Source organism: Bubalus bubalis, chromosome 16, assembly GCF_019923935.1.
Source record: "Bubalus bubalis isolate 160015118507 breed Murrah chromosome 16, NDDB_SH_1, whole genome shotgun sequence".
NCBI lineage: Eukaryota > Metazoa > Chordata > Mammalia > Artiodactyla > Bovidae > Bubalus > Bubalus bubalis.
The window spans coordinates 56,466,553-56,607,226 of NC_059172.1; the positions used below are offsets into that span (position 1 = coordinate 56,466,553).

Consider the following 140,674-nt stretch of genomic DNA (forward strand, 5'->3'; position numbering starts at 1 on the left):
TAAAGACTCCACCAGAAAATTACTAGAGCTAATCAATTAATATAGTAAAGTTGCAGGATATAAAATCAACACACAGAAATCCCTTGCATTCCTATATACTAATAATGAGAAAATAGAGAAATTAAGGAAACAATTCCATTCACCATTGCAATGAAAAGAATAAAATACTTAGGAATATATCTACCTAAAGAAACTAAAGACCTATATATAGAAAACTACAAAACACTGGTGAAAGAAATCAAAGAGGACACTAATAGATGGAGAAATATACCATGTTCATGGATCGGAAGAACCAATATAGTGAAAATGAGTAGACTACCCAAAGCAATCTATAGATTCAATGCAATCCTTATCAAGCTACCAACAGTATTTTTCACAGAGCTAGAAAAAATAATTTAACAATTTGTATGGAAATACAAAAAACCTCAGTTAGCCAAAGCTATCTTGAGAAAGAAGAATGGAACTGGAGGAATCAACCTGCCTGACTTCAGGCTCTACTACAAAGCCACAGTCATCAAGACAGTATGGTACTGGCACAAAGACAGAAATATAGATCAATGGAACAAAATAGAAAGCCCAGAGATAAATCCATGCACCTATAGACACCTTATCTTTGACAAAGGAGGTAAGAATATACAATGGAGAAAAGACAATCTCTTTAACAAGTGGTGCTGGGAAAACTGGTCAACCACTTGTAAAAGAATGAAACTAGAACACTTTCTAACACCATACACAAAAATAAACTCACAATGGATTAAAGATCTAAACGTAAGACCAGAAACTATAAAACTCCTAGAGGAGGATATAGGCAAAACACTTTCCAACATACATCACAGCAGTATCCTCTATGACCCACCTCCCAGAATATTGGAAATAAAAGCAAAAATAAACAAATGGGACCTAATTAAACTTAAATGCTTCTGCACAACAAAAGAAACTATAAGCAAGGTGAAAAGACAGCCTTCAGAATGGGAGAAAATAATAGCAAATGAAGCAACTGACAAACAACTAATCTCAAAAATATACAAGCAACTCCTGCAGCTCAATTCCAGAAAAATAAACAACCCCATCAAAAAATGGGCCAAAGAACTAAATAGACATTTCTCCAAAGAAGACATACAGATGTCTAACAAACACATGAAAAGATGCTCAACATCACTCATTATCAGAGAAATGCAAATCAAAACCACAATGAGGTACCATTTCATGCCAGTCAGAATGGCTGCGATCCAAAAATCTACAAGCAATAAATGCTGGAGAGGGTGTGGAGAAAAGGGAACCCTCTTACACTGTTGGTGGGAATGCAAACTAGTACAGCCACTATGGAGAACAGTGTGGAAATTCCTTAAAAGACTGGAAATAGAACTGCCTTATGACCCAGCAATCCCACTGCTGGGCATACACACCAAGGAAACCAGAATTGAAAGAGACATGTGTACCCCAAGGTTCATCGCAGCACTGTTTACAATAGCCAGGACATGGAAGCAACCTAGATGTCCATCAGCAGATGAATGGATAAGAAAGCTGTGGTACATATACACAATGGAGTATTACTCCGCCATTAAAAAGAATAGAATGAATCAGTTCTAATGAGGTGGATGAAACTGGAGCCTATTATACAGAGTAAAGTAAGCCAGAAAGAAAAACACCAATACAGTATACTAATGCATATATACGGAGAAGGCAATGGCACCCCACTCCAGTACTCTTGCCTGGAAAGTCCCATGGACGGAGGAGCCTGGTAGGCTGCAGTCCATGGGTCGTGAAGAGTCGGACATGACTGAGCGACTTCACTTTCACTTTTTACTTTCATGCATTGGAGAAGGAAATGGCAACCCACTCCAGTGTTCTTGCCTGGAGAACCCCAGGGACGCGGGAGCCTGGTGGGCTGCCGTCTATGGGGTCGCACAGAGTCAGACAAGACTGAAGCGACTTAGCAGCAGCAACAGCAATGCATATATATAGAATTTAGAAAGATGGTAATGATAACCCTGTGTGCGAGACAGCAAAAGAGACACAGATGTATAAAACAGTCTTTTGGACTCTGTGGGAGAGGGAGAGGGTGGGATGAATTGGGAGAATGGCATTGAAACATGTATAATATCATATATGAAATGAATCACCAGTCCAAGTTCAATGCATGATACTGGTTGCTTGGGGCTGGTGCACTGGGACGACCCAGAGGGATGATATGGGGAGGGAGGAGGGAGGGGGGTTCGGGATGGGGAACACGTGTATACCTGTGGCAGATTCATGTTGATGTATAGCAAAACCAATACAATATTGTAAAGTAATTAACCTCCAATTAAAACAAATAAATTTAAATTAAAACAACAACAACAACAAAAGATGCAGAACATAAATATCACTCTAGAAATTCCCCTCATGCCTGTCCAGTCAATCCCTTCCCCCACTTGCCCAAGGGAAACACCATTAGGATATTTTTCCACCAAACATTAGTTTTGCCTGTTCTAGAACTTCATATAAATAGAATCAAAGAGCAAGTACTACTTTATGTCTGGCTAATTTTGTTCCACATAATATATTTGAGATTCATCAATGTGGCTGTATGTATCAGTAGTTTATTCCTTTTTATTGCTGGAGAAGACTCTTGAGAGTCCCTTGGACTGCAAGGAGATCAACCAGTCCATCCTAAAGGAAATCAGTCCTGAATATTCATTGGATGGACTGATGCTGAAGCTGAAGCTCCAATACTTTGGCCACCTGATGCGAAGAACTAACTCATTGGAAAAGACCCTGATGTTGGGAAAGATTGAAGGTGAGAGGAGAAGGGGACGACAGAGGATGAGATGGTTGGATGGCATCACCGACTCAGTCGACATGGGTTTGGGTGGACTTGGGGAGTTGTTGATGGATAGTGAAGCCTGGCGTGCTGCAGTCCATGGGGTCACAAAGAGTTGGATGCTACTGCACAACTGAACTGAACTGAATTGATTGTTGAGTAGTATCCCAAGGCATGAGTATTCTGCAGAGTATTTATCTGTTGATGGACCCTTGGGCTGTTTCCAGTTTGGGCTTAATATGAATAAAGCTTCTTCAAATAGTCTTATACAAACCTTTTTGTGGGTATATTCATCTCTCATGGATAAATACTAAGGCTTAGGGAGTGGAATTGCTAAGGTGATTAGCTTTATATGAAGCTTAGCTTTATAAGAAACTGCTAGACCTTTTGGACTTCACCTTTGTGGTCCAGTGGTTAAGAATCCACCTGCCAATATAGGGCACATGGGTTCAATCCCTGGCCTGGGAAGATCCCACATGCCTTGGGACAGCTAAGCCCCAGCACCACAACTACTGAAGCCCATGCGCCTAGAGCCAGTGCTCTGCAACAACAGAAGCCACCATAATGAGAAGCCCGCACGTCACAACTAGGAAGTAGCCCCCACTTGCCACGGCTAGAGAAAGCGTGCCTGCAGCAACAAAGACCCAGCACAGCCAAAAGACAAACAAAAAACTGCTAGACCTTTTTTCAACATGGTCATGGGAACAGCTTTCAAAAGCCAACTGAGTATAACCACAAGCAACTAAATTTACTGAGTGTAAATTTCTGTGGGAACTGAGCCTAGAGCTTTACTTAAATATAGCATTTCACCTGATTCTTACACCAAGCGTATGGGGAAGAAATTATTATTCTCATTTCTCATGTAAGATAACTGAGGCACAGAGAATTAAATATCTGCCTAAGGTCACATAGCAAGTAAGTGGCCAAGGTTGGATCTGGACTCCAGTTCCTCTGCCTCATGATTCTAGTATTTAATAGCAAAACAGAAGAAAAGAAGAAGGAAGTCACTATTTCTTTTCTTAAGGATGAAAGTTGGTCCTGGTAAACAAGAGATACTGAATTCATCAATAAACACTATATAAATGTAAATTCTCCTCCATTACTTAGATGTGGTGCAGATGATAAACAGGGAGATAGGCAGATACATCCATTGAGGATTCTTTATCTTCCTGGGAGACTTTTCAAGGTTATCTTAAAGACACCCCATCTATCCAGCTCTGTGCAAATCCATTTAACGTCTCTTTAGAATATGAAGGGTTAAACTTCAGACTCTCTTCCTTGGGCTGGTTAATTAGATTATGATGCCTCTTCTCTATAATTAAGAAAAAAGAGTCTGAGGTTTTACTGGGGAAGTGTTCACATCAGCTGCCAAAAGACGGAGAGATAGGAGCACATTCCTGCCCACGCTTTTACTAAGTAGAGCTCAGTTTCAGATCCTAACTTGCCCTGGACCATCTGTAGGAAATTTGAGGCAAGGAGGAGGACCCAAGCGAACACATGTCTCCCTTGGGCTGAGAGCCCACCTCTCATCTAGGACTTTGACATCCTCTCTCATTTTTGAGAGACATTCCCATGGAAAAGAAATGCAAAAAAGCAAAATGGCTGTCTGAGGAGGCCTTACAAATAGCTGTGAAAAGAAGAGAAGCGAAAAGCAAAGGAGAAAAAGAAAGATATAAACATCTGAATGCAGAGTTCCAAAGAATAGCAAGGAGAGATAAGAAAGCCTTCCTCAGCGATCAATGCAAAGAAATAGAGGAAAACAACAGAATGGGAAAGACTAGAGATCTCTTGAAGAAAATTAGAGATACCAAGGGAACATTTCATGCAAAGATGGGCTCGATAAAGGACAGAAATGTTATGGACCTAGCAGAAGTAGAAGATATTAAGAAGAGGTGGCAAGAATACACAGAAGAACTGTACAAAAAAGATCTTCACGACCCAGATAATCACGATGGTGTGATCACTCAGCTAGAGCCAGACATCCTGGAATGTGAAGTCAAGTGGGCCTTAGAAAGCATCACTATGAGCAAAGCTACTAGAGGTGACGGAATTCCAGTTGAGCTACTTCAAATCCTGAAAGATGATGCTGTGAAAGTGCTGCACTCAATATGCCAGCAAGTTTGGAAAACTCAGCAGTGGCCACAAGACTGGAAAAGGTCAGTTTTCATTCTAATCCCAAAGAAAGGCAATGCCAAAGAATGCTCAAACTACCACATAATTGCACTCATCTCACACGCTAGTAAAGTAATGCTCAAAATTCTCCAAGCCAGGCTTCAGCAGTATGTGAACCGTGAACTTCCAGATGTTCAAGCTGGTTTTAGAAAAGGTAGAGGAACCAGAGATCAAATTGCCAACATCCTCTGGATCATCAAAAAAGCAAGAGAGTTCCAGAAAAACATCTATTTCTGCTTTATTGACTATGCCAAAGCCTTTGACTGTGTGGATCACAATAAACTGTGGAAAATTCTCAAAGAGATGGGAATACCAGACCACCTGACCTGCCTCTTGAGAAACCTGTATGCAGGTCAGGAAGCAACAGTTAGAACTGGACATGGAACAACAGCCTGGTTCCAAATAGGAAAAGGAGTACATCAAGGCTGTATATCATCACCCTGCTTATTTAACTTATATGCAGAGTACATAATGAGAAACGCTAAAGCTGAAATCAAGATTGCTGGGAGAAATATCAATAACCTCAGATATGCAGATGACACCACCCTTATGGCAGAAAGTGAAGAGGAACTAAAAAGCCTGTTGATGAAAGTGAAAGAGGAGAGTGAAAAAGTTGGCTTGAAGCTCAACATTCATAAAACTAAGATCATGGCATCTGGTCCCGTCACTTCATGGGAAATAGATGGGGAAACAGTGGAAACAGTGTCAGACTTTATTTTTGGGGGCTCCAAAATCACTGCAGATGGTGATTGCAGCCATGAAATTAAAAGACGCTTACTCCTTGGAAGGAAAGTTATGACCAACCTAGACAGCATATTCAAAAGCAGAGATACTACTTTGCCAACAAAGGTTCGTCTAGTCAAGGCTATGATTTTTCCAGTGGTCATGTATGGATGTGAGAGTTGGACTGTGAAGAAAGCTGAGTGTTGAAGAATTGATGCTTTTGAACTGTGGTGTTGGAGAAGACTTTTGGGAGTCCCTTGGACTGCAAGGGGATCCAACCAGTCCATTCTAAAGGACATCAGTCCTGGGTGTTCTTTGGAAGGACTGATATTGAAGCTGAAACTCCAATACTTTGGCCACCTCATGCGAAGAGTTGACTCATCGGAAAAGACTCTGATGCTGGGAAGGATTGGGGGCAGGAGGAGAAGGGGTGACAGAGGATGAGATGGCTGGATGGCATCACTGACTCAATGGACATGAGTTTGAGTGAACTCCGGGAGTTGGTAATGGACAGGGAGGCCTGGCCTGCTGTGATTCATGGGGTTGCAAAGACTCGGACATGACTGAGCAACTGAACTGAACTGAACTGATCTTTGAAGAGTCTGCCTGCAATGCAAGAAATATGGGTTCGATCACGGGATAGGGAAGAACCCCTGGAGAAGGAAATGGCACCCCACTACAGTATTCTTGCCTGGAGAATTCCAAGGAAAGAGCAGCCTGGCAGGCTACCATCCATGAAGTTGCAAAAAGTAGGACATGACTGAGTGGCTACACACACACACACACACACACACACACTCATGTTTGCAACTAACACAGTGTTGCAAATTAACTATACTTGAATTTATTTTAATGGTTTTTTAAAAAGTGAGAAGGGAAAGCTTTGAGTCATCAACCAGCACATACTCTACCAACTGTCTCATAGGCCCCTGGCCTAGGAGCCACAATGAAAGTTAAACTTTTTACCTGTTTTCTGAAGACTCAGACTCCCAGCCTTCCCTAACCAACAATTCCAATCTACAGTTCTTTTCCCCTTTTTTTTTTTTTTTTTAACTTTTTCTGGTTTAGAAGGTCTTCTGCCCGCAATGCAGAAGTCTGCCTGCAATGCAAGAAATGCGGGTTCAATCCTTAGGTCAGGAAGATCCCCTGGAGAAGGAATGGCAACCCACTCCAGTATTCTGGCCTGGGAAATCCCATGGACAGAGGAGCCTGTCAGGCTACAGTCCATGGGGTTGCAAAGACACGGCTTAGGGATTAAATGTATACAATCCTGTGGATACCACATTCCACCCATCTGCTTCTCCTCTCTATTCATCCTTTCAGGGCTGGGTCAAAAGTCACAAAAATGGTGATTACTTGTTTACATCCACCCTCCACCTTCCAATCCTCTTCAGACTGATTCCTCCCTGCCCCAGCCCCAGGCAGAAATGTCTAATTCTACTTTGCATTTCTAGCCCAGCAACACAGTAATAAAAATTTCATAAAGCTTTTCTAGTAAGAAAGACATATGGACCAAAACTTTTGAGTAAATAAATACTTTATTTGAACCTCCCTAAGAGCTAAATTATATGTTTTCCTTGCTTCACAGAATGTTATTTTCATCTTGTAGTGAAAAAAAAATTTTTTTTGCCTAGGGTGCTAAGACAACAATTTTTACATATATTGATACGGGTCAATTAACCTTTTTGTCTTCTGAGCCCCCAGTGAGTTTCCTACTGACCAAAGCCTAGGTACCCACTAGAAATATTTTTAGGAGGGAATTCCGTAGCAGTCCAGTGGCTAAGAGTGTGGGCTCCCAATGCAGGGGGCCTGAGTTTGACACCAGTTGGGGAACTAGATTCCACATGCCACAACTAAGACCCAGGTATCAGTTCAGTTCAGTTCAGTCGCTCAGTCATGTCCAACTCATTGAGACCCCATGAACCACAGCATGCCAGCCCTCCCTGTCCATCGCCAACTCCCAGAGTTCACCCAAACTCATGTCCATTGAGTCGGTGATGCCATCCAACCATCTCACCCTCTGTCGTCCCCTTCTCCTCCTGCCCTCGATCCCTCCCAGCATCAGGGTCTTTTCAAATGAGTCAGCTCTTCACATCAGGTGGCCAAAGTATTGGAGTTTCAGCTTCAGCATCAGTCCTTCCAATGAACACCCAGGACTGATCTCCTTTAGGATGAACTGGTTGGATCTCCTTGCAGTCCAAGGGACTCTCAAGAGTCTTCTCCAACACCACAGTTCAAAAGACCCAGGAATAGCCAAATGAATATATAAGTAAGTTAATTTGGAAAAAAAAAAAGAAATATTTTTTAGGGAATGTGTAGGGGGAGGGATAGATGAGGTGCTTTCAAAACTGAGTATACCGTAAAATTTTAATGACAATCAGAATTTTTCTCTGGAAAAGTTTAAAGAGACAAAGTGATGTCTCTGAAAACTTTACTTTTCTTCCTTTATAATTTTTTTTTTTTGGTTGCACTGGGTCTTTGTTGCTGCATGTGGGCTTTCTCTAGCTGTGATGAGCGGGGGCTTCTCCTTGCAGTGATGCCTCTCTTGTGCGGAGCACAGGCTCTAGCGTGTGGGCTCAGTAGTCATGGCACATGGACTTGGTTGATCCGTGGCATGTGGAATCTTCCAGGACCAGGAGTTGAACCCGTGTCCCCTGCATTGGCAGGCGGACACCTATCCACTGGGCCACCAGGGGAGTCCATTTCTCTTCCTTTCAATCTCCAGAAGTCCTCTTCTTTTTCTCTCAATTGCCCAGATACAAACTGTAACTAAGGCCTCATCCAGGTGCCTCCATCTCTGATCAGAGTCCTGCTGAACGGCACTCTGGGGACTCTTAGGGACAGGCCTTTTTCTTGAGTGTTTTCTCTACTTAGCAAGTCCAGCCCTTAGCCTCTCCCCTCCCCACCCAGGGAGGGGAACCGGGTGACTCTGCTGTTAACTGGAAGGAATTGGGCGTTGTTGGGCACCCCGCCAGGAACTTGAACTCTGCTGAGGAGGAATGGGCTCTGGGCAGCGGCTAACTCCCAGAGCAGCGCTGTCTGCCTGCTCTCAGGGCCGCCTGGCTACCTAGGGTGGGGTGGGGAGGAAGAGTCTTCCCTCCTGACGACAGTGTGTTCAGCTCTTCCTGCCCTGATTCCTCTCCTGCTGCTGTGTGCTGCATCCCCTGAACCCTATGATAACTCTACCTCTCACCAAAAATTTGCAGTTTGTGGTAGACTTCAAAACCTTAGGCTTCTCCTCTCCTTCCTTTAGAGCTGCACTGCCCTGCAAGATGAAAGCCAGCCGAGGCTCAGGTTTCCTTAACTGCTTTTCTTTCTGGCTCCTGGAGCTGAACCTCTTGGACCTGCATGCCAGGAAGGCTCTTTTATTCTATCACCGTTTAAAATGTTTCCCCAGCATTCTGATTTGAGGTTGACTGCTGACTGTGCGTGTGTGATTTCTGACCTAGAGGCTGACAAAGGAGCCAAACATCCTGTGTTCAGAACACTCTTCCCAAGACACTCAGGCTGGGATACCATGCCTCTTCACATGTGGAGCCCCTGATTTCTCAGTTCTGATGGGGGCTATTTTGGTTGTTGTTAACTTTTTTTTATGACACATCTTTCTCCTGCTGCTTTTCTCTCTTTTGCTCTTTTCTTCTGTAATCTGCCTCTTTGGGTGGAATTTTCTCTTTGCTTCCCTCTTTATGCGGTTTTATTTTTTCTAGTCAGCTTGCCCCTTCCTCTCGGTCCTAGAAACTTCTTTGTTCTGCGGTTTCACTGGGAGATTTTATGAATCACTTAATAGTTTCTAGATTGCTAATCCAGGGATAGCAATTCATTTCTTCTGTTCTGGGTCGGATTACTGGTCAAACCTGCTTCTTTTCTTTTTGGCCGTGCCACGCGGATTGTGGGATCTTAGTTCCCCACTCAGGGATTAAACCCTGGACCTAGGGCAGTAAGAGATTACTTCTTAATTGCATGGGTAACTTTCATCCTCCTTCTACTGAGTTTCCATACAGCTTCACTAATTTGTAACAATTACCCCTCATCCTTACAGACAAGGAGACACCTTGTCTCACTTCAAATCTTCAGTTCTTCAGATTTCTCAGACAGTTGACTGCCCCCAAAATGGCAAATAAAACCTGAAGTACAAAAAAGTTATTGGGAAAAGCTTTTCTTGAGGATCCTCTGTCTGATTGCTCACATGAGCTATGATTTTTGTGGAAAGAGCACTAGACTAGGGCAAAAAAGAGAACTCCCCTGGCAGTCGAGTGGTTAACAGGCATACACTTCCACTGCAGGGGGGCATGGGTTTGATCCCTGGGGAACTAAGATCCCACATGCTGTGTGGCCAAAAAAAAAAAAAAAAGTAAAAAAAAGTTCCAGTTCTGCTACCTATTGGTTGTGCAAATAAATCACCTCTGGGTTTTTAGTGTCTGTCTTCACTGGTGAAATGGGAACACTTTTCAGGGCAGTGTCGTGTCAATGAAAGCGCTTTGCAAAGTGTCTTGAGATAGCACACGATTCCTCTTTACATCCTTCAAACATAAAGGGTCATTAAAGTCTGAGATTTATTTTGGTCAGTCTGTTTTAGACGGGGGTGGGGTGGAGGGGGAAGGGGGTTTTCAGGGGAAATCTACCAGCTAGAAAAAACGCAGGGATCCTTGTGGTAACATTTGGTTAAAATCAAGTATACAAACTCTAGGACTTTTTGAATACAGAGGGTCCTAAGGAATTCTGATTATTTTGGAGGTGGTAATCCAGTTCAGGCTACTGTGGCCTGAGGGCGGTGCTTTGATAAGTGAAATCACTGCAGGTAAGTTCAACATTCACTTCTTAGGCAAGCTTAAAACCTGGCCCACATGCATTTTTTTAAAATGTGTGCATGTGGGCCAGACCCAAAGCAGCCTGGGACCTTTCAGACAGGCACCACCTCCTCTGGCTGTTTCTGAGGCCATCCAGAGGCCAGGGTCCAGATGAGCTGAAAAGACAGATCTGCAGAGTCTGGGACTTTGCGTAGATGTGTCTGTAGCGGGAGGGTGGAAGGGAGGCAAGGAAGGAGGGGAGGAGGGTGTTGGGAGCTGAAGCCCCACCTTTCATTCCAGCAAAGTGCACCGGCAGAGCAGGAATGACTCACAGGCACGGGTGCTCAGGTTCCCACAGGTGAGGCGACAGACTCCTTTCTCCGGAAAAACGCCGAGGCGCTCTCTCCGCCAGGAGTGGCCTTGGCAGGGTGCTGGCACTCTTGGTCTGCCCGGTCTGGTCTCTGGGGCCAGGGCTGGGTTTCCCTCATGTATGGCAAGAGCCCTACGCGTGCTGTGCTTTTTCTCCTTGGCTTACAGCTCACAGGTAAGAGCTCACGAGCTTCTCTGAGCATTTCCTCCACTGCCTACCCTATAAAGTTAGCTCATTGTCCCAGAAGTTGCAAGAGTCTTTTACTGGAGCCTGAGCCAGTTATATTTTGCTTTAATGTTGACTTTAATGAAACTGAAGTGGGGGTTGTTTTGGGGGAACTGCATTTGGAAAAACAGGTTTAGGTGCGTTCTGGTTGCCAGTGATTGGGGCACAGAGAGGGTTCTCTAATCTCAGGTTACACTCCATTTTTTGGTGGCTGCTCTCCACCTCCCACTACAGGCAGAACCCGGCTCTTGGATTTCTGTGTGTGGGTCTTGTCTGAGACTCTGGACAGCACTGGGAAAGCAGAGATGGTTAAGGAGAGAGACCCACTTTGGCTTGCTAACTGCCCCAACATGCACATACTAAATGTAAATATCATGCTAAAAAAACGCTACATGGTATAAAGGTTCCAGCCGTACAAGCAAGCTAAATTGTCTGGGGCTGATTAATTCCGTTTTTTTCCAGAAGACTAGGAATAGTAGGAAATTCACTTAACAAGGACCCTTTCTGGAAAACTTACTGCTAGGGGACCATTATACATATAACATATTATGGTTAATCTGAACAGAGGTCTAATTCATGTTCTGATTAGTTTTAATTTTTTTGTTTCTGCCTTCAATCTTATTTGCCAATGTTTATAGTTTGTTAGAGCAGTTTTGAAGTGTGTACCATGAGGCCAGGGTATCGTGTTTTAGAGAAAGTGTGACTGCTAAGTAAAGTTTACTGTGTGCTATTTTTAGTTGTTAAAGGAATGGGAGGGTCAAGGTTACATGTAGGTAGGAATACGTGGTGGGTGAAGCTGAGTTTGAGTGAGAGCTGGGGCATCTCACATCTGTTGGATGCCCTGCTGCTGCTGCTGCTAAGTCGCTTCAGTCGTGTCCAACTCTGTGCAACCCCATAGACGGCAGCCCACCAGGCCACGGCAGCCCACCAGGCCCCGCCATCCCTGGGATTCTCCAGGCAAGAACATCCTGCTCAGACCTTTATTTTGGTAGTGTCAGCAGAAATTCTCTTAAGACACATCTCCTGTTAACCCTTCATTGCCTTTTTTCCATTGCAGCTCTTTGGCCAATAGCAGCTGTGGAAATTTACACTCCCCGCGTGCTGGAGGCTGTCAATGGGACAGATGTTCGGTTAAAATGCACTTTCTCCAGCTTTGCCCCAGTGGGTGATGCTCTCACAGTGACCTGGAATTTCCGTCCTCGAGATGGGGGCCCTGAGCAGTTTGTAAGTTTGGGGCCCTTGATTAGAAAAATAAGCCAGTCCATTTCTCCTGGCCCTTTTGTATTTTTCTTGGCGGTAAGCACAGGGTAAAGCTGGGGAACGATTCTTGGCACAGAGACAGAACTGGGAGGCTGGTGAAGGGGAAAGCAAGAGGTTGTTGCAGGAGAGCTGCAGACCGGACAGTCAGGCTTGCTGGTGTTTCTCTTTTGAAGATTTTTTTTGTTTTTTTTTTTGATGTGGACCATTTAAAAAGTCTTTATTGGATGTGCTCCAATACTGTTTCTGCCTTATTGTTTTGGTATTTTGGCCACGAGGCACATGGGAACCAGGGATCAAACCCACACCCCATGCACTGGAAGGTGAAGTCTCAACCCCTGGGCTGCCAGGGACACCCCGGTGTCTCTCGTCTGCTCCTGCCGTCTGTCTCCCTGCCCAGGCGCCGAGTAACACCTCTGGTCGTGGCTCCTCTCTAGGTTTTCTACTACCATGTGGATCCCTTCAAGCCCATGAGTGGGCGCTTCAAGGACCGAGTGGCCTGGGATGGGAACCCCGAGCGGTATGACGTCTCCATCCTCCTCTGGAAGCTGCAGTTTGATGACAACGGGACATACACCTGTCAGGTGAAGAACCCGCCTGACGTTGATGGCCTGGTCGGGGAGATCCAGCTCAGTGTCGTGCAGACTGGTAGGTGATGCAGAGACAAGCTGTTTTTGGAAAGAATGAGAGTGTGTAGAAAACAGAGGGGCAAAGTTTTGTGATGGCTGAAGGAGTAAGAGAGGAGGATCAACTCTTTGGATCTGGAGATTGCAGAGGAAGAGTTAAGAGTCCTGGGGTAAAAAGAGAAAGGCTTTGTTTGGCTGTGGAAAGAAACAGAAAATGAGGCAAAGGGACCTAGGGAATCGGTTACAAAAATGGCATTGAGATCGTGAAAGGGAGAGGAAGCAACTCTCTGATAAAAGGCTAACAATAAGTCCATTCATCCACTCACTTAGTCACAAGATACTATTGAGTACCTACCCACTGTCCAAAGTGCTTGACATGTACCATCTCATTTAATTCTCACACTCACTGTTGGAAGTAGCTACCAATAATGGTAGCTATTGTTTATTGAGCCCTTCCCACATGCAGGGAGATTTATGTAACGCATCTAATCTTTGTTGTTCAGTGCTAAGTCATGTCCAACTCTTTGCGACCCCATGGACTGCAGCGACCCCATGGACTGCAGCGTGCCAGGCTTCCCTGTCCTTCACCATCTCCTGGGGTTTGCTCAAGCTCATGTCCGTTGAGTTGGCGATGCCGTCCAGCCACAGCATCCTCGGTCTAATCTTTACACACATCAATCCACTGTGCTCTTAGTGCTCCCCTCCCCCCATCTTACTAATGAGGAAACCAATGCTCATACAGGTTAAGTCACTTGTCCAAAGTCATGGAGCAGATAAATGGAGTCACTCAGAACTCAAACCCAAGCATCTCTATCTCCAAAACTGTGCTCCATCTAATGCACTGTATTGCCTGCAGGCCTAGAAAGGACAACCTAGAAAACTGTCAGATAACATAAAGTAAAGACCATAAAACTTAACAGTTGTAAATTTGGGTCTGAGTCACTGCTACAGTTTATCAGCTGTAAATAAATTTTTTTCTTCTGTAAAGTGAGAATAATAGAGCTAAGATTATGATGAGGATAAAATGACATAATAAAAGTAAAAATCCCCAAAGTCTGAATTGTACTGAAAATTATAATAGCTAACATATATTGAAAGTATTATGTGCAGGCACAGCGTGGAACAATTTACATAAGCAATTTTATTTTTTTATAAGAACTCAAGAAATGAGTATTGTTATCTCTACTTTATACATTGAAGAAACTGAGGCTCAAAGAAGTTAACTACCCAAGTCACATAGGAGCTGGTATTTTAACCTAGCTGTCGTTGGTGTATTCTCTTAACCAATACGTTACTATCCAAAACATAAAAGCCTATAAAATGGTATGAAATCCTTTTAGTCCTAGCATCATCCTTCAAGGCCCTATCAACAGAGAGCTGTGTGACTTTGGAGAAGTCATTTGAGTGTGGAAAGAAGTAATGTAATGTCTTTGGATCTCAGTTTCTTCTTTGCGAAATGAACAGGTAGCTAAGAACCCATGGGTCTTAAACATACTGGGATGACTCCTCTGAGGACCTATGAAAGCCTAACCCCTAAGCCCTGTTTACCTCAAACAAGGCACACAATCTGACATGGATTTCGTGGGTTTGTTCTCCTTCACCCCCGCTTCCCTGCCGTCTTCCTTTACAGACATGAGGCTGGGGAACCCCTGGGCTAGATATTCGCTAATGTCCTTTCTAGCTCTAGGTTTTTTGAAATTTAGATCAGAAATCAAGCTCAAAATCAAGAGACCCAGACTTCACAGTCTCTAACCTTGTTTAGGGACCCTTCCCTCTGGGTTCTCTCTTACCTCATTGATCCACTAGAGTACAGTTACTTGCCTCTCTTTCCTGTGGGCATCAGTTCCTTGAAGGTAATGTCTTTTCTGGCTTTGTATTTCTACCAAAAAGTGCTAGGACATAATAAAAGTAAAAATAAAAGTCCTAATAAAGGACTTTTATTACTAGGACTCTTAATAAACCTGAATAAATGACTGAATGACAGAGGTGAGGAGGATTCAGGGAGAAATAAACACTGGATTTGATTAGGTCAGCAATAACCTTACCCCATTAGCTAGGTTACCTGCCCCAGTGATTCTCAAATTTTTTGCATGCAACAGAATCACCTGGAGGACAAGTTAGAACGCGTTGCTGGGCCCCACCTGTAATTGGGTAGATCTGCGGTGGGGCCTGATGGAACTCGCCTTTTGAAGTTCTCAAGTCATTCTGTAGCTGCTCCTCCTAGGACCATAGTTTGAGAACCACTAAAGGAGTCTGTATGGCTTTCCTATTGCTTCCAGAGTTTACACACTTAATATGGTAGAAGAAAGGAATATTTCATTTAAGGATGAAAACACATCCCTATTATATCTTTAGATTTCATCACAGGCCTCCTCTTTTCAGAATCCCAACTTGATCTTTTCTCCTTACAGTACGCTTCTCTGAGATCCACTTCCTGGCTCTGGCCATTGGCTCCGCTTGTGCACTGATGGTCATAATAGTAATTGTGGTGGTCCTCTTCCAGCATTTCCGGAAAAAGCGACGGGCTGAAAGAGCGCATAGAGTGGTGGAGATAAAACCGTAAGGCTGGGCAGTTCTGGAAAAGTCTTCTTCTAACACTGTTTTCTGGCAACTCTTGGTATTTTATAGCAGGGCTAAATCATTCTTGAACAAATGTCCTTTCTTTTGGGTAAATCTCATACAGAATTCAAATTCACAGGATGGATAAATTAGGGTGTGAATTAGTAACTTTAGCTTTTTCTGTATCAAAATACAGTTGATTTACACTGTTGTGTTAGTTTCAGGTGTACAATAAAGTGATTCAATTATTTACATACACACATATATATATATTCTTTTTCAGGCTCAATTCCCTTATAGGTTATTACAAAATATTGAGTATATTTCCCTGTGCTATACAGTAGGTCCTTGTTGGTTCACTATTTTATATATTATAGTGTGTATATGTTAGTTCCAAACTCCTAATTTACCCCTCCCCCACCCTTTCACCCTTGGTAGCTGTAAGTTTGTTTCCTCTGGGGTGTTTAGTTTCTTGATTTTAGGGATGATTTCATCATAGGCTTTCTTTACTATGTAGGATTTGATATACAAAAATTTGCTTATGTAAAGCTTTTCTAGGATATTCCTTCCTTTTAATGTGAAGCATACATTCCTAAGAACCACTGGGCTGTCAGCAGGGCCTCTGAATCAATGCCTAGGAAAGTCAGCCATGCTGATGTAAGGTACACTATATATATATATATTTTTTTTTTTTTAGATAAAATTTACATATAATAAAATTCATTATTTAATGTTCACAAAGCTGTGTAACCATTACCACTAATTCCAGAACATTTTCATCACCTCCGAAAGAAACTCCATACCTTTTAGCTATCACTCCCTATCTTCCTCTCCCACCCTGCCCCTGACAGCTACTAATCAATCTGCTTTCTGTCTGTATGGATTTGCCTGTTCTGGACATTTCATGTAAAGAGAATCGTATAACATGTGACCTTTTTAAAAAAATTATATTTTTTTAATTTGAAAAAATTTTTATTTTTTTATTATTTAAAAAAATATGTGACCTTTTATGCCTGGCTTCATTGACTTAGTATAATGCTTTCAAGGTTAAACCATGTTATAGTATGTCATTCCTTTTTGTGACTGCATTATATTCCATCGTATACATATACCACATTTTTAAAAAGTATTTATTTTTTAATTTACTTGGCTGTGTCAGGTATTAGTTGTGGCGCATAGAAACTTTCCTCACAGCATGAAAGGCTTCTCTAGTTGCAGGGCACATAGGCTTAGTTGCCCCAGGGCATGGGGCATCTTAGTTCCCCAACCGGGGGCTGAACCCACGTCCCCTTCACTGGAAGGAAAATTCTTAACCACTGAGCCACTAGGTTAGTCCCCACATTTTGTTATTTCATTCAATTGACGCACATTTAAAATTTCCCCACTTTTTGACTATTAGGATTAATGCTACTATGAATATTCATCTACAAGTTTCTGTGTAGGCATATGTTTTCCAATTTTCTGGAGTATATAAATAGGAGTGGAATTACTGGGATATATAGTAACTCTATGTTACCTTCTTGAGGAATTGCTGGACTGTTTTCCAAAACAGCTGCACCTTTTCATATTCCCACCAGCAACGTATGAGGGTTCCAGTTTGTCCACATCCTCAACACCACTTGTATTGTCTGTCCTTTTGATTACAGCTATTAAGTGTGTGTGAAGTGGTATCTCATTAAGGTTTTGATTTGTATTTTTCTAATGACTAATGATGTTGGGCATCTTTCCATGTGTTTATTGGCTATTTTAATATCTAATTTGGAAAGATATTACTCAAATATGTTAAATATTTGAATTTTTGAATATTTGAAACCATTTCCAAGTTAGGGTATTTGTCTTTTTATTTTTTTTAAGGTCTTTATATATTTTGGAGTATACAAAAGCACCTTATTAGATAAAGGATTTGCAATTATTTTCTCTCATTCTGTGGGTTGCCTTTCCATTATTGTGACTGATGTCCTTTGCAGCACAAAAGTTTTAAATTTTGAAGAATTCCAGTTTATATTTTTTCTTTTGTTGCTTGTGTTGGTGTCATACTAAGAAACCATGGTTTAATCCAAAGTCAAAAAGATTTATGCCTGTTTTCTTCTAAGAGTTTTACAGTTCAGTTCTTATATTTAGGCCTTTGATTCTTTTATTATTATTATTTTTTGAATCATTTTCAATTAATTCTTTTATATGGTGTGAAGTAGGAGTCCAAATTCATTCTCTCACAGTTGTAATTTTTTTCAGCTGTCCCAGCATCATTTGTTTCTTTCTCTCAAGAAATATTTACTATAGTAAACAGAACTGATTTTTAAGGAGCTTAATGAATCCAACTCTGAGCTGATTTGAATAGAATACAATTGATAAACATGATTTCTAGGTCAGTCTTTTTTGTCTTTGTTTGTTTTGGTTTTAATTTTATGCTTTTTTCTTTTTTGAATAAGAAGTAGAATTAGAAGTAGAATACTAATGCTAAACTAAAGTATCTTTTAAATACCTGGAGTTCCCAAGTGATAACTTCCCTCTAGCAATATTCTGAAAAGTGTCTAAATCCACATACCCAGGGTCAGTGGAGGCATGACTATTATTAGTTAGACAGTACTAGTGGTTTAGTGCTCGGTAAGCGTGATCTACTCCCAGGTGCATGTAATTCTTACACAACTTTGGGGGAATATATCTAACCTGAAACTTTGTGTACAGATTTGCCTCCCTTGTTCCTTGTCTTGTTCTACTGACATTGGTTTCTGCTTCTATGTTACAGAAAAGAAGAAGAAAAGCTCAACCAGGAAAAAAAGGCTTCTGTTTCTTTAGAATACACAGACTAACATTCTTACATGGTAAGTTTCACAATTGGGTTGATTTCTTTCCTTAGCTTACTTGCACATCTCATCTCTACTGTAGATCTCCTAGATGATATGATTGTTCGGTGTTTCCTGTATGAAATGAGAGGAGCTGGGCAGAGAGATAAAAGTCTTTTCTTGTGTTATGGATGGCTTCCCCTTTGAGTGTTATGTGCAAAGGACTAGAAAGTTAGAACCCCCTATCATTAAAGCTGAGAATTCTATGATTATTTGAAACTTTGGGGTTATATTTACCACTTCCAAGAATAATAAATTAACTTTCAATATGTAAATTTTTTTAAATGAAAGAATTAATATTTGCTCTTTTCTTGTAAACTAATCATGGCAGTTAAGAGAGTGACTCAATAGATATGCTTGACATTTTGACAAGAGAACTTTTGTATTCTTTGGAACTGATTTCAACTCCTCTCATTTAGTTTTTGGGACTATGAACCTAATTTTAGTGTGCGTAATTTTGTTTTTCCAGTTTTTAGGTTTATTAGGCTTAAAAGGTAGGTTGATTTATTTTAATACGATTATAATTTCTATTCCCTGAAGTCAGCCCACTATTATCATTTGCAAAAAGAGCCACAATTTTAGAGCCTAAAGCTCCAGGGGAAGTTCACAAGAATTTATAAAAACAGAGTATGAAGAAAAATGATTCTATTGTAAACCTAGGAAAAAAATTTGGTATCACAGAGATTTTCACCAAGGGCTATTTTTAAAATCAAGCAGATTTTCTAAGTCAGGGGCATGGAAAATGAAGACAGAGGCTGTTTAAGATTAAAAGAAATTTAAGGGAGTGATACAATCAAGTGCAGTGTATGACTTTTGACTGGATGGATACTAGTTTGAATGAACTAGTTGTAAAAAGAGTTGGGGGTACAATTGGGAAAGTCTTAATATGAAAAATGTCAATATGGATAATATTAGAGCATTATCATTAATTTTTATTAGGTATAATAAAGATATTGTGCTTACACAGGCAGACATACATATTTTAAAAATGCATATTGGAGTACTTGGGAGTAAAATGTCAGAAATTTGTTTTAAAAACTCTAGCCACCACCCCCCCCCAAATATGTTATTTATAGCAGGTACAATTTATAGCTATACAATTAAGTCAGAGTGTATTCCACACACTGACTTCTTTGCTTTTCTGTATATTTGATTTTCTTTATTATAAAGGGGTTGGGGGGAGACAGAGAGAGAGAATGTATATATGTGAGTAAGCAGCTATGGATCATCCAAGGGTCTATGCAAGACAGGGATTAATAAAGATCAGGAAATTTTTTTAAAAGTTAAATTAGGAGAGGACAAATATACTTAAGAATATTTTTCTTCACAATGGAAAATAGATCTAGTAATATAACTCGGTGGACGTGAGTCTCAGTGAACTCCTGGAGTTGGTGATGGACAGGGAGGCCTGGCATGCTTCGATTCGTGGGGTCGCAAAGAGTCAGACACGACTGAGTGACTGATCTGATCTGAATATATATATGTTCATGTCAGGTATTCCTATTGCACTCTTGCCAAATGCATTATCCATTTAAACTTCTGCTTTGTATTTCAGGAAGCTGAAGATTTACCAGAACAAGAACCCTAAGATAAGCTGGAGTTAATGGAAGCTTTTCTTTGGCTTTTTCAGTTGTGACCTGCCTTCCAACCAGCGCTGCAGTATATAACCACCTAGACCAGCAACGTTCCTCTGGAGCCAGCATAGGGCCCTTCTTGAGCAAATACCACCAGACTCACAAACAGCTCTGTTACTAAGGTTTTATTTAATTTCAGAGTGCAAATATTTTTCAAATGCTCACTAGGTTTTATATACTAAGAAGCTATATTTTTGCCCTTAAACACTCCTTGTGGATTATGATTTATATTCACATATACTGGCCTCAAATGAGATAAAAACCAAACTGTCTGTTATGTTTACTTTGATATATTAATTTCTTTAGAGCAGCGTTTTAGCTACTAAAGTTAACGTTTATTCTTTCCTTCTCACATGCTCGATTAAAAGGTGAGCTAATTCTTTCAAGAGTTTTGATTAATTAACAGAAAATCCTAAATTCAAACTGTTAAAGAACAGTTTGATTTTTATGGCTCTCCTTAAGTATGAGACACATCCTATTTTATTGAATTTCTTTCAATACCCTAGATGGCAGGGTTTTGTTTTTGTTTGTTTTTGGTCAGTTGACCCAAGGTTTACAGTAGCACAAGCCGAAACCACAGAGTAAATAGGGAAGGTGATATAAATGCTAATAGATTGACAAATGCCACCTCAGGATGAAATGCTTGTCACTTTTTTTCTGTGCTCTGCTAAGTGATCTGCTAAGGTGAAATGCTTGTCACCTTTTTTCTGTGCTCTGATTTTTCACGAGCAGTGAATGACTGTTTAGATTACTGTATTCCCCACTTCCAATTCAATTATTTATAACAACAGAGAAAAATCTATGCTCATTTGTAGACTGGAATCATTAAGCAGTTAAATGGAAGGATTCTGAAATAGTATATTACAATTTAAAAATTGAGGGCTAATGAAAAAAAATCAACCCTAAGTTGTGATAATTTTCTCTAGTGTTATACAAAGCTCTGAGAACTGGAAGAGATTACATTTTTTCTTTCTTTTATTTATTTTTTGTTTTAATACAGCTTGATACTTTGTTTTCACCAACTAGGCTGAAGATATTATTTCTTTTAACAAACTGGAATTTCAAAGCAGTTTATTTGTATTTAAAGATGATGAACTTTGATTTTTTTCCCCCAATACTAAAAAAACACACCCACCCTGGTATAATTTACTTATGAACTTGAAATGCTTCTCATATCTGTCTCATTTTGCTTTTTATGCTGTCTAAAAAAGTAGTTTCAATACCCAGTTTTGAAACTAAAAATCAGATTTAAAGTCCATTATTACCTTTCATTCACATTTTCTTTTTTTCTTCTACATTCAACCTTTGAAAATATAGTAAGTGGATATTTCTTCAAACAGATGGCCTGGATAAAGAGTAACTGCTGCTGCTGCTAAGTCGCTTCAGTCGTGTCCGACTCTGTGCGACCCCATAGACGGCAGCCCACCAGGCTCCTTCCTGGTCCCTGGGATTCTCCAGGCAAGAACACTGGAGTGGGTTGCCATTTCCTTCTCCAATGCATGAAAGTGAAAAGTGAAAGTGAAGTCGCTCAGTCGTGTCCGACTCTTAGCGACCCCGACCCCGTGGACTGCAGCCTACTAGGCTCCTCCGCCCATAGGATTTTCCAGGCAAGAGTACTGGAGTGGGGTGCCATCGCCTTCTCCGATAAAGAGTAAAGAGGTAGTTAAAAACTCATGGGAGCTGTTTCCAGCAAAACTTGTAGTTTCTGTGTCTTGATTAAATGCTCAAGGGTTAATACAGCCCCATTGTTCAGTGTCTTCTACTTAAACAGAACTTTTGTATTGTAATTTATTTTTTATTGTGCCTTAAACACTATGTAAATAACCATCAGTAATAAAGCATTACAATTAAATAATTTGCTTATACAAAAATCTAAAATTTTTACGTAGCAGGTAACAGAAAACTGATGGGAATGTATTTTACCTCTATTGAAAATTTTTCTAAGGAGCAGTCTGGAAGTCAATAATAGAATTAGTTTCTACTGGGTAAATAAACCTATATGAATTCCCACAGAATTTTCACATTGCTTTGAATAACAGAATTGAGCACAACAAACTACTTAGTTTGGGGACTCTTTTGAAGGAACAGTATCATCTATTCCATCTGATACTCTTACATTACCTTCTTAATAGAGAAAACTACCAGCTTTCAAGTCTAGTAAAGAAATGCAAGTTGAAAAATGTAAAGTTATTAAGTATTCCAAAAGCTGAAGCATATTTTCGTTCCCTTGCTTTCATTAAACATGCGTAGATTCCAGGAGAATAGACTGACTAATAATTAAAGGAAGGTACCATCCCATTTCTTTTTCACAAGAATCTGACACCACCTCTTCATTGCACTTCAAGCACTGTGAACACACTTTCTCGCTTTTCCAACCAAAAGAAGCATAAGCCTCAGCTCCTTTTTGTAATGATTTCATCATTGCCACTGTCAGCAGTAATATAAATGAAAGAAAGTGAAGTCGCTCAGTGGTGTCCGACTCTTTGCGACCCCATGGACTGTAGCCTACCAGGCTCCTCCGTCCATGGGATTTCCCAGGCAAGATTACTGGTGTGGGTTGCCATTTACTTCTCCAGGGGAACTTCCCGACCCAGGGATCGAACCCGAATCTCCTGTAATTTAACAGACACCTAATTTAAACTTAGGTACGTACTGAGATGGATGCTGTATTAGCTACACATACACACAAAATACAAATCAGTTTTGTACAAACTGCCCACGAAGGCCTAATACAAATTTATCTATTCACTGAATGACCCTGTATACTCACTCTCCAGGGTTCCTGTGAACTCTTAAATGCATAGGAATCTATTCCGAAAGCATTCAATAAAATAATCTGTAAGGAGTTAAAGGATTTCTGGCTTAGAGTCAGAGGATCAAGACGATCAAGTCCTGCAGAATTCCATTACAAAAGTCAATTCTCCAAAGCGTGTCCGACTTCATTTCGAGTAAAAGAGAATAATGAACTCCTACTTGAGAGTTAAGCATCTCTGACTGGAAGTGAGCAAGTCCAGGTGTGGCTCTGGAAAGAAGCCACGTTGCTATGGCAACTTAAATCGCCATTTTAGGTCTTCTCGCGGCCTCCCGCCCAAGCGTCACTTCCGGTGTTACCTGTGTGGTTATCGGGAGCCGTAAACAAGGTGTGCAAACTTCTGGAGACCTGTCGGGATGCAGCAGAGCGGGGTTCCTGGAAGCCGTGGCTGCGCTCTGTGCCCACTGCTGGGTGTCTTGTTCTTCCAGGGTGAGTGAGCCGGCGGCGGGCTCGACTTACACTTCCGGCCGGGGGCTCAGGGAAGATGGTCGCTTTTCCGGTTCCGGTGGGGGGTCTGAGGAAAGTCCCCACTGAGCTTCTGGGAAGGAAGGAAGTAAGCGGGAGGCCGTGGTGGGGGATGTTCTCGGAATTACCACCCACTGAGCGGGGAGTCGGTTGCTTGTCAGTGTTTTCCCGAGCCCCTGAGAGCTCGACCACCTTACGTGACTCTTGTATTGGGGCGAGGGCGCGACTTGATAGAAACACGGAGGGCACTGATTTTGGGGGGCACCAGGCATTATCTCGTGATGAGTTATCAACGGTTGACTCCGCTGTGGTTTTGTGGGCCTTATCCCCTGCTTAGGAGAGAACAGTTCTAGTCTTCAGCAGTTTGTCCCAGTAATTTTGGGGCAGTAAATTCATGATTGTTGGCAATTTTATTTTTTGTAAGAGATTGTCAGGGCCTAGGAAGTAAAACATTTATTAGCCGCAGAAAGGATGTGCTTTGATCTCGTGATAGTGATGCATTTGTTGAGGAAAAGCAACTGCTTTAGTATTTTAATAAGTTTCTTTTTTTTTTTAAAGAAGATAGGGAATGTCAATTCTGTTAAAATTTTAATTAAATATCAGTTAATATTCACTCTATGACATAATATTAAAATTTGGGTAAGTTTTGCTTTCATGCAGTTTTCAAGTTGCATAAATTTCAGTCAACCTAATTCCCTTCATCTAGGGTGCAATTATTTCCTGGATTTTTGTGTATGTATGTGTTTGTCTTCCCCAGGAAATCATATGTTAGTAGAGCTAGCATTAGAGTGAATTGTTAACTTTGTAAAAAATTTCCCTGTGGGAATTTCTGAAGAGGACCTTTGACATAAAGGCTTCAGGTGTTGTAAGTCTCAGCAGGTAGGGCTAGGGAGTTTTTATTTATTTGATGATGACTAGTATTTGTGCCGCCAGGACACTCCCTGATCCCTCCCAGCTTTTCAGCTAAATTATTTTGCAATATACTATTTAGGCTGAATTGCTGTCACTCTAAATAATCCTGGTTTCCTGTCTCCCTCTTTTTCTCTCTCACACAAATGTTCAAATATTACCCTATTGGAAAAAAAAATTCTAGAAATAGTGGGTGATTTCACAAACTTGAAGTCATTTCACATTAAAAAACATCCATCAATTCAGCAGGCCAAAAAAATCCAAGCGTTCAAAGTTGAGTTTATGATCTGTATATACTTGTTGATTTATCTTTTGCCTTGAAAAAAAAAAAGAAAAACCAAAACAGATTTATTGAGATATAGTTATATAGTTCATGTGCCAAATGATTCACCTATTTAAAGTGTGCCATTCAGGGAATTTGGGGATGGTCCAGTGGTTAGGATTCCTTGCTTCCACTGCAGGTGGCAGGGGTTTGGTCTCTGGTGGTGGTTCAGTGCTAAAGAATCTACTTGCAGTGCAGGAGACGCAAGGCTCAAGTTCTATCCCTGGGTTGGGAAGATCCCTTGGAGGAGGAAATGGCACCCCACTCCAGCATTCTTGTCTGGAAAATCCCATGGACAGAGGAGCCTGGTGGGCTAAAGCCCATAGGATCACAAAGGGTTGAACACAACTGAGCACGAGCACAATAGGGAACTAAGATTCTGCATGCTGTGCAGTGCAGCCAAAAAAGAAAAATAAAGTGTATTGTTTACAGTTGTGCAATTATTATGACAATTTTATAACATTTGCATCATCTCAAAGAGAAACTGCATAGTCATTAATAGTCATGCCTTATTCTTCCCACTCCTCTGGTCCTGGCAAACACCAATTTATTTTCTACTGCTGTGGTTGCCTATTCTGGATATTTCATAGAATTGGACTTGTACAATATGTGTTCTTTTGTAACTAGGTTTTTTTTTTTTTCCACTTAGTGTGTTTTCAAGGTTCATCTATTTTTGGGAGTTCTTACTTTTGAGTCTATAAGGTAATAGACTTTGGTTTCATTCCAAGTTATTTGCCTTGCCTTTTCATGTTTTTGTTGTTGATGTTTAGTTGCTTGGTCGTGTTCGACTGTTTGCGACCCCATGGACTGTAATAGCCTACCAGGCTCCTCTGTCTATGGGATTCTCCAGGCAAGAATACTGGAGTGGGTTGCCATTTCCTTCTCCAGTGCATCTTCCCGACTCAGAGACTGAACCGAAGTCTCCTGCTTGGCAGGCGGATTCTTTACTGTCTGAGCCACCAAGGAAGCCCAAATATGTAGAACCAGTGGATTAAGACTCCTAGAGCTTAATCCTTTTCTCTTTTCCATCTAAGTGTACAATTTTATGAATCAAAGTTTGACAGATTTGTATTTTGGAAAATTGGGTGTATAAAATTGGGAGTTTTATAATTTCCCCCCATTTCTTCCATGTATAAAATTACGTATGCTTAAATATGATTTTCTTGTTTTCTTCCCAGATAAAAAAATTTTTTTAATTTATATATTACTTCTGTTGTTGGCTATTTTTACCTGGCAAAATGCTTTTCCCTCTGCATGTGTCCTAAGTCACTTCAGTCATGTCTGACTCTGGAATCCTATGGGCTGTAGCATGCCAGGCTCCTCTCCATGGGATTTTCCAGGCAAGAATACTGGAGTGGATTGCCATGCCTTCCTCCTGGGGATCTTCCCAACCCAGAGATTGAATCAGCATCTCATGTCTCCTGCACTGGCAGGCAATTTCTTTGCCACTAGTACCACCTGGAAAACCCTTTTCTTTCTGGGGAAAAGATAAATATCCATTAGCACATTAGGCCTAGGGTGAAAGTTTCTGAATGAAGGTAACTTTGGATTTATTTTTTTTCTCATTTTTTTTTTGAGTGGAAGAGATGAATTATTTTATATCCAGTGATTTTAGAATACTTTTAATTTCAGTAAAACATGTAGAGGAAATTGCCCTTGTCATAAGTGTACAGCTTAGTGAATTTTGAGAAACTGAGCATGCCTGGTTAGCTAACCAGAGCCAAAATCAGGATGCAGGTTGTTACTGACTTCCCAGAAACTTTCCTCATGCCTCCTTTCAGGCTTTCTACCTTCTCCTCCAGGGGAACTAAATGTTAGTGTAGGTTTGTTTAGTTCACCATGGATAAGATGGTTACTTTTCTGTAACTATACATTGAAGACCTGCTTAAGTTCAGTAAGGCCTGGCGTGCTGCAATTCATGGGGTCGCAAAGAGTTGGACACGACTGAGTGACTGAACTGAACTGAAAGTGACTTTACATATTGATTGCTTTGTTGCAAAATTATGTTCATGAATATGGAGTTTATATAAAGAAGAAAGAAGTTTCTAGTAGGTAGTTTTATTGAAGGTGTGCTTACTATAATTAAGTAATCAAAATTTGCTCAGAACTTGTCATTTTTATGCTTACTTTATAGCAATTTTCATTTTGTAAAAGGAAACTCTTGGGTTTTTTCCATTGAATAAATATTACTGAGCATCCATAATATGCTAGGTTCCATTTGGATGAGTTTAGGATCTATTGAATAAGACAGACAAGTCAACAGATTATTTTAGAATCTAGTACTAAGAGCAAAATGCACTAGAAACCATGACATCACAGAGGAGGTGCCCTTAATCTGCTAAGACGATACAGGGAAGACTTACTGGAGGTGTCTCAAAAATTAAATCTTGAAAGACAGATAAGAGTTAGATCTTGAAGAATAGAAAATGGAGCTTCCTTGGTGGCTCAAATGGTAAGAATCTTCCTGCAATGCAGGAGACCCAGGTTCGCTCCCTGGGTTGGGAAGATCCCCTGGAGAAGGGACTGGCTACCCCATGGACAGAGGAGCCTGGTGGGCTACAGTCCATGGGATCACCAAGAGTTGGACAGGACTGAACTACTAACACAACAACAATAGAGAAAGAGAGTAAGGAAAAATTCCAGACATAGAAACATAAACAAGGGATGGCGGTATTAAGTAATTTTCCAAACAAATGTGATTAGATTAACCTAAATCCCATGTTGACCCCAGATATATCTCTGTGGTCAGGAGGATGGTGTGCTGGATCTAGTTCCTACTGGCTTTCAAGAGTTGATCATGCACGTGTCTTCCTAACTCGGCATTCACAGACTTTGCATTTGTAGCTTGAAAATGGCCATGGTGGGAGTATCTGTACCACAGAAAACTGTGAAACCCTACACGCTTGGGTTTTCTATTTTTAGTTTTTCACCAGCACACCTCTGGATGTAATGATTGGTTTAGGCCAGTCTGAGGCACCATCCAGAGCTGGGAGTGAAAGTTAAAGTGAAAGTTAAGTCGCTCAGTCGTGTCCGACTCTTTGCGACCCTGTGGACTGTAGCCCACCAGGCTCCTCCATCCATGGGATTCTCCAGGCAAGAATACTGGAGTGGGTTGCCATTTCCTTCTCCAGGGGATCTTCCCAACGGAGGGATCGAACCCAGGTTTCCCACATTGCAGGCAGATGCTTTAACCTCTGAGCCACCGGGGAAGCTGGGAGTAGGGTCTATTTATTCTTAATTTGCTCTTCTCTCACCAAATCCATTCACTTTTCTTCTCTGTTTTTCCTACTCCTCGGAAAGCTAACCTATAAACTGCATCATCCAGGCTCCCATCCTCTGGCTTCCAATTAGGTTTGGTCAATGGGAGGCATTGGCAGGAGATTGGAAGGCAGGAGGAGAAAGACAGTTTTCTTCCATACTCCCTCCCTGTCATGGTGCCATGGTTGATAGTGGCTGTGTTCTACTGTGGCTACAGCTTCTGTCAAATGGCCCACACATCCACCTCTTACCAGGCTGCAGTAACACCATTTCCTCCCTTTGCCCCTCAGGACTGGAGTGGTAAAGACTTTGTGCCTTCGTTGGGGATCTGACCCTGAGAAAGACGGATAAGAGTTAGACCTGACCCTGACCCTGAGAAAAGTCCCTCTGAAAAGTGGCCCATACACTTTTTAAAGTCTTAGCTGACTCTGCCTTCTGTTTCCTGCCTGGACCCTGACAGAGGCCTGCAAGCTCTTGGGCTATGTGGGAAAGGTGGATATCCCGAGAAAATCTGGGTATCGTGAGGAAAGGAGATGAGGAAAGGAATGGGTATTGAGCTGGTAACAAGCGAGAGTTCACTGCCTTCAGGTTAGAGTCCTGTGGTGGTGATAGTCAAGTGAGTATATCCTGTAATAGTTGGACACTCAGAGGCAGGTCATGGCAAGCGACATACTTTGGGGAATCATTAGCCCATTGGTGGTTGTGAAATCTGTAAAACTGGATAAGGTTGTCTAAAGAGAACATGTTGAAAGAAGGACCATGGGCTCAGGGTGAACTCTGAGCAATACCAATGTTTAAGAGATGGGGTAGGAACAAAGGAGCCTTAGAAATAAATTTGATAGAAACTCTCAGAGAAGTGGAGTGTGTACGTGTGTATGTATATGTAACACAGTGTGGCGATTTGGTTGGAGGGAGACTAATGAGATTCTGATTTTATAGCTCTAATCCATATTTCTTCTTTGGTATAAACCAGGATTGGCAAACTTTTGTAAAGGGTCAGATAGTATTTTAGGCTTTGTAGGCTACATAATCTCTGTTGCAACTATTCAATTTTGTTGGAGTAGCACAAAGGGATCCCTACACAATACATAAATAAATGGAGCTGGCTGTGTTTGAATAAAAATGTATCTATAAAAAGATGTTATGATACACACTACTATATATAAAATAGATAACTAATAAGGATCTACTGGGTATCACGGGGGAATCTATTAAATATTCTGTAATGACCTATGTGGGAAAAGAATCTAAAAAAATAGATACCTGCAAGGAGATCCAACCAGTCCATTCTGAAGGAGATCAGCCCTGGGTATTCTTTGGAAGGAATGATGCTAAAGCTGAAACTCCAGTACTTTGGCCACCTCATGCGAAGAGTTGACTCATTGGAAAAGACTCTGATGCTGGGAGGGATTGGGGGCAGGAGGAGAAGGGGACGACAGAGGATGGCATCACTGACTCGATGGACGTGAGTCTCAGTGAACTCCAGGAGTTGGTAATGGACAGGGAGGCCTGGCGTGCTGCGATTCATGGGGTCGCAAAGAGTCGGACATGACTGAGCGACTGATCTGATCTGATATGTATAACTGATTCACTTTGCTGTACAGCAGAAACTAGCACAACATTGTAAATCAACAATAAAAGTTTTAAAAAAAGAATGTAGAGAATAGTATAGAATATAACCATTTTGCAATCCTAATAAATAAAGCAAATTGATGATTAAAAAAAGCTTGATGTGGGCTAGATTTGGCCCATGGTCCATAGTTTGCTGACCCCTGCCCTAAATCAACTGCCTCCCCACCCCCAACCCCCTGATATTATCCCTTGGATATCTCAAAGTCACCTTAAACTTATCCAAAATCAAACTCATTTTCTTTCCTGCCGAGCCTGGTACTTTTCTAGTCTTCCCTGTGTCAGTGAATGGTATCACCAAGACATAAACTTGGGAGTTACCCTTGATATTTCTTTTCCCCAAACATTTCACATATGACCTGTCACCAGCTCTTGCTGGTTTTACGTTGTAAGTACTGTTGTCTTCTGAGTTCTCTCCACGTCCACTGCCACCAAGTTAGTTCAAGCTTTCCTTATTTCCCCCTTTGACTATTTAAGTAGCTTCTTAGGTTATTTCTTTATATATACTCGGCTCACTCTAAGTGTCTTCCCTAGAGTGAAGTTTTAAAAATGCAAACTTCATCATGCCCCTTCTCACTTCCGTCCCATACTTAAGTATTTTCCACTTTGAAAGCACGACTTCCCATTACTCGGAGAATAAGGACCCTAATCTGGTTTCTGCTTACCTCCTAGTCACGTCTCCTTCTTCTCTCTTGTGCTTTTGTGTTGTTGCCATTCTGCTTTTCTTTCTGTTCCCTGACTGACTGTCCTCTTTCTGGCACAGGACCTTTGCATATGCAGAATTCTCTGCCTGGAATGCTCCCAGTCTCCTCACGTTGTTACCCTTCCTTCAGAACTCAACCCAAAAGTAACCTTTTCAGGGAAACTTTCATTAACCACTCCCTACTCCCCTGTCATAACTGATATAGTTCTCATAGCACTCTCTTTGTCTTTTCCATGTAGTGCTTATCAGAGTTTGTAATTATACATTTGTCTTTATGATTATTTGATTAGTATATTGAACTTCTGCTACATTTAAAAAAAAATTTGTTTATTTGGCTATACTTGGTCTTAGTTGTAGCATGTGAGATCTTTTGTTGCAGCTCGTGGGATCTAGTTTCCTGCTGCTGCTGCTGCTAAGTCACTAAAGTCGTGTCCGACTCTGTCTGACCCCATAAACGGCAGCCCACCAAGCTCCTGGTCCCTGGGATTCTCCAGGCAAGAACACTGGAGTGGGTTGCCATTTCCTTCTCCAAAGCATGAAAGTGAAAAGTGAAAGTGAACTTGCTCAGTCGTGTCTGACTCTTAGTGACCCCATGGACTGCAGCCTACCAGGCTCCTCTGTCCATGGGATTTTCCAGGCAAAAGTACTGGAGTGGGGTGATCAGGGATCAAACCCCAGAGTGTGGAGTTGTAGCCATTGGACCACCAGGGAAGTCCCCTTCTGCTGCATTTTAAACTCCAAAATAGGGAGTATATGTACTTTGTTCACATTTAATCTCAAACTCAGAGGGTGGCACAAAACAGATGCTCAATAAATCTATGTTTGAAGAATGATTGAATGAGTGAGAGTATCATCCAGGAAACTTTGAGACAGAGAAGGTCATGGAGCAAATGGTCACTCTTGCAGAGGGAGCCAGTAAAGTCAGGAGAGAAAAGTCAGTTTTGATCCCTTGGATTTTTCAGGTTTAAGATAATACTACCTTTTATTAAAAGTGGTAGTGGAGTCCAGGTTGTGCTGTAGGGGTCCAGGAGTGGATAGGCAGGAAAGAAAGGGAGATGTTAGATGTAGAGAACTCTTGCCCAAACTTGGCTTAGGAAAGAGAGGGCAGTGGTTGGTAATGAATAGTATGACAGGCTTAAGGAAACTGTAATACTGTAACAATAGTTATATATTTGTTTTTCTAGATGAGAGAGACTCCTATGTTTTTAGAAGCTGAGGGAAGAGACAGCCCTTCTTGAAAGGGGTAAGCTGAAGATATTGAGAGGGTTTTTGTTTTTGTTTGTTTTTTCTGGAGCAGGGCTTGGAAGGGAGGAATTCAGGCAGAGAAGAAGGGCTTGACCTTGCATAGAAAAAGGGACACCACACCCTTTCAGATTGGAGGTAGGCATGGGTACAGACACAGGAAGGTGTGTGACTAAGCAGTTTGTATTGCTTCAAGTTTCTTGAAGAAGAGAGATGTTTTCTTTTGAGAATGAGGTGTTTATAGGTTGTACAGGGGATAAAAGAGAATGGCAAAGTTTGAGAAGTCAGAGGAGCTGACCAAGGCTGGTTAAAGAGTCGTCATAACTTTGGACTTCCCTGGTGGTCCAGTGCTTAAGACTCTGGGCAGGGAGTGTGTGTTTGATCCCTGGTCAGGGAACTAAGATCCCACATGCTGTGCAGTGTGTCAAAAAAAAAAAAAAAAAAAAAATCTAGATAATTAAAAAAAAATGTCATCTTGCCTCATTAAAGGCTTAGCTGTGATGGAATTCATGAGTTTCTTATGGTAACTATTTGTGCAACGGTGTGATTTTTTTCCTTCAGTAGATACCAGCTATAGTCTAGAAGTGGTCATTTAGGCTGTTTTTCCTGAATCAGTGCAAAGGAAAGATAGGTGTCTAGGAGGCTTAAAAATGTTGAAAATACTATAAAAATGGGAAAGGAGGAGAGTGAGGGACTAATAAGCACACTTTGTTGCTAGATGAGAACTTTGGTGACCTGTCCACCTCTTTCTGTCAGTCTCTCTTTGCTTCTCTTCCTCTGAATTTTGCCCTTAAGTTACTTCTATTTAATGGAGGAAATTATCTTTACAAATTGAGTACAGACAGTGGTATATGTGCTTGAGTAGCACTATATGCTAAATATTATGTGAAAATTGAAAAAAATAATAAACTGCATCAGAGAACTTGGGAGGGCATTGTAAGGGAGCTGATATTTGAGCTGAGTTTTGAAGGGTGTGGGGGATGTGGTGTTGTGGGAACAACCCAGGCAGGTTTGGTAGGGATGGGGAGAGCATTCTAGACAAAGACATAGTCAATGAAAGTCACAGTGGCATGAAGGATATAGTAAATTTGGGAAATGGTAGGACATTTTGGGCATAGTGAAGGGAATGGGATGGGTAGTGGGTACAGTAGCAGAAGGAGGCCAGATTGGCACTATTTAGATTTTATGTTATATTTTATGTTATAGAAAATTCCTGAAGGTTTTTGAATCTTTGTGGTGTTCATTTTAATGATAATAGCATTTATTGAAAGTTTCAATTTCAGGTTCTATGCTAAACATTTTATGTGTTACCTTCTTTAATCTTATTAGATCCTCCCAGTGACTCAGTGAAGTAGGTCTTTTTTTTTATTCCCACTTAGAGTGAGAAAGTTGAGTCTGGAACAGGTTAGGTAACTATAATCAAGATTTCACAGGCAGAAAGTAGCTGGGCTAGAACTCAAGTTCAAGTCTGTCTAATTCTAAATCCAAACTTTAAAATCTCTCTGGTATTCTTATGTTTTAAGATAAAGATAGTGGGCTGGTCAAAAAGTTTGTTTGGGTTTTTCCATAAGTTCTTATGTAAAACCTGAGTGACCTTTTTGGCCAATCCAAATATATAAAGGATATGAGGAGAATGTAGATTATCTGTTTATTATTTATTTCTGCTTTCCAGTTTTTAGAGCTGTATCTTTAGTACAGAGACCCTGTATCTTGGATCAGGAGTGAGGGCTTAGGAGCGACTAGGTTTTGAAGGATCAAGTCTTTCCAGACAAAGTAGCAGCATTTGCAAAGGCATGGGAGGAATGACAAGTTTAGCATGGCAAAGTCAGGATGTTTTAGATGAGCCAGAAATAGTCCTCATTTTGGGGATGGGCTTAGTCTTGGTCTTGTGAGCTTAGTCTTGGTCTCCTCCTTTTAAGAGGAATGTGAACAGACTGGATTATCCAGAGAGGAGAGAGAAACGTGATTAAAAGCAGCAGAGGTAAAGGCGGTGGAATGGATGACTCATAAGTATGTCTGTGATAAGAAAGGTTGAGAGCACAAGTTCAGTTCAGTTGCTAAGTTGTGTCCAACTCTTTGCAATCCATGGACTGCAGCATGCCAAGCTTTCCTGTCCTTCACCATCTCCTGGAGTTTGCTCAAATTCATGTCCATTGAATTGATGATGCCATCCAACCATCTCATTCTCGGTCACCCCCTTCTCCTCCTGTCCTCAGTCTTTCCCAGCACCAGGGGCTCATGCAATGAGTCAGCTTCTCATATCAGGTGGCCAAAGTATTGGAGCTTCAGCATCAGTCCATCCAATGAATATTCAGGGTTGATTTCCTTTAGGATTTACTGGTTTGATCTCCTTACTGTCCAAGGGACTCTGAAGAGCCTTCTATAGAACCACAGTTCAAAAGCATCAACTCTTTGGTGCTCAGTCTTCTTCTTTTTTTTCTCTAGGCCTTCTTTTTGGTCCAACTCTCACATCCCTACATGACTACTAGATAAACCATAGCATTGACTATATGGATCTTTGTTGCAAAGGGATGTCTCTGCTTTTTGGTATGGTGTCTAGGTTTATCATAGTTTTTCTTCCAAGGGACAGGTGTCTTTTAATTTCATGGCTGAAGTCACTGTCCTTAGTGATTTTGGAAGCCAAGAAAATAAAGTCTGTCACTGTTTCCATTTTTCCCCCACCTGTTTGCCATGAAGTGATGGGACCAGATGCCATGCTCTTAGTTTTTTGAATATTTAGTTTTAAGTCATCCTTTTCACTCTTCTCTTTCACCCTCATCAAGAGGCTCTTTAGTTCCTCTTCACTTTCTGGCATTAGGGTGGTATCCTCTGCATTTCTGAGGTGGTTAAGGATAGAACTAAAGAGTTGGCAGTAAGGATGATTAAGCTAGTTAATGCGCATTGATCACTTACTCTGGGTTAGGTAGGCTTCTTAGCGTGGCACCTGTTTTAATTCAAACATTTCTCACAGTTACCTACTAAGGTAAGTGTTATTATTCTCATTCCTACCAGAACAAGAAGCTGAAGAAATCAAATATGAAGACCACAGAGTCAGCAGTTGATAGGGCTGGGATTTGTATACTGTCTCAACCAGAGGGACTGCTGGTTTTCAAGATGGTGTATGGGTTTGTTCTCTTTTGAAACCTTGCAGCTCTCTTTGCCTTTGGCCTGCCAGATGAATCATAGCTCATTATGGTGGAGAAGGAAGCAGGAAAAACAAACTGCTAGTGGCTTACTTTCCTAAAAAGTGGCTCTCTAGTGGGAGAGAAAAATTTCTACTACTGTTCTCTGAAAGTAGAGGGAATTGTCCAAAGAAAGTGCCAACTATTTTAGGGGAGACAGGGTTTCAGAGTTGGATCTATGGGGGTGGTTTTGGACAGAGGAAGTCTCTAGAGAGTTTTAAAATCATATCTTATTTTTACATTTTAAAATGCATTAAATTGCCTAGAGGCTGCCATGCAGAGTCAGGTAAGTCAGAAAGAGAAAAAAATATCATATATTAACATATATTTGGAATCTAGAAAAATGGTACTGATGAACAGATTTGCAGGGCAGAAATAGTGACGCAGAGAATGCACTTGTGGACACGGCGGGGGAAGGAGAGGGTGGGACAAATTGACATGAGTAACACTGACATATATACGCTGCCATGCGTAAAGTAGATAGCTAGTGGGAAGCAGCTGTACAGCACAGAATACTAAGCTCTGTAATGACCTAGAGAGATGAGATGGGGGATGGGGGTGGGAGGAGGAGCAAGAGGGAGGGGATACATGTATACTTACAGCTGAATCATGTTGTTGTGCAGCAGAAATGAACACAACATTGTAAAGCAATTATCCTCCAATAAAAATAAATAAAAAGAACCTTACCAAGCCAAAAAAAAAAATGCATTAAATTGCAAATTTAGTAAACTTTTTCCTGCTCCTGATTTACTTTTAATGGATATGTGATTCATTCAGATTCAGATCAGTCGCTCAGTCATGTCCAACTCTTTGCGACCCCATGAATCGCAGCATGCCAGGCCTCCCTGTCTATCACCATCTCCCGGAGTTCACTCAAACTCACGTCCATCTAGTCAGTGATGCCATCCAGCCATCTCATCCTCTGTCGTCCCCTTTTCCTCCTGTCCCCAATCCCTCCCAGCATCAGAGTCTTTTCCAATGAGTCAACTCTTCGCCTGAGGTGGCCAAAGTACTGGAGTTTCAGCTTTAGCATCATTCCAAAGAACACCCAGGGCTGATCTCCTTTATAATGGACTGGTTGGATCTCCTTGAGGTCCAAAGGACTCTCAAGAGTCTTCTCCAACACCACAGTTCAAAAGCATCAATTCTTTGGCGCTCAGCCTTCTTCACAGTCCAACTCTCACATCCATAAATGACCACTGGAAAAACCATAGTCTTGACTAGATGGACCTTTGTTGGCAAAGTAATGTCTCTGCTTTTGAATATGCTATCTAGGTTGGTCATAACTTTCCTTCCAAGGAGTAAGCGTCTTTTAATTTCGTGGCTGCAGTCACCATCTGCAGTGATTTTGGAGCCCCAAAAAATAAAGTCTGATACTGTTTCCACTGTTTCCCCATCTATTTCATTAACCAGCTTTAAGAAAGGGAAAAACAAAACAAAAGCAGATAGAACCTTGAGGTAGATTTATAAAATTCTTTGAAAAAAATTCCAATTCTTATTTCTGCTGGTGGTTGGGACAGTGATAGCTTTAGGTGAACAGCTGAACTGTATTTGGGGTAAATCCCTCAGATACAATAGTTGTCATACTCCTGCAGTGTAAGTGTGTCAAGGGAGTGGGTGGCATTGCCTTTTAGCCTTCTGTGGGCTGACATGCTTCATTATCATTAATTTAACCACAAGTCTTAGAAAAATGCTGGTATGACCAGGTTTAAAATTTTTACCCAGACTTTCATTCTATGACTTCATTTCGTAAAATGATGAACCACCACCCCACTGTTAATTAATGTAGATATCTACTCCTTATCCTTTTGGGCCTGCCTGAGAAGATGTTTATTCCCATGGCTTTTTGATGAGAGACCTAAAAATGATACCTACTGCTTCTGTGTTGTTCACTCACATCTATGTATTCCATCCAATGCACACATTTTTAAAATTTGGGCTTACTTTGATTAGGTGTTTATGTCATCTTTTCCCTGGAGATTAAAGCGGATGCCCACGTCCGGGGTTATGTTGGAGAAAATATCAAGTTGAGATGCACCTTCAAGTCATCCTCTTCTATCACAGACAAACTCACCATAGACTGGACATACAGACCTCCGAGCAGCAGTCGCACGGAATCAGTAAGTGTATACTTTAATTTTTACAACATTTATTTATGTGGCTGTGTTGACTCACATGGGCTCTTTAGTTGTGGCACGTGGTCTTAGTTGCCCCACAGCACATGGGGCCTTAGTTTCCCAACCAGGGATAGAACCCACGTCCCCTGTGTTGCAACGTGGATTCTTAACCACTAGACCACCAGGGAAATCCCAGTAAGTGTATACTTTTAAGGCTCTTTCCTTGAGCTTTCTGTGGTCAACAACTCCGGAACCCTTTTATTTTAAGTCACAGGCATACTTTAGGCCTTCTCATCTTCAAATAGAAGATGAGCTTCTGTTAAATAGAAGGAGTTGAGCTTCTACTCTGTATGACAGCCATTTTTGGTCATGGAGGGCTTTTTCTTTTACATAAGAATCTTGCAAATATGCTATAGGAAAAAACCAGTCAGAAACTCAGAGGAAATGTGGTTTAATTTTGTTTCCCCTTTGTTGTTTCATTTTGCTTGGCTTCCTAGCTTGAGTTTCAGATTTGTTGTACAAAAAGGGTACCTCCAGGCTGTTGGATAGAAAAATTCTATAGGTCCCAGTCTTAGACATCCTTTCACTTAATACTGCTCATTTCCTGTCATGTGAGGTCATCTCTGTGGGTGTATCTGTTTGCATATCAGTACTGTGTAGATTTATCTTGGCATCTTCTCCAGTGTATAAACATCTGCATTGATTTACATAGCTCCCTTTGAAGGAAGTGGTGGCACCTTATGTTGATGACAGATGCTGTTGGTGACATTTGGTCTTGAAATATTAGAAGCAATATATTTTAATCACACATATAAAACACATTTATGGCCCAAATCCATTGTGGATATCTAATTGAAGATTGCAATGCTATTAAAAAATACTTTCTCTGTGTGCTTCCAGCAACATCCTAGGTCAGGATACTTTTTATTAAGAATGTGAATGTCATAGCGGTATGTAAGATTGTGTTTTTGAAAGTATCCTTCATTTGTTATCCTATTTCCTTCACTGGAAGTACTTCCTCTTTGATTTTAATGTGTAAGCTTTGGATTTTGTTTTAGGAGCCATTATTGAATGCCATGTAGCATCTCCCAGTAGCCTCAGTAGGTGTCTCGGTAGGTTGTTCTGGTGACGGTGGCTCCAGTGAGGGAAGCAAGGCTGTATTTGCAGTCCCCTTTTCTTTAGACTTAAAATAGGTCACTTTATTTTGAGTGGGCAGGAAACTATGGCTGGCTTTATATGACTCTTCTTCCTTGGCCAAAAGTAGGACAGAATAAACAATGGGGATTTTCTAGGGGTAGAAACCTGAAATGCAAGCAGCAGTTCTCATATGGTGCTGCTTTTTGTCAGGCTAGTCAGGAAATCAGCAAACACACCCAAGCTGGAATTATTGGACCCTTAAAGTTTGCATTATGCTATGTTGTAGTTATGTGCTCAGTCAGGATTCTATCAAACTAATCAGATAACAGGATTTGAATATCACTAGCTTAACTGGAAATTTACAGGTTAGATTAATCTTGAAGATTCACAGCAGGCTTTGTTTTGTTAGTCAGTTCAGTTCAGTCACTCAGTCATGTCCAACAATTTGTGACCCCATGGACTGCAGCACACCAGGCCTCCCTGTCCATTACCAACTCCCAGAGTTTACTCAAACTCATGTCCATTGAGTCGGTGATGCCATCCAACCATCTCATCCTCTGTTGTCCCCTTCTCCGCTTGCCTTCAATCTTTCCCAGCATCAGGGTCTTTTCAAATGAGTCAGCTCTTCTCATCAGGTGGCCAAAGTATTGGAGTTTCAGCTTCAGCATCAGTCCTTCCAATGAACACTCAGGACTAATCTCCTTTAGGATGGACTGATTGGCTCTCCTTGCAGTCCAAGGGACTCTCAAGAGTCTTCTCCAACACCACAGTTCAAAAGCATCAATTCTTCAGCACTCAGCTTTCTTTATAGTCCAACTCTCACATCCATACATGACTACTGGAAAAACCATAGCCTTGACTAGATGGACCTTTGTTGGCAAAGTAATGTCTCTACTTTTTAATATGCTGTCTAAGTTGGTCATAACTTTTCTTCCAAGGAGTAAGTGTCTTTTAATTTCATGGCTGCAATCACCATCTGCAGTGATTTTGGAACCCCCCAAATAGTCTGCCACTGTTTCCACTGTTTCTCCATCTATTTGCCATGAAGTGATGGGACCAGATGCCATGATCTTTGTTTTCTGAACAAAAATTGTTTTGTCAATAAGGAGTTTTAAACCCTTTTATGCTAATGCTGATAATCTGTGATAGGTATTCTTTACCTCCCTCTTTGGAACACTCAAAGAGTGTTCCAGCTGTGTAAATCAATTAGTAAACAGATATTGTTTACTAATATCTGTATTTCCCACTAGCTGGTAAATTCCTGCCCTAATCCCACTGTATCATTTTGCTAAACACAGTGACTAAGGGCATGTAGTAGGTGTGCAACAAGTATTCATTGAATGAATGCCTGAACCAGGAAGTGATTTAGTGTCTTCTCTGGGAAATTGCTTTTCAAAATTGGGCAATGCAGTGTTTGTAAAAGCCTGGGCTCCTTAGTGGGGAGGATACCAAGTAAGAAAAGAACGAGGAAAGGCTAGAGTCTTGCAAAAGAGAGAAAGATGATATTGTATTGTAAGGCCTGCCCAACCTACCATCAGGTGTAATGAGGTGTTTTTTGGCAATTAGGTATGTGATCACCAGTCTGAAGCAGTGTTGTTTTAATTCAGTGTATATTCATTGAGTACAAATCACACATCTGACTTGGGGTTTTATTAATTTCCAAGATAGATGACTTGAGAGAGGCTTATGTTATAGTCTCTTGGTGATTTTGAGGATAAATGAAAAATCTCCCCTTTCCCACTTATTCGTTGTGTGCCTTTGAGTAACTCACTTAATTTTCTGTTTTTGGCCTTGTTTCCCCGTCTGCCCCGTGGATAGTTCAGTGTTGTTGTGAAGGTCAGATGAGTGAATGTGTAGAGATTGATCGCACCCTATGAAGTACCATATGATAGTAGGTGCTGCTTTAGGATAGGATTTATCGACTTTGGCACTATTGGCACTTTGATCCAGATAATTCTTTGTTGTGGGGGGCTAGCCTATGCACTGCAGGATTTTCAGCAATATCCCCTGGCCTTTACCCTCCAGATACCAGTAGTACAACAAACAATATCTCCAGATGGTGCCAAATGTCTTGAGGGTAAAATTGCCCCTAGGTGAGACCTACTACTTTAGTACTTTGGGGAGAAGAGGTTTGAGAATCAGAATCCTTGGATTCTTTCATTAGGACTGTTTTGGGGACAAGTTTCATAACCCTGTCTTTTAAACCTATAGTACAGAAGTGAACAAAGCGTAAGAAAAAATTGTCCAACTGGGAAAACCCATTATACATTTGTATTTTATTTTGGACCTACTTAGCTTTATGTTTCATTGCATTTTCCATATTAACTCTTTTTTTTTTTTTCTCATGGTGTTGCTTTCCTAGATTTTTCATTATCAGTCTTTCCAGTACCCGACCACAGCGGGCACTTTTCGGGATCGGATATCCTGGGTTGGAGATGTGTACAAAGGGGATGCATCCATAAGCATAAGCAATCCTACCATGAAGGACAATGGGACATTCAGCTGTGCTGTGAAAAACCCCCCAGACGTGCACCATAATATTCCAGCGACAGAGCTGACAGTCACAGAACGAGGTAAGCTAACTGCCACCAACCTTGTGCTGCAGTGAGTGCTCTGGGACTTCTGTGGTGGTTTGTGGAGAGATCAGTGATAAGCAGAACTTACCTTATCTTTATCAGAACATTCTGCCATCTTGAATTGTCTTTGAAGATGAGTTCTGTATTTTGCAAACTAAAGCTTTTTTTTTTTTTTTCCAAATATCATCAGTTTCACCATGATTCTTCTTTAAATTTTCATTTCAGGTGACTAGAGTCTTGTGGAATGTAATGCAAACCCCTGAGTAAATGGAGGGTTGCTATCTGTGTGAAACATGTCATTCTGGTTTCCCTAATATGTTCATACCCTCAGTTATGAGACTGTGTTTTTGCCTGAGTCTTGAAAGGGTACCTCCTTTAAATATGGAGGCTGCACATTTCTTTTCTGTTGCAAAGAGCAGCTGTTTGCATTCGGTGTGAAACATGAGTGGGATAAGGACTGACCTTTTTTCTTCCACCATTCCCTGGTGACTATTGAGTGGTCATTCTAGTCCTTATTTGGATTTGAACCAAAGATTTAGAGATAGAGACCTGCATTATGGTTCATTATAGCTACCTTGTCATTTCTCAAATCTTTCTGTATGTCTCTGTCTCCCCCTTCCCTTTCTCTTTATTTTTTTAGAACAACTCATAGATTTAAAAGACATGGGCACATTCATACTGCTGGTGGGAGTAGATACTGGTATAGTTTTTCTGGCAGACTGTTTGATAGTATAAATCAGATACCTTAAAATTATATATCCTTTGATCCAGCAATTCCATCTTAAACTGTTTTAAAAAATAGAACTAAGTATGAACGTTTATATACAAGGATGATCATCACTACATAACTCATAGATTCAAAGAATTGGAAACAACTTGAATATCCAGCGTTAGCTGATTGATTTAATAAATTATTCAATATGCAGAATACTATGCAGCCCTTTGGAGAAGGCAATGGCACCCCACTCCAGTACTCTTGCCTGGAAAAGCCCATGGATGGAGGAGCCTGGTGGGCTGCACTCCATGGGGTCGCTAAGAGTCGGACATGACTGAGTGACTTCACTTTCACTTTTCACTTTCATGCATTGGAGAAGGAAATGGCAAACCACTCCAGTGTTCTTGCCTGGAGAATCCCAGGGACGGGGGAGCCTGGTGGGCTGCCATCTATGGGGTCGCACAGAGTCGGACACTACTGAAGTGAAGGGCATGCAGCCCTTAAAAAAAAGTCACAGTTGGACTGATGAAGCTATTTGCAGGGCAGGAAAAGAGATGCAGACTTGGAGAACGGACTTTGTGGACACAGTGGGAGCAGGAGAGGGTGGGGTGAACTGGAAGAGTGGCGCTGACACATGCGCACACCACGGGCAAAATAGACAGCTAGTGGGAAAGTGCTGTGGGGCACAGGGAGCCCAGTTTGGCACTGATGGCCTGGAGGAGGGAGGGGGGCTCAGAGGGGAGGGAAATACGGACACACAGCTGATTCACACTGTTGCACAGCAGAAACTAGCACACCATTGTAAAGAAATCATGTGTGTGTTAGTCACTCAGTCGTATCTGACTCTTTGTGACCCCATGGACTGTAGCCTGCCAGTCTCCTCTGTCCATGGGATTCTCAGGCAAGAATACTTGGGAAAGTTGCCATTTCCTTCTCCAGGGGATCTTCCCGACCCAGGGATTGAACCCGAGTCTCCTGGACTGCAGGTGGACTCTTTACCATCTGAATCACCAAGGAAGCCACCAATTATACTCCAATGAAAAAAAAAAATAAAATGGAAAAAAATCACACATGGATGGAATATTTATGGAAAATATTTATATGGTAAATAAAAAAGAGGTTAGAAAAAGTATGTAAAGTATGGTCTACACTTCTGAACAGATAGTCTCCTCCCTGTATTCCCACTCATACCCACATACTCCTGGGGATTACCCTGGTGGTCCAGTGGTTAAGACTTCATCTTCCAACGCTGGGGGTGTGTTTTCCATCCCTGTCAGGGGAGCTAAGATCCCACCTGCCTCGTGGCCAAAACCCCAAAACATAAAACAGAGACACATACTCCTAGAAAGAAGAGTGAGCAGATAGATACTGACATGTTGATCCTAGGTATCCAGATTATGGGTAAATTTTAATCCTTTGTATTTTTGTGTGTTTTCTAGTGTTTCTACCATGAATTCATTCCTTTTGTAATCAGAAGGAAACTGGAGCAAAAGTAAGACTATCTCATGTCATAGGAAGCACTTTGCACATCCCTCTCTTTTACCTTCTCTTTTCCTCCTTCAGGTTTTGGCACGATGCTGTCCTCTGTGGCCCTTCTTTCCATTCTTGTCTTCATTCCCTCAACTGTAGTGGTTATTCTGCTACTGGTGCGAATGGGAAGGAAGTCTGCAGGGCTGAAGAAGAGGAGCAAGTCTGGCTATAAGAAGTCGTCTATTGAGGTTTCAGATGAGTAAGTCCAGTTGCAGTCCTGAGCCGTCAACCCTCTTCTGAGCCGTGCTTTCTGGACAGCACCAGACCTCTGCATCCATGCCTTCCTTTCTTCCAGGCTGACCTCAGTTCTGCTGAAAGGGAAATTTGTGGATATTAATTTGGAGAGAAAGAGATAGAGGAGTTAATAGCATGGTCCTAGTCTCTTTTTTTGGAAATAAGATTGTACAGTGCTGTGGTTCAGAGGGTAAATTCTGAAATGAATCTCTTATTCTTTCCAAATGAACAGGAAATCACCAAGTCAATTATTTTTTCCTTTTCCTTATTTTGGCACCAAGCTGAAAGAAATGCCTGAGCAGTGAGGGAGGCTTTAGAACAGCCATGGAGGGCAACATAATTTAAATAAGCAAGCACTATTCTTGGTCAGCAAATGCCCAAAGAGGTTAACTGGATTCTGATTATCAAAAGCAGGTGAGCAGGTGTGATCCAGTATTTTCCCTAAGAACAAATCCACTAAAAAAAAAAAAAGGTAGCAAAAGTCTACATAAAACTCTGTTGATTCTCCATTGTCAATTTCAGGGGCTTGGAACCTTGGGAGAAAAATCTTACTTTGAGAGAGTCTAAAATCTTTCTCTGTGTATGTGTATGCATGTACACATTTATATAATGGGAGTAAGAGTCCCCTTTAAAGGAATCTGTGGCCTCCCACAAGGCAAAGAACTCTTGGTAAAAAATAACTAAAATGTCTATTTCTAAGTATGGTCTAATAAGACCTCCTTATGATCTAAGCCTGAATCACATTGTTTCTTGCTATTTCTTCTCATTGGTTCCAGTGAGCTGTTTCCTTCTCCAAACCTAGTATACTCATTTAGATCTTTAAAAATAATTATTTATTTATTTGGTTGCTCTGGGTCTTTGTTGCTGTGCACAGGCTTTCTCTAGTTGCAACCAGCGGGGGCTACTCTCTAACGGTGGTGCACGGGCTTCTCACTGTGGTTACTTCTGCTGTTGCAGAGCATGGGCTCTAGAGCGTAGGCTCAGTAGTTGTAGCACGTGGGCCTAGTTGCCTCACAGCATGTGGCATCTTCCCAGACCAGGGACTGAACTGGTGTCCCTGGCATTGCAAGGCAGATTCTTAACCACTAGACCACCAAGGAAGCCCTATTTAGATATTAAAAAAATGTTTTTTCAATGTGCTTTCCCTCTCACCTGGATTCCCCTCCCTCCTTCCCTTGTTTGCCTGGAAAACTCTTCCTTATCTTCCAAGACCCTGCTGCAGCTTCTCCTTCTCTTGGATTTCCCTGACTCTTTCAGGGTAAACTAATCTCTCTCTCCCCTTTGCTGCTGCAACAGTTTGATTTTAACTCTGTGAAAACATTTCTCACATTGTATTGTGACATACTTGTTACGTTCTAATGAGTCTTTCACCCTCAGGAAATCATGAGCTCAAGGGACAGTGCCCAGACATGGTTGATGCTGAGTATATTTCTAAATGAACAGTTGCCACTAGCTCTTATTTATCGAGCACTTACTATGTGCCAAGCACTGTGGTCCATGATTTACATGTGCTTATTTTGCATATACACCTCACCACCATCCTTTAAGTGTAGCTGGTAATACCTGCATTTTGTAGATGAGGAAACAGGCTCCTGGAGCTTAAATAATTTGCCCAGTCACCCTGTTAGTAAGTGGCAGAACTGGAATTTAAAACTACACCCATCTGACTTCAATACTTGTCCTCTTAACAGTCACTACCGAGGATGGTGACTGTCCATATTTGGTCTGTCCTCTTTCTACAGCACTGACCAGGAGGGGGATGACTGCATGGCGAAGCTCTGTGTTCGTTGTGCTGAGTGTGTGGTAAGCCCATGCCATTTCACTGTTCATGCTTTATTTTCCTGCTTAATTAAGGTAATCCTTTGTCCTCAGAGAAGCAGGGGACATGCAGGTAGGTCTACAGCAAAGTATGAACCAAGGTCTTTGCCCAGAGCATTTTAGTCTCAGGGGACCCTTCCCAGTTCTAACCACTATTTTATTTTCTGTCTTGTGGGCACTGAGTGGTGTCCTTAGGTTAGGGAAGGGGACTGTGTAGGCAGCCTCTGCTGACAGGGAGCATCCTGAAAGAGGAGTGTCCTGTGTTGCTAAGGTCATACTGGGAGAGCTGGCTGAACTGGCTCAACCTAAAGCCAGTGGAACTGAGCTTTTCTGCTGAGCCTCAGTTTTTCCCAGGAAATTAGAGTGATATCACCGTTTAGATGACTTGATTGTTTTGTCCATAAGAAATACCCATGTTGGAAGGCTTGAGTTTTGATTGAAATTGCGGAAAGCACTTGCTGTGACTGGTAGGCTTGCGTGGCTGCCCCAGGATCCTAGGAGGAGAGGCTTTCTGATGTGGTACTGTTGGAAACAGGTCAAAAGCAACTCATGATCTAATATGAAGTATACCTGTCATTTCAGGGTTTAAGCTGGAGCCTTCTTTGTACTTACTGCTAAGCTCAGCACTTGGCCAGATGACTACAGCCCAATTACTCATTGCAGTGTTCTTTGTTTCTCTTTCTCTCATGTACTTGCGTATTATAAGTGGCTTCTCTGATGAGAGAAAGGTGGATAGTGCCAGTGGATAAAATCTAATTAAAACCCTTTGGGATTTGAATATTTTGATAAAACAAAATAAGCTAATGTCCTGAAACTAACACAACATTTTTAATCAACTATATTCCAAGATAAAATAAGAACTTAAAGAGGAAAAAGAATCATTTTTCTGAAACTAATACAGCATTGTTAATCAACTATATTCCAATATAAGATAAAAATTAAAAAGAAAAAGAATCACTTTGCTGTACACCTGAAACTACACAACATTGCTAGTTATGTCTCATCCTCCAGGACACAGTTGAAATGTTCAGTTCAGTTCAGATCAGTTGCTTCGTCGTGTCCGACTGTTTGCGACCCCATGAATCGCAGCACGCCAGGCCTTCCTGTCCATCACCAACTCCCGGAGTTCACTGAGACTCACGTCCATCAAGTCAGTGATGCCATCCAGCCATCTCATCCTCTGTTGTCCCCTTCTCCTGCCCCCAATCCCTCCCAGCATCAGAGTCTTTTCCAATGAGTCAGCTCTTCGCCTGAGTACTGGAGTTTCAGCTTTAGCATCATTCCTTCCTAAGAAATCCCAGGACTGATCTCCTTCAGAATGGACTGGTTGGATCTCCTTGCAGTCCAAGGGACTCTCAAGAGTCTTCTCCAACACCACAGTTCAAAAGCATCAATTCTTCGGCGCTCAGCCTTCTTCACAGTCCAACTCTCACATCCATACATGACCACTGGAAAAACCATAGTCTTGACTAGACGGACCTTTGTTGGCAAAGTAATGTCTCTGCTTTTGAATATGCTATCTAGGTTGGACATAACTTACCTTCCAAGGAGTAAGTGTCTTTTAATTTCATGGCTGCAGTCACCATCTGCAGTGATTTTGGAGCCCAAAAAAATAAAGTCTGACACTGTTTCCACTGTTTCCCCATTTCCCATAGTGTCTCAGATAGTGCTTCATGCTATAGAGAAAAAATAAAATAGGAAGAGGAGATGGAATGGCTAGATAAGGGGGTATGGTACTGAATAGGATGGTTGGGGAAATTCCCTAGTGGTCCTAGTGGTTAGGACTAGACACCTTCACTGTTGTGGACCAGGTTCAATCCCTGGTTGGAGAACTAAGATGCTGTGGCCAAAAAAAATAGGATGGTTGGGGGCATCCTCATTGAGACACTATTTAAATAGACATCTAAAACAAGAAGCAAGAGACATGGCTACCATGGAGGAGCATTATTCTAGGCAGAGGAAATGGTGCAAAGACCCTGGGGAGTGGCCATGATTGGCATGTTCTAGGAACAGCATGGAGGCCAGTGTGGCAGGAATGAAGAGAGCAAGGCAAATAACATTTCTTCAGAGAGATAACATCATATCTTACAGAACATTGCATGACTGTAATGACCTAGACTTTCAATCTTACTGAAACAGAATCCACTGGAGGTTTTTGCAAAGAGAACTCTGAACTGATTTAAGTGCTAAAAATGTCATTCTGGCTTCTGTGTTGAAAACAGGTGGTGAGGGACCATGACAGAAACACAGTCCATTTAGGAGACTTTAGCAATAATGGAGGTGAGGGAAAAGGGTGTTGATCTGGACCAAGATGGTGGTAGTGGGGATGGTGAGAAGTGGTTGTTCTCTGGTTATAGTTTGTAGGTAAAGCCAGAAGGACTTCTTGACGAGTTGCATGTGTCTGTGAACAAAAGTTAAGGATAAATCCAAAGTTCTTGACCTGAGCAAATGGTAGAATAGAGTTGCCATTTTCTAATATGTACAAGCCTGTGGCTGGAACAAGTTTTAGGCAGAAGATCGGGAGCTGAGTTTGGATATATTAAATTTGAAATACTTAGTAAATTTAGGTGGATTGAGTCAGTGCCATTTTACTGTTAATGAAGCCCCTAGCTGAGTTCCATCTGGGGGGCCCTTCCGTATGGTCTTTACCTGAATTCTGACTGTGGCATGTACTTCATATACACACCACAACTACTATTCTTTCCTTTCCAGGATTCAGACTATGAAGAGACATATTGATGGAAGTTTGCATGATAGAAGAAGAGTCGCCTAACAACAGAAAATGTTCCATTCCACTGGCAGCTAAAGCCTCCTAGAGAAGTGGAGCTGGCTTGGACAATAATGGTGGAGAATCCTGGAAGTCATCAGTAAAGACTTTAGGAGTGACTTATTTATTGAAGAAATATTCTTTTTGTATTTATAAACTGTTCAAAAACTCTCAGAAGAGACTCATAACTACCCCTGTTAATAACTTATACTCTAATTGAATGAAGGAATTCTTTTCCTAAGTAGATAACTTTTTGTTTAGTCTTTGCTCTTGAATGTATTACATGTTTTCTTCCAGTTTTTATGAGGGAGAATCCTAGATGTTGGCCACATTGCTGAAACACACACACACACACACGCACACACACACGCATATATATGTATTTAATGAAATGGATCTTAGAGCTTCCTGATGTGCTCCTGGACAAAATGTTTTGGGGGATATTCTTTGTTTTTTGCTCCATGAATATTTTCAGCTGTGAGTTAGCCTACAGCATATACTCATTGGTTTAATTATCTCATCATCAGTTGTGTTTGGGAGGCTTGGAGTGTATAACCCCAGTTTTTTAGAGATGGTGGGATTGGGAGTCAGTGGTTTATTTGACTGAGTTTCTAAAGTATTAAAGTGTCAACAATTTACAATTAAGAAATGCTGAGATGGAGGGGTTCCCTTCTTTTTCTCACTAGGTGCAATTTGTTATTTTACTTACAGCTGAGTGGTTTATGGTTTCCTTCTTGACCTTTCAGATCAGAGGCAAGAAAAACTCTTCATAGGGTTTTTAGTGGGGATAAGTAGAATAACTTTACCAGTTATTTGCAATGAAATCATCTTTTAACCTATGCTGTTCTTAAAAATTTTCTTCTAAAATGCAGAAAATATGAGTTAAAGAAGGTATTTATAAATCCTTTTTTGCATAATATTTGAGATAAGGAAGTGAGGGTGTACACAACTTATAGTTCCTTCTTCTGTTCTCTCGACACTTTCTATCAAGTTCCTCCATTCTATTGCACCACATTATTTCAAATATTAATTTACATGGGATTTTCTATAAGCCATTAAGAAATATGTATGACATATCAGGAAGGGTTGACTGTCTAGTCCTCTGTAATAGAGGGATAGAATTTGCTTCTTAATTATGAGAGACAAAAAATGTCTCTCATAATTTGATTCTTTTAACAGGATAGCCCCTTTCTGTGATTCTTTGCTAGTGACTCAGGAGGTTTCCATATTATAGCACAATGCACTGTATGCTGTACAAAAATCACTTTTATATTTTTTCGTCAAGATCTATTTTTAAAAATTTAGGTTATTCTGTCTCATTGATTTGGCCTGGCCTTTTATGTTAATCTAGTCCATTAATGAGAAAGTCTGATTAGTTAATAGATGTTACGATTTACCTCTGATCATATAAGAAAGAAGAGGCGGAAGCAAGATTGTCAGTCTGCATCTACAGTGGTTAAGTCTTACAGTCTTGGGCTACTTGTAAAGTATGTGGTTGTCTGGGGCCAATCTAGTGAGACAGTCTAGTCTGACACCTCAAGGCAGAAAGGAAAACAGTTTGAGCAACAAGAGTAGATAATTTGGGCTCTAGGACATTTAAAAGATAGAGATCTAGTTGTGAGATAGACTTCTTGTGGGTCCTTATTCTTTGAGAAAGAGATGATGTTACAGGAATCCAGGTAAAAGTTATATCCCATTCAATAAAGGACCAGTTTTAACTGAGTTTTCTGGCAGTTTCCTTTCAGGCATGTTATAAGGATTCATCCAGCGGGATATGTTTATCAATTTAGGTAAATAGTGCTGTGTGAATGCCTGGTCATGTTATTTTGTAGCCTTGATCATGGTTTGAATCAGTCCCTTCCTTTTTAAGTGACCAAATGATGAAATCCTTCAGGGTAGGAGAGTAAGTTGACCACTAGTCTGCTCCATGGATTTGTGGTCACATCAGAGTCTTAAGGTTGCTCTCAGTCTCCTTCTTCAGCCCTTTTATTGGGGTCTGAGTTACAGCTCTTTTTTTTCTTCAGAGAAGCACAAAGCAGTGTTTGGATACCTGCCTTTTAAGGATGAAAGGAAGATAAAGTGTTTTTTTTTTTTTTAACTTACTGTTTTAATATTTTCTAAGGTGCTACTCTCTCTTTTTATTTTTTTCATTTTGCTTCTCTGTGAGTTCTTATCACACTTTATGGAGACCAGCCTTGTCTAGAAACGGAATTGAATTCTGAACCTTCAGAGGGGGTTAAAAGCCTTTCAGAATTTTTCTTTTGGCTGCTGAAGTCTTTACTTGTGGCTACATTGCTTTTATGAGTTTTGTGCACTGAGCTCTTAATTCTGTTACCAAATGTGAACTTATAAAATGTTTTGTGTTTCCCATGTGACCTGGTACCTCAAGCTTCTTGGGGGGCACATTCTCTGCAGCCCTTTAACTGGGCTCTGTGCTTCACGAGGGAATGTTTCATGTCCTTGTTTAGAAAAAATTCTGGTGGCCAAATCCTGAGACTGCATGTTCTTGTGTGTTACTCGGTTATGATTCCAAACAGGAGTTGTAAGAAGACCAATAAGGTGTGGCACAAGACTCTCATTTAATTGCACAATTAAAACTTTGCTGCTAGAAGAGGCAACTCCGTCCTTTTGACTCTAGTGTTGGACTGTTACCTGCTGCATTTCACTTTGTTTCTTGTTTGTTAATTTTTGTAGGAGGATATGCACCATTGGGTCACATGCACAGACGTTGTAACTCTTGAGATCTTTACCACATCATAGTCAATAAACTTCTTTGCACTTTCTGGCTACTTTTTGGTGTGTGTGTACATATAAGACTAGAGCCATCATGTGAAAGAGAAGGGAGGTGGTTTATGATTTTCGGCACCCAGTAACCATTCATCTCTGAGCCGTACCCCAGCAAAAATCTACATAGATTCAGAGGTGTGCTGGAGCCAGCTCACACCTTAAGAGCTGATTGTTAAATTTTTAGGAATTTTTAACAATTGTTAAAATATTGGTAGTTTAAAATAGACCACATTGGGGGTATTTGCTCAGTTGCTGGCTTACCGGCATACCCATTCTCAAGAACCATGAGACATAGTCCTGGAGAAGAGCAAGCATTCAACAACTTGTCAAACAATACAGAACAAGTTTCAAAAAACAAGTATGCCCATGTGTAAGTCAAACAAATGCAGGCAAGATTGAAGGTGTGTATACCGAAAACACTTATTTTGAAGTGGTGACTTGAAAGCAAAAGATACCTTGATTCAAAGCTTTGAGTTTTTAATCTAGGATGTCCAAGTCACCCGGGGGATTCTCTGAGGAATAAAATGCTTCTTGTATGCTAGAAATGCTGATGTCACATGGTCAGGGGAGACTGACATGCCTCGGTGGTGAGTTGGAGGACGGGACAGGCATACCTTTGGAAGCAGGGATTGGCTATATTGCCCCTCTGTACTGAGAGGAAAAATAAAATTGCAAGATTGCTATATTTTAGATACAGAGCAAACTGTTTTGTGTTAATCTTAAATGTATTTTGTTTGCATGAAGCTGATTTCTCAGCTTGTTTACCTGGGACCATTCAACATCCCATCCTAGGAGGCTGTCACCTGACACTTGCAGAGGTCTGAAGCATGAGGCTTGCCTCAGTAAGGTGAATTTATTACCTCATTTTAGAATGAAAGTGTAAATAGAAATTGAGTAATAGGCCAGCTGGCTGAAACGAGAACCTTCGTTTGGAGGTTCCTGTTTGTGTCGCAGCAGCCACCTCAGGATGCACGCATTTGGTTTGATCTGAGCCTGACCTTCTGTGCAGGCAGAAGTGTCTTCAGTCGGACTTGGGAACTGCAGTGGTGGGAGAATTGGGTGAGTTGCGTCTCCTGGTGTTCATCATCTTGGGTAAGCACCTGCTTTGTATTTCTTAAGCAGTGACTTGAACTTTTCTCACTTGGAAGAAAGCTGGTTCTGAAGGTTTTCATTTAAAGGCCATCCTTTTGGGCTGTGAGGCCATCCCAGAACTGTGAGCCTCTGCAGGAGGACTGCCATAAGGTAGTCCAGTGGGTCCAGTTTGCCTTTCTGCAGTGTAGAGTAACCTGTATTAAGATCCTCAAAGAAAAAACCAGTAAGGTTTGCTCTTAATAAAAGAGTAAATGATGATGATGGTGGTGATAAACTTTAGCTTTTAAGTTGCCTGTGTCTTTAAGATAGAGCTGTGGCTGGCTGTTCCTTGGACTCATGGCAGAACTCTTCCTGAACTGTTTCTTTTCTCCCAATCCTACACAGGCCAATATTTAACCTTAAGAAGTCAGGAACTTAAACCTCCCAAGAGGGCTAGGCTGTAGTTCATGCTTGCCTCACCATCTGCATGGCCGGATCTCAGGGAAGATAAAGTAGGATGGTTTAGATAGAAGCTGGTCTAAAGGAGAGAGCAGGAGTAATGACTGCCTGATTGAGGGAAGGTGGTGAGGTTATCGGTGGGCTCAGTGGTCACTTGTCCTTACTAGGGGCAAACACTTGACTGAGAGAGAGTGCCTCTCCGTTCTTTTGTCCTGTAATATTGTAATATTGAGGGGGTCATTTCCACATCCTTTGTGGTCATCTCGTTGCCGTGAACCTCTTTTCTGAAGATTTGTTTTCTGTTATAATTATGCTAAAGACAACAATTCCCGTACACTTTTAATAATAGAAAAGGGGGTCCTGATAGTTACAACTCCCCAGGGGTGATAGAAAATACTCGCCAAGAGTTATATTGTGAAAGAACCGTGAGCTCAGCTCCAAACATTTGACCAACACATGCGATAACTTACTATGCAGAATTACCTCAAGAACATGCTGATGAGAAGATAAATCAGCATCTGGGAAGGAAGCTGGCGGAGTTGAAGATTCAGATGGAGTCCATCAAGGTGCTTAAGGTTCATCTGAGTGCTTTTGTTAGATTTTTTAGAGACTGAGATTCATATATGTATTCTGAATTATTAATCTGAATAATAAAATTCTGAACTATATGTATATATATATAAAAAAGATTATCCATCTACTATTATTTATCTATCTATATTACATGGTAGGAATTTCTGAATATCTGCCAACTAACTAGGAAACTTGAAACTTGACTCAAGTCATGTTCTTGGCCCATTTAAGTGTTTATTAATTCATCTGATCAGTGGTCCCTGGACTTTCACTCTGGGTCTTACTCTGTGATGGTGCTGGAGATGCACTGGCCAATAGGCATGGCTCTTGGCCTCATGAAGCTTATAGTCTTGGGGGTTGAGGGGTGGAGTACAAGCCTTTAATCAAACAAGCACTTAAGCAAATATGTAATTAGAAATTGTGACAAGTGCCCTAAAAGAGTAATAATAGTACTATTAAAACATGTGGCTAGGATGTGTCCTGGATAGGGTGGTTTGGGAGAGGTTTCTTTGAGGAAATTACATTTAATTTGAGATCTGAAAGATGAACAGGAGTTAACTAGGGGCAGGAGGTGGGAAGAACAGTCAGTCAGGGGGATCAGATTAATCTTGTTTTGTTAAATGAAGTTCAGGAAAGCTTTGCTCTAAAACACTGATTACTTTCACCATGCATGGAGGAGACGTCCATAGTAGTAAGAACACAGTCTCTGATCCAGAAGACCCCGGTTTGAATCCTGGCTCTGCTACTTGCTCTGTGTTGTTAGGCAGGTCATTTCACCAATTTGTACCTCAGTTTCCTCATGTGTAAAACCTCATAGAGCTTGTGAGAATTAAATTGGTTAATGTGCAGAGCACTCAGACAGTGCCTGTCACATACTGTTCTCTAGTTTAATGAGTGTCAGCTACTGATGTCTAGTGTGGTGCTATAACTAGAGGGGAAAAGTCTGATCCTTTAATGTTAAGAATAAGGCCTGGGGAGATGGAGTGGTTTCCCAAATATCAAAGAATTAGTTAATGGAATGTCTGATCTGGGAAGAGAATTTTTAAAAAACTTAACGCTTTTACTGTTAAGTCATTGCTTCTCTATTCATTCACACAGAGTTCTAATGGTGCCTTTGAGTACTTAGGACTGAAAATGGGTATCTTCTATTTGTCAGATTGTTGGCACATTTCTTAGAATTTGTTTGAAAAAGGTTTGGGTGTGGCTCTGTGTGTCTTGAGTTTGGTGACTAGATTCAGAATCTTTTTGGAGTCGCTGGTTTCCTCCTAAAATAGAACAGTGCATTTGCAGGATGTCGAAGCTGATTTCAATTAGATGGTTATATTGGCAGCTCTCAGCACGTATCCAGTATATGCCAGACACTTCCCCAGTGCTGTAGCACAGGCATGGGACAGTCATAAATGAGATGCATTTTGGTCCTGCCCTTGAGGGTGTAGGTAAGTCTACTCTGTAATCAATGACTACTCCTCGGTGCAAAGAGGGCACTGCTTTGGGGAATATAGGAAAACTATTTGCTGGGGAATGAAGGGAGCGCAACCAACTTCCTGGAGAAAAAATTCATCCAGAATACAACAGGGATCTTAGTTGTCCCAGATATGATGAATTAAAGTTATACTCTAAAGGAAGCCCCTTATGCTCAGCGATGGATGTGTGGGATAAGGTGGGTGTATCTTTTATGTAGAGCTGGAATAAAGCACGCTGTGGCTGTCTTGAGAGAGATCTGTATTTTCATTAGAAATACTTATATTTGGGAAAACTTGATGTGACTTTTGGTAGATCTGAGTCACTGTAATTGTCACCTTCATTGTAACGGATTCAAGAACCGAAACTCAAGAAGTTTCCAGTTCATTCTGATTCATCATTTGCCATTCTTGTAAAGGTAGATTCTCAGAGTCCAAAATCTCCTCTAAATTTCCTATATGACTTTTAGGCTATAAAAAATAGGATCTTATCTAGTAATGCTTTCTATTTTTTAAAGCACTGATATCTACATTCTTACATCTGATTCTTGCGTCGTTATCCCCATGTTATAAGTGAGGAAACTGAGGTTCATCAAGGTCAACTGACTTTCTGCATAAGCAAGACCTAGGTAGGGCTGCCTTGAACAGCTTGACCCTGATTTTACAGATGGGGAATTTTTAAAAATGATTTTATTTATTTATGGCTGTGTTGTGTGTTCGTTGCTATGTGCGGGCTTTCTCTGTGGTGTGCTGACTTCTCATTGTGGTGGCTTCTCTTGTTGTGGAGCACGGGCTCTGGGCATGCATGCTTCATTAGCTGTGGCTCCCAGGCTCTAGAGCACAGAGTTGTGGTGCCCAGACTTAGTTGCTCTGCAGCACGTGGGATCTTCCCAGATCAGGGATTGAACCCATGTCTCCTGCACTGGCAGGCAGATTCTTTACCACTGAGCCACCAGGGAAGACCCAGTTGGAGAATTTTGTTGATTAAAATTCAGATAAGAAACTCTTAGGTAATCATTTTTTTATAAGTTGAAATGGCCACCACATACGTGCTGGACTTCCAGCAGAGCTGGCTAGGGTAATATGATGTTAATACACCAAGAAGACCTTTCCTTTCAGCAAATTCTGAGGTGGAATTACTCCAGGGTGTCAAGGGTTCAGAGATCATGGCTGAGGCCCGCCACAGGAGTAGGTTGGAGCCTAAGGCTGGTTGAATTGTGACTCTTTGGAGTTAAGGTATTTCTGTTTTGTTAAGAAAACTGTGGGGCTTTGTGTAGAACAGCAAATCTATTCCCAGGAAATGGTGGATGCAATGAAATTTATACCATAGAGATAACAGAGATGCTTTTAAAGTACTTTTGCCTGTGTACAGCCTGATTCTCCTTCTACTCATGCTATCCTGCCTGGAAAATGTGAAAAAATAAAATCTTGCCATGGTCCTTTCAGGTGGCTTCTTTGTGTCATAGAACTTGGTGAATGCCTTAACTGAGCTTAAAAATTTCCCCCTTATTTGTGTATCTCCCTTCTTACATGTTCAGAATGTTCTTTATATATTTAAGGCAGTTGTTTTAATTTAGTTGGAGATATAGGTAAACATTTCAGGCTGAGTATCCTGTAATCTTTCGTTTTTATGAAACTCTCAGACTGTAGATTGTTTAGGGTTGTCAACTCAAGGTTATCCTGGAATTATTTGCTTTTATTCTCTCGAAAAGCAACTTTCATATGATCTTCCCTTACAGCCAATCTGAGGCAGCCCCCAAGTGACTCTCCAAACACCACTCTGTTTTATCATAGCAGTTACCAGCATCCGCTGTTTCTTACTCATTCATTTGCTGCTTTTTTCTCTCCATTTCCCTGCCAATGCAAGCTGCATGTGACCAGGCCCTTGTCTCCCTTGTTCCATGCTGCATCCTGGTGCTTCAGAGAAAGACTGGCTCACAGAGGTACTCACTGGTGATTGGTTGAATGAATGAACTCCTCCTAACACTATTTTCTGATTTTTTTTTTCTTTTAAGATTGAAAAATTGACAACAGCATGTTTTACCCACTGAAAGTCATCCTGATGCCAGTGTTACTGGGTAAGTAGAAGCCAAGGGACCAAGGAGGGTATTTGATTTCTTTCAAGTCTCAGGTAGAGGTTTTCTCATTCAGAAACCAATTTCATGTATTTTCATTTCCCCTTGCTTTGCTGAAAACGGAAACCCCAGCCTGGAACTTTATAGTTTTGTTGAAACAGTTGTTTTAGAAGCCAGGTAGCAGACTCTTTCTTGGAAAGCTGAATATTCCTCTGTTTCTATTAGAAACAGAATGCCTTTTGGTCCTGACTGGGTGTTCTACGACCTTCCTACAGAATATGAAGAAAGTTTCTCACTGGCATTCCTGCACTTTCAACTGTTATCTTTAAAACCACAGCTTGTTGCAGATCAGGAAATGAAATCATCAAAGAGAGTCCCTAAGTCCTTGTAATTGTTTTCCTGCTTTAGTCATGCCAGCCTTCTTGCAGTTCCTCAAATGCACCAAGCTCTTGCCCAGTTTTTGATAGTTTCTTTTGCCTGGTACCGTCTCTCCCCACTTCACCCTAGCAAGCCTGCCTAAGCCTTCAGCCTTCTCCTTAGGCTCTACTTCCTTTTAAAAAGCCTGCTCTGGTTGCCTCCCTGAACCGGGTTGGAGTCTTCTGTTCCTACAGTGCTCAAGGCTGCTGCTGCTTGCTCATCTGTTGTCTTTTCATCCTTTAGCCCCCTTTCATCCGTTAGCCCCTTGTCTCTCTCTTTATCCCATGGATATGGCTCTGTCAGAAGAATAAATTAATTAGGTGCTTTACTCGCATGACTTTTAAGTTTGTTTTCTTTAAAGATTTTTTTTTTAATTTCATTTTAAAATTTATTCTATTTATTTATTTGGCTGTGTTGGGCCTGAGTTGCAGCACTCGGGATCTTTAGTCTTGGCATATGGGATCCAGTTCCCTGTTGAGGGATTGAACCTGAGGTCCCTGCATTGGGAGCTCTGAGTCTCAGCCACTGGACCACCAGGGAAGTCCAAATTTTTTTATTTTATTGAAGTATAGTTGATTTATAATGTGTTAATTTCTGCTGTGTAGCAAAGCAATTCAGTTATACATATATACATACCTTTTCATATTCTTTTCTATTGTGCTTTATCGCAGGATATTGACTGTTGTTCCCTGTGATATGCAGTAAGACCTTGTTGTTTATCCATTCCATTTTTCTCTTCTTTATTAGCTTTTTGGACTTTGCATGGTGACCTAAAGGATGACTCAGCAAAGTGCACAAAAGAATGGTCTTTGCTTTAATTCCAGGCAACATAGCATTTGCACACACATGCAGTTAGACACGTGCACGCACAAGAAAATAGTCCATATTAGAGAAGTTTTTTCACCACGGAATCAGGGTTATAATAATCTCAGGGGCTTCCCTGATAGCTCAGTTGGTAAAGAATCTGCCTGCAATGCAGGAGACCTGGGTGTGATCCCTGGGTTGGGATGATCCCCTGGAGAAGGGAGCAGCTAGCCACTCCAGTATTCTGGCCTGGAGAATTGCATGGACTGTTTAGTCCATGGGGTTGTGAGAGACTTTCACTTTCACTTTCTTTTCTTTCCAGAGACGGGTGAAGCAGCCTGCAGCATTTTGCTCTTCCATCAGAGACTTAGCAATCTAACCCCCTTTGGAGTTGCCTGGTGACACTGGGCAACCGGGATTGTACTTCTTGATGGAGAGGTTTTCCTCCTCTGTAGAAAGTCTTGATTTCTTCAGTTATTTCTGTACAAAGGCTGCCGGTCAAGTCTAAGTTTCTGTCCGCTTTGCTTGCTGCTATTACCTTCTAGCAAGCTCATTTAATTCTACAGTCAGCACTCTTCATATCACATTATATAGCTTCTTATCCCTTTAACCACACTTGAAGCTGCTCAGTTCTTCCTTACAGGAAAATTCCAAATCATTTTTGGAGGTACTTTTGATTTCTTTCAAAATAATTCCCTCCAGAGGGTGGTGAGTTCATGTTTTCTTTCCCATCTTCCCCACTGTGTGTGCTTGCCATGGGGCAGGAAGTTAACACTCTTCTCTTGGGACAACAGCTTGGATGGAGAGGCCGGCACATTTTCTGTTTATACCCAAATCCATTCACTTGGCTCTTCTTTGATGGGAACTGGCCAGCATCTAATTGTGTCTTGCTGTGGTTGTCTCTTTGCATAGAGTATGTCTTATGAAAACAGAAAAATCCATGTGATGGTTTTCTCTTTAGAAATGGTTTTCTCTTTAAGTGAAAAGAGAAATTACTTGAACAATGGACAGATATTGGAGGGGTATGATGTGGACTAACCCCTAGAGGCTGGAAAGCCAGGCTGAGGGCAGACCTGGAGGGGGCAGGTGGGGAGAAAGCAAACAAAGGAAATTCAAGGGAGGGGCCGTGCTCTGTGTTGACCTAATTACAAGGATCTGCACTACGGCCAGAATCAGCTGGCACACTCAGAGATAAGCTTTTGTAGAGGGACGAAAAAAGGGGAAAAACTGAGGGAAGCAAAGTTACCTGTGAATTGGCCTTTCAGTTAGGGGACTGGTGGGAAACTAGAAGCCAGAGACATCATCACCTGCTTAGAGGCATCTAAATGCACAACCTCAGGGGAGAGACTTCAGAGTTTCTCTTCTTTCTTCTTATTTTTGTTTTGTTTTTTGGCCCTGCTACATGCCTTGTAGGATCTTAGTTCCCCAACCAGAGACTGAACCTGTGCCCTCAGCAGTGAAAGCATGGAGTCCTATCTACTGAATTGCCAAGGAATTCCCTCTCTTCTTTCTTTAGAAAGGAGATTTCAGGGATGAAGACTAGAAAAGAGGGAGGGTCTAGCTAGGAGCTATTGGACAGTATGAAGATTGTAGAAGTCCTTTGACTTGAGCCACGTGGGGGTAACCACAGGGTATTTTTCTTACTCTTGGGAATACCATGCTGGGTTGAATTAAAGTCCTCTGAATACTTTGTTCACGTTGGGTCATCTGGGGAGGGAAGATGTTAGTCGCTTAGTCATGTCAGACTCTTTGTGACCCCACTGACTATAGCCCACCAGGCTCTTCTGTCCCTGGAATTCTCCAGGCAAGAATACTGGAATGGGTAACCATTCCCTTCTCCAGGGGATTTTCTTGACCCCGGGATTGAACCTGGGTATCCTGCATTGCAGGCAGATTCTTTACCATCTGAGCCACCAGGAAAGTCTGCATCTACTTGGAGATTAATACTAGTTTTTGTTGTTGAGTGTGTTTGTCTGATGATGTCTCTCTTGCCTGTTGCCTTCTCTAGGTTATTCCTTGGGCCTGAATGACTTGACTATTTCCGCCGTGGAGCTAACAGTCCACGTGGGTGATTCAGCCCTTCTGGGATGTGTTTCCCAGAGCACAGGAGAGAAACATGTGACCAAGGTAGACTGGATGTTCTCATCAGGAAAGCACATCGAGGTAACAAGGAGGAAACCCTGCTGTGTATTAGAAGCCCCAGCCAATGGTGTCAGAATATGGGGAGAGGGAGAATCAAGTCATCCCATGCCATGAGGTGGGGGGGTTTCAGGAGCTGGGTTCTGGAGCTCACCAGAACTGAGCCTCCTCCTAGTTTGAGCTCTTGGTGGTACACAGCTGATTACAATCAGCTGGGAAAGTTACTCAACCTCTCTGAGTTTCACTTCTCCATCTGTGAATAATGGTAATACTTTTCAGGTCATTGAGAAGCTAATGGGAGACATACACATAAAGTTCTTCTAGTTTCTTTTCTTTCCTGTTTCTCCCATTTGTGGAGGAGCATGGGTGGGTGGGAGGGGTGAGAAGAATGAAAACACATTGGTCTAGACAAAAAGAGTTATGGCCCAGGCACAGGGATGATGTCACAGTAATCTTTCAGGAGGGTGGAGAGTCTTTCGGCATTGTGCTGATTCGTTTAAGTGCTGGATCATCTCTTTCTCCTTCATGGCTGCTTAAACTGTTAGGATTGGCGGGTTCAGCATGGCTGAGTGAGGGAGCTCTTTGGATTGGCAAAAGTGTATGAAGCCTCATCTGGGATTCTGTGGAGATAGATACTTGTGTGATACTTGTGTATCCGGCTCATTTGTGAAATATACTCCAAGTAATGTATGACTAGCAATAAAGTCCTAAGGTTTTCAAATGAAGTATTGTTTCAGTAGCTCAGAGCATGTTATTTCCATAATGTTACTATCACTCAAATTTTTGTTACTGTTTACTTTTTTCAAAGATTTTTTTTTTTTTTTTTTTTGCTGCTGACCATTTTTAAAGTCTTTATTGAATTTGTTACAATATTGATTCTGTTTTATGTTTTAGTTTTTTTGCCCCAAGACATGTGGGATCTTAGTTCCCTGACCAGAGATTGAACCTTCCTCACCCTCTGCATTTGAAGGCAAAGTCTTAACCTCCTGACTGTTATTGTTATAGGAGGGGTATACCCATTGTCTAAGTGAAGATAAGAATTCCCTATGGCTCTTCCCCCCAGTCTGTAAACCATTTCCTTTGATGATTCCTTCTCATGCCTTATGATGTGCTGCCTGGAGGAGGGTGGAAAGGAGAGGGCTGACAGCTAACACGGCAGGAATTCTTACAACAGCCAGTCTGTGGGGTTGCGTTTAGATGCCACTGAATCCAGGGGCCATGGCAGAACACAGGGAGGTACTTTTCAAAAGTTGTGAGTTTGTGGAATTCCCTGGAGGTCCTGTGGTGAGAACTCTGTACTCACACTGCCTAGAGTCCAGGTGCAATCCCTGGTTGGAAAACTAAGATCCCACATGCCGTGCAGCGTGGCCAAACAAACACCAAAAGTTGTGAGTCTGAATCCCCAAAGTGATTTTCAGAGTAGGTGTTACATTTTACCTTAAACTGTAAGAAATGAAAATGTGTTCACCCTGTTTCTCCAATTGTCTTTGTCTAATAGAAGCCACAGAGTCTTGTGTCAGTTAAAGTATTGTCTGGCACATTCTTCTTCTTATTAATTGGGTACCAAGTACTTCTTTGATCCTGGTCGTGACAATGACTATGCTGCCTCCATGGAACAGGGGCTTTTGAACTCAGACTTCTGGGTCTGGTGCCATGGGCTTGAAATTTCCTCTGATGTTGTGTTGCCCTCCAGGATGAGTACGTGCTCTTCTATTATTCTAACATCAGCGTGCCTGTGGGGCACTTCCAGAATCGTGTGCGCTTGGTGGGGGACATCTTACACCATGACGGTTCCCTCCTGCTCCAAAATGTGGAAGAGACCGACCAAGGAAACTTTACCTGTGAAATCCGCTTCCAAATGGAGAGCCTCGTGTTCAAAAAAGTGGTCGTCCTGCATGTACTGCCAGAGGAACCCAAAGGTAACATGAATGCTTACACAGAGAAGGGCAAAGGGCAAGACACTTGGTGTGCAAAGAGGGATGTGAACTGATTTTGTTGAGCAAATCCTAGTCAGTGGGCTAGGTACTTACCATGAAGTGAGTCCTCAATAAATGGTGCTCTCTGTTTATTATTAATTTTTTAAAGTAACCCATAGAGGATTAAAAAAATATTATCTATTTAATATTTTTGGCTGCTCTGGGTCTTGGTTGCTGCTCGCGGCAGGGGCTACTCTGTACTTGTGGTGTGTAGGCTTCTCGCTGAGGTGACTTCTCTTGTTGTGGGTCACGAGCTCTAGGGCATGGGCTCAGTAGTTGTGGTGCATGGGTTTAGTTGCCCCATGGCATGTGGGATCTTAGTTCCCAGACCAGGGATTGAACCTGTGCCCCCTGCGTTGGCAGGCAGATTCTTAACCACTGGACCTCCAGGGAAGTTCCAGTGGTGCTCTTTAAATAAAAATAATGATGATGATTATTTTATCATTCCTTTAAACATATTTCATCCTTATGAAAATTCTGTGAAGGAAGTACCGTGTTCTCCTTTTCATTTTATAGACATGTTAACTGAGGCTTAGAGAGTTTAAGTGACTTGCCTGAGGACATATATTTATTAAATGGCATATCCAATACTTGGACCCTGGTACCTCTGTCAACATAGTTCATGTTCTTTCCACTATACCCTGATGCTCCCCATGAGTTTTGCAGATTGATGTTGTCTCCATACTTTGTAGGTAACTATGTTTTCTGGGGGATATAAAAGAAATGAGCAGGTTTCCCTCATGTTCCTATTTATAAATAGGTTCAGTAGTTTCTTGGTTTTAAAAACATGCTCTGTGGAACACTCAGGGTCCATGGGACCTGGTGGACCACACAGAGGGTGAGAACAAGGCAGGCAGGGACAGAGGACCTAGTCACGCCAGGACCTCAGGTTTCCACCTCCACTGCAACCGAGTCCTTTTCCTTTTTTCTGTTGTATTCTTGGGCTTCCAGGTAAGATTTTGTTTGAAGAAAGAATTCTGCTGCTTTAAAAAGTTTGAAAATCACAGAATTAGGTATACTCTTTAATGTGAAATGGAGACTTCGCTGGTGGTACAGTGGATAAGAATGCACCTGCCAGTGCAGGGGACACGGGCTTGATCCCTGATCCAGGAAGATTTTACGCGCTGTGGAGTGGCCAAGTCTGTGCGCCACGACTACTGAAGCCTGTGCACCCTGGAGCCCGCGCTCCGCAGCAAGAGAAGCCACGACGGTGGGAAGCCCGCACAGTGCAACTAGAGAGTGCACTTATTCTCCACAGCTAGAATAAGCCCGCACGCAGCAATGAAGACCCAGTGCAACCAAACATAAACAACTGAAAAAAAGAAAACAACAAAAAAGTGTGAAACGGAAGAACAGGCTATGTCCTCAGGAGAGCTTGCTGTCTAGGGCAGGAGCTAGGATCTAGACCGCTCTCCCTGCCAGCTTGCTTCGGTCTGTCCTTTCAGTGAGCTCCTTTGGAGCACCCAGATCTCCTCTCTGGTGACACATTCATCACACCTGTTCAGTTGTGTCTCCCTGTCCACCTGCATCCATGTTCTTGGTTCCATGACCAGCCCCAGGCTCAGCACCTGGCACAGAGCATGCAGTCAGTAAACATTCATCAAATGAATGAAATCCTTAGGTGAGCATCTCTCAGTGGAATCTGATTTCTAAAAACATGAAGTGGTAGCAGGAATTGTGGAAGGTGGCCTCTGACCTCACTCCTAACTTCATACTAATACTTTTTATCAATTGCATTTTTTCTTTTGATTTCAAAGCTAGGGCTTTCCAAGAAGAAGAAATGAACCAGCTACCTGTGTCTCCCAAGGATTATCTTTGAATTACCCCCTTTCTTCTTTGTTCTCTGATGCTGGCGTTGAGAACATGCAAGCATGTCCTACAAAATGGTGCCTTTTTCTGCTTGGAAGAGAGACAGAGTGAACAAATCCAAAGGAGGCAATTTTAAGAGTTGAGTCCCTGGGAGTAGGCTAGAGCAATTTTATGGGAGGCAGATATTTTCCAGTAGCCAGTGGAGCAACTTGTATTTACTTTTTCCTTCCAGCCAGAGTGGAAATAGCTCTGAGTGCTAACCATTTGCCTGGTGGCCATCTCCTCCCATGTGGAAACTCATGTATGGCTTCCTCCACGAAGTTTACTCTTCAGTTTGTAATTTTTCTGTCTTTCTACTGCTCCAACTCTTTTACTCGTAGTTCTTATTTTAAAAGCTAGAGACAGTTTTATTTTTATTTTCTTTTCTCTCTCTCTCTTTTTTAAGAATTTGCTTCCTTGTATTGTGTGAAAGGATTTTAAGACATCTGAATGTGTGTGTTCACAGATTATATAATTACACTATAGATATATAATAGTTAATGAGATGTATAAAGAGAACAAAAAGTAATTGTTGCTCAAGCATGTGCATATTATTTCAATCATGTGATCTGTATTTTTAAGATTCAAAATGGAATTAAAGTTTTCATAGCAGATGAATTGCCTGAACAATGTTTTGAGTTGTTCAGGGAGAGAAAATACTCTTATTGAAGAGACTCATGCACGTGATAGGTGGCATAGTAGGTGAGCTTTAGGTGACTTCTGGATCCTAACTTCATTCAGTTCAGTTCATTCGTTCAGTCGTGTCCGATTCTTTGTGACCCCATGGACTGAAGCACGCCAGGCCTCCCTGTCCATCACCAACTCCCGGAGTTCACTCAGACTCATGTCTATTGAGTCGGTGATGCTATCCAGCCATCTCATCCTCTGTCGTCCCCTTCTCCTCCCACCTTCAATCTTTCCCAGCATCAGGGCCTTTTCAAATGAGTCACCTCTTCGCATCAGGTGGCCAAAGTATCAGAGTTTCAGCTTCAACATCATTACTTCATTACTCTAGTTATTTTTATTCTATTCTAATCTCTTCTAAATTTATGAAGGTCTGTGATACTAGAAAGAAAGTGAACGTGAAAGTGAAAGTCACTCAGTCATGTCCGACTCTTTGAGACCCCATGGATTATACAGTGCTTGGAATTGTCCAGGCCAGAACACTAGAGTGGGTAGCTTTTCCCTTCTCCAGGAGATCTTCCCAACCCAGGGATCAAACCCAGGTCTCCCACATTGCAGGCAGATTCTTTACCACCTGAGCCACAAGGAAAGCCCAAGAATACTGGAGTGGGTAGCCTATCCCTTCTTTAGCAGATCTTCCCAACCCAGGAATGGAACTAGGGACTCTGGCATTGCAGACAGATTCTTTATCAACTGATCTATCAGGGAAGCCCCATGATACTAGAAAAAGCCCACAAAGGTCCACCTAGTCAAAGCTATGGTTTTTCCAGTAGTCATGTATGGATGTGAGAGTTGGACCATAAAGAAAGTTGAGCACTGAAGAATTGATGCTTTTGAACTGTGGTGTGGAGAAGACTCTTGAGAGTCCCTTGGACTGAAAGGAGATCAAATCGGTCAATCCTAAAGGAAATTAGTCCTGAAATTCATTGGAAGGGCTGATGCTGAAGCTGAAACTCCAATACTTTGGCCACCTGATGTGAAGAACTGACTCATTGGAAAAGACTCTGATGCTGGGAAAGATTGAAGGCAGGAGGAGAAGGGGATGACAGAGGATGAGATGGTTGGATGGCATCACTGACTCGATGGACTTGAGTTTGAGCAAGCTCTGGGAGTTGGTGATGGACAGGGAAGCCTGGCATGCTGCAGTCTATGGGGTTGCAAAGAGTCAGACACAACTGAGTGACTAAACTGAACTGATGATACTAGAAAGGAGGGAAGATAATGAAATAATTAAAAGTCCATGTTTTAGAATCACATCTGACAGGCTTTAAATTTTAATTTAGAGAAAGGTCCTAATATTTGAAAGACAAATTTCAGTTGTATAGACAGTTTTCTTACAAATAAAAATAATGTTAACTTCCTGTACTTTTGCTCTAGAATCAGCCATCTTTCCACTTATGTGAGGTGGTAACAGTAAAGGGAGTGAGAACGTGTGGACTTTGTTTTCACTCAGACCTGGGTGTGAGTTCTGCTTTGCCTTTTACTGGCCATGAAGCGTTGTGCTCATTCAGTTTCTTTCTCTGTGAAACGGGAGAATAATAGTGCATATCTCAAAATATTGTAATGACTAGGTGATAACCTAAGTGTTTAGCACATGTCTGGTGTGTTGAAAGAATTCAGAATATTTAGTTCTTATTACTGCATTTAAAATATAGGGTTCAATTCTTGATATACTCATAGACATACTCTTGATACTCATAGGGCGTTTCGTTTGCTATTGATATTCTTTGGAGTGAATTTTTATCACTTCCAAAATAATTCCCTCCATAGAGTTCCAAGTTCATGATATTTTCTTTTGCTTTCCTCCCATTGTACATCTTTCCTGCTGAGCGGGAAGTTAGTGTTCTGCCAGGGACACAATTTGGATGAAAAAGTTAGCTGATGTACTGTGTTGCTTTGTGAGCTTTGCTCAATGCTCTTTTGAAGGAACTCTGTCCAAATAAGACCTAGACTTGTGTCTCCCTTAAATACCATCCTGCCTTTAATTTCTTGACTGAGTTTGTGGTTGATTTATATAGAGCACTGTTGAAAAATCAGAAGCATCTTTCTAATTATTTTCTTTTTCAGGGACTTCTTAAAATGATATAAGTAGTATGGGATCAGCTGTTTACACAAATAAGCAGGAGGAAGAGACTCTGAGTTGGAAAGCCAAGAATGAGGGGAAGGGGGAGCAGATGCAGAAGGGGGAACAGGTGGGGAAGTGGGGGCAGGGATTAAAATGAGAGAAAAGTCAAAAGGAAAACTGTCTGTTGTTTGACCTAATTAGCAAGCAGTCCTGTGACTTGTAGTCTAGCCAGAATTGTCCTAAGCAAGTCCTAAGACAACTTGTAAAAGAATTAAGTAGAAGAGAGTCACCCATGATTCAGTTTTTCACCTGGGAGAGCCAGTGGGTTATTTATAAGAATGAGAGTTATTTCTACTTCCTGTTTATGTTAAGCAGATGTGGGTACTCAAGTGGGCGAACAGAAAGTGGAGGGCTTCATGGTTTTCCGTTCTTTGTTACAGGCTTGAAGTGAAGTTGGGGCTTGTGGGAGAAGTTCTAGAAAAGGAGAAGGAGAAAGAAATTAAAGAGAAGCCAGAAAGTGTTTATTGACGTCAGTGGGACCCTCAGACTTGATGTGTGTTGGCAGCTAGAGGGTGCTGTCTTATCCTTGGAGCATCGTGTTGGTTTGATGAGAGGCCTCTGAATATTCTGGCCGCACAGAGGGAAAGTGTGCAGTGTGTGGTGGTGACATTGGTTTTACTGCTGAGGATCTTTGGCTAAACATGATCTCTTCCAGAAGTTCTTTGGCTTCTAGAGATTATACTTTGACTTGACTTATTGTTTTATCCCCAGAGCTAATGGTTCACGTGGGTGATTCGACTCAGATGGGATGTGTTTTCCACAGCACAGAAGAGAAGCACATGAGCAGGGCAGACTGGATGTTCTCATCAGGAGAGCCTGCCAAGGTAAGGAGGAGAAGCCCTCGTTGTGTAGAAGAAGCTCCTGGCCAGTGGTGTCAGGACAGAGTGGGGACAACAAGAACCTAGGCATCAGGTGCCACATGGTGGTCTCATGAGGGCTTGGACTTTGGAGTTTGTTAAAAAAAAAAACAAAAAACAACTGGGCCTCTTAGCTTGGCTGGACAATTTCAGCTTCCGGTTGGGAAAAATGACTAATGACGATGATGATGAAGTAGATGTTGCTACTGCTTGACTTTTTGGGTTGTCAGGATGCATCTAGGACATGGTGATGTAGAGCATTTGTTCATGATTTGGCTACTGCATCTTGGTTTTATCCTCTCTCTCTCTTTTCCTTTTTATAGAATTCATGGAATAACAAGGGGGAATGCTTTTGGTGACCTAGCCAGGAGAGCAATGGGTTAGGCATAAGAATGATTGTCTTATTTGGGTTATTTTTGTGAGTTCTTCTGCACCCCTTCACCCCATTTATGTGATGGGATTTTCTTTGTCTTCATGGATGTGTTGAATGTTGGGATTAGTAGTGCTGGAGGCCAAGATGAGGAGGGTACTTCACAGGAACTCTGAAGCAGTAAACAGCAGGTTAGTTCATTAGAGCAGTAGATGTCAACTATGGCATGGTGATGTCCTGATGAGTCAAGCTGTGTCTTGAGAGATATCTCACATGACTTATCATTAATAAAAGTTAAGGTACCAAGCTTAGAAAAGATTTAGCTTTTACAAATGAAGACATATTCCAGGTCATCCGTACAAAATGTCATTTACACTCGATTGATTCCTATATGCTGTCTGAGTGGATCAGAAAGGATGGCTTCATGGTGGGGTCTGGGGAATTACATGTAGTTTCGGGTTCACCTCTGGGAACTCACTGTGTATTTAATTGTCATCCACCAAAGTGAGTCACTGCAGAACACAGGATGGTAGTTGACTTTTGTGAGTTATGAGTTGGAATCACAAGAGGCAACAGGTTCAGTGCCAGGTCTTTTCATTCATATTTGTGTCTGTATCCTCATTTCCTGTTCTTAAAAACTTCTAAAAAATAATGGCATTTATATACCTTTTTGAAAAATTCAGACACTTTTTTATTTAACAAGTATTTCTAAAGCGTCTGTTATGTGGTGACTACTCAAAGCTCCTGCCCTGGTGGGAGACTTACAATCAAGATGGAGGGAGATACATAGAAGAATAATGAAGAAGTAGGAATTTCACTGGTGGTCCGGTGGTTAAGAATTCGTCTTGCAATGCAGGGACACTGGTTTGATCCCTGGTCAGGGAACTAAGATCCCACATGCTGTGGGGCAACTAACACCCAATGAGGCCAAATAATAGTAATAATGAAGTATATACACAGTATGTCAGGTAACAGTAAGAGCTATGAACAAGAAAGCAGGCTTTTGTGATTGTTGTTTTATGTAGGTGATCAGGGAGGCCTCACCAAAAAGGTAACATTTGAGTAGAGGTCTCGGGGAAGTGAAGGAGGCAACCATGCGTCTGTCTAGGTGGGAAGAGTGTTCCAGGCATAGGGAGCAGCAAGTGCGAAGGCCCTGAGGCCAGCACTCAAGGAGCAGCAAGGAGGTTGGTGTGGACACGTGTGTCCGTGGCTTTGTGTTTTCTGATACTTTCTGATGATACCTTTACTGCTTCTACACGTAGAGCCTGTGAATCCCGAGAGCTCCCTCCCACCCCAGTCCTTCAGTCTCTTACATTTTGCCTTTCCCTTCTAGGAGGAGATTGTGTTGCGCTATCAGCCCAAACTCAGAACACCCATGGGGTACTCCCAGAACTGGGGCCGCTTCCTGAACCGTGTAAACTTGGTGGGAGACACTTCCCGCAATGATGCCTCTATAATGCTCCACGGAGTGAAGGAGTCTGATGGGGGAAACTACACCTGCCGTATCTACCTGGGGAACCTGACATTCAGGAAAACCACTGTGCTGCAAGTGATCCTGAAAGAGCCCCGAAGTATGTAACATCTGGCCGGGTGGGGAGGAGGGGCTGCATAGCCGGTAGGCAGGGGCAGTACCGGGGGGAAGCTGGAGAGGCTTCTAGGATGCACAATTTAAGGAGGCATCACTCTCAGGTCCTGTACTTGCCTGCCCCTGATAAGCCTCGGACTTATCAAGCACTCCTACCCTGTGCTTTCATGACCTTGAGAGTAATCCCTCCTTAAATTTGGTGCCCTAGGCACCTTGCCTGCCTCACCCTAGTGCTTCTCTGATGGTAGGTCAAGGGAAAAAAAGGTAATAATACTGAGTGAATGCCAACCCCTCTGCCAAGCCTCACTCATGGTTTCTGTAATATACCAATTTAAAGATACAGGAGCTCAGAGATGGATTGGGGTCATTTTGACTTGGCTTCAAGGAAGATGCTCTATGCTCTGTAGTAGAAGAGAAGATGCTCCTGAGCTGGTGAGAGACAGCAAAGAACAGAGGAAACAGGAAGGGGAAGGAACCAAAAATAGAGGGAGTTTCTGATCCAAGGTTCTTTATTCTGGCAGTGTGTATTAAGGGCATTGGTGAGGAGGAGAGTAAAGACTCAATTGTGTTGACTGAGAGGGGTTGATAAGTGAGGGGTTAAAGTTAAACCAGAACCCAGTTAGCAGTCAGGATGTGGCCTGTGGACTTTGCCTTTTGCGAGGGCCCCAGGGGTTGGCTGTGGTTGGTTGGGGGCAGGGATAGGGGTGAGGAAGCACCTCTACCCTCAATACCTCTGGCCAGAGACTTAAGTCCATGGAGGCACCTTCTTGTCAATAATGAAGGATCCCAGCTGGAGAGGGAAGCAGGGCAGATGGCTTTCTTCACTCTCAGAAGTCTTAACCTGTGCTTCACAAGAAAGAGAAGCCATTAGCGGGAACTCATGCAACTTCTGAGCCCTCCACACCCACAAACAGACCTCCATCTACTCCATCCTCATCTTTGCCCTGCCATCCTGAGCTCCCTTCCCTTTGGGAGCTTATCCGAGTCCCTGTGCTCAGGTGGTACCCTCTCCTCCTTCTCAGGACCCTCACAACATGCCTCTTGAAGCTCATACTTTCTGTGGGCTTCTGCCATTAAGCACATGGATGCACTCAACTCTTCCTCTTCCCTGTGTCCTTGTCTGCTTTAGCTCTCACCCTATGTCATACCTTTTCTTTTTTCTCCTCTTTCACTTAAACTTTATTTATTTGTTTTAATTGGAGGATAATTACAGTATTGTGGTAGCTTTTGCCACACATCAACATGAATCGGCCATAGGCATACATGTGTCCCCTCCCTCTTGAACTCCTACCCACATCCCTCCTCACACCACCCCTCCAGGAGACACAGACATAAAGAACAGACTTTTGGACTCAGTGGGAGGAGTCGAGAGGGTGGGATGATTGGAGACAATAGCATTGAAAGATATACATTACCATATGTAAAATAGATAGCCAGTGTCTTACTTTTTCTTGAAACAGCTTTATTGAGATACAACTCACACGCCACACAATTCACCCATTTAAAACGTACAACTCAGTGTTTTTAGTATATTCTGAGTTGTGCGACTTTCATCATAATACATTATACATTTTTCTAGACATCATCAGATAGTTTGCAAAGGACTGAACTCAGTGCTTCCTGTCTCATCTTGCATTAACTCACAGCACTCTGCAGTCAGCCTTCTACTTGTACCTCTCCTCCAGTGTAGGTCACAGTGGCACTCTAACTGTTCGTCCTTGACCTTCCCTACCCCAGCAGTATTGAACACCATGTTCTGTATACATTTAATATATTCTGTTAGGCACAACCTATTCGTCCATCCGTCCATCCATCCATCCATCTATCTCTGTATATGAACTCCACTCAGATATTCCACAAATACTCAAACACGAATAATCCAAATCTACCACTCACACCTCTCCCCTGCCCACCTCTGCAACCTCAGTCGATGCCACCGCTATCTACACAGTTATCCAACTGCATGCCTGAGAGTTGTACTTGATTTTTCCCTTTCCCAGGACCCCCAGTCTAACAAGTCAACAGGTCCTGTCATTTCGACTGCCGACTTTGGATCTGTCTTCTTTCTCATCTGGCACCATCCCCTCATTCTGCCTATCGACCTGTCTCAGGCTGTAGGCCTCTCACCAGTCTCTGCTTTCGCTTAGTCGCTACCCCTCATCCTCGGTGCCATCTTTCTCAATCACAATCTGAACTTCCTACAACCTTTCAATGTCTTCTCCATTGCCTACAGAAAAAACAAAAAACAGAGCAAAACGAAAAATTGAAACAAACTCCTCATTGAGGTAATCAAGGTCCTTCATGACTTAGATCCTATTATCTACCCAGCCTCATTCCCCATCACGCCCTCACACGCAACCTTTGACCCAGAGCCATGGACCTCTTGCTAGTTTCTCTAAGCACCATCCTGAACCTAAAGGCTCCAGACCTTGGGTATAATGTCCCTACATCCCTCACCCCTATCCTTCTTCCATTGTTGCTAAAATCTTTGATCGTTCCTTTCAGACTCAAACTTTAAAACTTTTGCTGACAAAGTCTCAGGTTCTGCTCCCCATAGAACTTGGTGCTCTTTTCTCAGCGCTGCTTTGTCCCCCATGCGGACTGCTCTCATAGCTCCTATAGCAGTCCGTGGCGTTCCGTGCACACCGTCCCCCTCCTTGAGGGCACGGACCATGCATCATTGGTCTTTGTATCTTCTGCACCTAGTACTATCTGGCACCCAGGAGGTGTTGGATGTATGTGTTTGGAGTGAATTGAGGAAATGGGTGAAGGGTGCTATATAGACGGATGGAAGTGTCGTGCTTGGTATCACGACTATGGGGCTGTATTGTAGCCTAGATACCTTTGAGAACAATCACTTCACCGTAGAAAGGGCAGCAGCCTCTAACATGTCTGTTATTTGTGTCATTTGGTGAACCACATTTTAAGATAGAATTGTTAATGTAAACAGAAACTCTACTGTACATCAGGTGATATTCTGTTTACCCACCCACCTTCATCTATATTTTAAGGGTAAAAAGGGGTGGGCAAAGGCTGGTTCTCAGTCTAAAGGGGTCAGCTGGAGTCCCAGTGCTTCCATGTGGGGTGAAGGCTGGCCTTCTCCTCCTACTTCCTGACGTGGCGGTTGCTGCTTGGCATAGAACTGGTGAGGCTCCCAGCTCTTCTCTGGAATGTTGAGGCTCTGTCATTGCTCCCCTTTCCCAAGCGTTGGTGACCCCGGTAGCCCTCAGACCAGAGATCCTGGGTGGTAACCAGCTGGTGATCATCGTGGGGATTGTCTGCGCCACCATCCTGCTGCTTCCGGTTCTGATACTGATTGTGAAGATGGCCTACAGAAATAAGAGGTACGGGGCTGTTCCCATCTCTTGGACCGGGAGGCTTAGGTGCCTCTAGGCGGAAGTGGAGGAGAGTGGTAGGACCCTATGTGTACCATTTCCCCAGAAGGGTGTATTTTATTTATTTTTAGAAAGATTTATTCATTTATTGTGGTGGGTCTTCTCTAGTTGCGACTAGTGGGCTTCTTGTTACAGCGGCTTCTCTTGTTGCTGAGCACGGGCTCTAGGTGCTCAGGCTTCAGTCATTGCGGCGAGTGGGCTCAGTAGCTGTGGTGCACAGGCTTAGTTGCTCCATGGCATGTGGGATCTTCCTGGACCAGGGAATCGAACCTGTGTCCCCTGCATTGGCTTAAGGATTTTTAACCAATGAACCACCAGGGAAGCCCGGAAGGGAGTATTTTAAATTAGCCATCATCTGGGGTAATCACGTTAGATGTCATCGTATAGTGACCCCACCCCCCTTGCTCACTGTTCAGTCTCTAAGTTGTCTCTGACTCTTTTGCGAGCCTATGGACTGTAGCCTGCCAGGCTCCTCTGTCTGTGGGATTTCCCAGACAAGAATAGTGGAATAGCTTGCCATTTCTTTCTCCAAGGGATCTTCCTGACCCGGGGATCAAACCCATATCTTCTGCATTGGCAGGTGGATTCTTTACCACTGAGCCACCAGGGAAGCCTCCTCTGTTCTTGGTTGTCCTGAAAGGCCTTGCACATTCCCACATCATCCTCATTTTATAAGATTACAAAGACTTACAAATGTTTGTCCAAGTAGAGCATAATTAAGAGTATAAATCCTATGCAAGAACCATAATGGTGCTATTCAATGCCTGAAAGAAATGATTTTTGAATTACCCATAGTACGTATACACTTTTTAGAGAAGCTCAGATTTTGAAGGTTGTCAGTGACTTTATTTGAAGGACCACATTTTAATTATGAGAAGCTATTTTTGAATGGACAGCCTCAGGTCCTAAATTATTTTTAGTGAATGTATTTTTAAAGGCTTGAAGTTCTCTGTACATGCATGCTCAGAGCTGTGTCTGACTCTTTGCGACACCATGGACTATAGTCCTCCAGGCCCCTCTGTCCATGGGATTTTCTAGGCAAGAATACTGGAATGGGTTGCCATTTTCTCCACCAGGGGATCTTCCCGACCCAGGGATTGAACCTGTATCTGTTTGTTTCCTGCATTGAACAGGCAGATTCTTTACCAGCTCCATCACCTGCAGTTCTCCTAGTATCTCAGGAATTTGTATATGCTCTGGTGTGAGCACTAGCATTTCACTGATTTTGGCTGGGCCATACCCTTCTGTTTACCCCGCTGTTGATGAACTATGTTGCTAGGGCAAATTGACTCTCCTTTTGAAATAGTGTCAAGGGGCAAGAACCCCCATTTAGACTGAATAGAGCTGACTTTTAGGTCTCCTTTCTCCATGGGACATGGATCATACAGAAACTGCTGGTGTCCGCTAGGTTTGCATTTGACTCCCCAGGGGCTTTCTGACTTGGTTTTGAAATTGAAAGTCTTTGCTCTGGGCAGGTGGGCAACACAGAACAAAGAGTTAGACAGTGTGGCTTCCCTATCAGCTCACTTCCCTGATCTGGACCTCAGTTTCTCTCAAAATGAAGAACAGAACTCCCATGTCTGTGTATCTGTTTATTCTAAGGAATAATCAGATGGATGTGTTGAGATTTGTGCATAAAAATGGTTGCTGTAACAAAGGTTATAATTAAAAACTGAAATCATTGTCAGTGCCTGTCAGAAAGGTAATGATCCAATGAATTGGTATTCCAGTCAGTGAAATACTGCTCAGCCCTATATGTAATGATGGGGAAAGATGTCCAAGAAGTAATATACAATGTATAGTAGGATCTTATTTTAATAAAAAAGTAAATTATGTAATTCTCACTTCAGCAGCACACATACTAAATATATTCTGTGTGAGTATACTTATGCATTGAGAGAAGTTTGGAAGGATAATTTTAAAATACTAATAGTGCTATTTGGGAGAAAAGAAAAGGTGGATCCTATGAGGGTAGGAGGTTTACTGGAACTTGAACTTCAGACTGTCTACATTTCTGTAATATTTGAATTATTTTACAATCAGAGCATACAACTTTATAATCAGGAAATATTAAAATATTTACACTTTGAGACAAAAAAACAAATTCCCCTTCTAGCTTTAACCCTGGTTGTTATTTTTAGCTGTACTTCAGGCCAAAGTAGAAAAACGGAAGGCCATTCAGTAGCAAAAGCAGACGGCAAATGGTCAAGAGATCAAAGGCCAAGGGGCCAGGAAGGGGCCAGAGCTCCTAGGCCTGGGTGTTTGTGGGGTTGATTCTGCTTGTCCTTCCCCCAGGGAGAGTCCCAGAGCCTTTAAACTGGTGTCTTGCTGAGTTTCTGCTGCCCCCTGCTGGTCCAGCTTCTTCTCCCTAGTCCTCGGAAATGATGAAATCGAATCCCATGGAGTCCCTCTATTAATTCACTTACAGGAAGTTATTAGGGTGACAGTAGAGAGGCTGAGGGCTTCCCTTGTGGCTCAGCTGGTAAAGAATCTGCCTGCAGTACGGGAGACATGGGTTCGATCTCTGGGTTGGGAAGATCCCCTGGAGAAGGGAAAGGCTACCCACTCCAGTATTCTGGCCTAGAGAATTCTATGGATTGTATAGTCCATGGGGTTGCAAAGAGTCAGACGCCACTGAGCAACTTTCACTCACTAGAGAGGATGAAGCTGTCTTCAGCCCAGGCTTCCTTTAGATACTTCTCTGCTCTCCATTAAAGAGATGCATGCCTCAGATTCTAAGCTGAGCTGTGTAGTGCGGGCTGAAGGTGTCTACAAGTGGGTCCTCCGCTGGGGTCTCTTTTGGTAAAAACTCTGTGTGGTCTTGTGTTATCACCCTTGACTCTACAATGCCGGGTGGTTAATTGCACGTGCTTTCATGTCTTTGCAGTTCAGTCACTTCCACCACCCTGGTCAAAAGCCTGGAGAACACAGAGAAGGCTTGTGCAGAGGTAAGAGAAGAATTCTGTCATTCTGGGACCTCCCTGGCGGTCCAGTTGTTAAGACTCTGTGCCTCTAATGCATGGGACATGGGTTTGATTCCTGGTCAGGGAACTAAGAGCCCACAGGCCTGTAGGGCCAAATAAATAAAATAATAAAAAAGGACAAACCAAAAAACAGAATTATCCCGTTTTGCAGCTGTGCCCCATGAGGACAAGGTGGAGACTGCTCCAGCACCCAGGTGGTGTCTTTATCCTTCTCCTGAGAACTGTGTCTCATTCACTGTTATGTCTCAGCACCTCCAGTGCCTAGGAGATCTCCATCACTCAGTAACAGCCCAGGAGTAGTGAGGAGCATAGTGAGTAGGGGTGGGCGGGTCCTGGGAAAGAGCACTGGACTTGGAATCGGAAAGTCCCAGTTCAAGCCCAGCTCTGCCACTTCTTGAGCCTCTGTTTTCTCATCCCCCAAATGAGGATAAGGACAAACACATTTGCCCAGTTGTGAGGTTCAAATAACATGACGCTATGTGCAAGTGTTCTATAATCTCTGAGGCACTGTATCAATATGAGGGGTGATTATGATCCATTCTGAGGTTAAGTGACAGAAATGGTATGGACCTAACAGAAGCAGAAGATATTAAGAAGAGATGGCAAGAATACACAGAAGAACTGTACAAAAAAGATCTTCACGACCCAGATAATCACAATGGTGTGATCACTGACCTAGAGCCAGACATCCTGGAATGTGAAGTCAAATGGGTCTTAGAAAGCATCACTACGAACAAAGCTAGTGGAGGTGATGGAATTCCAGTTGAGCTATTCCAAATCCTGAAAGGTGATGCTGTGAAAGTGCTGCACTCAATATGCCAGCAAATTTGGAAAACTCAGCAGTGGCCACAGGACTGGAAAAGGTCAGTTTTCATTCCAATCCCAAAGAAAGGCAATGCCAAAGAATGCTCAAACTACTGCACACTTGCACTCATCTCACATGCTAGTAAAGTAATGCTCAAAATTCTCCAAGCCAGGCTTCAGCAATTTGTGAACCGTGAACTTCCCGATGTTCAGGCTGGTTTTAGAAAAGGCAGAGGAACCAGAGATCAAATTGCCAACATCCACTGGATCATGGAAAAAGCAAGAGAGTTCCAGAAAAACATCTATTTCTGCTTTATTGACTATGCCAAAGCCTTTTACTGTGTGGATCACAATAAAATGTGGAAAATTCTGAAAGGGATGGGAATACCAAAACACCTGACCTGCCTCTTGAGAAATTTGTATGCAGGTCAGGAAGCAACAGTTAGAACTGGACATGGAACAACAGACTAGTTCCAAATAGGAAAAGGAGTACATCAAGGCTGTATATTGTCACCCTGTTTATTTAACTTCTATGCAGAGTACATCATGAGAAACACTGGACTGGAAGAAACACAAGCTGGAATCAAGATTGCCGGGAGAAATATCAATCACCTCAGATATGCAGATGATACCACCCTTATGGCAGAAAGTGAAGAGGAACTAAAAAGCCTCTTGATGAAATTGAAAGTAGAGAGTGAAAAAGTTGGCTTAAAGCTCAACATTCAGAAAACGAAAATCATGGCATCTGGTCCCACCACTTCATGGGAAATAGATGGGGAAACAGTGGAAACAGTGTCAGACTTTATTTTTCTGGGCTCCAAAATCACTACAGATGGTGACTGAGGCCATGAAGTTAAAAGACGCTTACTCCTTGGAAGGAAAGTTATGACCAACCTAGATAGCATGTTCAAAAGCAGAGACATTACTTTGCCAACAAAGGTCCGTCTAGTCAAGACTGTGGTTTTTCCTGTGGTCATGTATGGATGTGAGAGTTGGACTGTGAAGAAGGCTGAGCACTGAAGAATTGATGCTTTTGAACTGTGGTGTTGGAGAAGACTCTTGAGAGTCCCTTGGACTGCAAGGAGATCCAACCAGTCCATGCTGAAGGAGATCAGTCCTGGGATTTCTTAAGAAGGAATGATGCTAAAGCTGAAACTCCAGTACTTTGGCCACCTCATGCGAAGAGTTGACTCATTGGAAAAGACTCTGATGCTGGGAGGGATTGGGGGCAGGAGGAGAAGGGGACGACAAAGGATGAGATAACTGGATGGCATCACTGACTGGATGGAGTGAGTCTCAGTGAACTCCGGGAGTTGGTGTTGGAGAGGGAGGCCTGGTGTGCTGCGATTCATGGGATCGCAAAGAGTCAGACATGACTGAGCGACTGATCTGATTTGATCTGATCTGAGGTTAAGTGAAGGAGTTAATAGTTCACATTAAATATTCAGGAACCTTTAGAAAGAGAGAATCAAGAACTTTTTCTTGATCATATTGGTTTGTGATAGTTTATATAAATAATAATTTCTAGTAGGAACTGAGAAATGGATTAATTTCCTTGAACTCCCCCCACTGTTGTTCTTTCTTTTCTTCCCTCCTCTCTTCCCCCCTCCCTCCCTCTTTCTTTCTTACTTCCTGTTTTCCTTCTTCCGGCCTTCCTTTCTTTCTTTTGAAAAACTCTTCTTACATACCTATCCTATCCATCTTTTGGGCTGTTTGTGACCCAAGAGTAGGATTTTCTCACATCATAGTACAGGGGACTCCAGAAGTCTAAGAATTTGTCACTGGATGATATCACTTCCCCAAATAGTGACAGGGACGGGAGTCGCAAAGTACCCCTGACCTCACAGACATGAAGTTCAGTGAGGGCTGTTCCTGCCATTTAAGCCCTATTGGAAAGATGATGACAATTACATGCTGATGAATGCTGTCCTGCCAAGACTCTAATTAGGAAAAAATAACCACAAAATTCAAATCATTAGGCAAAATAAGAATTCCCTGCTGCTACCTCAATGTCCATCCAAACAAAGATGTTGGACTTTTTTTTTTTTTCCTGGTCACACCGTGGGACAAGTGGAATCTTAGTTCCCAGACAAGGGATTGAACCTGTGCCCCCTGCATTGGGAGTGTGGAGTCTTAACCACTGGACCACCAGTGAAGTCCCAGAGGTTTGACTTTTGAACCAAAGAATTTGGTTCTTAATATAGTGCTCTTTGCCAATGAGTTAATTTTCAGGAAGTCTGAGGACTGGATTATTGTGACCTATGATCATTCTGTAGCTCTCAATAACCCACTGATTTTGGGGGTTGATGCCCTGTAAACATAGGGGATCATAAGAACATAGAAAAGAAAGCCTTTTCTCTGGCATGTAAGATTTGTTGAGTTTTAAGAATGTTTATATGATTTTCTCCCCTCCAGAAACATATTTATTCCTCGATAGCCACACAAGAGGTGAACGATGAGGAAGAATCAAGTGGAAAATCAGAGGCCACCTACATGACCATGGTGAGGAATGTTCTGGGTCCCGCTGAGCCTGGTGTCTGGAGGCAGGAAAAGGACTTGGGAAGGATATGGCAGACTCACGGGGGATGGACATTGCTAGGTTTCCTGGCGGGAGCAGGGGTGGGGGTGAGGTGGGGTGGTGGTGGGGTAGGGGAACACTCTGCTGAAGGCAGAGCTTTTTCTAGGTAGTTGGAAATTGTAAGAAGTTGAAGCTCTGCTGGAGAGACGAGTAGTAGCAAACTTGTCCTTATACCCAATTTTGAGTCTTCTGAGCATCTCTAGAGCTCAAGAGGGTTGATCTTAGAGGTAAAAGGAAGTGCCATCATGAGGTTAGATAAAGATCTCTTCCTCATCAGCACAATACTGGTTTAACACAATGTAGTGAAGAGCGACTGGAAGATCCTTGTACAAAAATCATGTCATGAGGAACTGTTTTCCTCCCTTTCAAAAGGTCCCTTCCAACTCTTAGATTTTTTTGTTTTTGCAGCATAAGATCATTATTTGCACTTTATTAACTGAACGCAACACAAATTTGCCATGCACATTAGATGCTCATACACACATGCCTGCAAGCCCAGCACCAATAACTTCCTAGTGCATGTTGTGCTAAGGAATTGCTGTATACGATTTAAGCCCTAGGTCCCTTAATGAATTCCATGTCTTTCCCAAGTCCTCTTTATGCTAGTAACATTCTTTATTTGATGCACCACTAACTATGAGAACTCTACTGTTTATGCTATTTTACCCAATGCTCCTTTATTCACAGCCCTTACAGTTTTCCTATGGTGTCTGGATATTTTATTGTTGTTGTTTAGTTGCTAAGTCATACCTGACTCTTTCGTGATCTCAAAGACTTTAGCCCACCAGGCTCCTCTGTCCATGGGATCTCCAGGCAAGAATACTGGAGTAGGTTGCCATTTCCTCCTCCAGGGTATCTTCTTGACTCAGGGATCCAACCTGTGTCCCCTGCATTGGCAGTTGGGTTCTTTGCCACTGAGCCATATCCATTGGGATATTTTAAATACTTGCTAATTGCTTTATCTTGTTATTAAATTTTATTTTTTTACATTTCTGAGTATGACCTCTTCTCTGCACATATCTTTTAGAATTCCTTAGATTACTAATGGTTTTATCTTTACACTGATTTCTGCTGCTCCTGCTGCTGCTACTAAGTTGCTTCAGTCATGTCCGACTCTGTGCGACCCCATAGATGGCAGCCCACCAGGCTCCCCTGTCCCTGGGATTCTCCAGGCAAGAACACTGGATTGGGTTGCTATCTCCTTCTCCAATGCACAAAAGCGAAAAGTGAAAGTGAAGTCACTCAGTTGTATCCGACTCTTAGCGACCCCATGGACTGCAGCCCACTAGGCTCCTCTGTCCATGGGATTTTCCAGGCAAGAGTACTGGAGTGGGGTGCCATCGCCTTCTCCACACTGATTTCTAGTTGGCTCCAATTCTGGATGGCCAACGTATATCCAAATATATACGTTCTAGTATGTCCTGGAGTGTTACACGTCTTCAGTGTTATCTTGTGAGCTTATCCTTCACTGGTATTTTCCTGTAATTTACAATGTTTACTAAACTTACCTGTGTGTGCTCAGTCACATCCGACTCTTTGTGGTCCCATGGACTGTAGCCCGCCAGACTCCTCTGTCCATGGGATTCTCCAGGCAAGAATACTGGAGTGAGTTGCCATTTCCTGCTCTAGGGGATCTTCCTGACCCAGGGATTGAATGCACATCTCCCGCATTGGCAGGCAGATTCTTTACACTAGCTCCACATTTGTTGTTGTCTAATTGCTCAGTTATGTCCCCATGGGGGCTCTTTGCCAACCCCTTGGCCTGCAGCACTCCAGGTTTCCCTGTCCTTCACTATCTCATGGAGTTTGCTCAAACTCATGACCATTGAGTCGAAACTCCACCTGGGAAGCCCTAAACTAAATTTACCCACCAGTTGTATTTAAAGTCAATATCTTTCAACTCTTAGATTTTTTTAATTCTGTGACTTATTGTACCTTGACATAATCCAACTGCTGGAAGGCTGCATGCTGGATTTCATGTAATAATATAGAGTCTGATTCCTATGTTCTCTTTGTTCAACTCTCCAGGGAAGTCTAGCACCTAGAAAAGACACTGGCTGTGTAGTGAGTAGGGGTAAGGACAAAAGGAATGAGCTGGCGAGGAACATGATGCTATTTGTAGATAAATAATAGCTGGTCAAGAATCCCCCTGCAGGGCGGGAGACCTGGGTTCGATCCCTGAGTTGGAAAGATCCCCTGGAGAAGGGAGCAGCTATCCACTCCAGTATTCTGGCCTGGAGAATTCCGTGGACTGTGTAGTCCATGGGGTCACAGAGAGTCGGACACGACCGAGGGACTCTCACAATAGGCACCCCAGCCATGGAGGGAACAGTGTTCTGCTGTGTTCAGGAAGGCTGGCCTTCTCTGTTTATAGGATGATGGCTTGTGTTTTTTTCCTGTTACACCAGCTCCAAGGACACATGACTCCCAGATGATTGCAACAGAGAAAGGTTCTGCCAGGGCAGAGTGAGATCAGAATCTGGCCTTGCTCCACCAAGTGAAACGCGAGCTCCCCTCTGAAGTTGAACACAGTCATTCCCCTTCCCCCAATCCTTCTCCCATCATTGCCATGTGATGCGGCAGCAGCTGCCAGAACCTTGCCTTAGAGACCTGCTGATAACGGTGCCTGCTGCTCAGTGTGGCCGTCACCTGGGCGGTGCCGTTCGCAGACGCTCTGTGGGGCAGAGGTGACGGAGCAGTGAGTCGCCCTCAGTGCCAGCACCTCATGCTTGGTGCCAGGTGTTTGCGATTTAAACTCTGCAGAAAACAGCACCCATGGCCCCTTGAAACAGATCCAATAAAGCAAGTGTGATGGGGGACCAGGGCCATAGTCTCAAAGGCCTTCAGGGGCTCGTCAAGCTACTGCAAAACACTGTGTCAAGTTATACACGGCTGTGGGTGAATTCTAGCCTGTGTACCACTTGTTTGAGACTTCAGGTAGGGGGCTGTTATCTGATAGAGAGCAGGGGTAACAAAGAAATTTTACTTAAAAAAAATTTTTTTTTTGGATTTTTTGTTCATCATGGATTTTTTTTTTTTTTACATTGATGTTTATTTTTGGTTACACCTGCAGTGTGCAGGATCTTAAATCCCCAGCCAGGGATTGAGCCCTGCCCCTGCACCCTCCCCTTGCCCTCCCTCCATGCCTCCCTGGTGTCCTGACCACTGGGCAACCAGGGAAGTCCCAGAACCTTTGCTTTTCTATTAAATTTACTTAAATGGAGGGGCGCCATACCACGTCCTCTTTCTGAGGCCGTGTGGCACAATGGTTATGATCCCTAGCTTTGGAGTTGGACAGACCAGCATCCAAATCTTTACCCTGACTTAGAAGCTGGATCGTCTTGGGCAGTGGGCAGGTAACTTGGTTTCTTGAGCTTCAGTTTCCTCATCCTTAATGGGAATAATATTAACAAAACCTACCTCTCGGGTGGTGAGGAACAAATGAGGTAGTGCAGCATGTGAAATTCAGAACTGGCCCAGAGAGATGGAAGGAGCTCAGTAAATGGTAACTATTATGATTGAAATGCTTCTTACAAATATGCTTTGTTTCTCTCCTCTCAACAGAACCCAGTTTGGCCTTCTCTGAGGTCAGCACCAACTAGCCCACCAGACCAAAGGTCAACTTGGGGAATGGCAAAAACAGAGCAAGCCTTCTGAGAAGAAGGGGTGGTCCTTTTAGCCTTGGCTGCGGCAGAGACTCTCTTTGTTGTGTGTCCTGAGTACATCCATGTAGCGGTTGTTTCAGACCCTCTGCCCTCTCAGTCCTCTTCCTGCCTCCCTGCTTGGGCAGAGGGCTGACAATGGAGGGCTCGAAGGCCAGCAAAGAGACTGGACAGCCCTGGAGGAAGACAGGCTGATAAGGGGGAGCATGGACTTGGTCCCCCTGGAGTGAGACTCTGGCCCTGGGGACCCTGGTCAGCTGCCGCGGTGGCCTCGAGCATCCCTTCAGGTCAGACCCTCTGCTTGGACGGTGCTCTCTGTGGAAGGTTCCAGAGAAGAATCAGAGATAAAAACCACCCCAAATGATTATTCCTTTGGCCAATGATCCCTAAATAAATGCAGTCTGTGGCAATCATCCTGTGTTTCTACCCTGGCTGAAGGGCATGTGGAGTGCTGGTGAAGAATCTGTAGTTGGGAACTCCTGAAACAGCTGAAGTGACTGGAAGAAAGCCCTGCTGTGACTCACACATTGGGGGCCGGTTTGAGGCCTGAGGAAGTTTGGGGGGCATGAATGGGGTGGAAGTGGGGTACGAATACATCTCTTCGATGTAACTCAGTGCTTCTTGATGCCGGCTGGGTATCAGAGTGGCTGGTGGCTCTTGGTTGGGCCCCACCAGAGATCTGGATAGAATATATGGGTGGATCTGGAGCACTTGTCTTTTTCAGAAGTGACACTCCTGGGTCACCAAAGCGGACAGCCACTGATTTAACTCTTGGTCTGAAATGTGAGATTCCTTTCCTTTTGGCTCCTTTACTGTTGTAAGATTTAATAAGGCTAGTTGTTTTTTTTTTTTTTTTAATCCTCTGGTTCTGAACTCCTGTTTCTAGTCTGGGCTCAGCTCAGATCTCTTCGTCTTTACTCCCATATGGCCTGCCTCGTGTACTGTGTCCCATTTTCCCCTCTTAGCCATTTAGGGCCTGGATAAAGAGAAGATCCTTTGGAGGTCTCTGATTTCTGATCCAACCTCAAGTTGAGGTAATTTTTAATTTTTTTTAGCTGCACCCCACAGCACGTGGGATCTTAGTTCCCTGACCAGTGATCGAACCCATGCACCTTTCATTGGAAGTGTGGAGTCTTAACCACTGGACCACCACGGAAGTCCCAGAGCTACATTTTTGAGTGATTTCCCTAACTCTCCAGATTTCAAGGACCCTCCACTAGACACTCATCATTAACTTTCTCTTTTACCAGCTGTCCTCTGGTCTCTACTTGGAGGCTTGAAGCCTCTTTTTGTTCAGTCATGGCTAAGAGTCGTGAAATGTTTCCTCCTCATTGTTAGCTCTCAATAAGGAGCATGTCAGTAATTTACAATATGTGGATTAAGGCAATATCCTGTCCAAGACATATCAGAGAGGGGAGACATGTTGACATGATGGGGTGGGGACCCTCTTTCATATACTAAGAGTTCATGGGGAGGAAGTGGTTTCATTTCTGACTTATTAGGCAACATGCTCTCCTGGGCTAAGGGGCCCTTTTCCACTTCCTCAAATATTGTTTTCATGTGATGACAACCTTCAGGATACCGAGTGGAGTGGATGGATGGTGATTGTATATCGGTTGTCCTGGGTAGAAAGGAATACTTGGGATAAGGGCTGAGTGGGGCAGGCAGCTTCTCCATGTGCTCCTCCCTGCAGAGGGCGCTCTGCCCCGGCAAGTGTGCACATAGCCCTGCAGGGTTTGACTAGCGCACATCAAATTTGAATTCCATTCATTTAAGGTTAAGCTTTCATTCTGAGGAGGAAGAAGAGGAAGTCTACCTCTCTCCCTCAACTCTGCCTCTCCACAAATCTTCCTCTTACACACAGTCATGGAGTCCAGGTTGAGAGCGCAAGTCCACAGCTGTCAAATACAATTTTGCCCCAAACCAAAATAAGCCCTGCAGGGGCCCATGGGAAAGACCTGCCTGCCCGCTATGCCCTTGGCTTAGGGGTGGTTGTCTACTAAATCCAGGACCATGAAGGCATATGGCGTAGGGAATGGCTTCTAGGTGAAACAAACCTGGTTTAAATCGTGGCTCTGCCTCTTACTCTCTGTTCAATATGACGAAGTTTATATCAATTCTTTGAGGCTATTTGTCTGATAGAAAATAATCATGGGAACTAAATGAGGTCGGTTAGGGGCTAGAGCCTGGTCTGGGTCCTCCATCCCCTTCCAATATATTTTCCCCAGTGGATCTGTCATCTGATGATTCAGTCCCCATCTCATTATTTTTTATGTCTATGGGCAGGAAGCCCTGCAACCCTAAATATAATAACTAAGTCCTTCTTCTCATCCAAAGAAAGAGTTAGGAAGCCGAACTTGGGGAAGGATTTTGCATAGCTCTGAGGGGTGATGTTCTGAAGGGCAAGACACCTGCTGGAGATGGAGCAAGCTGGATCTCCTTGTAGATCCAAGCAGTTATGTTACTTGAATTTGCAGTATTTTAAGTCTCTAGATGACCAGATGCTCCCATATTCAAAGGCTTCCAGAAGCGAGCAAACTTTTGCCAACAGAAAGCAGCCTAAGGGTGGAGGGGGTGGGGCCACCCAGGAATAATGGAGAATCTGGCACCATCAGAGTTTGGCTACTGGAATTGAAACAGTTCAGCCTGTCCCCTGGGGACCTACAGAAGCCATGCCTCCTTTAAAAGGCTTCTGCCTTCTGCCAGCCCTTCAGTCTTTTTCTCTTTGCCCCCTCACTCTTTCTCCTTTTAGCTGGTCTGTGTGCTTACATGTCTATACTGGGAATTTTCTTTATAAAACACCAGCTCTTTGTACGTGTATGTGTGTGTGTTTGCAAGTGGTCATACTGCCACTGATTTAGCTCAGTTAGACCTAGAGAACCTTAGGTTGCAAGTTTTGTCCCAACCCAGACCAGTTATCTTCTTACTGAGAATAAACCAAAGTTTCTCAGAACTCCTGACCTTCTGTCCTGGCCAGTTGGTTTGCAAATGTGGTTTGTTCTTCCTCAAGGGAGATCAGGTGGCCCATTACCACTTCTATAAAAACCAACTCTTGAAACACCCCTTCTTCATCAAAAAATAAGGGAACTTGGAGTTTTCACAGAAAGCTAAACCCTTTCATATTTCCTAGATGGTGAGAGCAATAGTGATTTACTTTGTCCCAGAACTCCCCAAACCCTTGTCTGAACTCCCCATTGTATGTTCATGGCCTTCTGACACTGGGCACATCTTGTCTACCCATCCACACCTCCCATTTTTTCCCCATGCTCCATATACCTTTGTCTTTTGTGCTTCTGAGCCTTTGCTCTTGGTGTTCCCCTGTCTAGAATTCTCTTTTTCTTCTTACCTGCCCAAATAAACATTTCTTCAAGGACCTGCTTGAGTCTTGCTTGGGTGATGGTCCATTTCTACGTGTCTCTACACTTACTGGATTTTATCATCTGATGTTTTCTAATTGTTTCATGGGTGTGGGTTTTATTTTCTCTGAGAGATCTTAAACTCTTTAGAGATCCTGCTTTAGGTCTTTTCTGTGAGCGTTGCAGTATCTGACTCCATGTGGGAAAATCCTTCATTGAATGGAATTCCTAGGGAATAGGGTGGCTGAACCTGGCTCCCAGTCCTGGTTCCATCACTCTTTGGCTGTGGAAGGTCAGGTTGATGGAGTTTCTGCTCTTTCCCAAGACATGAAATAGATATTCATTCATACATTCATTCTCATCTCCTCAGGGACTAATAGTGGCCTAGCACAAACTAAGAAGAATAAGACAGAACCCCTGTCTTTAAGGAGCTACAGTCTAGTTGGGGAGGTAAGATATATAAACAAAAAATGACAATACTCCCTGGCTTAAAGCAATCCCAGGGGTACCATAGATGAGAGTTGAGACATTTATCTGTCTAGAAGGTACACTTTCACAGAGTGAGTTGGTTCTCATTCATGTCTATGTCTCTAGTTTCTAGCCTTGTGTTTGGCACACAGGGGACATTAGATATTTGAGTTTGTTGTATGAAGGAACTGATGAGTGAGCGGACCCAGGGTCAAGCAGCACAGAGAGAAGTATGTAGGTACAACAAGGAAGGGGTTACTTTGTAGCAGATTTTTAAAAAATTATTTAATTTTTATTTGTTTATGGCTTCACTGAATCTTCATTGCTGGGAGCTGGGTCAACTCTCTAGTTGTAATGCACGGGCTGCTCATTGTGGCTTCTCTTGTTGCGGAGCACAGACTCTAGGGCCTCGGGCTTCAGTAGTTGTGGCATTCAAGCTCTAGAGCATGTGTGATTCTGTGGTTGTGGGGCACGGGCTTAGTTGCCCCACTGTATGTGGGATCTTCCCAGACCAGGGATCAAACCTGTGTCCCTTACGTTTTTGGCAGGCAGATTCTTAATCACTGGACCACCAGGGAAGTCATTTAGTAGATTTTTGAAGAAAGACTAGGAGCTAGCTGAGCAAACAAGGGAGAAAGGGCATTCCTGGAACAGGAAACTTCAAAAGTAGAGACACCATGATGTGAAGCTCTTACATGGGGTAAGAGAAACCTTGAACCTTGCCTGGTGCAGAATGGCTTGGGAAGGGTCGGGGCAGAGAAGAAAGGTGAGTGAAATTGTTACTCCTGAGCAGGCCACTTGGTGCTGTACACATTTAATCCCAAGCTTGTTCCTGCTCGCCAGCCCCTTCTTCCCAGCCTCCCATACCTGGCCTCTGTACTGCTTCTTGCTCCTGGGATGCAAACCTTTTAATATTCATTGAAGGCATTACTTCTTAAACTTTCATGTGCTCAAGAAACATCTAAAGATCTTGTTTAACATGCAGATTCCGATTCTTTGGGTCTGAAGTGGGACCCATGACTCTGCATTTCTAAGGAGCTCCCAGGCGAGGCTGAGGATGTTGGTCCAGTAAGGCAGTGGTACCCAGGGGGGCTCTCTGTAGCCTCAACTAAGAATTCCAAAGGCAAAAGGAAACCACCTTCCTTTCTTCTTCTTCTGCCAGCAGGATAGAAAATTGAGTGTTGTCTAATCCAGTCTTCAGGGATAAATGGCACTGGGTAGAAATGCTGAAAAGAGGGCCCCATTCCCCAGATAGCCCGTCTTCAATAGTGGTGTCTTTGTTTTGCAGATTATTGATTACCTCTTTGAGTTTCTGCTTCCCAGGCTTTTATTGGCTCCTGGGGCAAGGCATACCTTTTTGAAGCAGATGGGCATCTGGAAGCCCGGTTGAGCTGTGGGGAGGCTCGAGGTCTGCTCTCTTCCCAGTTCACCCTGCCAGGGTGCCTCTCCCCTGATCCAATGCCTTCTGACTCTTGGTCCTGGAGAGCTGAATTGGACAAAGGCTATACTAAGTCACAGGCTTGGCTTCTCTTAGCCAAATTCTGGATAGAGGCAAAGGAACTTCTGGGTCTGTTTCTTAGATGTCCCCCAAATAGAAGCTTTTGGACCCAGTGTGAGACCAAGTGAGCTGGGTAAGCAAGCAGCTTCCCTGGGCCTCACAGGCATGCTCAACAGCGTTAAGAAAAAGGAGGAGGCCGGCTACATCAAACCAAAACTCTCCGCTAGACATGTGCCTGCGGCAGCATGGTGCTGCAGACTGGGACTGGGCTGAGGGGCTGGGAGGGAGCTGGGGGGACCCTGGGCCGATGCCGGTGTATCCCTGTGAGCACACCTGAGAGCCAGGCCAGTGCTGATGGCAGAGGAGGCCTGGGATCTGAGGGTTGTGGCCACCAGGAGACCCTTTTCTCCTAGGCTACCCCATCTCTCCTTCTCTGATTTCTCTTCCTTTGGGCTGTGAGCTCTGTGAATGAGCCAGTTAGAGCCAGTGAAGTGAGAGAGGCACTTTGGCGACAGTCTCTGTAAGATCAGGTGCGGATAAGCACCTCTGGTGCGGAGAAGCTCAGAGGTCTTCTCCCCACACCTCTGCCTTCAGCAACTGCCACCCAAATTTGACCCACTTCACTCCTCCTCAACCTAGGATGGCTTCAGTGGCCTGGGCTAGATTTCACTGCCTTCTCGATAATGTGGATGATGTCCCATCCCTCTCCAAATTCACTCATTCATTCATCCAGGGTACCACTGGGCAGCTAGGCGGCACCGGTGTCTGCTCTGAACTCAGCACTGTGCTGGCCTCCCATTTGATTCCTTTGTGCCCTGACTCTTTCTGCATTCTGTTACACACACACACACAGACAGACACACACAGGCATCTTGCTTCATCTATTCTGGTTTTCTCTTCCCTGTGTCTCTAAACAACCCAAGGGAAGTTCTCATGTCGCCTTCCCCTGGTAACAGGTGATATGGATTACTGGATATATGCAGTGTTTCACACAGACCTCAGCTTGAGTCCTGACTCCAGCCCGGCCCTTAACTATTAATATCATAGGTAACTTAAGTGGGCTCAAGTTAAAGATGGGCTCAATAAAGGACAGAAATGGTATGGACCTAACAGAAGCAGAAGATATTAAGAAGAGGTGCCAAGAATACACAGAAGAACTATACAAAAAAGATCTTTATGACCAAGATAATCACGATAGTGTGATCACTCACCTAGAGCCAGACATCCTGAAATGGGAAGTCAAGTGGACCTTAGGAGCATCACTATGAACAAAGCTAGTGGAGGTGATGGCATTCCAGTTGAGCTACTCCAAATCCTGAAAGATGATGCTGTGAACGTGATGCACTCAATATGCCAGCAAATTTGGAAAACTCAGCAGTGGCCACAGGACTGGAAAAGGTCAGTTTTCATTCCAATCCCAAAGAAAGGCAATGCCAAAGAATGCTCAAACTACCACACAATTGTACTCATCTCACACACTAGTAAAGTAATGCTCAAAATTCTCCAAGCCAGGCTTCGGCAATACGTGAACCGTGAGCTTCCAGATGTTCAAGCTGGTTTTAGAAAAGGCAGAGGAACCGGAGATCAAATTGCCAACATCCGCTGGATCATCAAAAAAGCAAGAGAGTTCCAGAAAAGCATCTATTTCTGCTTTATCGACTATGCCAAAGCCTTTGACTGTGTGGATCACAACAAACTGTGGAAAATTCTCAAAGAGATGGGAATACCAGACCACCCGACCTGCCTCCTGAGAAACCTGTATGCAGGTCAGGAAGCAACAGTTAGAACTGGACATGGAACAATAGACTGGTTCTAAATAGGAAAAGGAGTATGTCAAGGCTATATATTGCCACCCTGCTTATTTAACTTATATGCAGAGTACATCATATGAGAAACGCTGGGCTGGAAGAAGCACAATCTGGAATCAAGGTTGCTGGGAGAAATATCAATAACCTCAGATATGCAGATGACACCACCCTTAGGGCAGAAAGTGAAGAAGAACTAAAGAGCCTCTTGATAAAATTGAAAGAGGAGAGTGAAAAAGTTGGCTTAAAGCTCAATATTGAGAAAACGAAGATCATGACATCCGGTCCCATCACTTCATGGCAAATAGATGGAGAAACAGTGAAAACAGTGGCTGACTTTATTTTTCTGGGCTCCAAAATCACTGCAGATGGTGATGGCAGCCATGAAATTAAAAGATGCTTACTCCTTGGAAGGAAAGTTATGACCAACCTAGACAGTTTATTAAAAAGGAGAGACATTATTTTGCCAACAAAGGTTTGTCTAGTCAAAGCTATGGTTTTTCCAGTACTCATGTATGAATGTGAGAGTTGGACTATAAAGAAAGCTGAGCACTGAAGGACTGATGCTTTTGAACTGTGGTGTGGAGAAGACTCTTGAGAGTCCCTTGGACTTCAAGGAGATCCAACCAGTCCATCCTAAAGGAAATCAGTCCTGGGTGTTCATTGGAAGAACTAATGTTGAAGCTGAAACTCCAATACTTTGGCCACCTCATGCAAAGAGGTGACTCATTTGAAAAGACCCTGATGTTAGGAAAGATTGAGGGCAGGAAGAGAAGGGGATGACAGAGGATGAGATGGTTGGATGGCATCACCGACTCAATGGACATGAGTTTGAGCAAACTCCGGGAATTGGTGATGGACAGGGAGGCCTCGCGTGCTGCAGTTCATGGGGTCACAAAGAGTTGGACACGACTGAGCGACTGAATTGAACTGAACTTGAGTGGGTTAGGCCCTGTTGTCCTCTGTTTCCTCATTGCAATTAACAAAAAGAAAGGGAAAAGGATGAATTGAGAGAGTAGCGTTGACACATATACACTACTTATCTCAGGTGGCCTCGGCCTGCAATTGCTTGGAGGGAGGCTTGGGTTCCCAGCCACAGAGCAAGGCCAGGCTGTGGTGGTGAGTGCACCAGATCCTGGCCATTAGACCAGTGGTCAGTGACTAGGGGCCTGGCCCTTTGGCTTTGCAGAAAAGAATTTCCACAAAGACAGAAAGTAGGGAAGCAAGTAGCTATTAAGAGGAAAAAAGAGTACAGGATGTGTGCATAGACACACGTGCGAACTCAGAGGGAAAGTCCTTGAACTGTGCTCCTATGGCAGTTAAAATCACTTACGTGGGGCATTTCTTCCTGTTTTCCTTTGGCCAATCATTTTGAGTTGTCTGATTCATTTTGAGTTGCCAGTTTATATTTGGCATATCTCAGGATCCTTCCATGTGTGTACAGGCATCTCTTAGCCAAGATGAATTCTACTGCAAAGGCCTGTGGGTAGAGCATCCATTGACATCAATCCCCCTTTAACCTCCAAGGAGCCTTTCTGTGCACATGTGGTTGGGGAGGTCTCCTGACTTCAAGAATGAGAAATATGTTGTCTAGGCAGGGCCCAGCCTCTTCCCTTAATTGTCCTGCTCTTACATTATATTAGGGCTTCCCTAGTGGCTCAGACAGTAAAGAATCTGCCTACAATACAGGAGACCCAGGTTGGATCCCTGGGTTGAGAAGCCCCCCTGGAAAAGGGAATGGCTACCCACTCCAGTGTTCTTGCCTGGAGAACTCCATGAACTGAGGAATCTGGTGGGCTACAGTATTATATCATTTTTATTATTGTAATTATTGAACAACAGCATATAATTATAATTCACTCATATAATTATTCATATATATAATGAATATTATATGAATACATAATCATATATATTATTCATAATTCATGTAATTATTGAACAACAATTATTGTTGTTGTGTTAGTCACTCAGTTATGTCCAACTCTTTGTACCCCCATAGACTGTAGCCCACCAGCCTCTTCTGTCCATGGGATTCTGCAGGTGAGAGTACTGGAGCGGGCAGCCATTCCCTTCTCCAGGGGATCTTCTCGACCCAGGGATCGAACCTGGGTCTCCTGCATCGCAGGCAGATTCTTTAGTGTCTGAGCCACCAGGGAATTATATTATTAATACTTACGTATATATTATATTATTATTCCACAGGGAATGAATCTCCAATTGCTTTACCCTGGGGGGTGGGCATGTATCTCCTGTTTCACTACCCTGTGTGAACTAGACAGCTAGTGGGAAGCTGCTGTGTAACTCAGGGAGCTGAGCTCTGTGACGGCCTAGAGGGCTGGGATGGGGGGAGGCGGGAGGGAGGCTCAAGAGAGAGAGGATACTTGTGTACTGATCCATGCTGTTGCAGGGCAGAAACTAGCACAACATTGTGAAGAAACTATACTCCAATTAAAAAATAAACTTAAAAAAGAGAGAAGAAATCACTTCTTCCAGGCTTATATCGAGGTAGAGACTTGTTCAGACTTGGTACAGAGTTAATGCTCTCAGATGCAAGTGGCTCCCTCCTGGCTCTTCAGTGGCCCATCACAAGGGCATGTAGTGGCTGCATGAGAGTCTGTGTTCTCCTCAAATATCTCCTTGGAAGAGTGGGTACTACACCCCAAGTTCTCTTACTTACTATTTTAGCTTTTTTTCTTCTAAGGAAGTATTTTCCAACATACACAACAGAAGAGTGGACATATAGTAAACCTTTGCATCCATCACTAGTTTCAGCAGTCAACAACTTCCACGTCTCCTGTGTCACCGGCCTCCCCCCATAATTTTTTTCTTGAAATATTTGAAAGCAAATTTCATCCATCCTATCATTTCAACTATAAACATTTCAGTGCGTATAACAGAAAAAACGTTAAAGAACATAACCACAATTTTTTTTATTACACCCCCGAAATGAAGTATTCATTAATGTAATCTAACACCCAGTCCATATTTGTTTTCTCCCCAGTGATCTCTACAATGTCTTTTTACTATTGATTTGATTGAATCAGGATTCACATTACATTTGATTATAAGGTCTCCTAGACATTTTCACACCAATCTGCTGTTCTGTTTTTAGTGGAAATGCTAGAAAAATGAGGAAGTTCTTACTTCCTGAAAATCTCCCAGCCTACTTCCTGAACCCATTCCAAGTAAACAAAAATTATCATCTCCTTTTTTGGGTGTTTTTAAATGACAAAAAAGAATTCACCCCAAAAAAGGGATTCAGCAGCTTTGAGATAAATGGGTTCCTCAAACAACTTTCAAACCCCAACAATCATCCCAGTGAAGAAGAAAAGCAGTCCATACTTCAGTGCTGCTGTTGGAGGGACTTTTTTCTTTGCAGAAAGACTTTTTTATGCCCTCCCACCTGCTTTTTGAAATCCACTAACCACAAAATTTACTCCATCCACTTTTTTCTCTCTCCCTTCCACACTCCCTCTCTCTTTTTAGCAGCAACATACAAGCCGGCCATATTAGAGAGATGGAAATAAAGGTTCCTTAATGTTGTATGTGTCTTTGAAGTACATCCGTGCATTTTTTTTTTAGCACCTAACCATTCCTCCCTCGTAGCTCTCGGCCCCTCAAATCGCCCTCTCCCCTCTCACCCGACTAACATCTCAGTCTGAAAATGCACAGAAATGCCTGGCTACCTCGCCCTGCCTTCAGTCTCACGGGGCTCAGTCTCTTTTTCTCTTTGGGTAAGTTAGACTGCACATCTGCATGCTCCTGAGGGGTCCAGAAGTGCAGCTGCAACAGGAGGAGGATGGGGGCCGGGGGCAGGAAAGAAGACATTGCTTGTGGTTCCCTTGGTGTCCTTGGGGAGAGAGGTGCTGGGACTGGGGGACTGCATAATGCAGTCCGGGGACTGCCTAACGCTGGGGTGATCTGGTCACAGAAATGCTGGGTCAGGGGATCTGAGAATTCCCCGGAGGTGTCAAGAGAAGTGATTTTTCTGTGGATTTCCCTGAAATGGACCTATGTGGGGGTGGGGGCAGAGGGTAGGTTGATCTGCAGAGCCTCTTCATGGATTTTTGCTTTCAGCCGCTACAGATGATCTGGGACTTAATGTCTGTGAATCTTCAGAATCTGGCGGATTTAGGGTATTGAAAAGAGTATTCGATGGTGGAGTAGGGGGCAGAAAGTTGAGTCTGGGTCTGGCTTCCTGGAAATCTGTACCACTGATTTGTTGCTGTGTGTGGGGGCGTAGGTGGGAAGCAGGCTTGAGGAATGATCTCTGCATTGGGATGAGAACTGCTGAAGCAGGCACTGATGAAGAAGCTCTCTGGCTTGGGCCAGATGGAGTGGAGGAGGGGTCAGGTGAAGGGATCAGGAGAAAAAAAAAAGCAACTCATGGACTGAGGGTGGTTGTGGCCCTTTAGATCATGTCTCCAAACTGCCCAGCACTGCCCCCACCACCCAGCTTGCAGACTGTCAAGAGATCCAAATGCTAATTTCATACCTGGCCACTCATGGACTTCCTGGTGGGCAGGTGGGTAAAGGAGTTACTTGCAAGTCTGCTTTCAAGGTAGTTTCACTCTTGCTCTTAAACTTACTCATTGCTGGCGTAGCAATTGAGGATCCAGTCCAAGGGCGGTCAGTGGGAATATTCCCTATCACAAAGTCTCTCTCTCACTCCTTCTCTTTAACCCTCTTTCTCTCTTCTTCTCTGGCATGCTGTGCTGGCTATTGGTGGCGCTAGTGGTAAAGAACCTGCCTGCCAATGCAGGAGACATAAGAGACGCGAGTTCAATCCCTGGATGGGGAAGATCCCCTGGAGGAGGGCATGGCAACCCACTCCAGTATTCTTGCCTGGAGAATCCCATGGACAGAGGAAGCTGGCAGGCTACAGTCCATGGGGTCACAAAGAGTTGGACACGACTGAAGCGACTTAGCATACATGCTGGCTATTGGGCTGGAGTGCTAAACAGAGACAGCACAGGGCCCCTGGCAGCCTGCACGATGAGGCAAATGAGCTTTGCTGGATTATTGGGTGTATTAACAGAGTGTTACAGAAGCTAAGGTGGTAGAAAGAGCATGAGCCTTGGATTCCATCTGGTTTTAAAGCCACGTTTGTCATTTACTTCATACTATTGCCAAGTTGCGATTCATGGGGTCGCAAAGAGTCGGACACGACTGAGCGACTGAACAGAACGGATTGACAGGTTACTCACCTCTTTCCTGGGTGAACTGAAGAATATCTACTGCCTGGGGTTTTTTGAGTCTGGCACACAGCAGATGCTCAATGATAGTTAACATTTATATCCGTGCACTGCGCTTGTTTAGTCCTGAGGCGATTGGTAATCATGTGGGGCAGATATGCTGTGATTCTCATGTTATAGATAAGGAAACAGGCACAGAGAAGTAACTTGCCCAATAGGGTCCCAGGAATAGTTTAAAGGGAGTTGAGATTTGAACCCTTGCTTGTCTGACTTCAGCCCATTCTTAACCACTGAACTCTCCTGCCCTCAATGTTTGAGAAATGGTACTGCTATGCTAAAAATGGGCTCTGTTAGCTCAGCTGGTAAAGAATCAGCCTGCAACGCACTAGACCCTGGTTTGATCCCTGGGTCAGGAAGATCCCGTGGAGAAGGGATAGGCTATCCACTCCAGTATTCTCGGGCTACCCTGGTAGCTCAGACAGTAAAGAATCCGCCTGCGGGAGACCTGAGTTCGATCCGTGGGTTGGGAATATCCCCCTGGAGGAGGAAATGGCAACCTACTCCAAAATTTTTGCCTGGAAAATCCAATGGATAGAGAAGCCTGGTGGGCTACATTCCATGGGGTTGCAAAGAGTCAGACACAACTGAGCGACTAAGCACAGCACATGCTAACAATTTGGATTAAAGAATCTTAAGTACGGGCAAAAAGAGGGGAGCTGGGTGAGTGACCAGTGTATAAGGAGATGGGGAAGCAGGACAGGCGATCTCTTCCGGGAGTTAGAGAGAGCTTCCTGTGGGAGGGAGAGCCTTCCCTAAGTGAAGTTAGGGAGGGTGTCTGGTGGACCTGAACCAGGGTGTGGCTCAGGTGAAGGTGGAGTCTGGGGTGAAGAAGTCAGGGTGTGGGGGCTGTGATGTGGTGGTGGGAGGAAAGCTTCTGCAAACCTGGATGGGGGGAGGATTCAAGAGTGAGGCCCTTGAACTTGGACTTGGTTGGTGCTGTGATGAGGCATGCCCTGGCACTCCAAGGCCAAGGAGTCAGGTGGACAAGGAAACTTGGATGGCTGTAGCAGCAGCAGTCCCTGAGAGGGCGGGACGCCGCAGGTGAGAAGGGTGGGGCCGCGACAGGGGCTGGGCTTGTGGGGTGACTGTAGAGCTGACACAGGGGACAGTGGGTCAACCTGCTGTATACACAGCAGAAGCACGCGAGACCAGCTCTCAGCTGGAAGCAATCCAGTTGATTGATCTTTCCTGGAGTTTTCCTCAAGAGCCTCGGCTCCGTAGTCACTGGACTGGTTACCAGAGTCTGGATTATGTTGTTGTTATTGTTTAGTCACTAAATCGTGTCTGACTCTTTTGTGGACACTGTAGCCCACCAGTCTCCTCTGTCCATGAGATCTTCCCAGGCAAGAATACTGGAGTGGGGTGGCATTTCCTTCTCCAGTGGATGTTCCCGACCCAGGGATCAAACCTGTGCTTGGCAGGTGGATTCTTCACCATTGAGCCACCCGGGAAGCCCCTGGGTCATATTAGGTGAGGCCTAGAAAGTGGAGTCTGGTCCTCACTCAAGCCCACTGTGCATGAACATACAGGGGAAGAGGCCTTCCCTTCCCCCTACAGACTGTTACTGAGTGTCCCCTGTGTGTCGTTCACTGTTCTAGGTCCAGGGATGCCAAGATGGGTAAGAATCAGCTCCCCAGAGTCTCCCGAGGGATTTGGGAACATAAATAACAACGCCACATCACACGTGCTATAAAACTACAGCAATGGTGATAACGCTGCTGCTGCGGCTGCTAAGTCACTTCAGTCGTGTCCGACTCTGTGCGACCCCATAGACGGCAGCCCACCAGGCTCCCTGTCCCTGGGATTCTCCAGGCAAGAACACTGGAGTGGGTTGCCATTTCCTTCTCCAATGCATGAAAGTGAAAACTGAAAGTGAAGTTGCTCAGTCGTGTCCGACCCTCAGCAACCCCATGGACTGCAGCCTACCAGGTTCCTCCATCCATGGGATTTCCCAGGCAAGAGTACTGGAGTGGGGTGCCATTGCCTTCTCCGAATGGTGATAATAACAGCGGCTAACCTTTGGTGAGGCTGACCACGTACCAGGCACTGCCATGAGCTTTTTTTAGTATGTAATCCTCACAACAACCCTAGGAGGTAGGGCCTATAGTTGTCTCCCATTTTACAGATGAGGAAGCTGAGGTGTTGGGAGGTGAACCATCTTGCCTGAGATCAGAGCAGGGTACGAGAGCACCAGTCTTGGCCATGATACTGCTCTGCCTATGGGTCTGGAAGGCTGGGGAGAAGGTTCAGGTGCTGGGGAAGTGATGCCTTGTTAGCTGGGGTCTGCAGGATAAGCAGGAGGGCTCAGGTGCAGCAGGGTGAATGAGCGTCCCAACCTGGAGCAAAAACTCGTGCAAAGGCATGGAGGAGTGGAGGAAGGTGGTGTTTTCAGAAAAGTAAGAACTCTGGAGAAGGGAATGGCAACCTACTCCAATATTCTTGCCTGGAGCACCCCATGGACAGAGGAGCCCAGGAGGCTACAGCCCATGGGGTCGCAAGAATTGGGCGTAACTTAGCGACTAAACCACCACAAGAACTCTAGAGTCACTGGAGTGGAGGAAGTATGGAGGGTTGGGAGCCAGAAATGAGGTTGGGATGCTGGTTGGCCCCAGATGGTAAAGGGCTTGGAAGCCCAGGAGCCTGGACGAGATCCTGAAAGTACCAGGGAGCCTGTGGTGGTTGGGGGTGAGGGGTGATGAGGACAAGGGCTTTCATGGCTGCATGGGGGTGGCCTGGCCTGGGAAGGGAGCCCTGAGGTGATAGGTCTAAATAGAGAGGCAGCCCAGGAGATAGACTGCATGTCACACTCACCTGGGAGTCAGGGGCGGCAGGAGGCCATGTGCTCCAGAAGGGTGGGAGGCAATTTCTCTGCTTAGACAAACTTTTTTTTTTTTTTTAACCAAGAAAAAATTAATCTACCTCATAGACTGGAAGGAGGCATGAGGAGAACTAACTCCTAGTCTCTGTAGGAAAGTGTTTGACGGTAATGAGCAAATGTTCATGATCTCTGCAGGATGGGCCATTGTATGACATGGGGCCCATGATGCCCAGATGCGCTTAGGAGAAAATGAGGGGCCCTGGGCCCTGGTAACATCAAAAGCCACATCCTGACTGTACCCCTGTTGATCATATCCTTTCTGTGAGCTGGAATTCAGGAGACCCAGGCTCTAGACCTGGTCCAGGAAGACCATGGGCTCCCTTGTATGGTGCACGTGTGCTAAGTCACTTCAGTCATGTCAGACTCTTTGTGATCCTATAGCCCACCAGGCTCCTCTATCCATGGGATTCTCCAGGCAAGAATACTGGAATGGGTTGCCATGCCCTCCTCCAGGGGTCTTCCCAACCCAGGGATCAAACCCACATCTCTTACATCTCCTGCATTGGCAGGCAGGTTCTTTACCACTAGTACACCTGGGAAGCTCCGTCTTGTATGGAAGTTCATTTTAAATAAGACCATTCCCCTCTGGCCAGCCTGGGGGCTGACAGTTATGGCGCAGGACCTGCTTTGCAGACAGCAGGAGGCCTGGTCTCTGGGACCCCTTGGAATAAAACCCACACCCTCACGCAATCTCCACCCCTCAACCCTCTCTGTCTGGAGCCTAGAAGCCTGGGTTCCAATCTAGCTTTGTCACTTACTAGCTGTGAACTTGGGCTATTCATTTACTTCTTTGTGCTCCATTTCTTCACCTGGAAAGTGGGGGTGGTCATAGGGCAATATCTGTAGGGTGCTTAAACAGAGCCTGGCACATGGTAAGGCCCTTGTTGTTATTATGAAGTCCTTTTGTGGCCTTAGCTGTGGATTCCGCCACTTTCCTGAAGCAGCAGAGTTCATCAGGAGGGCAGAAGTTTGCTCAGAGCTCTGCCTGTGTTGCATGATGACTTACTCATCTTTAAGGACCGCCTGGATTGGTGAAAGGACATCAAGACTTTGCCCTGAGCTGGGATCCTGGGAGGCCTCAGGTGGAAGTAGGCGCTGGACAGGGAGTCAGGGACCATGATTCCGGCCCCGGCTTGTCCCTATTCGCTGTGTGTCTTTCTCAGGCCTCCTTTTCCTCGTTGGTAAGATGATGGAGCTGGATCTGTGGATACAATTCCCGAGTTTCCCTCTCTGCAGTTGGGAATTGACGATTGACCTCTCTGGCCGCTAGAGGGCACACGTGTCCGCCTGGTGCCTCCTGCCGGACGTGCGGTAGGGATGCAGGAGGCATCCGCATTGCATCTCTGTGTCTGCCTCCCTCCTGCGGGCCAGAAAAGGCCCCTCGCTCCCCAGAGTCCCGACCTCCCCGAAGGGTGCTAGCTTCTTCAAGATGGAGGGGTTTCCTGGTAGGGCTCAAGTTCTGTGTGTGGAGTGATGTCGTGGGCTGGGGCGGGACAGAGGCAGGGATGGGTTACGCAGATTCACCCGACCTACTTCCTGATGTCTCTTGGAGGCTCCTTTTGCTCTGGAGCCCTGGGAAAGGGCAGACCCTTCCCAGGGAAGGTGCGGGAGAAGGAGGATGTTCCTGGGATATGAGGTAAGCTCAGGACAAGGCCCTGCCAGGCTCCTTCCCTGCAGATTCCTCCGCCTCTGCAGAGCGGGGGTGGAGATGGCATTTTCCGCACACCTCCTCCTAGCCTGGCGCCATGCTCCGCGCTTTCATAACGGCTGTGAGTGGGGAGGTAGGAACTGGGCTTTGTTCTTCTGGGCCGGCAGCTCAGCCTCCCCAGTTCATATTCCCCTGACATGCACGTCAGCACACCTAGCAGCCTGTCCTTGCAGGTGGGGCCGCCTGTCTGCTCCGCTGTCTATGGTTAGGTCCTGATCTCTGGGGCCAGCATCAGGATGTTTCTGAGCATCCCCTGTTCTTAAGTGCTGCCTGCTGGGCCCTGGCCACTCATCCCCAGGGATGAGCTGAGCGGAAGGACTTTGCTATCCCTGCTTCCAGGCTGCAGTGCCTGGGGTGGGGCCTCCGCAGCTTGGCACAAAAAACAACTTCTGCAGAAGGAGCTCCCTGTGCCAGATCCCAGGGAGTTCCAAGGGGCTGTCCTGAGGGACCAGGCTCCAAGGTGCCCCTGCCAGGAGAGTGCTCCAGAAGCCCTTCCTTCTATGGGGCAGAGCTTGAGGAGAATTTAGGCTACCTTTTGCTTTATTTTATTTTTGTGGGGCCCATGCTGTGCAGCTTGCGGGATTTTAAGTTCCCCAGCCAGGGGCTGAACCCCCAGCCACCGCAGTGAAGTGCAGTCCTAAGCGCTGGACAGCCAGGGAATTACTCTACCCTTTGGTTTATATGTTTTGTCTTATTTAATTGTTACAATAACCCCAGCAGGTAGGTATCATCGGTGCATTTTATGCAGGAGGTGCCTGAGCCTCAGAAGGTGGAAGAACCTGCCCACGTTCTCCCAGCTGACAGAAGGCAGAGCTAGGATTGAACCGTGTCTAATGGGAACTCTGTGCCTCCTAGCTGCTCCCTGGGCACCCTCTAGCGGCTTCCTTTCTCAGAAGAATGGCAGCCTGGTCCCTGCCTAAGTCTGGGACCTCAGCTGTCTCCAACTGCCCCTTTGATCACCTCCTGGGTTGTGCCCCAGACACGTGATGCTCATTCCAACCACTGGAACTTTCCTCTGGATGTTCTGCTGCCCCGGCTTCCTTCAAAATTTGAAAACTTCTCCCTCCCTCACTTTAGTGGGGCCCACCTACAGGGCACCCTTTGGGGAAGCCTTCCCTGACTTTTGATGTCAAACAGCACCCTGCACCTTATATTATTTACAGCCCTTGCCCTGTATCACTAAAGTTACATTATTATCTTTTCCCTGTTAACATCTGCCCCCTCCCTAGAATACAAACTCAGTTACAGCATCTCTGCCTGTATCACAGCAATAACTCTAGGGCCTAGACTGAGTGTTTGGCGGGGGGGGGGCAGAGAAGGTGATTTAGAAATGTTTGGTAAATATTTGGTAAATGGATGAATGAATGATTGATACTTAGTATTACTATTTCTCCTCTGTGTTGTTGTTCAGCCACTCAGTCCTGTCTGACTCTTTGTGACCCCATGGACTACAGCATGCCGGGCTTCCCTGTCCTTCACTATCTCTGAGTTTGCTCAAAGTCATGTCCATTGAATCGATGATGTCAGCCAACTATCTCATCCTCTGTCACCTTCTTCTCCTCCTGCCCTCAATCTTTCCCAGCATCAGGGTCTTTTCCAATGAGTCAGCTCTTTGCACCACGTGGCCAAAGGATTGAAGCTTCAGCTTCAGCTTCAGCATCAGTCCTTTCAATGAATATTCAGGGTTGATTTCCTTTAGGATTGACTGGTTTGCTGGGCTTGCTGTCCAAGGGACTGTCAAGAATCTTCTCCAGCACCACAGTTCAAAAGCATCAGTTCTTTGGCACTTAGCTTTCTTTATGGTCCAATTCTCACCTCCCTACATGACTATGGACATTTTGACTATATGGACCTTTGTGAGTAAAGTGATGTCTCTGCTTTTTAATATGCTGTCTAGGTTTGTCATAGCTTTTCTTCCAAGGAGCAAGCTTTTTTAAATTTCATGGCTGCAGTCACTGTCCACAGTAATTTTGAAGCCCAAGAAAATATAATCTGCCACTGTTTTCATTTTTCCCCCATATTGTTTCCATGAAGTGATGGGATCATATGCCATGATCTGAGTTTTCTGAATGTTGAGTTTTAAGCCAGCTTTTTCCAGTCTCCTCTTTCACCTTCATCAAGAGGCTCTTTAGTTCCTTTTCACTTTCTGCCGTAAGTGTGGTGTCATCTGCATATCTGAAGTTGTTAATATTTCTCATGGCAGTCTTGATTCCAGCTTGTGATTCATCCAGCCTGGCATTTTGCAGTCCAGGCCTGATGTCTCCTAAAGGGACTCCTGTCCTTGTAGACCCATCGGTTGATCCCTTCGAATTGTGCTTGTTCTTCTGGGGTATTGCTTCCCTCCTGTTGTTCATCTGCCATCCCCACCAGGACCCTGGGGAAGAGGAGGGAGCTGGGCTGGACTGAGTGCACAAGCTTTCCTCTGCTCTGGGGTATGTGGGTCTGCATCTGTCCTCCAGGCTGCCTGCCCCCGGAGACACCCACCGCAGCTGCAGCTGGAAGGGCATGGGCTCTGCTGAGATGGTTGGAAGTGGTGGCAAGAAGGGGAAAGCTAGGCCAGCATAATGCAGTGCCTTGTCCAAGGTCTTTAGCCACCAGGTGGCCATGACAGTCCTGTGGAGTCATGACAGTCAGGTGGAGGGAGGGCTTAAGGCCATCTGTCTGTCCCTGGCTTGACAGATGCTTTGATTTCTCTTCACCCAGCCTTGTTCTGTCCCCCACTTCTCTCCAAGGGCCACATGAGGCACCCCTTAGGAGTTTTGCCCTCCCCTCCACCCCTTCCCCTGACAAATTGCAGCCACAAGGGACTCAGCCAGCTGCCCGAGCTCTGCCCCACTCCCCATCGGGCGCACCTGTCCCCTCCCTGGCAGCGTCAGCCAGAATCCTCATTGGGTGTGACTCTGTCCACAGTGCCACCAGGGAGGAGCATGGAAGTCACAGTACCTAACACCCTCAACGTCCTCAATGGCTCTGATGCCCGCCTGTCCTGCACCTTCAACTCCTGCTACACCGTGAACCACAAACAGTTCTCCCTGAACTGGACTTACCAGGAGTGTAACAACTGCTCCGAGGAGATGGTAAGCCCTGGGATGGTGGCAGGGGATGGGGGAGGAGGCAGGAGCCCCACAGCATGAAGCCCCCTTTCCCACCACCTGTCCCTGCCTTGGACCAGGACTGCAGCATACCCCGGTGGGCTGTCTGCTCCCCAGGGCCTCAGCAGAGGTGCGTTGTCACACCTGGGTGGCCCTGGGAGGGCGGTAGAGATCTGGAGGTGACTGCCTCCCTTTCAGGTAAAGGCGGGGGAGGGAGGAGGGGGGTCCTGCTGTCCTTGCAGCTCCTTGCTCATCCAGCTCCCCAGCCCTGTCCTGTCCTTTGCCCCCACTCAGTTCCTCCAGTTCCGCATGAAGATCATTAACCTGAAGCTGGAGCGGTTCCGAGACCGCGTGGAGTTCTCGGGGAACCCCAGCAAGTATGACGTGTCAGTCACCCTGAAAAAAGTGCAGCTGGAGGATGAGGGCACCTACAACTGCTACATCATGAATCCACCTGACCGCCACCGCGGCCACGGCAAGATCTATCTGCAGGTCCTCATGGAAGGTGAGAGGCTGCTGGGGGGGGAGGGGGGCCCTGCCCGTTCCCAGCCTGCTACTCTCCAGCAGGGATAGTGGGTGCCTTGGGAGGAGCTGTGCCCTCCTGCGGGGTGGGAGCCACAGCGTGTGCTGGGTTGAAGGCATCTATTTTACTCCTTCCAGTCCTTGAGGACTGTGTCTCCAAGAGTCCTGATGATGCTATCCATCATGATCATGACCTTAAGAATCTTGAGAACAGCTTTCATTTATTGGACACTTACTATGTCTCAGTTATAGGTACAGGTAAACTCTCTATATGCATTATCTCATTTCATCTTCATACAACCCTTTCTCATCCGCATTTTACAGATGAGAAAACCAAGGCTTTGTAAGGTACCTAAGGTCACACAATAAATAGTACAGTGACTTCCCTGGTGGTCCAGTGGTCAAGACTCTGCATCTAGAGGGCTTAGGTTCGGTCCCTGGTCAGGAAACTAGATCACACATGCCATAACTAAGACTTCGAGTGCTGCCGCTAAAGATCCCACATGCCACAACTAAGGATCCTACAGGCAGCAACTGAGATTCAGTGCAAATAAATAATTAATTAAAAAAGAGAACTTAAAAAAATAGTGCAATCAGACATTGGTATATTTAAAATGGATAACCAGTGAGGATATACTGTAGAGCCTTTGGAACTCTGTTCCATGTTATGTGGTAGCCTGGAAGGGAGGGGAGTTTCAGGGAGAACAGATACATGTACATGTGTGGCTGAGTCCCTTCGATGTTCACTTGAAACTGTACAACACTGTTTATCGGCTATGCCCCAATATAGAATAAAAGGTTTATAAAACAAATTGGCAAATTTGTTAGCGTTGCCAAAATGTTAATAATTGGTGAAACTGTGAAGAGTATATGGGAGTGCGGCAGCTTTTCTATATTTTACTTTTTAAAAATTAAAAAAATTTTAAGAGAAGTTTTTAATAAAAGAAATGTTACTAAAGAAGTGTGGAAAAAAAAAAAAAAGGAAAAACAGTACAATTGGGACTCAGATTGGGTCCACTGGCCTCAATACAGTATTGGACCACCCACCCCTGGCTATTTCAGGTGCCCTGGAATTATGGGGTGGGCCGGGCGCTGAGAGGCTGGGTTGGTTTTTGGCTATGACTAGCTTTCCCGCACGGAGAAGGCAATAACACCCCACTCCAGTACTCTTGCCTGGAAAATCCCATGGACGGAGGAGCCTGGTAGGCTCCTCCATGGGGTCGCTAGGAGTCGGACTTAACTTTCACTTTTCACTTTCATGCATTGAAGAAGGAAATGGCAACCCACTCCAGTGTTCTTGCCTGGAGAATCCCAGGGACCGGGGAGCCTGGTGGGCTGCCGTCTATGGGGTCGCACCGAGTCGGATACGACTGAAGCGACTTAACAGCAGCAGCAGCAGCTTTCCAGCAGGAGAGTGAAGGCAGGACCACCCCGCGCCCGCTGCAGGGAGCAGGCGCCAGCGGGCGGGACTCCCTTTTCCAGCCCTATTGCTCAGCGGGTCTGTCTCCTCTCCTTCTCCAGAGCCCCCCGAGCGGGATTCCACGGTGGCCGTGATCGTGGGCGCCTCCGTCGGAGGCTTTCTGGCAGTGGTCATCTTGGTGCTGATGGTGGTGAAGTGCGTGAGGAGGAAAAAAGAGCAGAAACTGAGCACGGATGACCTGAAGACTGAGGAGGAGGGCAAGACCGACGGAGAGGGCAACGCGGACGACGGCGCCAAGTAACGGCGGCGGCCCTGCGGCCCCGCTCCCGTGCGCTGCCCCTCCCTCCCCCGCCCCGCCCCGCCTGCCCTCTCTCGGTGTGCTTCTCTCGAGCCAGGACCCCGGGGCCCGCCTGGGGCCTCCTCCTGAGTCCCTCCCTTCCTGTCCCTTGCACCAAGAGTGACCCACCTCTCTTTGATTTGAGAAACCTGCCGGGCGTCTGGGATGTGTGGGCCCTGGGTGGGGGGAGGGGGGGGGAGAAGCGAGGTGAAAACTGCCAGCCCCTGAGAGGAGGCAGGAGGCCTGCGGGAGGGGCGCGGAGAGAGAGGAGGGGACCAGCTGTCCACCCTGCCCAGGGCGTGGGCTGATCTGGTGGTGGCTTCAGAGGGGGCCTGAAGGTGGGACAGGGCTCTGGGGCTGCCCCTCTAAGGCCCGGGGCGCATGGCCCGGCTCCCAGCCCCGGGCGGCCTCCTCATGGGGGTGGTGACGGCTTCCTGTAACTTGGGGGCTTGTTGAAGGGACACCTGTGCGTTTCCTGGGTGTGGAAGGAAGGGGAGCAGGGGCTGGAGGCAACCAGAAACAAGCCTTGGCCCCGGGATCTCTACTCCTCGCCCTTCCCCACCTCGTCTGCTTCCACAGATGCCCCTGGGTCTCCCCTGGCTGCCAAGCCTTTGGGACTTCTGGCAGAGAAAAGTACCTAAGGCCTGCTGAGCGAGGCCATGGGGCAGGGGTCGGGTCTGTCTGGCTGGTGGTCCGTTTTCACCACAGTTACCCACTAATAGGAGATGAAGTTCAAAGTTAGCGGAGAGAGAGACAAGGGGCTGGGGGTTCTGTTGTAGAGTGGAGTTCACGGTCAACTGCCTTCTCGCCCAGGGTGGCAGCTCTCACTGGGCCAGGAGCCGCCTCAGGTGTGGAGATGAGGAGGGAGGGGGTGGGAGCCACATTGGAGGAGCTGGTGCACAGAGTGGAGGGCTTCACTGGGACTTCTGCTCAAACTTTCCCGCGCTCAGCAGGGTTTCATCCAGCTTTTGGCCGGGAGGGAAGCCTCTGAGACCGTGTGGCCATGTCACATCTGGAGCCATGTTACACCCTCCCCCGCCTGGACGACTCTCTCTGTGGATAGCAGAGTAGCATTTGTGGGGAGCCAACTTTCACTGCCATTTTACTCACACGGAGAGGGAATTGCTTAAACCTCAGGAGAGGGAGAGAGACAGACAGAAACTGCCTTGGAAGGCCCTCGGAGATCAACTAGCCTAGTCACCCATACTACAGACCGGGAGACTGAGGGTCACATTCACAGAAACCAAGGGGCCTGTTTCTCCTTGGGTTTCTTATTTTCCAGTTTGACTCAACAGAGGTACAGTTTGTGGAAGAGATGGGGAGAGGGAGTCGGGCTCCTCCAGCCCCACTCACCTCTTGGGAGCCCATCCCTCGGGCTGCGACTAAGGCTGGGATGGGGTGATGGCAGTGGGAGGGCAGAGCTGCCGGAATGCCCCACCCTGCCCCAAGCGGACCCTCTGCAGCACTTGCCAATCTTTCTCGGAGCTCAAGCCCTGCCCAGGCTCAGGGAGTCAGTGCCCAGAACCCGAGAATGGGAGTCTGGGGAAATGGGGTGGAGACAGGACTCCAGCAGCCTCTGGGACCATTCTCTGCCTCTGCCCAGCAGAGGGGAGAGAGCAATAGCATATGGGCGATTCACTTTAATTCACTTCAACTCACCATCCATTTATTGAGCATCTCCTATGTGCCAGGCACTGGGCCAGGTGCTGGGATGTACACAAAGCCATAACAGAGCTGGGAACTGCTAGGTCAGCACTATGGGGAACCAAGATGATTTTTTTTTTTTTTTTTTTTTGGGTGCATCTAATTCCACCTCTGCAGCTACTGCTTCCAGGGCTGGAGTAGGAGAAGAAGGAAGAGATTCTAGAATCTGGGCCCTGGGAAGGGAAGAAAGGAAGGAAAAAGGGAAGATACAATAGGGAAGAGGGTGAGAGGCCAGGCAGAGTGCGCACAGAGTTGGGGATGGGCCACAGCCTGAGAGCTCCTAGGTGGGATGAGTCCGGCTCATCTGGAAATTCTAAGTCATCAGTACCTAACTGCCAATCAACACACTGCCAATGGGGGGTGGGCTAAGCCCCCAGGATACCTGGGGTGGGTGGACATTGCCCATCCTTGAAGCCAACCAGCTGAGAGGGGAGAGGCGGGTGGTGGGCACCTTGATCTCCAGCCGAGATCAAGGGTGGTTGTAATAACACGTCTGCCCCTTGCAGATTTCACTTTTTTGGGCAACTTCTTAAGTGCTCTCCTCTTCCAGGATGAGGAAGGATCTGCAGATGCTGGGAGCTCTTCTTTTTCATAACATTTAGGGGAATTATTTGCAAGATTCCCTAGGTTTATTCTAAGAAATTCTACTCTCTATAAAAGAAGCCTGAGACTTTCGGGTTCCTTCCTTTCTCTGCCCTGACCTGGAGGGTCCTAGGGAGAGCAATGCCTCTCCAAGGGGCCTGAGATGCCTGAGCCGATGGGGAGGGACCAGGAACCCACCTTTGTCCCAGGGGCCCATCTTCATATGCTCTTTCTTCCCAAGCCTCTTAAGAGTCTCTTTCAGAGGCCTCATGGAGCTACCTCCCCCAAGGCGATGAGGTTGGGAACAAAATGGGGCTTCTGCGAGTAGAGGTGGGAGACCGGTGAGATGTCCCCTCGGCACCCTTCTTTCTAGCGTGGACCTCCTCCTGCACCACGGGGCTCAAGCCCTGCTTCCAGCTGCACATTCCCATCACTGCATTCTGCTGGTTTTCTCAACTGCTCCTGCCTCTCCTGCTCTCTCGGAGCCCCCTATCTGTCTCTTTCTCCTAATTAAGGGTCCCTGTAAAGAGAGGTGGGCTGGCCAACCCTGGAGTTTAGCTTATGAAGAACAAAGCACACTTTTTCAGGACTGAAATGCCTTGAGGTGCCTTGGAACTGGCTTTGGAAATAGCTATCTGCCCCCTGGCTCTGGGCTAATCACAGTTTATTGTCGATTTATAAAAAGGAGAAGCTGGATGCGTATTTCTCCTTGTGAATCTCCTTGGTGAGGCCGGGCTGGTAAGTATTTGCAAGGTCAGGTTAAGCAGATGGACAAATGAAAATACTGGCTAGGTTCAAAAAAGATAGTCCCAGGCCATAGGAATGGCTTGATGCAATTGGAACGGGTGATGAATCAAGAGATTTTTCTTCCTATCTGCGTCTTAAGGATAGACAGCCTGTGTCTTTTGCTGTGCCTCTTGCTGATGTTGTCCTTTATTGAAGCTTGCCGATGCGTTTGTACATAGTCTATATATAGGTAGAGATATATTATATATACAAATATAGGACATCTCACTACATCCACCCCAAAAGTTATACTGGGGGAGGGGGGGGAAACAATCATTTCTCAATATTTTGAGTTGATTCATCAAAGGCAAATTATGGAATGTTCTCATGGCTGTTTGTGCACTTGGAGGGGAAAACACAGCTACTCATGCATTTTCTAGGACTGATGTGCTATGTGGTGATGGAAGAGGTGGTGGGGAGAGAAACTCAGGTGGTCCTCTGTGACCCAACCGCTGTGAGGGGTCTGCTTTCGGTAGCAGACTGAGTTTCTTCCGCGGTGTGTCTCCTTGCTTGGATGTATTGGCTGCAATAAACTGACGGTCTCCCCTGGACCTCCCTCAAGTGTGACTTTTTTCAGGGGGTGGGGCAAGTTGAAGCAGTGCCAGGACCGTCACAGGGGCCCCTGCTACTCCTTTCCTGGTGACGTCACTGACACTGCCGGGTCCCCATCAAGGATGAGGTCGTCCCGCTCCCCTCTTGTCAGATGTCTCCTCTTTTCCCCTCGTGGCCTTCCCAGAATCCTGGGCGACTCCATCCACCTTGAAAGCACCCTGGGGACAGGGTGGCTAAACACCCACTTCTTGGGGGGCTCTTGGTTATTTCTGGACGGCTGCACTGCAAGCCCCCAAGGCTGACCGCCATGCTGCTGCTGTCTACTCTTTCTGGGGGTGGATGGGCCAGCCTTCCTGCTCCCTGTTGCTAAGCTGCTTCTGACTAGGCAGACATCTCATCTGTTTCAGGCTCACAGAAAATAGACGACAGCTGGTGCAGAGTCTGCCCTCATGCAACTTCACGGATGAGGGTGGCTGCGGGGTGGAATCAGGTTGCTCGTGTCCCATCTGCGAACCGCTGTATCCTAGTGCTGTGTTGATGAGTCAGCCCTCAATGTAGGACCAAAAGCAACCACCTGGCCCTGGGGTTCTGCTTCCCCTAGGCACATACAGTCTTTTTCTCTCTTGCCTCCTGTTCTTATGTTTCTCTTTGCATTTTCTCTCTCTTACGCACAGACACACACAGACACACACACAAACCCTTGCCTAGGAAGCTCACCCAATAAGAAAAGCCTCAACTTTCTGAATGTCAAGGGAATGCTGAAGTGGTTGGTTCCTGTTTTTTTCTTAGCTTCTTTCTCATTTTTGCCTGCTCCTTGGTAATCCAGAGACCTTCACCAGTGGTGAGTGGTCAGATGCATTTTAGAATATTCCAGGAGGAGCCTAACACTCATAGTCCTAATGCTGGCAGCTGCTCCCCAAGAAAGCAGCCAGATAGAAGGTGGCAGCCTTAAGCAGAGGTGGCTGGTATTTGACAGAACTGAAGCTACCTTAGTTTAAAAGAATGTCTGTCCTTGGAGTCCTGGAGTCCTTCCAAGGACCTGATGTTAGACAGGATGCTTCTTTACCTAACAGGGAAACTGATGCAAGCGACGTGGACTCAGGAGTAGAAGGTGCTAGGATCCTGGCTGGTTCCTTCTGGGTGGACACAGCATCTAACTCAGCCCAGGGCTTTTCCACCAGAGCCTTGGAGGACACCTCGGAGCTGGGCCTGGCTCATGGGAGTCTTCCCTTGTGGCACAGCAGTAAAGAACCCGCCCACCAGTGCAGGAGACGTGTGTTTGATCCCTGGGTCAGGAAGATCCCCTGGAGGGGGAAATGGCAATCCACTCCAGTATTCTTGCCTGGAAAATCCCATGGACAGAGGAGCCTGGTGGGCTACAGTCCATGAGGTCACAAGGAGTTGGACATGACTTAGTGACTAAACAATAACAACTGACTTCTGGAGGGCTGGGTTTGGCTCAGGTGTCTCCCCTAAATCGATGTTTTGGGGCCCAGCCTGCTTGGGGCCTGGGGGCAGGTTTGTTTCTGATTGTTGAAGGCACTGCCATGTCAGGGGAAGGTTAGCTCCCACCCCACTGTTCAGAATTGCTCACCAGCCTCCCATGGCCCCCAGCCGAGGTGCCTGTACAAGAGCCTCCCCATCCCCACTGCTCCTTGGCTTCCCACCGGAGCCCCCGTGGCTCAGGCCATCGGCCTGCTCACAGCCAGCTGCCATGGAACAGGAGTCTGTGTGCCGGGCCTGAGTCTCTAGGACAGGTTTTAGAGCCCAGAAGAATGGCGGAGTTTGGGAGGGAGTAGATCTTTACATCAGACGGGTCCTAGGGACTACTTGACCAGGTCTCCTGATTATCCTGAAGGGGAAATTGAGGACCAGATTGGGGAAGTGACTTCCTTAAGGCCACTTGATGAGTCCAGGACAATCCAGGATCTCCCAGCAGGCTCTAGGCCACCTGTTCTTCCCATAGCCCACACCTCGTCTGGGCCTAGCGCTTGGCACAGCTCAGCACAGCAGCCCACACCGGCCCAGGTGCCTGCCTGCCCCTCCCCAGAGGGCTTTCAAGCCCTCTGAACAAGAAGAGGCCCCAGGCTTCTCGTCAGGGTGCAGTTTTTAAAGCTGAGGTTCAAAGAGGGTAAGTAATTCTCCCAAAGTCACACAGTAGGCTATTGACAGAGCTTGGCTTTAGCTGCCTTTCTGAGTCCTCTTCTACACCCCAGTAGAGTGACTTTCTTCAGGCTGGTTTGTGTCCAGTCCCTCTTAGACCACTTGTCTTCCTTCCATCTTGCAGGGGTGGGGTGGTATCTAGAAACCTTTAGGTGAGAGGAGGCTGGTGAAATGCGGGCTGGGCAGCCGGATGGCAGAGCATGGGCCCCACTAGCTCTCCTGCCCTCCTCCTCCTTTGGCGTTTCGGGGCCTCAGAAGGTCCATGCTGGCTGGGCTCTGTAGGCATGCTTCTCAGATGCCCTAGTGGCATTGCCCTGCACAGACTCATCCTGACGCCCGCCATGACGCCTGCTACCATGCTGACATGCAAGGCTCCAACCACCTTGGAGCCCAGGCTCCAGTCACCCAGTGATTGAGGGTTCCAGAGGGTGATGGGGAAGGAAGCTCATCTTAGAACTAGATCCTAGCATCTTGACATGGCACATAAACTTGCCCCCAAATAGATTAGTCTAGCCTAGAACCCCACTCCTCTATGGGGCCGAGGACATCTCTGTCTAGGAGAGAGAAAGACTGTGGGATGGAGGTGGCGGGACTGGATGAGTTGAGTGCTCCCACTAGGCTAGTAGTGGGAAGCCTCACAAAGCAGCCTCTTTTCTCTGGCCATCATGACCTTGAGGGTCCATGAGGTGCTAGGGAAGAGGGGCAAGTGGACACTGGATGCTCTGCTTGGCAACTCAGGATTCCATAGGAGGGGCTTTCCCTTTTGCCTCATTGGCAAATCACCTTTGTCCTGACCGTAGCTGTCTCTGCTTCTCAGCTGTGACAAATTCCCTGTGAACAGGTGGTGTGAGGACTAGGAACTGTTTGCCTCAACAGATTGAGAGCCCCCTGTGGGCAAACGGACAAATGAAGAGGGTGGGTTCCGCTTGGAGGGGAAGTGTACATCACAGCTGATGGCCAAAAAGTGGTTAGGGCTGTGGCCACAGGGGAGAGGGATTAGCCTTGTCCTGTTCTGCCCCAGGGTGAAACATTAGAGCTGGCAGACAGAGGCGGGTATAGATCCAGCGTAAGTCAGAGCTGTGCAGAGGGTTGAGTTTCTTTGAGGTAATGAGATCGCGATCCCGGAAGGTCTTCAAGCCTAGCTTGGGGGTGTTGTCCAGAAGATGCATATATTAGGGCATACTTCTAGATCTGTCTAAACTTACTGGCGATGTCCCTCTGCGGCCGTCATCTTAGGATTCAAATGACAGATGTGGGATTAACTCTTGCTTGGCTGAAGATGAACAGGACACATGCAAGGGCAAATTCTGTCCTGTCTGGCTGCCATGTTCCAGTCATGCTCTATCCCAGGCTGCCTCTGCATCCTTCTACCTGCCTGCTCTGGTCATCTTTACTTGACTTAGCAATGGTGGGGAGAGGGCAGGTGGCAAAACCCTATTCACAGTGGGAAATAGGCTGGGAGAGGGTGGAAATTTGGAGTTAGGAACCCTCAGGAGCTTCCTTCCAAAGATCACACCAAGCCTAACTTGAATGCTTGGTCCTCCAGCAGGGGCAGAGTATCCCTTGTCCTTCAAGCAAAACTGCAGAAAATGGTGACAATCCTTTCCCCCTCCTCCCTTCGCCCTCCCAACTTTGCTATAGTCTTCAGCCTCCCCATCCTTGTCTCATAGCATGCTCAAATGCATACTGTGTGGGCTCTCACAGGAGCTGATGCTGTTGGGAAGGGCTGTGGGCATGCATGCATGCTCAGTCACTTCACTGTGTCCAACTCTTTGTGATTCTATGGACTGTAGCCCACTAGGCTCCTCTGTCCAGGGGATTCTCCAGGCAGGAATACTGGAGTGGGTTGCCATGCCCTCTTCCAAGGGATCTTCCCAACCCAGGGATCGAACCCACGCATCTCCTGCATTACAGGTGGATTCTTTACCACTGAGACATTGAGAAGCTCAGGTGGGTTCATATCCAGCCTCAGAGGGCTTGGATGGTGGGGCCGGGTTGGTTGGGGGGATTAGTGACAGCTGGCTAGGCTAATAAGGATGATCACTTTTTACTGAGTAACTACTCTGTGCCTTGCTCTGAACTCAGTATTCTATGTGCATCAGCTGACTTAATTCTCAGGACAACTCCCCCAATACGCATTCTTTTCTCACTTTTACAGATAAAGAGACCAAGGTTCTGTTATACAAAGTATGTGTATATTCAAGGTGACACAGCTAGAAAATACTAGCAAAGAATTCAAACCCAGGGTGGAGCGATGCCAAAGCCATCACATCAGACTGTGACAAAGGGCAGTGGACCAGCCTCTTGCAGCCCAGAGACCTAGGAGTCGGTGGGGGAAGGGTGACTCGGAGCCAGTCTCAAAATGACTGTGGACAACAAGAGGTGGGCAAAAGTGCTTGGAAGCGGAGGCAAAGCCTCCCCACTGGGATGTTTGGGATGCCCCAAACATGAATGGCCAGATGTCCATGCCCCAAACATCCCACTCTGAGTGGCCTGGCCCTTGACCCCACAGCTCTGTGCAAACAGCTCTGGCCTCTGCCGGTCACCCTCTCCTCTCTTGGTTTCTGAAAACCTATAAAAATTCTTCTTCACTTGCTGACCAGTTGCCTCTATCGTTACCCCTCCTCCTCGGCCTGTGTCTCACTCCAACTTCCCCAGGCGACCCTTCACTCCGGGCAGACTCTCCATGCTGCTTCCCTTCCTCTCGGCCAAATCCTGACCTTCTGCCCCTGTCATAGCTCTGCTCCTACTCCATGCCCTCCCTTTCCCCTCACTTTACAAGATCCACTGCTCCTGCACTAAAATGTTCATAGCAGACGGGATCAGAACATCCAGGGAACCTTGCCTGGCGCTCTGTTCCATTTTATGCTCCTGGCTTGGTCAGTCTGTCCCAGTGCCCAGCTCAGTGGCAGGACCAGGTCTAGGGTTCTGGGAGGACATCTGGCCATTCAGCTGACAAGGCAGTCTCCCTGCGATCAGTGACCACCTTCCCGATGACTCCGACCCCCAGCCCTCCTGAACCCCCATCCTCCCTTGATGGGAAGGCAGTGAGGAGGCATGGTAACCCCTGAAGCAGAGAGGTAAACACAGCTCTGGGGTGCTGGGCAGGGTGGCAGAGACCTTGCCGTGGGGCTTCACACCCCACCCCAAAGTGGCCCAGAATAAAGGGATGCCCAGGACTCACCCCATCTCTGAGTTGCTGTGAGGGAAGCAGAGCCTGTTCCTGGAAGAGGGCACACACCCCTCTCCAGCTTAGGATAGTCCGGTGAGCATCTCTCTGGTCAGGATATTTCAGCTTCCTCCTCTCTCTGCCCTCCTCCTCCCAATGAGCTCATCTGTCTGGGGCTCCCCACCCCCCTTTGCCTGAGAGGATGTTTGGAAAGAACCTGGCAGAAAACAGAAAAAGAGGAAGGGAGGGATGGAGGAGGTGGCTGCCTACCTGCCTGCACCCAGAGCCCTTAGAAAGTGGAGATGCCCGAGAAGGGTTCAGGAAGTGTTTATCTCCACCCCAACTCAGATGCCCAGTGGGCTGGGGATCAGCAGGCAAGGTGGCCAGTACTGGTTCCTTGCTGGACTGCTGAGCCACGTGCCTGCGGGTTGGTTAGGTACACTCTGTCCGGGTTAACCCCCTCAGCACCTGCCAAACTTCAGCGGATGCTGAGACTGTGGCTGGGGCAAGCCGGCAGTGAGTTGGGGGTGGGGGCAGAATAGTAAGGATGGGCAGCGAATAGACTGAGGTACACTAGAAAGAGGTTCCCAAATGTCTGTCCAGGTCACATCCACACTACCCCAACCCCAGAGGCAGAAGGATTTGGGGGCGTTCAGCTTGAAGTTCATGCAGAGCTTTCTGGCTCCTGCAGTCCCGCGGTCCTGAGGTTGGGGCTCTGTTTATAACCGGGGATTATAAGCTCTGGGGTGTTGATGCAAGTGGTCCATGGTTGGTGGGAGAGGCTGTGAGGTGGAGGGCTTGGGGGGTCCCTGCAGAGCCCCTCGTCCTCTGCCCCTAAGAGCCGAGTCAGCAGGGTTGCCCTCCAGCCCCGTTACCTGCAATGCCCGGACAGGAGCCGCGAGGGCTTGTGGGGGAGCGGGGGAGGCGAGCTGCAGGCAAGGGCGAGAGGGGAGCCGGGGTGTGGAGGGGGGCGGCTCCCTGCCAGGTTCTCTTTACTTAGAAGGAACTCCTCTTAAAATAGCTCTGGAGACCTCACCAGATCTCTCCCTTCCTCCCCTGCCGGGGTCTTGGCTCGCTTTCTGAGAACAGATAGGGGATGGAATCTTCCATCACCACCCCCCCCAACACCCCACCCCCTACCCCCACCGTGGAAGGTGGGACCGCGCCCAGGGGTGCGTGCCTTCCCGGGTAAGAGCATCTCCCGGAAGGCTTCGAGCCAGAGCTCTGCCCCCGTTCCTGCCCGGGCCATGTCCCCACCACACTCTGACACTCTGACCCTCATCTCGTGCTTGCGCCCCTTCCTAGCTCCCATCTTGCTCCCGGGAGGGCCGGGGGTGGAGGCCGAGAGCAGGAACTGAGAGAGGCTCGCCTATCTCAGAGAGGACTGTTGGACTGCCTCAAAGAACCGCTTGAACCCTCCCCACTTCCCACCTCCCCCCCATCACCCCCCCCACATAGAAAAAAAATCCTTTCCCCTTAAATCTAGGCCCTATCTCCTCCCACCTGATAACAGCTCCCTGACAGCTCCTTGGCCCAGGGCCCAATCCCTCTATGCCTCCCTGAAAACTTGCTCTTCAGGGTATTTCTCAGCCAGGCCACCCAAGACCTGAGGGTGCAGGAGCCTACCCTCAGGAATCCACCCTGCTGGGTGCAGCTGGGGGCTGTGTCCCAGCTGCCATCCCGCCCTCTAGGACTTCCAACAGGAGGAGGAGGAGGAGGAGGAGGAGGAGGAGGAGGAGAAGGAGGAGGAGGAGGAAAGAGCCAAGGTACCTGCCCATCCCCCTCCCAGACCCCAGACTGGGGCTCTTGAGTTGGATGAAGGCGGTTTATGTCAGGGAGGGCTCTGCAAAGAAGTAGTTTTCTAAAGGTGGGACAGAGGAATTCTGACTTTTGCTTGCCCTCTCCCCTGGCATCCCTGGATGGATCAATCGATGGACTAGGGTTTCGAGAATTTTTGAGGAAAGTGCTCTCTAAATGTAAAATTCCTCTAGCTGCTAATGCATCTCTCAAACACTTTTTCTGCCCAGTTGTGGAGCCCTCCTGATGTTCTTTAGAGGAGAGCTGGGGGTGTGGAGAGAGGGAATCAAATAATGGGGTAGATTCTAATTCTGACTTGAAGAATCACTTTCTCTGTGACCTTGGCCCACACATCTTACCTCTCTGCGCCTGTTTTTTCATTTGGGAGGCGTGTGGATTTTGTAAAGACCCTTCTGGCTCTACGAATTGGTGAGCAGAGATGCAGCTGAGAAGGTGGAGGGCATGGAGGAAACTGGCACATTTTCGCGTCACCAGGATCTAGAGATACCCAGGGAGCTCTGTCCCCTCCCAACCCCATTCTCTGGGCAGGGGTCACGTTCCTTCCCTTTGGCTCACCTCCTGACTCACCTCAGGCTCCGGCTCCTGAGAAACATAACCCCTGCTGTAAAAATAAATTGAGCAGCGAGGAGGCCTGGCCCTGTGGATCTAGTGTCTGGGACCTCCTGGCAAAGGAGGGGGTGAACGTGCAAACTTGGAGACAGAAAGAGGCTTAGACTTTTTAGGGCCCCAGACCTCTTTGAGAATAATAAGAGCTAAAATGTACTGGGAGCTGAGCCTGTGCCTAGAACTCTATTAGCATTTTACATGTGATAATAGCTCATCCAGGGCTTCCCTGGTGGCTCAGTGGTAAAGAATCTACCTGGCAACCAGGAGATGCAGGTTCAATTTTTGGGTCAGGAAGATCCCCTAGAGGAGGAAATGGCAACCCACTCCAGTATTCTTGCCTGGGAAACCCTGGACAGAGGAGCCTGGTGGGCTGTAGTCCATAGGGTTGCAGAAGAGTCAGACACAATTTAGAGACTAAAGGACAAACAACAGCATCTCATCCAGTCTCCATAGGTCTACATCTGATGTCTGTGATGCTTGGGGTGAGCACACAAATGGAAATTACATATATGTCTAAATATAAGTTAAGAATCAAGATAACAAAGTGTGGAAACTTACCTATTATCTTCTGTCTTTGATGGATTTTTCTCAGTCTTAATTTTAAGGCCAGGCCCCAAAGCCATTCCCTGGTCCACTCTTCCCTGGTCCTTGGAGGATAGGGTCTCTGATGCGTGCCTGGATGTCAGGTTCCACCTGAATGTCAAGTTCCATCCACTCCCCACCCTCTGCAAACAGCTGCCCTTTGCCTTCTCCCCAGGCCTGTAGATACACATTCTGTATGGGCAGCTCCTGAGAGGATGGGCCCAGGGAAGAGGCTTGCTCAGAATTGGGTCATTTGAACAGAGAATTCCATGATCCCAGGTGTCTGGAGCATGGTCTAGAAGATGAGGTATAGGGATTACCCTTCTCTGCTGTCCCAGGAACCACTTTTCCAGTGAGGAGGAGGGGGTGTGATCAAAAGAGGGCCAGAGTGAGACCCTCCAAACTCAGCAGCCCAGGGCTGAGGCCCCTGTTGCCCAGGTCTAAGAATGGCATTGCCCTTAACAATTTCACGAGGTAAATATCATCCCTTTCATCATATTTCAAATGAGGTTTCTGCAGAAGATTGCATAACTTGCTCAAGGTCATCCAACAATAAACGCTGGAGCGTTTGATTCCCCAGCGTGTAGCTCCAGAGCCACTGTACCCCTATCACAGCTATACTGAATCTTTCTCCCAGGAAAAAAAAGAAAAAACCACATAGACTTCCAGCCTTTCCCATACAACCTCAAGGGGTCCATGATCTCTGAATCCCACCAAGGACCCTCAAGTCAAGAAGGTGGGTGGTGGGGGGGCTGTAGCAGGGGTCAGACCACGAAGTGGAAGCAGGTTTCCAAGTGTGGAACCAGTGTCCAGACAGGCGAAGGATGGAGGGTCAGGAATGCAGACAGGACCTGCGGTGGAGGGAGGGGGCTGGAATGGTTGGGTAGGGGGCCTGAGGAGGAGAGCAGATGTGAGTTACTAAACCACTGGGAATAGCACTGTGCGTGGGTGCATGTGTGGGAGTGTGTGTGCTCAGTCCTCAGGACTCTTTGCGACCCAATGAACTGTAGCCCACCAGGCTCCTCTGCCTGTGGAATTCTCCAGGCAAGAATACTGGAGTGGGTTGCCATTTCCTACTCCAGGGGATCTTCCCGACCCAGGGATCGAACCTGTGTCTCTTCCGTCTCCCGCATTGGCTGGTGGGTTCTTTACCAACCGAGGCACCCGAGACAGGCTCCCTTGTAACTCCAGAGGTTCTGGGGAAAAGCCCTCTGACCTGGCTGTGACCACCCCCCTCCTATCCCGGGCTAATCTACCCCTACTTCAAAACAGAGGCGAGCCTAAGGGAGTCTTCGAGGATTCTGAAGGACACAGGAAACCCTTGGAAGAGGGGGAAAAAGGGAGGGTCGGGGTGGGGGTGGGGTGGCCTAGGTGGAAAAAAGAAGTAGGGGCTCCGCAGAGGGTGAATCAGGGCTTGGACCCAACGGTAGGGCCTGGCCCGATTCCGTAACCAGGAGCATCAAAATTTCTGAGGAGTCCATGAAGCAATGGGAGAGGTTGGTGTGCGGTGGCGGGGGCAGTTTGCAGTTGGAAGCCGGGTCCGTGGGACCCTGTACAGCTGGGCTTTAAGGCTGCACACACGCGCGTCGGCGGCCGCAGTGTACATACAAGCCCGCACACGCCCACCGGCTGCGGCAGTGCCGGCTGCGGGCGACCGAGCGGTCCTTACGCGGCCCCTGGAGAGGGAGCCGTTGCCCAAACTCCTGTTCCCCAAAGCAGACATCGCAGCCTTCCAACACCCGAAACGCTCCACCTCGATTCCTCCCCAAACTATCCTCCTAATTGGCAGCTCAGCGCACGGGATGATGCGGGCGGCTGCGGGCGGCCCTGCAGTGCCAAGCCGCAGCCACCCAGCCCGAGCTGGAGAGGAAGCAGGGGTGTGTGTGGGGGGGGGGCGGGGGCGGTGCTGGGGGTGCGGCCGGCTCCTGGGGCTCCGGGACCTGGAGGCGGGGGCGCCCCGGGCTCCGCGGCGGCCACCGCCCCTCCTGCGGCTGGAGCGCTTCCAGAGCAGAGGCGCAGCGTCGCTCGCCTAGGTGCTAGCTCGGCGGGCCTCCTGGCCCTGCTCGCGTTCCTCCTCCGCGGGCTCCTCCTTCTCCTCCCGCGCCCCCGGCGGCCGCTCCCGCAGCCGGCTCCTCCTCTCCCTCCCTGCCTCCCCCTCCTCGCGCTCTCCGCGCTAACTTTCCCGAGCCCTGGCCAGCGGCGCAGAGCTCCCCGGCAGCCTCCGGCCCCACTGCAGACCGCGGGCTGCGAGCGCGGGTGTGCCCTGTATCCCGTCCCCGCGCCCCGGGGGCGCTCCGGAGAGAACAGAACGATGCCCGGGGCTCGGGACCAAGGCGCAGCCCGGGCGAGATGGCTGGGCATTGGGCTTTTGGGTAAGGCAGCCCCGGCTTGGTTTCTTCTACCTCTTGCCCCAACCCTTCCCCCACCCCTCCCCCCAGAGCAGGGGACACTTAGAAGAACAGCACCTTGGATAGGGTGGGCTTTGGAGCGCGGCCCCCAATGAGCGGCTCCCGCTTCTTCCAGGACGCCGTTTGGACTGCTGAGCTGCCGGGGGACCTTGCGCCGTACCCCGCCCCATCCCATCCGCCAGCCCGGCGATTAGTTCTTTGCTGTCTCTAGTGCGTTCAGCTTCTGGAGCTGGAGCTTGGGGCCGCAGAGGTTTAAGCCGGCTGGGGGAACGCGTCTGGGATCGGATGTAGGAGATGCCCGGTGGGTTGCACGTGTGGTTGTTGGGACGCTGGTTTCTACCCCAGCCCGGAGCCCCTTGCAACTTGAATGCGTGTTGCCCCGGCACCTGGCGTGCACCAGTTCAAGGCGGGGGAGCGCCCCTTCCTCCTAACCCCTTTTCCGTTTGGCTCCTCTGCTGTCTACTTCCTCTAGTGCCCATTGCCTTCTCTGCAGACTGGATGGGGTTGGAGGGACTTGGAGGATCGTTCAAGCCCTCCTTTAAATTTTATTTTTGTTTTTATGGCTCGAGACTTGTGGGAATCTTAGTTCTTCGACTAGGGATTGAACCCATGCACTCGGCAGTGAAGGCACCAAATCTTAACCACTGGACTGCCAAGAATTTCCCCCTTTTAGGAAGGATCCTGTCTCTCTTCTTAGGTAAAGATTCCATGGGGTTGGGCGGTGGGACCTGTTTAACCTGCTCTTGGCTCTTCATTTTTGGGATGAGTATGAAGACTAAGGAGGCACATCCGGAGACCACAGAAGGAACGGATGATTAGTGTCTATTTTATGCATATGATACTTTTGAGCGTCAAACTCCTCGAGATTAGGGAATGACATTTAGTAGTCCAGAATGTAGCCTCTCCGAAGTCAAAGCTGGATTTCAGTGTAAGCCGATTCCATCTCTGGCACCTGCACCTCTTCCTGTTTATATTTGTCAGATTTGGCTTTTGGCAGCTCCCCTCATCGGGTTGGGCACACAATGTAAGCATTTGGGCTGAAAACAGGAAGACAGAAGTCTTTAAGGGTGGCCACTGCTGCTTCTGCTGATGTAAACCGTGTGCTGACCTGTCATGTTAGCACCTGGGGGTGGAGCAGGGATAAAGTATGTCCTTCACTCAGGAGCCGCTGCTTTTGTTACATTCCTACAGCTGGTGTTCTCTCTTGTAGCTTAGGCACAGGTGTGCTGATTCCACGGTGACCCTAAGAGGTGGGTCTCTGCGAGGCCCGAGGCTTCTCTTCATGGGCTGGGCACAGTGGCCCTCTGCTCCCCCTCATCTCTGATCACTGTGGCCATGGCAAGGGGAAGGGGTCACTGGGGAATTCAAACTCACACCACCATTAAACTAGCCTGCTTATCAACACATCTGGCTTCCCTTTCTCCTATTGCCTGGTTGGCTGGTGGAATGTGAGTGCCAGAGTATTCATAGAACTTGTCTTCTGTGGGGAACCCCACCATACACCGTGTGTGAGTGTGTGTGTGTGTGTACACACCAAGGCACAGATTCTTGGTACTTTTCTCCAGGTGGAAACCCCCACATCCTCTAAGCACTGTTTGAGCTGATAGACTAGGGAGGGACAGAGGCCCATTGGAACAGGTTTGGAAGATTCCCTGAGCTACCCTCTGGGAGCCCAGGAGAGAGCAGAGTGATTCATAGGAGGAGACCAGCAGACCCTAGAACTGGCCCCAGCTGCTCTGCCCCTTGCCCCTTTGTCTGCCAAGGGAATACAACCTGAGTCCCTCCCTGGACGTTGCCCAGGCAGCCACTGATAAGACCTCACAGTGGCATTGCTTTGAGCTTGGCACGAAGACACCATCCTTGGTCTTGGTCCAGGAGGGGAGATGCAGAGATGACTGGACAGCCAAGTAGAGCATCAGAGCTGGCAGGAGCTTTGGAAACCGTAGCACAGAGCTCCCCTCAGGATGTAGAAACCACGGTCCAGAGAAGGTGACTTGCTCACTGATGTGTAGCCAGTTGATGGCCAGGTAGGCCTGAATCCAGGTCTCTGGGGCTTTGTCACACCAACTTGCCTCTCAGTTAACCACAGTCTGCTGCAGGGGAAGGTCAGCAGGGGTCCTGCTGATGGACTGAAGAAGCAGTGAGCTTGGGAGCCTGAGTGTGGAAGGATAGAGGCTTAGGGGCCCAGAGCTGTTCTCACAACTATGGAAACTGGGTACAGAGTAGTAAGCTCCCAGGAGTCCTCTACCCCTCCAGCTTCCTCTCCCCACATCAAACTCAATTTCCTAGGCTGAGACGAAACTGATTTTTGATAATCTGACCAGACGCTCCTTTCTTAAATTGAGACACAGTTTTCAAGACGGCAGTATTGCAATTGAGGCTAAAAGGTGTCAGTCCCTTCCTAAGTGTCTGTCCTACCCACTCCTTCCTTGTTGCTTGATCTGCTTAATTGCTGCGATCTCTGTGTAATTATCACTTGTGAGGGTGCTCTGTTGCCCAACCCTCTTTCCCTGGGTATGTATTTATTAGGACTTGTTTAATGAGAAGGCAATTAAGCAGAGGGTGTTTAGTCCCACTCAGAGGAAGGAAAAGGAAAGGGTAAATAAGCGGTTCATGGCAAAAAAGATGGGAAAGCAGGGAAGAGGAGAAAGACCCCAGGTTTGGGGATTCATTCTTTTTTTGGACATGCAGGCTTGTGGGGTCCCAAGTCATTATGGCTGCTGTGGCGGGTGGGACCAGCATGCTAGGTAGACCCCAGGCACAGATTCTCCCACCTTGCCCCCCTGTTGAGGGTGTAAGGATCTCTGCAGAAGCCACATCCATTCCATGGCCTGCAAGAGGAGGGATGGGCACACTGCTTGGAATTGTTTGCAAAGCTGGTTTTGTTGAACATCCAGCGCTGTCTCAGGGGCATGTTTCTATCCTGGCAAAGCTCCTGGGGGTGGGCAGGAAGCCGGCAGGTTGCCTAGGGAGAGGGAGCTGAAATCTTTCCTCTGTCTTTGGGCCCAGGGGCCTTGCCTGGCTCAGCCCCTGCCTCCCACAGCCCCCAGGGCCTGCACCCCAGGAGGGGTCTTGTCCTGCTGGCCTTGGCCCACTTTCTCCCTCCCAGCTCTTACTTTGAACCTGATTCCCCTGGGGCCAGTGTATCAGCTTCCCTATTAAAGTCAGCCGCGATTCCGCCTGCCTTGCCAGGCAAGCCCGGGGAGCTAAACTTAGAGTGTGCTCCACGCTGCCCCTCTTTCCTCCTCTCGGCCTAAGTTGAGTATCACTGTACCTGGATATGGGAAAAGGTGGCAGAAGATTTCTGCCTTGGCATTTGACTTGGAACGTCTGATGGTAGATATGAGATCCCCCTTGGTGTATTTAATAAGATTTTCCTGTACAAATATATTTTTACTATAAATGGGAGGCTTGAGTCAATCCTTAGACATAATCGGGTGGGATAGGAGGGGGCCGATCAGAAAACAGCCAAGAAAATGGCTGTTCTGAGAATGGTTCGGCAGTTAGTGAGCAAAGACAAGGCTTAGGATTGAATTCCACAGGATCACGGGTCGGAGGATTTGTTCCCACCCATCCCACGATGCAGGAAAGGGACCCCCAATCTGAAATACACACAAGATCACTTGAAATTCTAAAGAGTTTAGTTTGGGACAAAGAAAGTCCTTCTTTATCCGAGGAAGTAGCCACATGGAAATAATTACCTCCAGGAAGTAATACAGGGTGAAAGTATAAAACAGTGCTTGAATGACTTGGAGATATTGTTGGCTGACACTGGTCCTTAAGTTGAGTGTCTTGGTTACATCTAGACCTACAGTGGAGGCCAGCCCTGTCCCTCTGCCTCCTTTTAAACACTATGTTCCTCTACCCGCAGAGAGCCCAGGCCAGAGGGATGCATTCACTGAAGCCCTTCTCATGTTTTATAAGCTCATGTTTTTTTTAGCTTTATACCAAGCTTAGAAGGTAGAAAAGACAGGCATCCCTGGTTTGAGGATATAGCACCTCTGACTTTCTCAAGGTCAGCCAGCCAAGTGGGGTCTGCCATGTGCCTCCTGACACATGCATCCTGGCTTGGTAATCCTGCTGAAGTACCTCTCTGAGTCCTCTAGTGGGTCTAGATCTGACTCTGCCCACTTCTCTCCCCCTAGCACAGGCTCACAGGGAAGAAGGCACAGGACGCAGGCCTCCGGGTTTTCCTGTGCACGAGCCTCCCAGACACGGCCGATAAGACTTCTGCGTGCTGGGAGGGTGTGCGGTGGAGAAGCCAGGCTTGCTCCCCATCTCTGATGCTTTAATTCAGGCAGGACTCTGAACTTCAGCGTAGAAACATCTCTGCCTTCCCTTTGTCCCTTCTAGGCTACGGTGGGAATGGTGATGCTTCACTCTGGGAGTCTGGGAGTCCTGAGTACATTAGAGTTAAGTCATCCACACAGGCGCACACTAATCAGGCGGAAATGCACACCGTCATGAGTCAGACCTTAGAGAAGTACTTTTCTCCTCTGTCCTGGACTGTTTTTTTTTTGTTTGTTTTTGCTTCTATTTAACGTGATCAAAAAGATTTCGCTTCTGATGGGTATCTCTGGTGCTTGGATAGTCTATTCCAGCTGAGGTTGGGGGGAAGGGGTTTGGCCCCTGACTTGGATCCCCCTGTCTCCCCTAGGATCCTGGACACTAGAGGCTGGTGCTGTGGTGCTCCCCGGAACACGTGCTCAGGCTCCGAGGGAGCACTGTAGGCATCAGGAAGCTCCTTCTGCTGAGAGCTTCACCACACTGCACTCCATTCTTTGGTTTGTGGAGGCGGTGGGGGTGGTGAGAGGCAAAACTGAGGTCTCCCATCAGAAGGTTGTCTTCTTGGGACTTCCCAGGCAGTCCAGAAGCAAGCAAAACTCCTTGCTTCTACTGCAGGGGGTATGGGTTCAATCCCTAGGTGAGGAACTAAGATCCCACATGCCATGCAGTGTGGCAAAAAAAAAAAAAAAAAAAAAGACAACCAAATTGAAGGCCATCTTTTAGGCAGGGGGGTGTAATCTCATGTCTGGCTCCTGTCTGTAGATCTCTGGGGCAAGGTGGTGAGGGAGGGGAGAAATGAAAGGAAAACCAGGAGCTTTAAGGAGGGCTGGCCCTGACGGCGTTGTTCCCTTGGAGAGGCACCGTCACAGAGTGGTGGAAAGCAGAGCTCGGTCTGTAGTCTGCTTATTCCACTCACCAGTTGTGTGGCCTTGAGCAAGTTAATCTCTCTGAGGCTGTTTCTTCATTTTGCATGTTGGGGATAAAAATAATAACTACCTCATTGGGATTATCATGAGGATTAAATGAGACAGTGCCTGTAAAATGCCTATCCTATTTTACCGTCAGTGCTCAATTCCAGATCCACCATTTATTATGTGACCCTGCGCAAGTGACTTAACCTCTCTGAGCCTTAATTGTATCATCTGTACAATGAGAAAAATGATACCCATCTTTCGGCATTCTAATCAGAGTTGAAGTTAATAGGTAGAAATCCTCTAGCACAGTGGGGCCCAAAGTGTCATCTCTGATTGCAGCATTTTCTGGGAACCTCTTAGAAATGCAAAATTTCAGGCTCCACTCTAGGTGCTGGATCTGAAACTGCTGGGGTGGGGCTGGCAGAGCTAGCTGTAATCACCTCCAGGTGATTCTGACGCTTTGTGAAAGCCACGGCTCTAGAACAATCCCTGGCACGGAGGGGCTGATCAAAGATTGAAGGCTAATTGAAATGACCCCTCAGCACTAACTGGAACTCTGGTGGGCAAAATCTGCTGTTTTAGGATGTAAGGTAGCACTTTCTTGCTTTGGGATGCTAGAAATGTCTCTCGTTGACCTTTGTGTGTATGCGCTAAGTTGCTTTGGTCGTATCTGACTCTGAGCCACCCTATGGACTGTGGCCTGCCAGGCTCCTGTGTCCATGGGATTTTCCAGGCAAGAATACTGGAGTGGGGTGCCTTGCCCTCCTCAAGGGGATCTTCCTGACCTGGGGATCGAACCTGAATCCATGTGTCTTACATCTGCATTGGCAGATGGGTTCTTTACCACTAGCACCATGTGGGAAGCCCCTCTGTTGACCTTAGGCAAGTTACCAAACCTGTGTGTGTTCAGTTGCAGTGTCTGCAATATGGAGCTATTACGGTACACCACTCAGAGCGTGGCTGTGGGGCTTATATGTAGCCGGAAGTGCTGAGCATATACCAGCAGTTGTTGACAGTGGCAGGGGATCCTGGACTATGGGTTGTTATTTCTGAGCTTTGTGTTAAGAGCAGTCTGCTTTGCCTTCAGAAGTGAAGAGGACATGAAGAAGCTGAGGGAGTCCTAAGAGCAGAGTTGGGCCTCCGGCTCTCCATGGAGCTCCTCTTACTTATTTATGGCAGGCGAGATCTTAGTTCCGCAACCAGGGATTGAAACTGAGCCCCCTGCAGTGGGAAGTGCAGAGTCTTAACCACTGGACTGATGGAGAGGTCTCCTTCTTCTAAGTTAAAAAGCATTGCCCAGGTGGCACTAGGCATCCTTATCTCGTGTGTGCAAACCAAGAGGAAGCTGATTTATGATGTATCAATATAATGAGGAAATTAAGTTTGATGAAAGAGGTCCTTCTCTGAGAATGAGGATGGGAGTAAGGTTGGCAACTTTAAAACAAAGACTGACCCTATCTGTCTTGGGAACAAGAACAGTTCTGGGAATTGCCTGCAGAGCTGGGAGCTGACTGGCCTGAAAGGGGTTCTCAAGTGGCTCAGCCACTAAACCCAGTTAGTTCAGCCAAGTCTCCTCCCATTTGGGGTCTTGGTTGTCCCATCTCTAAAATCAGGCAGTGGCAACTTAGTGTCTCTAACCTGAAACCATCCAGGTCCTTTAGGCTCTGACACTGTGGGAACGCCAGGCTGGTGGTCCAAGTAGTTGAGAGAAGCTACAGTCTGGGAAGAGATGCCAGGGAAACTTTGGCATAGGAGGTGGTACAGCCAGGTGTCTGCTCTCAACTGCCCAACTGGAGTCACACTCCAGTTCACATTTCAACTACCTCTGGAAGTTGTAGGACTTTGGCCAAGGCACAGGGCACTTTGCTCTTCTGAGCCTTATCTTTCCCACCTGTAAAATGTGATTAATGAGACCCTCCTTCCAGGTGAGAGGTGAAGATGCTATGAGATTACTCATACGAAGCCTTAGCCAACATCTCTGCTCAGGAAAAGGTCATTATTCTCAGCATCACTGGGAACCTGAGGACTCTGAGTCCTCACCCGGGGTGACCCTGGTTCATTCAGGGGCAAGGACAGCTAGTGTCTAATTCTGAAACCCCTCCTCCTCATGACCTTGAGGTACAGTGGGGTTTCCTCAAGGACTCTGTAGGACAGGAGGGCCAGGTTCTCTTACAATAACTCACGAACTCACAAGGCAGGGCCCAGAGGCCATGAGTGGAAATTCACAACTGCCACCTGCTCAACTGGCAGCGATGGCATTGGACTGGAAGGTGTGGGAAAGAAGGGGGTGGGGGTGGGGATGTTCCCAGGATGAGAGGCCGCAGTGGGGCTGCAGGGAGTCGGGGGGCTTCTCTGGGTCCGGAGGGGACCACGGGTGCAGCGCCCACTCCAGCCACCTGCTTGCAAGCATCCTGTTGCCCTGAGTCGGCCTCCATAAAGTGTCTCCCGCCCTCACTTTCTCTGAGGTTATTGCTTTACTCCCTCTGATTTCACGGCTGCTGAGTGATGCCAAGACATCCCCGTTCCACCCCACCCTGCGGGATGCCCTCCAGGTCCGCCTTGTCTCTCTTTTCTTCTCGAGGTCCCTTTCGGTGGTGGAGCAAGGTCCAGCGGGAGGCATCCCCCTGCCTCTCGGCCCCTTGGGGCGGGTGGGAGCCTCCAGGGTCCGTGATGAGTGGCCGAGGAGCCGGTGTCTGCCGTTTTCCTTTTAGCCACCTCAGGCGACCCGCTCAGCCTCCCAACACCCCCGCCCCGCCAAATCCCGAAAATATCAGGAGGGGGTGGCGCACAGCCCTTGGGGAGATTCCCAGCGCGAACAGGAGGCGCAGGTTCTGCACTTGGGGGCCTCAGGGACCACATCCGCTGGTTAAGGGGCGCGGACTCGCGGCCCGGAGGCCGGGACCTGGTTTTCCTGGGTTGGGGTGACCCCTGGTGGTCACTTAGAGTGTCACAAGGGTTACTAACAGGCTCAGAAGTCCATCCAGCTCAGGCCAAGAGGGAGAATGAATCACGGAGGTGGTCCAGGCAGAGTCGGTTCAAGAGAACCATCTTCTAATATTGACACGGAGGGCAATAGAGACATCCCTGCCTGACCATGCCACTGCACTCCACCGGAGAGGTCCCTTCCAGGGCTGCAGGCTGGAGGTTCTGGTGGGATTTTACTCAGGGAGGTGGTGCCCCTCACACAGGTCTCTTCCTGCTCCCGGTGTCCCTGTCGCTGGAGGTGTCAGTGGGAAAGGCCACCACCATCTACGCTGTCAACGGCACGGAGATCCTGCTACCCTGCACCTTCTCCAGCTGCTTTGGGTTCGAGAACCTACACTTCTGGTGGTCCTACAACAGCAGTGATACATACAAGATCGTAAGTAGCCGGAGAAGGGATGGGGCAGCTCAGATCCTCCTCCGGGGTTTATCCCCTCACCCCTGCCTCCCACCCCAGGCTATGGTCCTTTCTGGACTGACCCCTCAGTGATGGTCTCCAGGGATGCATCTTTGGTCACCCTCACCTTTTATTTATTTAAAAAATACATGTATTTCGCTCTTTTTGGCTGCACTGGGTCTTTGACGGTTTCTTCGGTTGCAGCTGGTGGAGGCTGCCTTCTAGTTGCAGTGCGCGGGCTTCTCACTGCAGCAGCCCCTCTGGTTGAGGAGCAGGGGCTCTGGGGCACATGGGTTCAGTAGTTGTGGTGCATGGGCTTAGTTGCCCCATGGCATGTGGGATCTTCCCAGACCAGGGATTGAACCTGTGGCCTCTGCATTGGCAGGCAGATTCTTAACCACTGGACCACTAGGGAAGTCTCTCTCCCGGTATTCTTTCCAGAGCCTGTCTATGTGGGAAGGATGCTTAGATTTTTGTTGCCAGAATTTGGGGTCTGTTGGAATTCCTGTCTCGAGTCCTCTGTCTGGTCTGAAGAAATACCGGAAACTTGGTTAGCTTGTGTAAACATTAATAATTTAATTTAAAAAGCAGAAGAGACAAGACATTTGGAAGACTTGGAGAGGGGGAGTGAGAAGAGTCCAAACAGGAGAAGGGCTGGGGAAATGGCCTTGGAAGGATGGAAGGGGATGCTGGAGAAGAGAAGGGTTCAGGGCTTTGGCTGGGGGTGGAGATGGAGAGTCAGCAGGTGTTTTTAAATGTTTCTTTATGTATTTGACCTCACCAGATCTTAGTTGTGGCAAGCAGAATCTTTAGTTGTGGCATGTGGGATCTAGTTCCCTGACCAGAGATTGAACCCAGGCCACCCTGCATTGGGAGTGTGGAGTCTTAGCCACCGGACCACCAAGGAGGTCCCAGCAGGTGTTTTTTGAGTACTCTGCAACCTAGTAGGGGACTGGAAGTCACAAGATACCAACTCTGGATGTAATTAAACACTGAACTCAGAGGGTGCTGATGCACTGCCCTGTGGGATTGATCCACATCTTGATGGAGGGTCAGAATTCAGGCAGATAGGGGATGAGGTGTTAGCAAAGGCTGGAAGGAATGACAGAGGGAAGCGAGTGTGGTATTAACAGGCTTTTATGTGGTATTAAAAGGCTTTTATGAAGAAAGCAGTAAAAGTCATGCTACATTCTAGGGAGACCTTAGTAACAGAAATTGGGTTTAGCCGGAAGCAAGTAAAATCCAGGTTAGACAGACAGACATATCGGTAAGTGCAGGAAACCAAGGGGAAGGGCTCTTCCTGGCCTGGGCAGAGAGGTGCCCAAGGAGTGGGCTGGAGTGATGTCATGACTGTAGAAAGGACTCTGATTTTTTTCTTGGCCCCCTCCTTGCTCCCATCTTCCCACACAGCTCATAGATGGGACTGTGAAGAATGAGAAATCGGACCCCAAGGTGAAATTGAAAGATGATGACCGCATCACTCTGGAGGGCTCCACAAAGGAGAAAATGAACAATATTTCCATTTCGCTGAAGAACCTGGAGTTCAGTGACACGGGCAAATACACTTGCCACGTGAAGAACCCCAAGGAGAATGATTTTCAGCACCAGGCCACCATCTTCCTCCAAGTTGTTGATAAATGTATGTAATGGGTCTGGGACAAGGGCAGTGGCGTTGGAAGGACGGGGCTAGGGGTGGGTACCCATCTCAGTGTAATGGTGAAATGGACCATTGGTGTTTTCTTTCACTTTATGCTTTCAAGGGCAACTGGAGTTACATCTGGAAACTCGAATAACTTAGTGTGAAAGTTATTCTGCCACTGAATAGCTTAAGATATACACTGAGGCCCTCTAAGCCTTGTTTTCCTCATATGAAGATTTGCCTTCTCTTAGGGTTGCTGTGAGAGTTCCAGAAGCTACATGGAAGTGTGTTGTGAAGTTCTCCTTATGTGTTGATTATTACTGCTCTTGTGTATTCTGTTAGCAACAGCTGATTGAATGCCATGTAGGACCAAAAAGTGCTATGAATGATACACAGTGGCCTTTCTCAAAGAATTGACAGGTCAGGGTAGGACAGAAGACAAGTAAACACATAACTGAAATGGGGCAAAGCATGCAAAGCCAAAGTAAAGGAGATTAAAAATATATTTATCTATTTATTTGGCTAAGCCAGATCTTAGTTGAGGCGTGTGGGCTCTTAGTTGCCACATGTGGGATCTAGTTCCCTGACTAGGGCTTGAACCAGGGCCCTCTTCATTGGGAGCTCAAAGTCGTAGCCACTGGACCACCAGGGAAGTTCCAGTAGAGATTGATAAGAATGGTCTCTCCCCTCTGGAGCTTAAGTCCTGGTTGAGGGGATTCCAATCCAACAATGGTGGGACAATTAGACAACGAGGGAACACGTGATAAGGGTATCCCGTGACCCTGACACTGGACGTGTTTAGAGAAAGGGCTGAAGGAGTTAAGACTGGGTGGGCATCATGGAGCCTGGAAGGCTAGCGAGGCATGGAAGCAGAGAAAAAGGAATTTGCTTAAGCATCCTGATCGTGTTGCATTTCTTGCGTTCCTGGGGATCCACTGCTCTCCTGGATGATGTGGGATTCCTGCAGAGAAGATGCTCATGATTCTGTAATTTTTTGGAGTTAGGGCCATTAGGATTCTCAGGTGGGTTGGATATAGGGGTTTGAGAAAAAGAGAGGAGTCAAGGATGACTCCAAGGATTTTGGCCAGAGCAACTCAAAGGATGGTGTTTTCTCAGCAGAGATGGAGGAGATTGTGGGTGGAACAGGTTTGGGAAGTCAGGAGGTCAGTTTTCAGATGAGGGAACTGAGGCTAGAAGGGTTAAGTGACCAGCTGTAGGTTATTAGTGACTATCAGTGACCAGCTCATTAGTGACCGTGGAAATCCTGTTGTTGAAATCCAGATTACCTGGCTCCTGTGTCTTCTGGCCGCATAAGAGGTATTGCAGGGAGATTCTCAATTTTTTTTCTGCATGGGTAAAAGGAAACCTAGAAGGAGGCAATGAAAGTCTCATGCTTGAGGGTCAAGTCAAACCTGGATGCTGTGGTCCCCAAGTCTGAGTTATTCCAGAACTTGTTGTGTGGGTGTCTGCGGGAGGGCGTATGTGTGGAGCACAGGGGGAGAGGGACGACTTCCTGTTATGCCTTAGCCTGACGGATGCCATATTCTAGCTTCTCCTGCTTCCTGCTGGGGTGGGCGTGTCCCAGAGGCCCAGGTTGGAGGCTGGGGAGCTGCTGGGCTGCCATGGTGCTCCAGGTGACTCCTGCTCTCCTTCTCCACCCCTCTTCTTTCCCTTCTCTGACCATGAAGTGGAAGAAGTGGACAACACCGTGACCCTCATCATCCTGGGTGTCGTGGGCGGGGTCATTGGGCTCCTCATCTTCATCCTGCTGGTTAAGAAGTTCATTGCCTTCATCATCAAGAAGACTCAGGAGAAGAAGTAAGTTGATTCCTGCCTTCTCACCGGCCTACCACCCATTCTCATCTCATGGGTGTTCCAGCATCCTCTCATCCACCATCATATATCCCCATCTGCCTTCATCCTTCCATCTATCTCCTAATCCCTCCTCTTTTCCTAATTCTTCTACTCTCTTTTTTATCCCTGCCCCGCTCCTCTCATCTTTCAGCCTGATTCTTCATCTCACTCCTTTTTCCCCATCCGCTCAGAAGATGTTTATTGAATACACTGACTTCACTGAGAACATACATACAACTCATCTGCTCTTCCTCATTCCCCTGTCTTCCTGCCCATCCTGTTATTTGTACCACCTCAATCTAAAGTCTTACCAAAGGCTTTAAAATGCCTTTTTTTTTTTTTATATCAGGGGAAATATGAGATTCTGCATACAGAAACCCTAAAATGGGAAGATCCTTCTAGGGTGATGGGAGTCTTTTATTGTGAAATTTTGAAAATTCAAATGAAGGAGAGAAAAACAGTCTAAAAAGGCTGATATGACTACCTGGGAAGCCCTAGGATAAATTCAGGTATAAAGACAGATATTTGTAAGAGGAACGAGAAGAAAGATCAGGAGGTACAAAGGGTGCAGCCCACAACCAGAATTGCCAGAGCTGGCAGGTTCCACGATTGAATGCTGCAAAACCCAGAGCAGACCAAAGGCATTTGAAAGTTGTGTTCTTGGCAAGAAAGATGAGATGAGGTAGGCCTTCCATTGAAGCAGAGAGGGTGAAAGTAAGTAGGAGAAGCAAGGGAGAAGCAGAAGATAGAAGAAGATCTGTTGGGGTTGGCTTCATGCTGCTTTGTTGAAAAGAAATTAGGCTGAAAAGGGCACTGGTCAGAAAGGAAGGCAAAAATGCCACTGGTCAGAAAGGAAGGCAGCTGAAGGCAGGGAGAGAATTTTAGGGATTGGCAGAGGGGAGGGAGAGCTGGGAGGACTGGTTGCGATGATGAACTCTTGGGCTATCTAGCTGCATCATGGCTAGAGGCTGGGAGGATTTCAGAGATCTTGAGAGGGGCCTGGAGCATGGATCCAGACCAAATTGTGTTTTTAATAATCAGTCTTACTATTGCTGGTGAGAAGATTTGGAGAACACATTATTCACCATACGGTTTAAAAGCACTTGGGAAAAAAGCAGTCATCCTTGGCAGCCACCATGAGTTCACTGGAACCAGGGCAGGCTAACATTTTCGTGCTCGTGCACAGTTGATCAGAAGGATGCTGCATGTAATAATACTTCCTGTCGTTCATCACATGCCTCTACCGTGTGTTAGATACTCCATCAGGCATTTAAAAAAATAAAACATGTATGATTTTATTTTGAAGTTGAGCAAAGTGAGGCTCAGAGTGGTTAAGTGACTTGCCCAGGGTCACACAGCTAATAAGCGATAGAGCTGGGATTTGAATTCTGACTTGTTTTCTTTGAAACTTTAACTATTGCCGCTGCGCCCTCCTGATTCACAGGGGGGTGGGATCTAGAGTTCAGTAAGTCATTCTTTCATTCGGTGGCTCTTTTTGAGATGCTATGTGCAAAGTACTGTGCCAGGCACTGCAGGAAATTCTACAAGGAATGAGATTCTGCCCCTAAGTAAAGAAGACATGTGCAGAAATCAGTGTAACAGGAGGTAGAGGAAATAGGGCTGGCCTAACCCACTCCAGGATTCTTGCCTGGAGAATCCCATGGACAGAGGAGGCTGGCGGGCTGCAGTCCACAGGGTCGCACAGAGCTGGACATGACTGAAGTGACTGAGCATGCATGCACACACTCAGAGAGAATGTTGAGGGGGTTCAGGAGAGGGTGGAATAATAGTGAAGGATTTCTGGCCAAAGAGACATTTGTGGTCAGCCTTGCAAGATGGATATGAGTTAAGTCCCAGGGAGGGTGAAGAGAAGGTTGTTCTGTAGGGGGAACCGCTGAGAGCAAAGACAGCCAGCCTGGGAAGCGACCATGTTGTGGAGAACAGGCGTTTGTGGTTGCTGTTGTTGAGGGAGTGGGGGTGGGGTCAGGAGGAGGGGGGGAAACCCACAAAGGGGGTGGGGACAGACCCTTGAGGACCCTTGAGGCTGAGATTGGCTTTTCTCTGACCACAGGGGAGCTGGGGAGGGCTTGCAGGGCCTGGCTCCATCAGAGGACCTGGAAGAAAGGGTCTGGCGTTGTGGGCACAGGGACTGGGAAGGCAGAGGCTAGAGGTGGGAGACAGGCCAGGAGGAAGGCTGAGAGGGTCCTCTGAGCAGCGAGGTAGGCCTGCGTGACAATAAAGATGTGGTGGCTTCCTGAGAAGAAGGGAGGTGCGGGGCAGCATCTTATGATCAGTTCTGGGCTTTCACATGTGAGGGTGTTCCCTCTGCCTCGAATGTCCCCTCCCTCTTTTCCTGCTCATCTTTCTTGGTCTCCGCTTAAATGACGCTTCCAAAGGACCCTCCCTGACCCTAGAAGGAGCCCTCCTAGGCTGAGTCCCTCCCTGGCATGCCCCACCCCCATCCTGCCATTTACTGCATTGTGCTGCAGGTACTTGTTTAATAGCATAGTCCCTGGAAGACTGCGGGTTTTTGGAGAGCAGGCACCTTGTCAGTTGGACACCTTTGTAGCCTGACACAGTGCCTGGTAGCTAGCAGGGTCTTTGGAAAGAAATATGGATGGTTAGGTGGATAGGAATTGGCTAGACTGACTATTCCTTAGGTTTAGAGATAGGTAGGTAGGTAGATAGATGATAGACCCATCTGAATAGAGGTCTTTAGTGGTATGTCACAGGCTCTGTTTGTTCATTGTTATTACTGATTTAAACTACACTAAGAATGACATGGGCTCTGGTGGCTCAGGGGTAAAGAACCCACCTGCCAATGCACTAGACACAGGTTCGATCCCCGGGTTGGGAAGATCCCCTGGAAAAGGAGATGGCAACCCACTCCAGTAGTCTTGTCTAGGAAATCCCATGGACAGAGCAACCTTGTGGGCTACAGTCCATGGGGTTGAAAAGAGTTGGACACAACTTAGTGACTAAACAACAACAACAACAGGAATGATACACTTATCAAATTTCCAGAAACCTAGCAACTGTATCGGATGGATAACAAAATTGGGATCTGGGAGGATCTTTTTTTTTTTTAAATTAAAGTATAGCTGATTTAGTGTTGTGTTGGTTTGCTGGAATCACAGCAAAGTGGTTCAGTTGTACATACCTACATATTTGTTCTTTTTCAGATTCTTTTCCATTGTGGTTTATTATCAGATATTGAATATAGTTCCCTGTGCTATACAGTAAGGCATTGTGGTTTATCTATTTTATGTAATAGTAGTTTGTATCTGTTAATCCCTAATTTATCCAAATTTATCCCTCCCCCTTTGGTAATTATAAATTTTTTTCTGTCTCTGTGATTTTCTGTTTATGCTTTGTAAAGAAGTTCATTTCAGTCATACTTTAGATTCCACATATAAGTGATATATGGTGTTTTCTCTCTGTCTGATCTACTTCACTTAGTGTGATCATCTCTATGTCCATCCATGTTGCTGCAAATGGCATTATTTCATTATTTTTATGGCTGAGTAATATTTCACTGTATACATGTACCACATCTTCTGTATTCATTCGTCTATGGATGGACATTCAGATTGTTTCCATGTCTTGGCTATTGTAAACAGTGCTGCTATGACCTTTGGGGTGCATGTATCTTTTTGAATTAGAGTTTTCTCTGGATATATGCCCAAGAGTGGGATTGTTGGATCATATGGCAACTCTATTTTTAGTTTAAAAAAACTAAACCTCCAAACTGTTTTGCATAGTGGCTGCACCAATTTACACGCCCACCAACAGTGGAGGAGAGTTCCCTTTTCCGGATTTAGGAGGATAGGCTGGAGGTATAGACTAAATCCTGCAAGATGAAATTGATGAAGATGAAATGTTAAATCTCTCCTGAAGGCCTCAAACTCAGCTACACAAGCCCAGGGTGAGGCTAAGATGTAGTTTAGTGACAGAAGCCATGAAAAAGACTCGGAAGTTTTCATGGGCCAAAATGTAGGAGTAATGCAGCAGTCAGGTCTTCTCTGGAGCACCCTGTGCGGCCTGGCCACTGCTGTTGGGGGGTCTTGTACTTAAGACTTGAACATGCCCAGCACAGGGTGGCCGGGGTGGTGCCTGTTCTGGGGGGTATTCCCACCTGCCCACCTCTCCTTCCTCCTGCCCCATCCCCCGCCTCTGCCCACACCTGCCTGCCCTTCCGTCTCATTTTGCTACATCTAGTCCCAGCAAACTTCAGGAGGAAGGGCCTGCGGGGCCTGGGTGAGGAGCTATTTGCCCTGGGCATCCTGTCTGCTGGCCTGGACCCTTCCCCTGGCTTGGCACAGCCTGACATCTACCCTGGTTTGGGCTCCCCTCATTACTGACCCCTGGGAGGAGTGACTGGTACCCTTGCCCTCTGCCACGTTGAGATGACCTGGTGATGCTGGCCTTACTGAGTACTTCCTGTGGCTCAGGCACTGTTCCTAGTGCTCCCTGGCTCCTCCCAGTAATCCCATGAAGAAGGGGCCATTGCAGCCATTTTTTAGACAAGGAAATGGAGGCAGAGAGGGTGGGCGATCTGGCCTCTGGCTACCGTGGCACTACAGAAGGCCAGGGAGAGGCTCGGGGCTGGCACAGGGGGCCACGGCTCCCCTCCCACACAGTTTTACCCACCACTTGGCTCTCCCTCTCACCACTGCCTCCCCTTCTCTCCTTTCTCCCTCTCAGGAAGGAGTGCCTCGTGAGTTCCTCAGGGAACGATAATACCGAGAATGGGTTGCCCGGCTCCAAGGCGGAAGAGAAAGCACCAACAAAAGTGTGAGCCCTGCGTGGGGCCAAGCAGCTGCTGGGAGCCTCACTTTCCTATGATGAAACCGATGCTTGAGCCGTGTCCGTGACCCCATGTGCCTGAGACATCTGCTGCTTGGCTCAAACTGTAGTCTTCCCCGGGCGGGGAGAAACTGGGGTCCTGTCCCGCCTGCCCCACCCCCTACCTCCCACCAGGGCTCCCCAGGGACAATGGCTGGCCAGGGAAAGGAACCCGCGGAAGGTTCGGGAAAGGAAAGGAGGGGCTGGGGCGGTGTGAATGGCCTGTTCCCCGACACCGGGGTAGATGGTCTTCAGTGCCCCCCACCCTAGATGAGGAGCACCTTGGTTTTCCTCCTGATGTCTCTTTGTGAGAGACTTGGGGGGTCGCCGAGGGCTGCCCCAGTAGTTGGACCCTGAGTATGGAAGACTAACCCTTTTATGGCGGGAGTGGCCGGAGGACTCTCTACAGGCTCTGGGGGTTGGGGGCTGCTGGAAGGATCCTGCAGGGACAGGCTTCGATGGATACCTGGTTCCCCATGTCCCTCCAGTGAGGAACTTCCCTCCCCCCACGCCGACCCCTGGGTGCCTGCCTGCCTTGGTTCTCTCCTTCTCCCCGCTGCTCGGAGTCCCTGAAGACTCCCAGCTAGGGCTGCCACTTTGTGTTAGGGGTCCTAGCCCACCTAGTCTGCTTTTCTAATCTCTGGGTTCCGAAGGGCTCATGAATGGGTCCCTCAGGCTGTCCCAGAGCACTGGGCGCCACTTATTTCTTTCCTAGAATTTCTGTTCGGGGCGTCAGGGCCGCAGAACGCCCACCAACGCCGGCTGCCCCTTCTCCTTGGCCTGGCAGGACCGTGGCCGCTCGTGGGAACTCCCAACCGGCTCCGCCCTGCTGCTCTTCCTCCGAAGCAGCAGGTGGCGCCATCTCGCTTGAGGAGCTGCTCGCTCCTGTGTTCCTCTCGCTTCTCCCCGCCCAGGGTTGCTCACCTCCATTCCCGGGTCAAGGCTTGCCTTCGCCTCAGGGACCCTCTTGCTTTGAATGAGAGGGTTCTTGGGTTTTCTGGCTGCTTCCTGCTCAGCTGTCCCCTCCATCCTCAGCCTGGGGTGGGAGAGGGGCAGGTAGAGAGTGCCCACAGTTTTCCTCTGCTTTTCCACGCACTGGTTTGCACACCCCTTGTGTGTGGGGCTAGACTGTGCCTTAGCTCCTGAGTCCTGGCTCATAACGTCCTCGACCCCTTCCTTCAGCCCACGTGGAACAGCCAACTCTGGTGGGGCCCTGGTGAGGGGTCCCCAGCCGCTCACACTCAGGGTCAGGCAAGGGACCGGGGAGCTAACGCCCCCTGGGCCAGCAGCTGAGTCCTGGAGGCATCTGCCAAGTGCTCCCTGGGGCCCTGCCATGTCATGGTGTTGTCCCTGTGGGTTGATGAAGTGGGGGATGGACGGGCCTGTGATCATGGAGGAATCCACCATCTGCTCCCACCCACCTCAATCTCTCATTAAATTTCTGACACTCTGTCCTTTGGGGCCCTGGGAGGAATGAGAGGGGAGTAGCCCCTTTTTCAAAGTGTATGGGGACTGCCTAAGGGCTCTCCCTGCCAAAAATCAGCAGTGAACATCCCAGCAAGGGCCCACTCAGATCTGCCTCTGTCCCTTGTGTCTTCCTTCTCCCATCCTGGGCTCAGGTTCAGGCTTTCCTGTCTTTAGGAGCAGACAGACCAGAGCCACCAGTTATTCGGGAAACTTCTTAGGTTTCCTTCATTCAGAACCGTTTTCTTTTCCTTTCCCAGCTTCAGCATTTGGACAGGATTGGGCTCCTCTGACTTCCCTGAGAGGAAACCAAGGCATACAGAGTATGGGGGAGGGAGAGCATCATCCTCTGTATTCCTGGGTCTGCTGCTGACTCATAGGCAGATCATGTAACTTCTCTGGGCTCAACTTTTCCTATCTGTAAAATGGGGTAATAATACTTACCTACTTCACAGGACTGTAAGACTTGGAAAGTTTTGGTTTAAAAATGTCTTTTTGGCTTGGAAAGGGATTTAGGAGTTCAGGTATCAAAGTTGGAGGGAGTGTTCCAAGTCTATCCTGTCCTCTGTGTCCTATCCCTATAGTGCACACACTCACACACACATATACACACATTCTCACTCTCTTTTCTGTCTCTCTCTTCCCACCCACCCCCTGCCCTTAGAATTATTTTAGCTTTTGTAATGTTAGAAACCTTGGCTCTGATGCTTAAAGCTTCTTGTCCATGGCTTTTGTTTGGTAGTTTTCCATAGAGGTGATTGAAACTGTAGAGGGGGACACTTTTGGTTGCTCCAAGGCCTGAGGACTCATGGCTACTGCCGTTTAATGAGCGTGAGGGCTAAGGATGTTCAACTCAGTCCCCACAACAAAGACTGTCCTGCCCCAAGGCTGGGATTATACCCATGGAGAAGCTCTGGCATGAATTTGCAGTGGAAGATGTGTGGGCAAAGCCATCTTCCCAAGCAGACCCTCAGCGCATGCAGGTCTCTGAGAGTGATCTTCAGGGGCTGGTGAGGGTGTTTTCAGGGTGTGTGGGCTAGAGAGCATTCACAATATTGAACTTGGGAGCCCAGGACACATGCAGTTTCACTGACACTAAAGTCAGGAGACCACAAACAAAGTCTTTCCCACTTCCCCTTCCTTGACCCCCAAGTAGGACCTGAGTATTCCAGGCCTTGGGATTCTCCTGGTGTAGGAATTGTGCAGAAGGCAACCAGAACGAGCCTGGAGAGGTCTGGGAGGACAGCTGGTGGAGCTCAGACTTTCACATCTGGCTGGCTGCCCACAGCTGGATGCAAAGGGTGGGGTGTAAGAGCGGGCTCCTGAGATGGGGACAGCTGAGGGTGTGCCTGTGTGGACAGAGCATGTGGAAATGCGTGGCTGTGGGGTGGGTGGGCCGTGCATGGGCATGCGGATGTGTGTATAAAGGCTGAGTGTGCCTGAGATGGGGGAGCTTCTATACATTTCAGAACCATCTTTCCTGTTGGGGCACCTGGAGTCTGAGAAAGAATAGAGACAGAGGGAGAGACCAGCTGTGCTCCTGGGCCCCATGACACACCATGGTGCCATCTCACTGTCACAGTTGCCGTCAGAGTGGGGGGGGGGGTGCTAGGAGACGGGACTTCTCTGGGGGAAATCCTACAGCTTGCTTGACTACTGTGTCCCAGGGAGTCCCTACCCTCCCACCTCCCACCTGATACGCAGTGCTTTCAACTATCTTATGCATGGTTTATCCCTCTGGCTTGGATAACAACAATACTCATAGTCAATTTCCTGTAAAACTATAAATCAAAACAATGCAGCACAAACGGGCCTTGTGGGGGTGGGCCTCAGATCTGCGGGTGCCTCTGGGAGGCGCAGATGTGCACACACCAAGCACTTACTTGTGTTCAAGCACAGAATGAATGTGAGCTGACTGACTGTCTTGACTTGACAACATGTTTTGCTTTGTAGAATTTTATTTAGTTTTGCCTTGGATGAAATAAAAATTATGTTTAATAGAAACAGTTTGGGGTTTCTATCCTTGGCTAATTGGAAGTTGGGGTCCAGTTTTATTACTTGCCAGCTGAGCCTCAGTCTTCTTGTGTCTGAAACGTCCCCTGCCTTGGTGAGATACCAGATGTAAAAAGTCTAAGAATGTCTGCTGTATTCATAGGCATTCAGGTTGTATTAGTGCTGATAGTACTTCTCCTTCCCCGAAGAAGGTGCAAAGATGGCCATCTGATACTGGAATCGTTACCAGGGCCTTCCCTGTACTGATGACCTTGGCAATGATTCTGGTACCAGTCAATGTCATCACATTCCCTTACCCAGGTCTCTCCACCCCAGGTTAACATGTGTATCCAGGTGAAATCTGTTTCAAATGACAATGCCAACCTTAAAGAGGAAAAGCACAGGGCTTCCCTGGTAGCTCAGTGGTGAAGAATGCCCCTGCCAACGCAGGCGACATGGGTTCAATCCCTGATCTGGGAAGATCCCACATGCCGTGAAGCAACTAAGCCCGTGCAGCACAACTGCTGAGCCTGGGCTCTAGAGCCCAGGAGCACAACTACTGAGCCCATGTGCTGAAACTCCTGAAGCGCACGTGCCCTAGAACCTGTGCTCTACAACAAGAGAGGCCATTGCAGCAAAAAGCCTGCGTACCACGACTAGAGAGTAGCCCCTGCTCGCCACAGCCAGAGAAAAGCCCGTGAAGCAACAAAGATGAAGCACAGCGAAAAATAAATAAAATTTAAAAAATAGTCCACATTAAAAAAAATCTAAAAAGATTAAAAAAGAGAGAAAGCACAAAACGACCTACTGACTGGTCTATATAGGCACAACGAGCCACGCTTGGTGGGTCATGCTGTCTGGAGGGATGGGAGGATGGGCGTGGGTGGGGATGGGGGAGGGAGGAAGTTTAGGCTTACATCCCAGGAATGACTACCCATGTGCATTTCATATTGTCCATCTTAATTATTTGAAAGAAAGTGAAGGTGAAGTTGCTCAGTTGTGTCCGACTCTTTGTGACCCCGTGGACTGTAGCCTACCAGACTCCTCCGTCCGTGGGATTCTCCAGGCAAGAATACTGGAGTGGGTTGCTATTTCCTTCTCCAGGGGATCTTCCCAACCCAGGGATTGAACCCAGGTCTCTCGCATTGCAGGCAGACACTTTAACCTCTGAGCCACCAAAGTTATTTGAACATAGTTTAACTAAGCACTCCAGCCTCCTTTCCAGCTGCTGGGCATAAGGCAGGCTGGGAAGGAATTGGGAATGTGTGTGTGTGCTTATATTTGTGGATTCTATCATTCCACATTTTCCCCCCATATCCCTCTCTTAAATGGGTTCACCTAAGACTGCATCTCAAAGAGTTTCAAACACTAAGTCCTCAAGAGATCTTATTAAAAGACTCTGCTTCCTCGATCAAGGACCCCAGCAAGGCAGAGGTCTATGAGGTCCTCAGTATCAGCAGATGTACTTGACATCTGCGTTCTCTTCACCCTCAGCAATAGTAACTCCTCTGTGCTCCCAC

The 140,674-nt window shown here is 46.0% G+C and overlaps 5 protein-coding genes and 1 long non-coding RNA gene across 17 annotated transcripts; 5 read left to right on the plus strand and 1 right to left on the minus strand.

The window, feature by feature from the left end:
• Positions 1–10,855: 10,855 nt before the first annotated feature.
• On the plus strand, positions 10,856–20,385 carry MPZL2 (myelin protein zero like 2). 2 transcript variants are annotated; one of them, XM_044929696.2, is made up of 6 exons: positions 10,856–11,029; positions 12,138–12,304; positions 12,775–12,985; positions 15,375–15,522; positions 18,269–18,344; positions 19,921–20,385. In XM_044929696.2, exons 1-5 carry the CDS (start codon positions 10,972–10,974, stop codon positions 18,330–18,332), a joined length of 648 nt encoding a protein of 215 aa, XP_044785631.1. In that variant the 5' UTR covers positions 10,856–10,971; the 3' UTR covers positions 18,333–18,344; positions 19,921–20,385. The 2 variants fall into 2 exon arrangements, with proteins under 2 accessions (XP_044785631.1, XP_044785632.1); XM_044929697.2 differs by having other exon boundaries at positions 19,996–20,385.
• On the minus strand, positions 14,087–23,234 carry LOC123329806. The gene is made up of 2 exons (XR_006545386.2): positions 23,111–23,234; positions 14,087–15,488 (listed from the first exon to the last, which is right to left on the minus strand). It is a non-coding gene; the product is annotated as an uncharacterized LOC123329806 (long non-coding RNA).
• MPZL3 (myelin protein zero like 3) lies at positions 23,104–50,198 on the plus strand. Of its 2 annotated transcripts, XM_006044707.3 has the most exons (6): positions 23,104–23,240; positions 36,475–36,641; positions 40,138–40,348; positions 42,630–42,795; positions 44,573–44,633; positions 47,361–50,198. In XM_006044707.3, the coding sequence occupies exons 1-6, from the start codon at positions 23,168–23,170 to the stop codon at positions 47,385–47,387; spliced, it is 705 nt and encodes a 234-aa protein (XP_006044769.1). In that variant the 5' UTR covers positions 23,104–23,167; the 3' UTR covers positions 47,388–50,198. The 2 variants fall into 2 exon arrangements, with proteins under 2 accessions (XP_006044769.1, XP_025122605.1); XM_025266820.2 differs by lacking the exon at positions 42,630–42,795.
• A 926-nt stretch (positions 50,199–51,124) lies between these two features.
• Positions 51,125–82,481, plus strand: JAML (junction adhesion molecule like). Of its 7 annotated transcripts, XM_025266819.3 has the most exons (11): positions 51,151–51,294; positions 52,210–52,298; positions 55,781–55,843; positions 59,070–59,224; positions 60,894–61,119; positions 66,545–66,657; positions 68,394–68,631; positions 71,851–71,989; positions 74,928–74,988; positions 78,244–78,330; positions 81,971–82,481. In XM_025266819.3, exons 3-11 carry the CDS (start codon positions 55,801–55,803, stop codon positions 82,061–82,063), a joined length of 1,155 nt encoding a protein of 384 aa, XP_025122604.3. In that variant the 5' UTR covers positions 51,151–51,294; positions 52,210–52,298; positions 55,781–55,800; the 3' UTR covers positions 82,064–82,481. The 7 variants fall into 7 exon arrangements, with proteins under 7 accessions (XP_025122602.3, XP_025122601.3, XP_025122604.3 ...); XM_025266817.3 differs by lacking the exon at positions 52,210–52,298 and having other exon boundaries at positions 51,125–51,261; XM_025266816.3 differs by lacking the exon at positions 52,210–52,298 and having other exon boundaries at positions 51,140–51,294.
• Positions 82,482–92,654: 10,173 nt separating this feature from the next.
• On the plus strand, positions 92,655–108,033 carry SCN2B (sodium voltage-gated channel beta subunit 2). Of its 4 annotated transcripts, none has more exons than XM_006044708.4 (4): positions 92,655–92,932; positions 101,950–102,116; positions 102,426–102,636; positions 104,175–108,033. In XM_006044708.4, exons 1-4 carry the CDS (start codon positions 92,863–92,865, stop codon positions 104,372–104,374), a joined length of 648 nt encoding a protein of 215 aa, XP_006044770.1. In that variant the 5' UTR covers positions 92,655–92,862; the 3' UTR covers positions 104,375–108,033. The 4 variants fall into 4 exon arrangements, with proteins under 4 accessions (XP_006044770.1, XP_006044772.1, XP_044785634.1 ...); XM_006044710.4 differs by having other exon boundaries at positions 92,682–92,740; XM_044929699.2 differs by lacking the exon at positions 92,655–92,932 and adding an exon at positions 97,849–98,776.
• A 10,305-nt stretch (positions 108,034–118,338) lies between these two features.
• SCN4B (sodium voltage-gated channel beta subunit 4) lies at positions 118,339–139,166 on the plus strand. The gene is made up of 5 exons (XM_006044711.4): positions 118,339–118,744; positions 127,170–127,342; positions 128,771–128,999; positions 130,688–130,817; positions 135,558–139,166. The coding sequence occupies exons 1-5, from the start codon at positions 118,684–118,686 to the stop codon at positions 135,649–135,651; spliced, it is 687 nt and encodes a 228-aa protein (XP_006044773.1). The 5' UTR covers positions 118,339–118,683; the 3' UTR covers positions 135,652–139,166.
• The last annotated feature ends 1,508 nt before the right edge of the window (positions 139,167–140,674 follow it).

What these genes read in the sequence shown, in the direction of transcription:
- MPZL2 (XM_044929696.2), top strand. Translation starts at nt 10,972, where the DNA reads ATGTATGGCAAGAGCCCTACGCGTGCTGTGCTTTTTCTCCTTGGCTTA. An exon ending in ATGGGGGCCCTGAGCAGTTT is followed by an intron (nt 12,305 to 12,774) that starts GTAAGTTTGGGG and finishes GCTCCTCTCTAG; the next exon opens with GTTTTCTACTACCATGTGGA. An exon ending in AGAGTGGTGGAGATAAAACC is followed by an intron (nt 15,523 to 18,268) that starts GTAAGGCTGGGC and finishes TCTATGTTACAG; the next exon opens with AAAAGAAGAAGAAAAGCTCA.
- MPZL3 (XM_006044707.3), top strand. Translation starts at nt 23,168, where the DNA reads ATGCAGCAGAGCGGGGTTCCTGGAAGCCGTGGCTGCGCTCTGTGCCCA. An exon ending in GCTGACAGTCACAGAACGAG is followed by an intron (nt 40,349 to 42,629) that starts GTAAGCTAACTG and finishes TTCCTCCTTCAG; the next exon opens with GTTTTGGCACGATGCTGTCC. An exon ending in TCTATTGAGGTTTCAGATGA is followed by an intron (nt 42,796 to 44,572) that starts GTAAGTCCAGTT and finishes CTCTTTCTACAG; the next exon opens with CACTGACCAGGAGGGGGATG.
- JAML (XM_025266817.3), top strand. Translation starts at nt 55,801, where the DNA reads ATGTTTTACCCACTGAAAGTCATCCTGATGCCAGTGTTACTGG. An exon ending in CATCAGGAAAGCACATCGAG is followed by an intron (nt 59,225 to 60,893) that starts GTAACAAGGAGG and finishes GTTGCCCTCCAG; the next exon opens with GATGAGTACGTGCTCTTCTA. An exon ending in CAGAGAAGGCTTGTGCAGAG is followed by an intron (nt 74,989 to 78,243) that starts GTAAGAGAAGAA and finishes TCTCCCCTCCAG; the next exon opens with AAACATATTTATTCCTCGAT.
- SCN2B (XM_006044708.4), top strand. Translation starts at nt 92,863, where the DNA reads ATGCACAGAAATGCCTGGCTACCTCGCCCTGCCTTCAGTCTCACGGGG. An exon ending in CAGTCTCTTTTTCTCTTTGG is followed by an intron (nt 92,933 to 101,949) that starts GTAAGTTAGACT and finishes CTCTGTCCACAG; the next exon opens with TGCCACCAGGGAGGAGCATG. An exon ending in ACAACTGCTCCGAGGAGATG is followed by an intron (nt 102,117 to 102,425) that starts GTAAGCCCTGGG and finishes GCCCCCACTCAG; the next exon opens with TTCCTCCAGTTCCGCATGAA.
- SCN4B (XM_006044711.4), top strand. Translation starts at nt 118,684, where the DNA reads ATGCCCGGGGCTCGGGACCAAGGCGCAGCCCGGGCGAGATGGCTGGGC. An exon ending in GCAGTGATACATACAAGATC is followed by an intron (nt 127,343 to 128,770) that starts GTAAGTAGCCGG and finishes CTTCCCACACAG; the next exon opens with CTCATAGATGGGACTGTGAA. An exon ending in AAGAAGACTCAGGAGAAGAA is followed by an intron (nt 130,818 to 135,557) that starts GTAAGTTGATTC and finishes TCTCCCTCTCAG; the next exon opens with GAAGGAGTGCCTCGTGAGTT.